Below are 144,179 nucleotides of genomic sequence, written 5' to 3'. Positions count from 1 at the left end.
GGTGGCAGGACACTGAGTCCTGCCAATGCCACAAAGAGTTTGCATAATCAGAAGGGAGTTTGCCAAACATAGGGCAAATCCCAAATATAGCAGTTGTCCTCAACTGCTCCCCTATTTTCAATGCACCCAAAAGAGAATTCTGGGGGTGGAAACGTGACCAGGTGCTAATGTCCAAGGGAGTGAGCATAGGCAGACCCAAGTGGGAGAGAATGGAGAGTGAGGCGGGCACCCATGGTGGATGGGACAACAAGCTCATTACAAAAGTCCCTTGCTGTCGCTTCTGACTGGCTCTTATTGGATCCCACTGAAACCACAGTTAAAGGCTCTTGCCCACATCCTGCCCACCCCCTACACTCCCTCTGCCTCCAGACAAACTTCGGTGCTTCCCTGTGTGCCCACCACCCCATGGCACGACCTTGTGAACCTCACGTAATAAACTATGGTTCAATGGCCATTGTCTCCTGATCTGTTAGCCTCACCATACTTGAACGATAATAAAATTCATATTTGAGAACATTGAATCCCATTTCTGTCGGTGTTGGATGAGTCCTGGATGAGTCCTAGTCTTACCTGTAGATCTACAGATCTTAGGCCATCATAGGACGAGAAGTCTGTGTCATTAGCTCCAACACGGTTGCCTCAGGTGTTTCAAGTCACCAGAGTGTTTATTGCTGAGGAATCACCAGCCTTTCATGGGGAACCATGAAACTTCTACAACAATGCTTCTGACAGCAAGGTCCACCAACCAGCAGCATGAGTGTCTCCTGGGAGTCCCCTGGGCGTCTGCTGGGCACTTAGAAGTACAGTCTCTGGCTCTGCCCCAGACCGACTGAATCAGAATCAGCATGCTACTCTGCCCCTGCCAGGTGATTCTTTCCAATTCAGCAGCGATCTATGAATTTGTGCTCTAGTGGTCTGTGAGCATGTCTACAGGGTTCTGGGCAGGATTCATGGGCATCTGAGCACCCTCCTCACCACCAAGGTTTGTTCTTTCTCCTGTGCTTCTCTCTGAGCCCCAAATCCACATCTTTGGACTCTGCGTCACTCCCCTGTTTCATCTACAAGGGACAACAGCCCCACTGTTCAGGATTTAGCCAGGTGGCCCCAGGGTGTGATATAAGACATACATAGTTCAGTAGCATTATGTACACGTACTTTGTTGTACTGACATTATCACGTCCATCTCCAGATTCCACATGATGTTTCTCTTTTAGCTAGAACACGATAGAAAAGAATGTCTCGTAGATGGTAATGCCACACTTGTCACACCCTTCCAGGAATCTCTCTAATGGGGAGGGGAAGCATAGCCCATGCCACGCCAAGAAGATATTTCCCAAGAGACTTAACAGGATCTGTGATCCAGAAACTGCTCCTCAATAATCCCAGCTCAGAATCCAATTGGTTAGAGAGTCAAGAGCAAACTCGCCTCTGGGGAAATGGGTATTGGTCAAACCCTAGAGACTGATATGAGCTCCAAACACTGAGGACATAGCACATATATGAGAATTATAAATGCCTCCTGGCCAGAGCATGTAGAGACTGAAGGTGTGTCGCATGGAAAATGAAATGTAATCAGAAGGTGGTTTGATGGGCATGCCATCGAAACAAGACACATTACTAGATTGGAACATCTAATGTCCCAGCTGCCCCCACCAGCCACAGCTCCTCCCATGGACCCCAGTCCTTGGCCAGAGCACTCGTTCCCTGAGACAATGCTTGAACGCCATTTCCCAAATTTCACCACCCTCTTTTCTTTCCTTGGGAACATTGGTATCAACAGTTACGGCCAAGTTCTGTCTGTTCTGATTCCACAGCCTCTCTCTCTCTCAGGGAAATATTTTATTTCCAAGTTCTTGGGAGAAGCCTCATGGAAACTGATACCAGACCTATTATTCATTGGCTTTTTTCCTTTCTGTGGTTTTTAATTTCACTTCCTGGGTTCCATTAGCGCCTCTACTGGGGCTTTCATTATTAATGTACTTTTGCTATGAATTGGATTTGCTGGGGGAGGGACACGTTTAGCATGGCTCAACCTTTGGTCTTTTGTATCAAGGCTGTTTTTCAGAGCTCTGGGAATCTCTCTGCCTCCCGCCATAGTGTTCAGAACAATCTTCATCATCACTATTTATTCCTTTAGGCCCAGTACTCATTTCACATATATTGATTTTCAAGTGGAGTAACATTTTTCAGGCTTGGGCTCAGTTTCCTGTTTATTTGACGCAGCCCTGCTCCTTCTGCCCCACAGACTTCGTTCCTGTCCCTCACCTGATCCTTGCAATCTTTTCTCCTCATGCCTTAGATCTCAGCTCTGGCTGCACTGTTAACAACCCCTCGGGGAGCTCTGAGAGCTTCGAATGCCCAGCCTGCACCCAGACCCATGTGTTCAGACTTCCCAGGGCAGCGCCCCAGCACTGGCACTTTTCCAGCTCCCTACATTAGTCTCCAGAGGATCCCAGTGCGCAGCCAACGTTGAGATATACAGTGACCCAAGGCACTTTCTCCACCAGTTGCCTCCAACCTCGCTCTCAAGCAGGGCTGTTGGGCGTGCCTGTGTGTGAGTGTGTGTGTGTGTTTTAATGGAAATATATTTGACATGTAATGTTGTGTCAGCTTAAGGTGTACAGACATTGCCTTGATACATTCATATACGGTAGTATGATTGCTTAAAGAATTATTTCTTTTTTATGGTGAGAATAAGGGGTCCTTTACCTGGCCCTCCAGGGATGGACTTCAAGAAATCCGTGAACCCCTAACCTTGTATGGTTTTAAAGAGAGGCTCACAGCTTTTGTCCAATTCTGAAAGGGGTCTGGGTCTCAAAAAGAGGGGAAATTGCCTTGAATACCCTTTCTCCCCAGACGAGATCTTAGCCCAGGGGCCATCCGCTTTTCCACCGTGGAAGCCCTCTCTTCCTTCCTCTAAGCACGTGGACGGCACGTGGCAGGACTGGCTACAGCAGGTAATGCTCGTAATTCTTCAGAATTCGTTGTGGGTAACCTGTTCCTCCCGTTTGCAGCGGAATCTTCCGCACCGTGGGTGTGTTCATCCGCTGGGCACACTTTCTCTGTGGTGTCGCAATGCTTTCTTAATTCAACCTGTATGGGTGGGGCTTTTTCACTTTAGACTCCTTATTGCATATAAATTGTGCCTTTCTGGGCTTGCCCCTTTTCATTGTTTGTGATATTTGCATTTTATGGGGTGGATTTTGTACAAAAGCGAAAATCCTTCTGTGCCTTTTCTCTCTGCCGTCTTCCCAGAGTTGAGGACAGGAGGTTTCGTGGTGTTCATCCAGGGCTTAGGTGTGGCTTAATTCCTGCCCCACCCTCTGAGGTAGCCAGCATTATTTGCTATTGTAGAAGTCCCCCTTTAAAAATATTTTTAAAATTTATGTTGATGAATCATTTTCAGGGGAGGGTATGCCATCTGCCAGCACACAGAATCCCACGTACAATTTCTCACCTGCCCCCCTACTCGGGAGTGAAGCTATCTGGACCGTGGCTCTTGTTCTGTGGTATGCTGTTACACTCTACCCTTTTCCTTATTCTGCCTTATCCCCGGAGGACCTAGCAAAGTGCCTCTGTGAGGTAGGTGCTCAGTTAGTACTTGCTGAATGAATGATAACCTCCCAAATATCTCATCTTTAAGAATAGAAAAAGGGGGTGCCTGGGTGGCTCAGTCATTAAGCGTCTGCCTTCAGCTCAGGTCATGATCCCAGGGTCCTGGGACAGAGCCCACATCAGGCTCCCTGCTCAGCAGGAAGACTGCTCCTCCCTCTCCCGCTCCCGCCTGCTTGTGTTTTTGTTCTTGCTATCTCTCTCTCTGCCAAGTAAATAAAATCTTAAACAACAACAACAACAACAACAACAACAACGAAAACAGCAAAGGTGCACTCATGGGACATGGGCTCTGGGCTTTCCAAACAGTCCCTGAAAACCAATGCTTTGCTAATTCTCTTAGTACAGCCTTTTCATCTCCATGCCTTTTCCTTTCTCAACCCAGTTTCAAATCCCTTTAATGTTCTGGATCTTTGGTTCACCTGTCCTCACCCTCAGACTTGGTGGCCCCTTTGCTGAGAGCCCCCAGTTCTTGATCTCAGAGAAAACCCCCAAGGTCCTCATTCACCCTGCTCCTGCCTGGTGTGGGTGTCCCACCTCCGTTCCTGCTGTCACACAGCTGATTTCCAGTTCGTGGTCTCACATTGCTTCGGCATTCTGAAAGGACTCTGCCAGTGTGTGGAGCCCTTTCTGTGGGATGTGTTCATGAGATTGTGAGTTTTACTCCTTGCTAAGCCAGATACATTTATAAAGAAGACTCTTTCAACCACTGGCCAGAATATGGAAGGGTCAGTGAATGACAGCAGTTTGCCCCGAGTGGGTCAGCAACAATCACAGCCCTTCACACTGAAAAGCAGTGCCATGTTGGGAAAGCTTTATGGATGATGACTGTCCATTGATGAAAATGTGGGAAGATGTGGAGGATGGGATAGGAGCAACACTCATTCCCTGGGAGAAATTGGCATCGAGTGCCTCCTGGGATATACGACATTCTGATGATGAGGATGAAAATGATAATGATGGAGACAAAAGCATTTATCGAGTGCTTTCTACACACCAGGCACTGTGCTAAGTGTATGCTCTCATGTTAATCCAGGAAGTTAGGCACGGTTTTGGTCCCTGTATTAGTGCGCTCGGGCTGCTGTGACAAAGTGCCACAGACTGATAGGCTTAAACAATAGAAATTTACTTTCTCACAGCTCTGGAGGCTGGGAATTCCAAGGTCAAGGTGCCAGCAGGGCTGGTTTCTGGTGAAAGCTCTCTTTCTGGCTCACGGATGGCAGTCTTTCTCACTGTGCTCATATGGCCTTTTCTGTTGGTGTCTGGTGTCTCTTCCCCTTCTTTTTAAAATTTGTTTTTATTTTTGGCATCTCTCCCCCTTCTTTTTTTAAAATTATTTTTATTTTAAAATTAATTTATTTATTTGAGACAGAGAGACAGAGAGAGTGAGCAGGGGGAAAGGCAGAGGAAGAGGGACAAGCAGAACCCCTGTTGAGCAGGGAGCCCGACATGGGGCTCGATCCCAGGATCCTGAGATCACGACCTGAACTGAAATCCAGAGTCGGCTGCTCCACCACTCAGCCAACGGAGCCACGCAGGAGCCCCTATTAGAGGCATTTCTTAGGGAGAAGCTCTGGATTTGCACGGTGCTCTTGTACCTGAACAAATGAGTTGCTGAATAAATGATTTTGAAAATCAGAAAAACGTAGTTCCCTAAAGCTTTGGAAGGACTCCATACAATAATGCAAAGACACCGAATGAGAAGAATTTTGATTTCCTGAACTAACCCCCTGCTCCCCACCCCCCCGCCCGCCCCCGGCGTGATGCTGGGTACAAGGTAACAGAAGGAGATGATGCCCTAAGCCATCTACCAGGGTTTGGATACCAGCCCCGTCGCTGTGACCCCTGTGGGACTCTAGCAAGTCGTCCATCATCTCTGTGACGTGGCTTCCTCAAGTAAGTAACAGGGAAGCACCTAATTCACAGCATTGGTGTGAAGCGTTAAGTGAGTTCACACCTGTAAAGCACTTGGGACGGGGCCCGGCCCGCGGCGAGATCTGTAACTACCAGGGTCACTGTTTATTTTTACTCTGACCCCTCCGGATGGAGCTGCTGGTGAACTGCACTGACCATGGGGTTGTTGAGAAATGTTTCTGACACAGGCCCTGCCCCAGGAGTGGTAGGAGTTTGATCGCAGCATCACAATAAGGGCGACAGCTGTGCGTGGACCCAGCACCCCAAGGGCTCCGCCTGCCTCCCCTCCAGCCTTCAACAACACGCGGTTGTTCGGTTCTTGTAAGGACCCTGTGAAGGAGCCAAGATGTGATTCTCGTACTTTGCAGGCTGCGGTAGTTTATTTACGGTGTCAGCTTGGCAAGGGTAGGGTGCCCAGCTGCGTCGTCAAAGCTAGTCTAATGTTGTGAAGGTGTTCACAGATGTGATGAGCTACAGGTGTGATTAAATGAGTAGACTTTGAGTAAGGGACGTTATGTCGGTGCACGGCGCCCAAGCAGCTGGAGGCCTGAAGAGTAGAGACTGAGCTTCTGGAAGAAGGACTTTTGCTTCAAGACAGCAATATGGAAACTAGGCTGAGCTGCCTGCCGGGTGGCCTAAGGAATTCAGAGCAAAGACCATAGCATCAACCTCAAGTTCACATCAGCTCTCCCCTGAATCCGCAGCTGCCAGTTCCCGAAATTGTGTGAGCCAGTTCCTCAAAATAAATCTTTCTCATGATCTATCTAGTAGAGATCAGGATCCTATGGGCTCCGTTTCTCTGGAGAACCTCGACTTAAAAACAAGAGTAAATGCAGGGGCGCCTGGGTGGCTCAGTGGGTTAAGCCTCTGCCTTCGGCTCAGGTCATGATCTCAGGGTCCTGGGATCGAGCCCCACATCAGGCTCTCTGCTCAGCAGGGAGCCTGCTTCCCCCTCTCTCTGCCTGCCTCCCTGCCTGCTTGTGATCTCTCTCTCTCTGTCAAATAAATAAATAAATAAATAAATAAATAAATAAATAAATATCTTTAAAAAAAAAAAGAGTAAATGCAAACTCAACAATGTTAAGAATTTGTTCCAAAAAAAAAAAAAAAAAAGAAAAGAAAAGAATTTGTTCCAAAGAACACGGTTTATGAGGGCTAGAGATGGGATTTAAACTCAGGTATCTCTGTTCCAGCTCTGAGAAGCCAAGGACATTATCCCTCACCCTGTGCTTTCAAGCATCACAGCAGCTGGGCACTGACACTGGGCAGGAGTGAGCCTCCAGGCACTCATTCCAATAAGTAATGACAAATAAAAACAGACTTACAGAATAGACAGGCTCTATGTGTAATCTCCCCATCATCACCAAAGCGAAGTGGAAGGTCTTGCTTCTAATTCTCCCTACAGATTCATCCATCAGCGAGTGATTCGTCTATTGTTTTCTTTGAAGATTGTTCTCAGTGGTCATTTAACCCAAGTGCTTTTACCCCTGTTCTGTCCCCTGTGGTAGGCACTGGCCACAGGTGACTCTTGAGCATTTGAGATGTAACTGGTCGAATTGAGGTATGTCGTAAAGTATAAAATACACACTGGGTTTCGAAGGCTTGGTACGAGAAAAAGAGTGTAAATTGTCTTGCTGACAATTGCTTATACTGATTTCGTGTTGAGATAATACTTTTGCTATATTAAGTCAAATATATTTTAAATATATTTGTTGTATCAGCCCACATGTTATTATATTTATCCTATTGTTAAATTATTATATTATAAATTTATCTGATCAAATATACATAATTATATCATTCTATATTTCATTAACATAATTATACTTTATTATAGTATGCCATTACCTTATGTATTATAATTTCAGATTATTCAGATTATATTGTTTTAGATAATTAAATACACTAATTGTACATTGTATTATATATTACATGGTATAATATATAAATCATAAATATATTGCTCTCATCTATTAATGTGTAACTATAGTAATAATATATTGCCAAATATTCAAATTAATTTCACCTGTTTTCTTTTACTCATTTTTTTTTTTTTACTCTTTTTCCCCCCCTTTTACTTTTTTTTTTCTTTTAGTAACCTCTATGTCCAGCATGGGGCTGGAACTCACATCCCAGAGATCAAGAGTCACGTGGTCCACTGGCGGAGCCAGCCAGGCAGGCACCCCTCTCTTTACTCTTTCAGTGCGGCTACAAGAAAACTTACCATCACACATGTCCCTGGATGAGTGTATTCCTAGTGGGCAGCCTCGCTCCAGACAAAGAGGGAGGAAGGAAATAGATACCTGCCCACTTAAGTATTCCTTTCACAAAGGCACTGGTGTTCCTGTCCTGGGGTAGCTAACATTTCCGTCTTTTGTTAGCCCCACGCCTGCTTTAGGTGCATTGTTTACTGATATTCAACATTGTAGTGTTAAGTGAAGGACGGCCTCGTCCCCCTGGAGGGGCTGAGGCTTCCCGAACATAAGTGAGGTTTCCAGAAGCTTCACCATTAGGCACAAATTCAAGGAGTCTGACACCAGACGAACTCCTACCTGTTGCCCAGACATGAACTTAAGAGCCTCGAGTGCTGGGTCATTTGCCAGGCACTGTTGTCCTCAGCTGAGATTCTTTGGAAAGGCCAAGGGGACCAACAGCTCCGCAGACTCTGAAAGCGGGATAGATGCAGGTTCAGAGCAGAATTGTCACTATGTGATCTACAGCAAGTTATGTGCCCCCACAGACCCTCAGTTTCCTCTTCTATCAAGAGATGGGATAACACCCCCGTACCAGGATTGTTGGGAGGACTACATAAAAGGCCTATTTGCTAGCACTACACTCCTGTCCTCGGGGCAGGTGTCCCCACACACCCATTTAATTATTTAAGATACTTTTGAAATGCCTGATAAAAAATTGCATTATAAAAGCAAGACTAGGGGGGCACCTGGGTGGCTCAGTCGTTAAGCTTCTTGCCTTGGGCTTAGGTTATGATCCCAGGGTCCTGGGATGGAGCCCTGCATCGGGCTCCCTGCTTGGTGGGAAGCCTGCTTCTCCCTCTCCCTCTGCTTGTGTTCCCTCTCTTGCTGTGTCTCTCTCTGTCAAATAAATAAAATCTTAAAAAAAAAAAAAAAAAAGCAAGACTAGGGGCCCCTGGCTGGCTTGGTCTGTGGAACATGACTCTTGATCTTGGGGTTGTTAAATTCGAGCTGCACTTTGTCTATACCGATTACTTAAAAATAAAAATCTTTGTAGGGGTCCCTGGGTGGCTCAGTGGGTTAAGCTTCTGCCCTTGGCTCAGGTTATGATCTCAGGGTCCTGGGATTGAGCCCCGCATCCAGCTCTCTGCTCAGCAGGGAGCCTGCTTCCTCCTCTCTCTGTCTGCCTCCCTGCCTACTTGTGATCTCTCTCTGTCAAATAAATAAATAACATCTTTTAAAAAAAATCAAGATTAAAAGTGAGAGAAAGGCAAAACAAAAACCGTTTCTAAGGTTTAAGTAAACAAGTTCTTTAGTGATATTTCCAACACAGACTGGCTATTGGCATGAAAAAACGTTATTCCACAAAGCAGAGGTGAGCTGGTCTGGAGTGTTCCTGCACTCATCACCACCCTGATCTCAGGCTTAGTCTGGGATATGATGGTAAATCCTGGTGAGCAATTCCGTTGAGCCAACTAAATGGACTTTTGAGGCAATCTGGTGCAGCTGAAACATTCACACTGATCCAAGAGCACGAGGACCTTGGTTTCCTCTCTCTGTGTCAAAGGACTGAGACCTCCCCTAGCATCTGAGACATCTGGAGGCTCTGGAAAGGGAAGGTACGTTCCTGAAGTGTGTCAGCACCACACCCAGCTCCCAGGGCCTGTTCTCTGGAACCATCAACAGTTGTCTTCTTGTAATGCAAATGAAGTTGAAGGCAGAGTGCTTTGGCAAGTTTGATCTTGCTCCAACTTGAACCTTGCCTTGAAAAAACTGGTCATTTACATTCCTTCTTTTCAAAAATTGGGAGGAGATTGTCTCTTGCTTCTTAGGTCTGGGGGGCCACCATGGAATCCTGGCTCCCACTCTCTCCCAAGGACGTGGGGAAGGAATGTCACCAGAGATGCGCAAAGATTCACTAGTCCTATTCTCCATTGCCTTTAGTTCTGGAAGCATCTATCTTCCTTACTATCAATGTCAAGTCAAAACGGAGCCCCGCTGATGCTTGAATTGATGAAGGAAAGAGACTGAGCTTGAATGGACCCACTCAGTGCTTCTGCTGCCCTAGGGGCTCAGCAGAGCCTCCCAAGGGCTGGAAAGCTTTGGAGCTGCCACACTGACTTTCTTGTGGGGGAGGGGGAGCATGGAACATGTGGTCAGAGGGCCATCCCCAATCTTGCAAGGAGGGCAAGGAGGTGACATCAAGAGTTAAAGTCTTCCTCGCTGCCCAGTATGTGCCTGGCAGGAAAGGCAGGGAAGGCATCCCAGCCGCCTGAATCACGGTGGGTAACTAGAGAAGCCTGCTCCGAACCATTTGAATTTTCAGCATTTTATTTTGCCTAGGTCTTGCTTTGAGATTTAAAAAAAGACATCAAGTATTCGGCTCTTTGCATGAAAGCATTAGTCATGGGATAGGAAATTTAATTGAGTGACATTAAATGGTAACTCAATTTATAGTAGCTTCTCCTAGGAGCATCTTCATGTTCATTAAGGTCTCTGGCCAGCCTTAGAAAGTGCCTATTAGGGCAGCAGTCACCTATTTGTGAAATCACAACCTGGCAGTCGAAAGCCGGGGTGGGGGGGGTCACTTCCGCTCCTCACTTAGCTGTTTTAGAATTGCCTTTATAAAGGCAACATATGGCTAGAGCTCTGTGATATTGCCAGGGCCAGTTGTCTGCATCGAGTTGGTACTAAATGTGGTCTGATGGCGCTAATGAGTTCTCGCAGGCCATGTCCGCCAGCAGCAATCACTTGTACTTTCCATCAGTGAAAGCAAGAAATATCTGGAATCCTTAGACAATGGGAAGATCATGCTTTCTCTGGGAGCTTACATACATACATATGTACATATTTCTCTGTCTTTCTGCACATACCTGTGTATGTGTATTTTCTATTCTAGAGCATTGTCTCCAGTGAGGTGTTTTTTTTTTTTTTTTTTTTTGTCTTTGTTTATTTGACAGAGAGCTAGAGAGAGAGCACAAGTAAGCAGAGCGGCAGGGAGAAGAGGAGAGAGAGAAGCAGGCTCTCTGCTGAGCATGGAGCCCGATGTGGGGCTCAATCCCAGGACCCTGGAATCATGACCCGAGCCGAAGGCAGCTGCTTAACCAACTGAGCCACCTGGGCGCCCCTCAAGTGAGTTTTTTTTTTTTTTAAATCATATGATTTATTGACCATTTTTGAAATGAATTACATCTACACAGCATCTGATGGGTGACCCACCCCCAAGCACATAGTGCCCTCATTGCCCTACCCAGCTACACTTATTTACTCCCCCCCCACCCCGAGAGGGATAGAGATGGTGAGGGGGGTGGATGGGTAAGGGCATAGGGACAGGGAGAGAAAGAATGTGAAGCAGTCTCCATGCCCAGAATGGAGCCCAATTTTGCCACCCTGAGATCATGACCTGAGTCAAAATCAGGAGTTGGACGCTTAACCCCCTGAGCCACCCTGGTGCCCCTAAACTTACTTTTATTTGGATCTCTACAACCTGTCTGCTCTTCTGAGCAGGGCAGCTATCAGTACTTATTAGTATAGATTGATGCGGCTTACATTTTTAAAAAACAAAGCAAAGTCAGCTCTGTGGAGTTAGGATGTGAGACTGGTGGGATTTTATGAAGAGAGGTGGAGTTCCAGGAATTTTGATATTGCACCAGTAATGCCTGGTGGGAAAGCCACCCAGGAAGGAAGGAAGAAGGAAAAGGAGGGAGTTTGTCCAGAGATAAACCTGTAAGGTCTGTGTGTGTGTCTATCTATCAATCTACATCCCTCTATCTAGCATCTATCATCTCTCTATTTATCATCCAGGTTCCTCCGTGTTGAGAATCTTGCTCGAGTTCACACAGGATGCGCAGGAACTAGAACTCTGCCCTTCTTGCCTGAGCAGCAACTTAGTCTGTCCAGACAGGTTGTTTTTTTCCTCTTTTGCTCTTTCTTCCAAACGTTTCTGGAATGTTATCGAATCAGATTATCAATGGATACCACAATTAATGGAAGAACACCCACCTAACTTATTCTCTTTATGGACACAAAAGACTCAAGGTCAACTTTCTACTTAGAGGTAGGCTAAAGCTGTCAATGTGTAAGCCAAGCTAACAGGATGCTAATTATCAGCCTTTGGAACTTGCTAGACTTGGGGCTTGTGCTTGGAGACCTGCATGCAGGACCAGAGGATTCATGAGTGGTGCTGGATAGGCTGAAAGCCCTCAATATCTCACTGCTTCTGCCTGAATAAGAGGTACTAGTTAGATTTTCTAAAAGTAAGTTCTATTTTGAGGGGTGCTTGGGTGGCCAGTTGGTTAAGTATCTGCCTTTGGCTCAGGTCATGGTTCCAGGGTGCTGGGGTCGAGTCCTTCATCATCTCTGCCCAGTGGGGAGCCTGCTTCTCTCCCTCTGCCTGCTGCTCCCCCTACTTGTGCTCGCTGTCTCTCTCTCTCTCTCTCTCTGTCAAATAAATAAATAAATAAAATCTTTAAAAATTCTATTTTGGGATGATATTCAATTTACAGAAAAGTTGCAAAGATAGTACAGAGAATTCCTATATACCCCTCACTTGGTTTTAGTTTTCACTAATGTTACCATTTCACATTACAATTGTGATACATTTGTCAAAACTTAAGAAATTAACGCTGGTCCTTACCACTGAACTCCAGACTTTATTTGACTCCACCAGTATTTTCACTACACAGCAACTAACTGGCCCCCACTCAGCCACACATTTTTTGGCCCAGAATCCAACCCATGATACCTCATTGCATCTAGTTGACCTGTCTCCTTGATCTCCTCGGTTTCTGACCGTTTCTGTCCTTCCATGTTTTCCATGACCTTGATAGATTTGAGGAGTACTGACCATCTATTTTCTAGAATGGCCTGCAGTGGGTTTGTCTGATGTATTTTCTCAAAATTGTCCTGCAACTTGGAGTTTTGGCGGGGTGGGAGAATGAAGTGATGTGCCCTGCTCATCATTTCATTTCAGGGAGACCCTGACATCCATACAATGACACTGAGGTGTTCATTTTGATCATGTGGTCAAGGTAATGTTGGCCAGATTTTTCCCTCGTAAAGTCATGATTTTTCCCTTTCCATACTCTATAACTTGGAAGTGAGTTACTAAATCCAGCCTACCCTCAGGGACAGGGGGATTGAACTCGACCTTCTGAGGTGATTGCCCCCCACCCTGAGAACTGGGGATCACTCTACTCCATCCTACCCTCCTTATAATTTGCCACTTATTTGTGTTATGGGATAGAGAATGTGTCAAAATTTTCTCAAAAATTGGAATGATATCATCTTTCTGAACAATTACTAAAATTAAGCTGTACAACAAGGCTGAAGACAATGCTGAGTACAGTGTTTGGTATGCAGTAGATGCTCAATAAAGGCTACTTGCCTTCCTCCAGTGAGATAACATAGTGTCGCTGCCAAGAAATGGGTCCTTGCTCCAGACTGCCTGCCTTTGAGTCTGGTTCTCCTGCTCTGAGCTGTGTGATCTTGGGCTGGTTACTTAACCTCTCAGTGCTTCAGTTTTTTTCTTGGGGATCATAATAGCTCTCCTTTCATAGAGTTGCTGTGAGTTTAAAATGATTTATTGTAGGTAAAGGGCATAAACAGTGCCCAGCACATTTGTAAGTATTGTGTATCCTTCCATATATTTCCATTTTGGGCACGGGGATAAAAATACAATATGTGTTATTTTAATATCAAACTATCCTATAGATTACCATGCCCATTTTTTCCTGTCAGAACCCCCACATTATTGTAATGTGTAATCGACATACAATAAATTGCCCATAAGTGTACAGTTGACAAGTTTTGACATATTAATATATCCATAAAACAATCACCATGATCAAAATACCCAACTTGTCCATCAGACCCCAAAAGTTTCCTTGTTTCTCTTTGTAATCGCTCCCTTCTTTGCTTACCATCTCTAGGAAACCATTCATCTGCTTTCTGCCACTATAGATGTTTATATTAATGGAATCATGTAGTAAGTACTGGTTTTTTGGTATGGTTTCTTTCAGCACAAATATTTTGAGGTTTATCTGTGTTGTTGCATGTATCAAGCATTCATACATTTCTCTCTGTTTTAAGATTTATTTATCTATTCGAGAGAGAGAGCATGTGAGTATGTGATTGGGGGTTGGGGGTTGGTGCGGAGAGTGAGGGGGAGAATCTCAAGCAGACTCCTCACCCAGCAACAAGCCCATGGCTTGCCTGGATCCCACGACCCGGGAGAGATCATGACCTGAGCTGAAATCAAGAGTCGACACTTTCATGAGCACTTGGTATTATATAAGACTGATGAGTCACTGGACTCTACCTATGTAACTAATAATACACTCTATGTTAATTAATTAAACTTAAACTTTAAAAATTTTTTTAAGAAAAGAGTCAGATGCTTAACTGACTGAGCCACCCAGGCGCCCCAAGAGTTCATTCCTTTCCATTGCAGAGAACTGTTCTGTGTGGATGTACCACAATTTTATAATCCATTCATCTATTTTTTTTTAAGATTTTTATTTATTTATTTGAGAGAGAGACAGTGAGAGAGAGCATGAGTGAGGAGAAGGTCAGAGGGAGAAGCAGACTCCCTGTGGAGCTGGGAGTCGGATGCGGGACTCAGTCCCAGTGCTCTGGGATCATGACCTGAGCTGAAGGCAGTTGCTCAACCATCTGAGCCACCCAGGCGCCCATCCATTCATCTATTGATGAACATTTGTGTTATATCCAGTTCTTCTGCTATTGCAAATAAAGATGTCCTGAGTAGCCATACCCTGAAAACCATGCACAAGACTATGCATGAACATATGCTTTGATTTCTCTTGAGTAAAGATAAATGGTCCTCACTATTCATGGATTCAGTATTTGCAGATTTACCTACTCGCTAAAATCTGTCACCCCAAAGTCAACACTCGTGGTCATTTGCCCACATGTGCAGAGCTGGAAAAAATGAGTCTCTAGGCTTTGCAAATCCCCAGCTAAAGTCAAACAGGACAGTACTCTGCTGCTCTGCCATCTTGTCCCTGCTGTCACACGGAGATGACTAGAGGGATGGAACGCGATGGGGTGTCACGGTTTGTCAGAAAAGCTCCAGCCTTGGGGCTCATTGGACAGGGCTTGAATCCCAGTTCTGGCACCAGTTAATGGGTTGGTCTCAGTCAATTCACTTAACATTTCTGAATTTTGTTTTATCCTTTGTAAAATAAAGAAAATAGAATCTACCAGGATGAGCTGTTTTTAGGATCGAAGATTATAATCTATGTGATTCCCATATACATATATCTCAAATATTTCTCTCTATATATTTTATATTTTACATATATATATATTTCTTCAAGGAACAATGATTCAGTATTAGCTAATTCAGAGTTTGCAGTGTCTTTATAGAAGTATAGAAGTACCTTTATAGAGGTACTTTATAGAAGTACCTCCAATAATGAGAATCTACTGTACCCTAGGAGTGAAATGGGGGGCCTTATAAAAGTTATATATTTAACATTTTAAGAACTCCCACACTATTGTCCAAAGTGGCCGTATGGTTTTACAGTTCCAGCAATCTAGGAAAGTTCCAGTTGATTCACATCCTCACCAACACTTGGTGTGGTCAGTTTTTTAAAAAACAAGAGTCTGATGTCAATGTATTTTCTATTTCCTGATAGATTTTCTCTACTTTTTTTGGTTCTAGTTTAGTGGATTTCTGCTTTTTAGTATTGCCTTTATTTTGCATATTTCAGGATGAATATGACTTTTCCCCTTAGTTGGTTAAAATTGAAACTTTAACTTTGACACCTTTCTTCTTTTCTAATGTAGGTATTTTGTACTATACGTTTTTCTCAAAGCACTCCTTTAGCAGACTCCCATAAATTTTGGTATATGTGTCTTCATTTTCATGAAGTTCAAAGTACTTCTAATTCCCATTATGAGTTTTTTTTTTTGATTATGGATTATTTAGACATATGTTCTTACATTTCAAAAAAAAAGATGGCTGGTTGGCTTTCTTTCTCTCTCTCTCATGGTCTCTCTTTCTCTCTCTCTTTCTCTTTTGCTGTGGTTTTATTTTCAAACCTTCTCCATAAATTCCAAATATTTGGGGATTTTCTAGTTATCTTCCTGTTATTAACTTTTAGATTTGTGCTCATGGAAAGAATGTATTCCTTGATTCTGAACCTATATATCTTAGTACTTTGAGGAAAGAAGGCTACTATGGATTGTAACCTCAGTAGAACTACATGGTGTAGAGAACAACTTTCCTGAAAACAAAGTGGATTATTATCAGAACAGATTAAAAAACTGCAACTCCTTCTCTAAGAGATACTATAAATGACTTCATAGTTTCTTCCAAGGACAACAGGTTTCCATTTTTTTATTGACCACAGGCCTCTCTACTTACCTGAATTGTTTGAATTCAGACTGTCCTGATTTATGCACTTTACTTTCTAGGCTTGGCCAACTATTAGTCCTATACTTCTAGAAGAGTGAAGTTCTTTCAAGTTTGAGTCCCGTATCCATTCTTCTGGATTTTAGTTGGATCCAATGCAGTGGAGACTTTTCTCTCCAAACCAGAGAAAGAATTTTCTCTCCACTCCTAGTCCCTTTTAAAAAGAATCTGTTCTTTCCATGAGGGCATGTGACCTAGAACTATACCCATTGCCCTTCCCCACTCCTCCAGCATTCCCAATCCCAACTATTGGGATAGAGATCTGATCCAAATTAGGTGAATCTAACACATTCTTCCAGGAATTTCTATAAAAGTCAGTATTTTCTTAGTGCTTTAGTTGGTTAGCTGTGGGGAAGCTGAGCGGGAAGTTTCTGTAGACTTGTTTGAGGAGCCCATGATTTGCAGTCAAAGGAGACCATGTGCAAGGGGGTGAGTGAGTGAGCAGAGAAAGTGGTCCAAGAATGCTCAGAGTAGGGGAGAGAGAGAATGGTTGTCCATATGACCCAGCTATGCTTCTTGGACTTGAACAACTCCTTTCTCATCAAACTTCTTTGAGTGGTTTTCTATCCTTTACAATCACATGATTCCTAAGACCCTCACCATCTGGGCTGGCACTTGACTCTGATCCTGGGAATCCTTCATTCTTGTTACCACAGACTTCTGCTCCTTATAGTAGCTTTGCTCTTGCTGATTAAGCATTGTGCTCATCTGCCAGGGCTGCCATAACAAAGTCTCACAGGCTGGGTTGTTTAAACAACAGAAATTTATTTCTTCACTGTTCTGAGGGCTGGAAGTTCGAGGTCAGGGTGTGTGTCAATAGGGTTGGTTTCTTCTGAGGTCTCTCTCCTTGGCTTGCAGATGGATACCTTCTTACCGCGTCCTCACATGGTCTTCCCTCTGTGTGTGCCTGTACTTATCTTTTTTTTTCATATAAGGACACTGGTTCCATTGGATTAGGGCCCATCCCAATGACCTCAGTGAATTTTATTTACCCTTGTAAAGACTTCACCTTCTATTGGCAAATGATATATCTGATAAGGGGTTAATATCCAAAATATATAAAGAATGCTTACAACTCAACACCAAAAAAATAAAAAAAGAAAGAAAGAACAAAACCCAACAACAAAAACAACAAACCAACCAACCCAGACTATCCAATTAAAAAATGGACAGAGGACCTGAAGAGACATTTTTCCAACGCAGTCATGCAGATGGCCAATAGACATATGAAAAGATGTTCAGCAAGAGCCATCGTCAGGGAAATGCAAATCAAAACCATAATAAGCTATCACCTTACACCTGTCACAATGACGAAAATAAAAAACACAAGAAATAACAGCTATTTAGGAGGATGTGTAGAAAAGGAAATCTTCGTGCACAATTGGTGGGAACGCAAACCAGTATAGCCACTGGAAAACGGTATGGAGCTCCCTCAAAAAATTAAAAATGGAATTACTTTATGATTCAGTAATTCCACTACTGTGTATTTACCCAAAGAAAACAAAAACTATTTTCAAAAAATACATGCACCTCTGTGTTTATTGCAGAATTATTGACAATAGCCAAAATATGGAAGCAACCTAAGTGTCCATCAACAAAAGAACAGATCAGGAATATGTGGCATGCATATATTATACATACTCATATAAATATAATATTGCACAGCCATAAAAGAGGATGAGATCTTGCCCTTTGCAACAACATGGATGGATCTAGAAGGTATTATGCTGAGTGTAATAAATCAGACTGAGAAAGACAAATACCATATGATTTCACTTATATGTGGAATCTAAAAAAATGAAACAAATGAATAAACAAACAGAAAGTAGAATCAGAACTATAAATACAAAATGCAAGCTAATGGTTGAGGAGGAGAGGAGAGGTAGGGGGACTGGCCACATGAGTAAGGAGAGTGGGAGATACAGACTTCCAGTTATGGAATGAATAAATCACAAGAATAAAAAGCTCAGCACAGGGAATATAGTCATTGATACTGTAATAGTGTTGCATGGTGACAGATGGTAGCTACACTTGTGGTGAGCACAGCATGACATATACAGAAGTCAAATCACTATGTTGTACACCCGGAACTAATGTAACACTGTGTGTCAAGTATACTAAAAAAATTTTTTTAATAAAGAAAGGAATAAAATATAAAAACCTACAAAGTTAGCATGTGTGAATCTAGACAGACATAAATGAACATTTGGATTCATAAAAATGGGTCACAAGAGGGAAAAAAAGATAATTTTGAAAGTTCTCCCATGAAAAATCCTGATTTTATGTAGATGCATGCTAACTAGAAGGCCTCCCTTCTCATCTGAAATCAAACTGAGAAAGCAGCTCTAAAATACAGTAGAGGAATTTAAAGCTTCAGCATTACATATGTATATACTTTCTGTTTAAGAAAGTTAACAAAGAGGTGCCTGGATGGTTCAGTTGGTTAAGCATCTGCCTTCAGCTCAGGTCATGATTCCAGGGTCCTGGGATCAAGTCCCACATGGGGCTCCCTGCTCAGCAGAGAGCCTGTTTCTCTCTCTCCCTCTGCCTGCCTCTCTGCTTACTTGTGCTATCTCTCTGTCAAATAAATAAACAAAATCTTAAAAAAAAAAAAGTTAGCAAAAAAGAAAACTAAAGAGATGGACAATGAAGAATCTATGAATAAAAATATCAATTCGAAGAAAAAAAAGTCTAATGAGAAAAAGTCTTCTAAAAAAAAAGTTGATTCTAGATATCCTAATAAAGGTAGCAAAAAAAATTTTTGAAGACCTTGTCGTCAATATAGTCGCATCCTGAGGTACCAGGGGTTGGTTTTCAACATATGAATGGGGTGGGGGAGGGTCCCAGTTCAGCCCCAAATAAGGATTTTGCAGTTTGCTTCCTTTTGCTTTCCCACTCCTGCGGGAAGTGGTCCTCAGTTGCTTCTCTTCTAAGGTTCAAATTCACCATTACTGGAGTCTCTTTGTTACTCTTGTTTCTATTGAGAGTCTGTTTGTATTCTAACTATTATAAAAATTTGTCCCAGAACCCAAATTTGATGTCTTGTTGGTTGTTTGTTTCTCCCAATCTCATCTTTCACACTTCCATTAACATATTTATATCTTAATAGCATTTATCTCCTTTATTTAAAAATTTTTTAAAGTTTTATTTATTTATTTATTTATTTGAGAGAGAGAGAATCTGAGTAAGGGGAGGGGCGGAAGGAGAGGGAGAGGGAGAATCTCAAACAGACTCTGCTGAGTGCAGAGCCTGATGCAGGACTCTATCTCAGGCCCTGAGATTATGACTCAAACCAAAGTTAAGAGCTGGCTGGTCAACTGACTGAGCCACCCAGGGGCCCCTAAACATTTTAAAAATTTTTTTTTTTTTTTTTTAAGTGGAGCGTGGAGCCCAGTGCAGGGCTTGAACTCATAATCCTGAGATCAAGACCCTAGTTGAGATCAAGAGTTGTACATTTAACCAACTGAGCCACCCAGGTGCCCCAAGCATTTTCCCTCTAAGAAAACACCTCAATATTTCAAATTCAAGTGACACAGAAATGTATTAATTAAAAAATTTAAAACTTTTCTCAAAGTCAAGGTAAGACCAAATCCTCAGTCTAGTTAGAATGCCTGACTTTTAAAATATACATGTTTTTCATTTCTCTGAGCAAAGAAGAGGACCCGTGAGTGTGCATGCATCCACACACACATGCATGTATGAACACCTGTGCATACACGCAAGCATTTGCACCTGTGTGATCTCTGCCCCTTATGCTAGACAGGGCTATGGTGTGAGGAGAGACTAATATACAGCATATTTTAAAAAGCAACATGTAATATAAAAAATAGGAATCAAGATATTGAGAATGTTGGTGGTGTCAACTTCCCAGGTGAAAAGGAGGCAAAAACACTTACTGAGAATTCTTTAAAAGACAAGTGTGTCCTGGGGCATCTGGGTGGCTCAGATGGTTAAATGTCTGCCTTCAGCTCAGGTCATGATCTTGGGGGACTGAGATCAAGTCCCGTATTGGGCTCCCTGCTCAGTGGGTCGTCTGCTTTTCCCTCTGCCTCTGCCTCTGCCTCCTGCTCGCGCTCTCATGTGTGTGCACACTCTCTCTCTCTCTCAAATGGATAAATACAAAATCTTGAAAAAGAAAAAAAGACAAGTGTGTCTGACATTTTCCAACTATACACACATTGTGAGTGTAGTTGGGATGTAATATATCACACTTGCTGAATGGACCACCCAGCCTTGCTCAAGTGACATTGACTTGTTCCTTAGGTTCCTGATGGGACTCCTATGACAAAAGTGGTCTGTGCCAAAATAAATATGGACACTCACCCGTTAGAGTGGCTGTTACCAAAACAACAAAATAACAAGTTTTGGTGAGAGTGTGGCGCAATTGGGGCACTGCTGGGGGGAAGGTAAAGTGGTATAAGTCATCCAGAAAACAGTTTGGCAGCTCCTCAAAAAATTAAACATGGCATTACAAAGGGGCTAGCGAGTCCAGTCCTAGAGATCTACCCAAAAGAACCAGAAGCAGGGTCTCAAACAGCTACTTTCATACCGATGTTTATAGTAGCACAATTCACAATGGCCAAAAGTTTAAAACAGGGGAACCTGGGTGACTCGGTTGGGCGGCTGCCTTCGGTTCAGGTCATGATCACTGGGTCCTGGGATTGAGCCCCACATTGGGCTCCCTGCTCAGCAGGGAGCCTGCTTCTCCCTCTCCTTCTGCCTGCTGCTCCCCATGCTTGTGCGCTCTTTCTCAAATAAATAAATAAATAAAATCTTTAAAAAAAAAGTTTAAAACAGCCTAAGTGTCCATCAACAGATGAACAAATAGACAGAATGTGTGACACACGTACAACAGAGTATCATTCAGCCAGAAACAGAATGGAATTCTGACGCACGCGACAGACAACATGGATGAGCTTTGAAAACATTATGCGGCGTGAAATCCGCCACACCCAAAAGGACAAATCCATGATTGCACTCCTATGAGGTATCCAGAAGGAGCAAATTCACAGAGACAGAAAGCAGAGTAGAGGCAAGCAGTGGCCTGGGTGGGGAGGGGGAGATACTGTTTCATGGGTACAGAATTTCTGTTTGGGGTGATTACAAAGTTCCGGAAATAGTGGTGATAGTTGTACAACATTGTGAGTCCACTTCCTGCCACTGAATTGTACATTTTAATATTACACATAATTTTACCACAATAAAATAAACAATAAAGTGCTAAAATGTGAGCTGGGACAATACTGTTTTAAATAAAGTGAAGCAGGTCTCTTGACCCCGTCGCATCTGAGAAACTTTAACCAGTCAGTTAGAATCGTCAGTCCTGGGGGAGCAAGATTAGTATTTCTCAAATCACCTTTTTTTTGCAGAGTAAATCCATAATAAAAGTTGATAAATAACAAGTGGGCATTTAAACTTGAAATAGAAGACCGTGGAACAAAATAAAGCAACATTGATCTTGAGTACTGCTTTAATCACTTGGTCCAGGGTTCCACTCCGGAAGCATGTGGCTCAAGAAGGATATAACAAGTGGCCTGTGTGCCTTGCTCAGTAGCCAGAAGGTCAAAGTCAAGGACAGGGAAGATGGAGGAACTGAAGGGCATGACTACTCCTAGCCCCCACCAACCTTTCTTGGTTCTGGAAAGAATATGTACAGAGAAAGGCAGTGTTTTATTTCTTCCTGACTAATCTCTTAATTTCATTAAACTGAATCAAATTATCCAAGACACAGAACTTAATAAAAATATCAGATGGGATTTCTTTTCCTTCTCTTGAATGGCTGCTACCAGAAGTCCCTGGATATTTCTCTTACAAATTGCAGATCCACATTAATTTTGAAACACTGTTCTTTTTCAGGATGCCCACACTTAGCATACTGAGCTCCTCCTGGAGCAGAGGTCACTTCCACTTTGATAATCCTGGATTCCAGTACTTAGCACTTAACGATGAGACTAAACAAAGTATTTCCCCCGTGAATAAAAGGAACGTACATTCTGGAATGGAGTGAATGTAACAAAAATAATCTATAATCCTATAACTCAGAGATAACCACTGTTAACATTCCAGTGTACCTGTCTACATGTGTGTGACGAGAAAGTCTGTCACTCATCCCTGTCTCCCTATCACGGAGCACATGTTGAGCTCAATCCCCGACATAGAGAAGGCATTGAATAAATAGAGCTAAATATTCTTGCACAAATTATTATAAAATTGTACACATTAAATTTTATATCATATTCAATTTGTACGACACCTATAGAACAGGCAAATCTATGGAATCGATGGAAAGTAGATTAGTGGTTTCGAGGGTCTGAACTGAGGGATGGTCAGGGTGGTGACTGCTAATAGGTATGTGACTTCCTTGAGTGATAATAAAAATATTATAGGGGGACACCTGGGTGGCTCGGTCTGTTAAGCATCTTCCTTTGGCTCAGGTCATGATCTCAGGGTCCTGTGATGGAGCCATAAATTGGGCTCCCCTCTTAGGGAGGAGCCTGCTTCTCCCTCTCCCTCTGCTCCACAGCACCCCCAACCCTCCCTGACTCATGCACTCTCTCTCTCTCTCTCTTTCAAATAAATAAATAAAATCTTTTTTTAAAAAAATGCTTCAGGGAACATTGCTAGTTGAAATAAATCGGTCCCCAAAAGACAACTACTGCATGATTCCATTTACATGCGGCATTGAAAGTAGTCAAGCTCATAGAAACAAAAAGCAGAATGTGGTTCCCAGAGGCTGTGGGGGGAGAGAGATTTGGAAATCGTTCAGTGGGTATAGAGTTTCAGTTACCTAAGATGAAAGTTCTAGAGCTCCGTTGCACAATATAGGTATCTTTCTCATATTGTATGGTGCACTTTAAGGTGATTAAGAAAGTGAGTTTTTGTTATTTATTTTTATACCGCAAAAGAAAATGATTTTGCAAGTCTTCAACATCACGGACGAGGGATGGAATTTGAATTTTACTGGTTTCAGACCTCAGTATTAGGGGTTAGAAAGGGATTCTGTGTCAGATTTTCCTGTAGATGCACCTGCTCCAGCCAACTGGACAGAAACGCAAGCTTAGGTCAACTGTGGAAGGACAGGATGGAGGGCACGGGAGAGAAGATGGTGAAAAGATCCATAGTGGGACCCCACAGGAGACACTGAATATGAGCTTAGAAATAGGCTGATGTGTTGTGTTAATTCTTGTTTTTATGAGAAATAATGTATTTGCAGAAGGTAACTGAGGAGTTAGAGGACATTTGTAAACATGAATGTCTTTAAAACTCATTCATTAAAACTCATGTCATTCACCAGAGTTTTGAATGTACCTATTGACTTTGGTCACGAAATTTCCAGAATCTGTTGTTTTGCTGTGTCTATATTTTCCCAATCCAGATATGACCAGCCAGAAGAAGTGTTATCTCACTGTGCTTCAAAGTGCAAATATTCTACCAGCTTCGTTTCAGAGCACAAATATTACCTTAAGCCTGGGTTTCTGAGGGTAGAAGCTGAACATAAGAACAAATTTCAATGAAGTTTAGATAATCTCATCTCTTGTTTAATTTGTCTTTCAGAGTTCAGATAGGCAAACGCTTGTGAAATTGTGTTTTCTGAAGTCTCTCTTGGACAAGGGAAGGAAAGACTTTTGGGAGTAGCTGATTGCACGGGCCAGTTGCCACTCCTGCGACAGGTGCTCGATAGCTCTGTGACTTCTCGATAACTCTGTGACTTCAGGCAAGACTCTTTCTCTGGACGGTATCTTGCTTCCCTCTGTAAAGTGACAGCATGGGATAAGAGGACCTCTAACCTACTTTCCAGTTGTTAACCTGGGCTGTTCTCCTCTGTAACCATTTAACTATTCTAGAAAGAAATAGAGTTGAAAATTTAATAGTCAAATGACATGAGAAGAATTAAAATGAAACTTGAACTTTGAGGTCAGTGTACCTAGGGCATCAGGGAGAATTTGATTTGTAAGACATATCTCATTCTGAAAACGATAATATTGGTGATGGTGCATGACACCCCCAGTTGCATCTTCCTGCCCTCGTACTGGGATGCCCTCCCTGACAGCATGCTCCAAAGAACCTGCAGTAGCCCCTCGTACTACAGACCTTGCTTGCTTTCTTTCCATCTAATCTAAACTGTTCCTCCTCCCATTTTTTTTAGAAGGTCTACTGAGTGTCATTGGTTGCTAATGGCTCAGTGACATACCGAGAAGTCTCCACTGTGTCATGACTCTTGAATAACTCACTTAAACAATGTGCCTCCTAATGAGACCTCTTAACCAGCATTCTGGATCCCTTGGCTGGGTGGTGGGTTGGAGACCTTGAGAGGGACATGTTTTCCAGGAGCCCTCCAATGCCACATTGAGCACTCCTTCTATGTCATTGAAGACATATTCTTTCCTTCAAGTTATGCCCAGTCTAGTGGGGAACGGGATGCTATAATGGCATAAAAATTCTTCTTTCCTCTTATTCACAAGATTTTCAATCACTGAGAGGGAAAGAAAGTCACATTAAGCTACATGGCATGGGGCCATTGAGTGACAACACCACACCTTGCCAAAGTTTGGGTCCAGTGGAGTCAGGTAAAGCACTGTGGTATGAATTTTCAACTCACCAAGAGTGCTGTAGATTTTTAAAATGACCATGTGCAGATAATAATTACCAGCATTTGAGAATACAACTAGTCAACTCTGCTGTTGCAGTGTGAAAGCAGCTATAGCCAATCTATAAACAAACGAGTGTGTCCGTGTTCCAATAAACTGTATTTATGGACACTAAAATTTGAATTTCATATAATTTTCACCTGTCATGAAGTAGTTTTTTCTTCAGATTTTCTTTCAACTGTTTAAAAATGTAAAACCAGGGGCACCTGGGTGGCTCAGTGGGTTAAGCCTCTGCCTTTGGCTCAGGTCATGGTCTCAGGGTCCTGGGATTGAGCCCTGCATTGGGCTCTCTGCTCAGCAGGGAGCCGGCTTCCCCCACCCCCCTCTGCCTGCTTCTCTGCCTACTTGTGATCCCTCTCTCTCTGTCAGATAAATAAATAAAATCATTTAAAAAAATGTAAAACCATCCTTAGCTCACAGGTTGTACAAAAATATGCAGAAGCCTGGATTGGGGCCCCCTCCCCACCTCCTGCCATAGTTTGTGTAGAAGAAAGAGGAATCACCACACTTAATTCAATGATGAGCACCTACCATAAGGTAGATGCTGAGAATACAGTGGCCAGTAGACAGAAGAGTCTTCCATAGCCTAGTGGTGGAGCAAACAAGCAATTAAAAGGGTATAAAGTCCTATTAGGAAGGTGGAAGGCTCCTAACCCAGACTTGGGAGAGTAGGGGAGGGACACCAGGAAAATAGTGCCACAGGAGGACCTAATGGATGGGAGGAGACCATCAAGAAAATGTGAGGGGAGAGAATATTCCAGGTAGAAGACCTGTGCAGTCAGAAGAATTGGGTTGGAGACTCAAGGGCTACCCTTAACTCATTATTGGCGGTCAGGCAAGTCAGTATACATGTGGGCTTCCATTGGTGCCTCCTCTTGTGCCCAACAGATATAATGTTGATGCTTACCTCACCAGTTGTCAATAAGAAGACAGACACCAGAGTGTGACAGAATATTAGTTACAGTTCACTGTCCATGTTCTCCATTTGTGAATTGAATGGGTTGGTCTGAATAATCTGCAATGTTTCTACCAGCCCTGAAGTTCTATGAATTCCTGATTTTTATTTTTACATAAAGAGAAGCAGTGCCATTGAGCAGTTCTGTCAATGTCAATGGTGCCCTGCCTCACCCCAACTGAAACTACCCAAAGTTGAAGAAATATAGTATCCCTTGTATTCAAAGATGACATCAGCGATTGTGATGGTGGCCCCCCTCTGGAGTAAAAGGGTTGCAAGATGGACACATGTTTCACCTTCACCCTACATGAGAAAACCATTCTGAGTTGGCAGCTGTGGTGATTTGTCAGAATCTGAACTTGAGGTTGGCCTAGACAAAGGCACTCAACACTGTCCAGCTCTTGCTCTGTTGGCCCCAGTGGTTCATGTTCTCAGATCTGCTCAACCCCTTCAATGTAAGAGAAGAGCTTCAGACTCGCAGTTGATCCCCTTAAGTGAGTGGCAATATTTCTCTTCTTGCTCAAAATAACAAGTGGGAGTAGATTCCCCAACAATCTAGGGATAGACCTGCAGATTGACTTCAGCGATGGTATGAAGTCCAGCAAGTGACAGACCAAGAAGAGATGGTAGGAAAAATGAAGCTGAAGATGGTTGGGTTTGTTGAAGGGTTTACAGCCATTTCTGTAACTCTTTTGTTCCTTTATACTGATTTAGTTTCACAAAAATACCTGCAAGGGAGGAACATTTCAAACCCCGTCACAGACTTTGCAGAAGTCTGTGACATGGAAGGAAAGAAAATCTTCTGGGATTAAAAATATACCAGTGACACTGTGGGGGAGCAAAACATTTCCCTTCTTCCTTTCTAGGTTCTTTGGCTGGCCTACTCATTAAATTGACATAAGGCAGATTAACAGGAGAAAAACAAATTTAATTTCATACATATGGGAGCTCATAGAAATATGAGACTGAAAGAGGTGACCCAAGCAGGCAACTTTTATACTTTTTAGACAAAGAAACAAATCTGTGAAGAGTTGAAGAGATGAAGAAGTTTGGGCTGGGGTAGTTAATTTGTGAAAAAGTGACAAGGTTTGCTTATATAGACTTCTTGGCCCTAAATGCCCCATGTCTGGTGATAAGGATGTCTCTTTTTCTCCTAGTAAGTACAGGGAGAGTACCTTTCACATAAGAGATGTATTTCCTGCTTTCAGGAGAGCATAAGAGAATCAGTGCCTCCTTCTTGCACCAGCTTTTTCTTATGTAATTTTAATTCAAGATAATCAATATGTCAAACAGGCATTTTTGGGGCAGGCTGCCCTGATTCCCATCAACACCACTGAGAACAATAACTTGCCAACAGTACTGGCTCCGAAATCAATACCTAATGAAACTCTGTCTAAAGATGAAGCTGAGGGGCACCTGGGTGTCTCAGTGGGTTAAAGCCTCTGCCTTCGGCTCAGGTCATGATCCCAGAGTCCTGGGATCGAGTCCCGCATCAGACTCTCTGCTCAGTGGGGAGACTGCTTCCTCCTCTCTCTCTGCCTGCCTCTCTGCCTACTTGTGATTTCTGTCTGTCAAATAAATTAAAAAAAAAAAATCTTAAAAAAAAAGATGTAGCTGAGTTCTGTTTGGTATATGTCATGGTCATCTACAAAGTTTTGGATATATTTGAAAGTCTCTTAAAGACTATTTGCTCACCTCAAAATTTCTACCATGTTCATGGGAATAAGAAAGTCATCCCTGCTTTCAAAGACCCAGTGGAAAGGCTATTGAGTTGCTTTGCAAATGGCTTTCTGACTTCCAAGAGGAAGCTGTGGTTTACCCAGAAGTTTCCAGGCTTTGGTCTGACCTGCACAGCCTGGCAGTACTTGTAGCTTCTGAAGTTCCATCAGTTCCTATGGGCAAGATCCTCCCTGAAAACCAAGGAGGAATTAGTTTTGTATCTGATTTTAAGGGGAAACTAGAACTCTAGGGGAGCCATCTCCTCCTATATTATCAGAAGGACCAAAGAAGTGCACTTAGAGCAGGGATGCTATTTGTTTTCCTTTATGCTGCAGGCTTGGATGAGAAAAACACCCCCTCATAACCTGGCATATGCTTCGGCTCTGCCCATGTGGTCCTTACGAGAGAATTTGCTAATGTTGTTCTTCAAGACCAGAGGGCTATTGATTTACTTGGATGGTCGAAGGACCCCTGCTCTCCTGATCAACGTTTCTGGGGGACACTCAGTAGGCTTCTAGGTATGTGAAACTGGATTTCCATTCTACCTGAAGTCTGGAAGGAGTGTGTGTGTGTGTGTGTGTGTGTGTGTGTGTGTGTGTGTATGTTTTACACTTTGAAAATGTGCTTGATGGCATTATGTATATTCACCTGTGTTCCCAGTCTTTATGGGAATCCTATGGGCTGTTTTGTGTGTCGGTTACTTCTTCCATATCAATAATATACTGTTTGCTTATATACTTATATGCTTACAAGTATGTAAGTATATACTTATAGGCTTACAAGTATGTAAGTATATACTTATATACTCATTAAATTTTTATTGCATGGTATGTCACAAATCTTTGATAGGACACATGAGACTTTTAAAAGCAATTATAGCATGTTCAGGAATTCAGTTATCTTCAACATGGGATAATTTGTTATGGTCTTATTTTGTGCGAATTTGAGTTGTGTGAGTTTGGGAAGTTTGAGATCTGAAAAATATTAATAAGATCCCTATAAGAATAATTTGAAATAATGCACATCTGTCCATATTAAATTTTTTTAAAAAGCTGTCAAGAATTTCAAGAATTCAGTACTGTTGGCCAAATGAAGTATAGACTGTGTTTAGGCTTGGCCAAGTGGCAGCCTCACTTAGCTTGGTGAATAGAAATCCTGCCATCCATTGTTAACTCTGTACTCCAGCCGTGGATGAGTCTTCAGGAACTCACCCTCCATGTAAAATTTGAAAACCCTATAGTAGTTACTGATGAGCAGAAAAATTTAAAAAAAAATACTAAAAATAAAACTTTTTTCTTATTCTAAAATACAGTCCTATTGTAGAAAATCTGCAAAATGAAGAAAAGTAAAATAAAATTGCTAAGTAGAAATAGCAAGAAAACAAAAATTATACATCTATACATTTTGAGAAGTCATTATGGTGAAAATATTTGTATTATTTATCTCCTCCATGTATTGCTTTATGTAGTTAGGTTTTATATATATATATATGTGTATATATATATATATGTGTGTGTGTGTGTGTGTATATATATATATATATATAAATAAAATAAGTAAATAAATATATATATATAAAATAAAATTTCCAAGATTTCCAAGAAGACAGGGAAATCATTCTCATGAGCTTCTCCCTCTGCTTCTGCTGCTCCCCCTGGTTGTGCTTTCTCTAGCTGTCAAATAAAAATAAATAAAATAAAAAAAAAATGAGAGATAGGAACACTTTAAGTTCTTGATACATATTCCAAAAGTGTCTAGGGGAGGAAAAGCAAACCTTGAGTTTACCTGCTTAGGTTCTTCACCTAGGGCTCTAGAAATTACACTGACAAAACACAGGTTGTCAAGAGAAAAACAGTTTATTAACACACACAGCTTACAGTCGCATGGGAGAGACTCAACGGTGAGTAACTCAAAGGAATGGTTAAAACTTCGGGTTTATACAGTGTCTTAACAAAGAACGATACCTTTGTAGAGAAAGAACAAGACAAAGGAAAAAGAGTTTAGGCTCTTAGGATTGGCAAATTGTAGTAAAAAAAAATGTGGGGACAACTAATGGAAGATAAGAGCTACTTTGTACGACTTATGATCTAGATTCCTCTGGTGCCATGTCCATAACCATCTAGAGAATCGTCCTACCACTTCATGACCATTTGGCTAAGATCAAGTGTGAAGATCATCCTGTTGTTCCTGCTGCAGATGGGAAGGGCAGAGTTTCCTGTGTTTGCTTCTGAATCACTTCAGGTCACAGGCATCCTTACGTCACAGGGGCAGACTTTGGGTAGCCTACTCTGAATGCTTGGAACTCCTTCATTGCCTTCCAAAATGTGTTCTAATTTTCAGTTAGACCCCCAGTGTACAGGAGGGCTTATGTCATCACACTTCTGCTCTCAGTGGATATTATTAGGTGTTCTTTTTCTTTTTCTTTTCTTTTTTTTTTTTTAAGATTTTTAAACATTTATTTGACAGAGATCACAAGTAGGCAGAGAGGCAGGCAGAGAGAGAGGAGGAAGCAGGCTCCCCCCTGAGTGGAGAGCCCTCAAGGTGGGACTTGATCCCAGGACCCTGAGATCATGACCTGAGCTGAAGGCAGAGGCTTAAACACTGAGCAACCCAGGCGCCCAAGACCTGCATTTTTGTTTTTATTTGCAATTCAGTGAAGGTGAATCTTTTTTTAAAACATCTACTAGGCCTTTTCTTTTGTCTTTGTGGGATGCCAAGTTTTCTCCATGGTAGGCATGGAATTTAAATATTCTCCTTAATTATGGAGAAGAGCAGGGTAGGTGGGTCAGAAGGAAGGATAAGAGTATTGAGAAGAGAATGGAGCCATAAAGAGGAGAGAAGTCCTGAAGTAATTTGAGCGGTGTAGTGAAATAATTAGTGAAATAATTAGGTCATTGTCAAGGAATGAAAAATCAGCTTTGACTGAGATCATTTGCCTTAACTGACTCTTTTAAAATGAGAGGACCCAGTCCTTAACCTTCAGAACAGCTGCTTCTTCTTCCCCTACCCCCTCCACATTCCAGTGCTGGAAGGGTCTGAAAAACCCCCTTATACACAATAATAGTTATCTGATGGTTTTATTCCATTGTTGGTAAAAGACGTAGAATCTCATAAGGCATTGTATTTTCTTCTCTAGCAAGATTCCTATGGAGTAGGGTCCATTTGTTCATACTTTTGCACATGGTACAGAATGCCAGGCTGTGAAGAAATTGAGGAAGTTGAATGCTAAGGAGGAAGTTGAATTGTCCATCAATGTCAAACACATGCAGCTCTGCCGAGGGTGATGGGAAAGACAACCAGCCAAAGCTGTTACAACTTTTATTTCCCAATTCAAAAAAATAATCCATGACCATGAATATGAAGAACAGGAACAAGTGTATAAAAACAGTAATTTCTCAGAATCCGAACACTCAGAAGAAAACTATTACAACAGTTGAGCCTCTTTGAGTCTCTTCTTCAGGAAATGGTCATTTTAAGAATTGCTGATTTGATATTCCTTTGGCTCTTCTTGACTCTACTGCAAATTTTGTTGTGGCCCGTTTTTTTTTTTTTTTCAAGATTTTATTTATTTATTTGACAGAGCAAGAGAGAGAGTGTGAGCAGAGGGAAGCGGCAGGCAGAAGGAGAAGCAGACTGCCCGCTGAGCAGGGAGCCAGGTGTGGGGCTCGATCCCAGGACCCCAAGATCATGACCTGAACCAAAGTCAGACCCTTAACCGACTGAGCCACCCAGTGCCCCACCCGGTGCCCCTGCCAAATTTGCTTTTTAAAACCCATTGGATGTTATCAGTTGCTTCAAACTATTTATGGGAAGAGAGAATGCTGGGTAAAAGTATAATAGCACCTAGCTTATTCCCTGGAACATGAATCATAATTCATTCCTGGAAGGATATGTAAAGGGCCCTCCTGTTTGCCTGGCCTGAGGCTCATGGTGCAGTAACTGATTCAAGGAATACAACTTGTGTTACAGACTATAGAATCTGGTCTCCTAACTCCCAACCCAGTGCATTTTCTACTAAATCCCGTTGTCTTGTGATTTCCCTTCCTTAGTGGGCAGATCTGTGTGAGGACCACTGATCTAAGTCCATTATAACTCACTCTGGATCTGGGACTATAGGATTTCCCATCTGGAACTAAGTTGAAGGATGACCCTCAAGCTCCAATGATCTGTAAGGAGAATCCAAATATCCGTTCTCTGGGCAAAGCAACCTTTGAGGGTAGTGTCAGAAAAATACCAGAGAATAATTCTCCTGCCTCCTCCATTAGAGCATCCTAGCGGGAGATCCTTATGGCAATGACAGCTGCTTCCTTGTGTAACCTCTCTGGGGTTGGAAGTGTTAGATTCAAAGCCCTTCTGGATTCTGTAGGGAAGGGTTATGTACCGGTGGTCACAGATAACAGTAACTTGAGACATGAAGACTCCAGGCCTGATCCTTCTTACACTCCCAGGCCAGCCCTTTGGGGGTAGAATTAAAAGGCAAACAGATCTTTGTGTGTCCACATTCCAGCTTTTGTTATCCCGCGTCTAAGCATTAAGGTTAATTTGGTTAACCTGCCTTTACCTTAAAGAGAAGGAGGGATTTGCTGTGGGATTCATCTGGGCAACTTCATCCTTCTAGGAATGAGAGAGACAGAGAGAGACAGAGACAGAAGAGGGGAGATTGGAGGAAGAGGGGCACAGCACTTACCTCTGTTTAATCCCAAGCAGTACCCAACCCAGTAGGATTCAGTTCATGTGGCCCGCCTTTGTTTTCTATTTCCAGAACCTAGCACAGTGCCTGGCATAAAGTAAGCACACAAAAAATGCTTGTTGAATGAGTGAGTGAAGCATTCGATCATGGTACACGGGATTTCCATTTCTAAAAGTTTTTCAAAAAACAGTTCAGGGCAGTGGGGGCTCTCCTTAGGCCATGGACTTGCTGGGGACTGTGATTTCTCGCATTTGTCTTGTTAAATCATTAGTAGCCATATATATTTAATTACAACTAAGCTTTTATTGAAGGACAATGTTCATTTCTAATTTAATGGTTGACATTATGTACTTCAGTTTCCTTCAGGCAAAGGGAAAAAGTTTCCAGAATTTAACAAAGTACTTGGCACTATATAGTGGGTTAAAACATACTTTTATTTCATGAGTCCCCACAACATTCCTGTTGAGAATAGGTAAAACTGGACCAACTAGAAAAGCAATGAGGTAGGTTTGCAAGTGATTGCTGTGAAAATCCATCTCCCAGAACTAAAGACACATCGATGACTTAAAATCAGGTTTTGCCAAACACAGAGCTACTTTTCTGGTTTCCCTATTTTTTTCAATCTGGGCTTATCTCGAGCCCGCTCTGAGGGCGGGTCATGGGGTTGTATCTTTCCACAAGGTCAGCTTTACGCAGCCATAAAGCCAAGTAAACACAGCTGTAAAGCAGGTTCAGGATTCCAGATTCAATGGCGTTTCACAGAGCATTTAACTTGGCTTCAAGCATGGCACCCAAAACAAAGCACAATACAAAATCACGGAAGAAAGGTAACAATAAGGATTAAGAAAGTCATGAACCAAAGGCGAAGTCAGTTTGCGAGCCCATGAATTATGTTCAAGCCGTGAAGGGTCTCTGTCATGTTCAGTGATCAACCAGGCAGAGCCTTTGGTTACTTTCCTGATTATATCACTACTTGACATGAGTGATGCCATCGTGCACTCTGCAGGGCCTTTGGTAGTCACCTCTTGTAAAGAGGGTCCCCGCCCCCCACCATCCAGGGGTGAATTGACCGAATAGGCAGTAGGTATCCAAGAGTTTCGGTAGACTGTGGGCTCTGAGAGGAAAAAATGGGGACATTGCAATTCCAGCACCTGGGGACCTTACAGATTAGGGGATCCCTTCTTTGCAGTCTGTTCTGATTGAACAGCCTGTTGCAATTGGAAGAAGGGAGACTCTGTTCTTTAAGCACGTTATTCTCCAGGATCAGAAGCTCGAGGTCTCTCCTGTGGTAGGAACACTTGCTGCAGCAGTGATCTTAAGGTCCTAAAACTTCCAAATCAAATCAAGGACTTCTTGAGGAATAGAATGGAGAAAGGGAAGAATAAAAATCTAGAAAGCTGAACAGGCCAAGCTGAACCCCTGCTGTTTCTCCCCTGACACCCAACCTTGAAAATCTAGCCAAATCTCACACATGAGGATTTTCTGAACTGGGAGGTTAGACTGTCCAAGCATCGGAGGTCCGGGCTCAGACTCCCTTAGTGTGTGGCATTTATAGTGAGGGTGACCAGTTATCCCTTCATATGCAAAGGAGCTGGGAAGTGCTTCAGTGCCACAGACTTGACTTAATGCCGCTGAGATGGTTCATCCTCCAGCTCTTTTCCTCAGCTCTGCCTTGTTCCAATGCTATTAAACCTACTGCTTGCAGAGAACCAGCCTTTCCACGCATTTCCACACTCTCCTAACGTCCAGTTATCCTGTGTTAAACTCCTGCAATCCTCCCCATGTTCTTCCTGTGATCTGTGCTTTCCCAAGCCTTTCCCTCAAGGTCTGACGTCTCTGGCCAGCCCTAAGCTGGTTGCTGGACTCCTGCCGGAATCCTCCCAGCTCCACCAGGAGACTGATGACGGCACCCAGAGGGGAATTGAAAACCCGAGACTCAGAGGTGTGGATGACCTGCCAAGGAAGGAAGCAGCCACTGGGGGTTGGAGACCCCGGGGTAACTGCAAGGGGTGTTTCCTCAAATTTACCCAAAAGAGAGCTGTGAGGGGTGAGATCCAATGTCTTGTGGATGGCTGAGATCCAGCTGTCCACAGTGGCATTGGTCCAACTGGAACATTTCTGACGCCCAACCCAGGGCTCTTCTCATCTATTTGAAACCCTGTTGCTTCCTGTGGTTATTAAAAGCATTGATAAGGATAAGACAGTGAATTTAACAATAGTGAGTACGTCAATAAGCAGAGGGAGAGATAGATAAATAAATAGATAAATAAACTGAAAAAAATACTAGTAGGCAAGCACAGGGTGAATGCTAGGACATAAATTTACACCCTGCTATTTATGGAAGGACCAAGTCACAAGTCTGAACGGGTTCCCAGTTTCTTCAGCATTCCATCCTGCCTGATCACAGCCTCCAACTTAGAATTATGGGTATTAATTTTGATCTAAGGCTCCAGCTGGGATGAAGAATCACACTGTTCTTTATGGTCACCCATTACCATCCCCTTCTATTACTTCACACAAATGCAAGAGCCCAGAGCTCGGGATTTAGGAGGATAATTAGTGATATGCCACACAGGGCCTCCGGAAAGCCAGGAGGATCAGAACGAGCATTTCCCATATTTCTAACATGAGAACCAAGAAGGTAGGCATCAAATAGACTAGGTAGATGGAAGAGGGGCAGATTGGTACTAATTCTTTAAAATATGTTTAGCATTGTTGAGGGGTGTCTGGGTGGCCCAGCTGCCTTCAGCTGAGGTCATGATCCCAGGGTCCTGCTGGGCTCCCTGCTCATTGGTGAGCCTGATTCTCCCTCCCCCTCTGCCACTCCTCTTACTTGTGTGCACTCTCTCTCTCTGACAAATAAATCAAATCTTTAAAAGAAATAAAATTTAAAATGTTTAGCATTGTTGAAGAATTTATTTTAAATAACTGTGGAAGTTTCTAGAGCTTACCATTGGACGACCCTTGGAACGGTTCAGGTGAGGTACAATTAAGGACTCCACTGCAGCGAAGGACTAACCTTAAATGTTCTTTGCCCCATGACTGTACATTCAGGGAGCTGTAGGTTTAGAGAAGAGCCAGGAAACTGTTGGAGATGCATTTCCACATGAAATGTCTGGAAAGATGGGACTGTGCCAGGAATGAAGGTGATAGCCAAAATAAACAGAGGAAGTTATCTGGATATGTTAGGAGAAGAAGCTGTAAAAATTGGACTAGTTTCGGTAAGCATAATTAGGTATCGAAGGCTTCATTTAATCATCCCTGGTGCCTTTCATTTGATGTGGACAATGGCTGCCTAGAGGGAAATGAACAATTTTTTTTTAAGTGAGAGAAATTTTACTCATCATTTCAGAAAAGACTATTCTTGGATGACTACTCTATTGAAGAAATGATTTGTTCTAAAGAATTCTAGGTACACGCATGATAGATGGTTGTGTAAACAGGTATTTGGGTTGTTTGAATTCTATTTTGGGTCATATAGACAAGACGATGCATCTGAATCATGCTATAAAATCGGATTCCAGAAACAAGTAAGATTGACTCACCTAGTTCTGGAGAATTTCCCTGGGTCCATTCTAAGCATCATTTTCTGTGTTCTCAAAGATCCCCTCATCAAAACATAAAACTTTCAGCTGGGGTGGGAAAAACAACTCCGGTCTTGTGTTCTAAGGTAATGATTGTGAAGACAAAGCCCGATGAAGACTGCATAGCACCATGGAAATGAGAGGCTGTGATATTAAATGCAAAACACAGGATGCAAACTTGCATATCCCCTGTGTTCTTTGTAAAAATCAAAACATGAATGTCTATGGGCAAGTAGTCTATTTACTACCAGAGTTGAAAACACTGTGTTTCTAAACAGTCTGTAATATTATGTTGTCTTTATAACTAAGACGTATTGGGAAAATAGGTATGTTGAATGTACCCACATCCACAGACACAAATAAAGATTCGAAGTCCTCAGTACTTGGAATTTCACACTAATGTGATCAGGGAAACAGGGAAATGAAAACTAGAGCACTCGATCAATACATATTTGATTGTCTAACATGTGCAGACAGGGCTCGGAGCTAAAAACGGATGAGGGATGTGTGAACTCAGTGCTAACGCACCACTCCTCCAAGTGTGGATGGCGGATGTTCACACCCACATGCAGCCAACCACCAAATAAAGTAAAACTGATCCATGCTATCTTTGATATATCATCTAACTGGCATGGGCTCATGGAAGAGAGAATAGGGAAGTGTAAAAAGGCTTCAGAGGAGAGGTGGTGATTGTGTCCTTTCCTTGACACATGGTGGGGGAGGGGCTTTTGTCCACTCTTCTCTCTCAGCCCTTCTTGTGGTTGGCCATGGCCATGAACTCTTACACATTTTATCTTGTTTTATTTTCATGACTGACCTAGGAAGGCGGTAAAATTATTTTCGCTTTTTATATAGGGGAAACTCCTTTGAAAGGGTAACCTTTTTTGAAAGGGTACATTTGTGGTACCTCTCTCCTTGAGTTTCTGGAATTTCCCAGACTGAGACAGCTCCTCTCTCATACCTCTCCAGATACCCAGCTGGGGCTAGGGTGAAATCAGCTTGGCCTTTACAGCTCTAGCCTTTACACAATTTTTGGGTAAGGACAGCTGTTTGGGTTTTTTTGGGTTTTTTGTTTTGTTTTGTTTTGTTTTTTAAATTAGCCTTTATTCATCAAGTGCCCCGGTCACTTTGTGTAATAAGTTAGGTGGTGAGGTAAGTTTGCAAATGTGCTTTTTTAAGGACATCACCCAGCAGCAGGGAAAATTAAGCCTTGGAAGGAATTTGGCTCCACAGCCAGTCATATGCCTTGCTTTACAACATACTCAGCCAATACAGGAAGGAGGGTGAGTATGTGTGGAAAAAGACAGGTTACGAGATTAATTTTTAAGCACTAAATATTTATTGACAGAATATCTCTCCAGGCAGTGTTCACATGCTTAGAACTGAAGCTTTAAAAATTGGCAGTGCTGTTTAAGCAAACAAAGCCAGTTCGTTGAACGCAATGATTAACAGGAAGTTGGGGAGCGGACACAGTTGCCAACCCTTGGCTGGGAGAAGAGGCTGGGGTAGAAGTCGTAGGGGGATGACTTGCAGAATGGTGAACTCAGTCCTTGGTGTTTTTACGGTAGTGATAGGTGGCTGCATTAGAATCGGAATCTCCCTGAGGCAGCTTGTTTTTGTGTGGTAACAGGTTGCAGGTTAACGGGAGCCGGAGCAAAGCAAATCCAAAGAAGCTACTTCAGAAATGTGTCGAAGAAAGGTGGAAATGAAACACAGTGGAGAATGAGAAGGGAAGGAAGACAGCGAAAGGACAAAACGGTCAACTGGAAGGGCACGGAGCAGCTGATCAGAATTGTGTCTACCGAGAGGATGATTTATGGATTCTGGAGAAAATGTAAGTTAAATATATCTATACTCTGATCAGCTCTTGAAAAACATTTCCCTCACTTTCTGGTCTTGAATGATGGTCTCTTGGAAGCATTGTCTTTTTACTGTGTCTCTTATCACTGCCCTGATTTTTGTATTTGTTTACAATAATGAGTTATGGGAGGAGAAGCATTTTCTGAAGGCATCTCTGTCCAATGCTTCACTGTTAGCACAAGTCTGTCATCAGATTTTTAAGGGGAAGGTTTTTTACCCAAGAGAGAATGCACTGAAAACTACCCTCAGCAAATCTACCTGTTATGAGTACATGGCTCAAAGTCACTATATAACAGAAACACTATCAGAAGAGGAAGCAGAGTTCCCTTTGGCTTATATGGTGACCATCCATAAAGACTTTGGCACTTTTGAGAGACTCTTCAGGGCAATTTACATGCCCCAAAATGTCTACTGTGTTCACATGGATGAGAAGGCAACAGATACATTTAAAGATTCAGTGAAGCGATTACTGAGCTGCTTCCCAAATACTTTCCTGGCCTCTAAGATGGAGCTGGTTGTCTATGGGGGGATCTCCAGGCTCCAGGCTGACCTGAACTGCCTCAAAGACCTCGTGGTGTCTGAGGTGCCCTGGAAGTACGCCATCAACACGTGTGGGCAAGACTTTCCCCTGAAGACCAACAAGGAGATCGTTCGGTATCTGAAAGGCTTTAAAGGGAAAAACATCACCCCGGGGGTGCTGCCCCCAGCTCACGCCATTGGACGGACTAAATATGTCCACCAGGAGCTATTAAGAAAAAAAAATTCCTACGTGCTTAAAACAACAAAATTAAAAACTCCACCTCCTCACAACATGACCATTTACTTTGGTACTGCCTATGTGGCCCTCACAAGGGAATTTGCCAACTTTGTCCTCCAAGACCAGCGTGCGCTTGACTTACTCTCCTGGTCCAAGGACACTTACAGCCCTGATGAGCATTTCTGGGTGACGCTCAATAGGATCCCAGGTATGTGTGTCTCTTAACTTCTGTTCTCATGGGTGAACATTGCATGGCCAACACTGAATGAAATGCTTTAAAAGCTAGTTTAAAAAAGTTAACATTTCAAAGCTCTTTACAGTTTTAAATGTTAATTTAAAAAATCTTTGTAACAGTTCTGTTCACAGATGTCACTCATGTCCATTTACAGATGAGGAAACTGAGGCATAGGGATTAGCAGGGCTGAGGTAGAGCTCGACCCTCTGATTCAATTTTGCTGACATGCCAAACTGCCTTTCGGGACCCACAGACCCTTTTCAGATACATGCTGTAGCCTTGAGACCGGGCAAAGGATTGAGGGAAAGCCGGGTGTGCTAATGAAAGACTAAACCCAATTCTCCTTTAAGTGTGATGTCACGTACAATCAGGAATAAATATTAAAAAGTACATTTGAATGGCAGTTTGAACATTTTAATAATACTTTGGCTCCTGTCAAAGCTCCAATAGCTAAATGCACATGCTTTCAAAATGGGAGCAGTGTACAACTTTAAAACTTTTTATTTGCAAGTTCTTTTCCTGGAATTGAGTCAGAAATTTAGAGCACCTTAAAGATTTCTAGACCAGCGCCTTCATTTTATAGACAAAGAAACTTCCATGGGATCAACGTGATGGCCTCAAGATGCCCAGCTAGTGAGGATCATGCCAATGATACAAACCAGGTCGCCTAAGTCTTAGGCTCTTTTGATTTCAGTTGGATCTCAGTCATTACTAAATTAACTGCACCTTCCCTTTGGCCCAAGTTCTAAATGATTTGGATGATCTCAAGTTGTTTATAGTGGACCAATTCAGTCCTGCTAGTTCAATTCAAAAATAAAAATTGAGATTCACATTGGGACGCCTGGGTGGCTCAGTTGGTTAAGCAGCTGCCTTCGGCTCAGGTCATGATCCCAGCATCCTGGGATCGAGTCCCATATCGGGCTCCTTGCTCGGCAGGGAACCTGCTTCTCCCTCTGTCTCTGCCTGCCTCTCTGCCTACTTGTGATCTCTCTTTCTCTCTGACAAATAAATAAATAAAAATCTTAAAAAAAAAAATTGAGATTCACAGTTCAAGCGAAAAGTAACTTGAATCCATATGACGATAAGATTCATGGTTTCTCGAGATTAGTGGCTCCACCCTGGATGCATACTACATTCACCTGGAGCTTTTAAAAATACATAAGGCCAGGCCCCATTTCCCACAGGGCCTGACTTCTGGGATGGACCTCATCTTAGGTATTTGTTCTGTCTCCAGGTAATTCTCAGGGACAGCCAGAGCTGTGAACCACTGCAGTTGCTTGCTTTAGAAGTTGATATACAAAACTTTGTAGACTTAGAATGCTTTTTTTAAGCCACAGGAAAATAACCTCTTATTTAAGATTTATTTTTAAGTTAGGTATAATTGGCATATAATGTTGTATTAGTTCCAAGTGTACATACAACATGACCTGCTATCTGTAGATATTGCAAAATGATGACCACCACAAATCTGATTAGAATTTAGCAACTTTATTTTTCTTGTGACAAGAATTTTTTGTATGTGTGACAAGAACATTTAAGAACGGCTTTCTTGAATGTAATAACAACAATAATAATAGTAATAACAAAGAACTGCTTTTTTAAGCAATTTTCAATATACTGTCAGAGAGGAAAAAATTTACCTCTTCTTTTTAATGTTCTTCTGGCTGGTCTAAGAATTCAGTCGGCATGAGATGAATTAACAGGAGGGAAAAAACCCAAAGTTTAATTATGTGTGTGCAGAGAACCAATATTGAAAATACAACCCAAAGCTGGATGGTAGCATCCGGCTTGTATACATTTTAGAAAAAGAGACATAAATCTGTGAGAAATTGACAGGACAAAGAAAACTTATGTTTGGGAGCCTCAATTACTAAGAAATTCTAAACAGGATTTGGGCAGGGGTAATGATTAAGTAAAAGTACCGAGGTTTGTTTCTACCTTCTTCTCAGCTCTGAATTTCCTACCTCTGGTGAGGAGGTCCCTTAATCTCCTGATACAGGGAGAGTAGCTCTCATGTGGGAGGTTTAGTTCCTGCTTTCCGGAGACAAAGGGTGGAGGGAGGGTCAGGATGTTGCTCTTAAGCAGCCTCTTTCTTTTCTTCTTTCTTAATTTAAATTTTACTTAATTAACGTACAGTGCAATATTGGTTTCTGGAGTGGAAATCAGTGATTCATCACTTCTGTACAACACACAGTGCTCATCACAACAAGTACCCTCCTTAATGCCCATCCCTCACCCACCTTCCCTCCATCAACCCTCAGTTTGTTACCTATGGTTAAGAGACTCTTATGCCTTGCCTCCCTCTCTCTTTGTTCCCCCCTGTCCTGTATTTTCCTTCCTAAACTCTACAGATAAGTGAGATCATATGATATTTGACTTTCTCTGACTTATTTTACTTAGCATAATACACTCTAGCTCCACCCACATTGTTGCAAGTGGCAGGATTTCATTCTTTTTGATGGCCAAGTAATATTCCATTATATATGCATATAAATATGAGATTTTTTATATATGCATATATATGATATATATGTATATATGTGTGTATATATATATGTGTGTGTATATATATGTGTATATATATCTCACATCTTTATCCATTCATTAGTTGGTGGACATTTGAGCTCTCTCCATAGTTTGGTTATTGTTAATAAGGCTATTATAAACATTGGGGACCATGTACCCCTTCAAATCTGTATTTTTGTATTCTTTAGGTAATGTGCTGGCTCTTTCTTAAGTAACTTTAATTCAAAATATGCCAAAGAGGCACATTTCTGGGGTGGGCTACCCTTAGCCCCCACCGTATAATACAGTACTATTAACTATAGTCATATGTTGTACATTACATCTCTAGGACCTGTTTATTTTAAAACTGGAAGTTTGTACCTTTTGACCACCTTGACCCATTTGCCCTCCTCCCCACCTCCCATCTCTGGAAACCATCAATTTATTCTCTGTATTGTGAGTGTTTGGGTTTTTTTTTTTTTTTTCCAGATTCCACATATAAGTGAGAACATGCAGTATTTGTCTTTCTTTGTCTGACTTAATTTCACTTAGCATGATGTCTTCGAGGTCCATTCATGTGGTCACAAATGACAAGATGTCATTCTTTTTTATGCTCAGTAACATTCCCTTGTATATATATATCACACCTTCTTTATCCATTCATCCACTTATGGACACTTAGGTTGTTTCCATGTCTTGGCTATTGTAAATAGTGCTGCAGTGAACAAGGGGGCACTATATCTTTTTCATCTAGTGTTTTTATTTTTTTTAGGTAAATACCCAGAAGTAGGATTATGGGATCATAGGGCAGTTCTAGTTTTAACTTTTTGAGGAAACTCCATGCTGTTTTCCAGAGTGGCTGCACCAATTTACATTCCCACCAACAGAGCAAGAGGGTTCCCTTTTTTCCACATCCTCACCAAGACTTGATATTTCTTGTCTTTTTGATAATAGTCATTCTAACAGGTGTGAGGTGATATCACATAGAAATCTATTTAAATTTGTGGTTTTCTAAAAGCTGGAAGGGGTAAGGTTGTAGTGATAAAAGAAATCAGGTCTCAAGAAAGTTGGCGGGGGTAGTCATGACCATATGGTTGTTTCTATGGAATTACAGTGTACAGAATGAGGGAGGAATAACCCCACTTCTGACATGTTGCTCAGATCAAGCATGATGGAGATTTTTTAGGTATGAGCCCCAGACTTTAAGCAAAGACATTGACGATGCAGGTTCCAAAGATAGCAATCAAAAAGGATAAAAGACCAAACCCTATTTTTTTTTCTAGCAAGGACCAAGACAAACAAAAAGGTTATTCAATATGAAATAGATTTGAAGAAGTGTCATTGTCTTCACATGATTGAAAGATTTGCTCATTTGGAAGAAGAATCTAGGGTCAGTGGTGGGAGATTTAAAAATCTGTCAATCTGGGATTAGAATAGTAGCTTCCTTGGTGGTGGGCAAGCAAAAGGGGTCTGTAGAAACAGAGAAGGAGAAATGCAGTAAAGGCAGCTCACTTATCAGGTATTGGACAAGATGGCCTGTGAGTCTCTTCCACCCTGAAAGTCCGTGATTCTAGAGGATGATTCTAGTCAGTTTGTTGAACAGAAACTTAAGGGTAACACCCTGGCTTCTCAAGCTGGTTTATCTATTGGAAATGGACTTTTACATCTCTGGTTAGCAGTTACAGATCAGTGAAAAGTTGTACTGCTCCAAAACTTAGAAGAGTGAGCCCTTGAAGGAGTTTCTATCTTATATGTATGAAGGTTCCTTTCTTTTCTTTCCTTTTTTTTTTTTTTTTTTTTTTTTTTTTTTAGATTTTGTATTTATTTATTTGGTGGAGAGAGAGAGCACAAGCAGGGGGAGCAGCAGGCAGAAGGAGAGGGAGAAGAAGGGTTCCCTGCTGAGCCCTGATGCCAGGCTTGATCCCAGGACCCTGGGATTATGACCTGAGCCTAAGGCAGAGGCTTAACTGACTGAGCCATGCAAACGCCCCTGAAGGATCCTTTTTGGAAGCTGGTGCACCCTCACCCGGGCCGCTGGCTCATGCAGGACCTGGGTGAGCCCGTGTAGAGGGCTTGGTCATGAGGAAGGAATGGAACTGAAACCTAAATGTCTGTCTTGTCCAACTATCACTCCTGCTGTATGGAAATCGGAGTCAATTCTGTTTTGAGGGCACTTCTAGCTGATGTATTAATTGGCTGGTTTGTTGTTTGGGACATTTGAAGATTGTTCTAATTGACTGCAGTGATTGGGGGTTTATTAAAAAATCTCCCAGACAAAATGGCCTCATGGGGCGTTAGAACAGCACCACCCAAAAGAAACATAATGTGAGCCATATATGTAATTTTGGATTTTCTAGCAGCCACATTAAAAGAAATAAAAACAAACTGGATGTTATGCACAACTGATAAATTACCGAACGCTACATCTGAAATTAATGATATGCTGGCTCATTGAATTTAAATAAAAAACTTTAAAAAAATATATAAAAAATAAAAACAAAGAGGGGAAGTTAATTTAAGTAATATACTGTGTCTAGCCCAGTATACCCCATATACCATTTGTATATGTGGCTGATGCCGCCTTGGCAGGTGTCCTCCCAGCTGTGGGTAAAATGGGCAGACAACGGCAATGCCGTCCCAGCAGCGTGATGGCGTCTGTCACCTCTTCTGCTTTGGCTTTGCCTGCTTCCTTTTCCTTTTCTGAGATTCTTATCCTGCTTCAGAGCTTCCCTTGCTGGGGCTGCACACTGACCCTTGGCTCGTGCCCTCTGCGGGTCCCCACTCCACAGCCAGATGCTGAGCTATTCTGTAGACCACGGTTTCTCAGGGCGCCCCCTTCCGGTATGTGCAGAGAGTCTTGCTTTGGGTCACGTTGGAACTGCAGGACAAACCCCTGTTTTCATCTCACATCCCTGCATAGGGTCTTCATTTAGGTCTTGAGCTGCTCCAATCAGCTGTGCGTTAAAGCACAAAAGAAAACATCCACTCCTCACCCCATCCATGTCCATAATAAATGCCTTAAGAAGTGGCAGGTTCTCTGGAAGGCTTGAAAGTAAGAATTTGTGCATAGCATACACAAGGGGGAGGTGCCCATGAGGACAGAAGAATCACAGAAAAGAAGTTCACCTAGGGTTTTTTCTTTCTTAATTTAAGATTTTATTTCTTTGTTTGAGAGAGAGAGCGAGAGAGAGCAGGTGCACACGAGCAGGGGGAGGGGCAGAGAGAACGGAGAAGCAGGCTCGCGGCTGAGCAAGGAGCTTGACTGACTGGGGCTCCATCCCAGGACCCTGATATCACAACCTGAGCCGAAGGCAGATGCTTAACCAACTGAGCCAGGTAGGTGCCCCCATTTATGTTCTTTTTTTTTTTTTTAAGATTTTATTTATTTACTTATTTGACAGAGATCACAGTAGGCAGATTGACAGAGAAAGAGGAAGGGAAGCAGGCTTCCCGTTGAGCCCTGGGATCATGACCTGAGCCAAAGGCAGAGACCCTAACCCACTGAGTCACCCAGGTGCCCTGCCCCAACTTATGTTCTTAAAAAGATTGCTCCCGGGGCGCCTGGGTGGCTCAGTGGGTTAAAGCCGCTGCCTTCGGCTGGGGTCATGTTCCCAGGGTCCTGGGATCGAGCCCCACGTCGGGCTCTCTGCTCACCAGAGAACCTGCTTCCTCCTCTCTCTCTCTCTGCCTGCCTCTCTGCCTACTTGTGATCTCTGTCTGTAAAATGAATAAATAATAAAATCTTTAAAAAAAAAAAAAAAAGAATTGGCCCTCCCCCAAAGACTCACATCCCGCATTTAAAAAAAAAAAAAAAAAAAGATTGCTCCCTCCCCAAATAAATAAAAATTCAAACAAATAAAGAGGTTGCCCAATAAACTTCACTACGTGTTGTAAAACTAGGGCTTCCTGACCTCCCTGCTTCCCCTTTGTGCCTCCAACTTTCCCCCACTTTTCTCTAAGCTCTCTCCTCCTACCTCTTTCCCTTCATCCAGTCTGCAACAAGATGGCAGCCTTTTAATACTCTGACTCAGCTGGCCATGATTTCCAATTAGGGAAAAGAGCCATTTGAGGTCCCCAGGTGCAAGTTCTTGTCCTCCCACTTTCCTTCTGAGTTGCTCCTCTTGTGTGCATCTGGCTTTCAGGGTTCTGCCTGGGTTAGTGTAAACACCAGTGGCTGTTATATTCATTGAGTGTTCCTCGGATTTAAAGATTTAATAACTGACCGATGATTTCTGTCTCACTTGCTACAAAGGAATATTTGGAATATGATTCCATGAGGGTTTATTTGAAATTCATATTAAAATCTGAATGAGTGAAAAAAAGAAACCTGACCACAGGTTTTGGTGGAGACGAGAGGAGAAAGGAATGCGAAGGCGCCTAAGGGGAAGGAGCAGAAGAAGGAAGAGAGCTGGAGATAGTGGACCTGGAAAGGCAGACTCCCTGCATCTCATTTTTCTTTACCCTTGGAGCCGGCCTACAGACCAGCCCTGATGGTCTTCTGTGTCATCCATGAACCCCTGTGCTTTTGATAGGGAAGTCTTGCTGCCGAAGAGGCCACACTAGCGTGAGTCTACCATTATTGGCAATTGGTATTTAATTGCCATGTTTGTAGAAATGCAAAGCAGAGGTTGCCAAGCTCTTGAGAGAAGCAACTATAGGAGTCAAAGAACAGTAGATCTGAATCATGAAGGTCCTGGGAACCCATGCTTGTGGCTCCAGTGATTTGTCTGGGATCTTGCTATGCAAAGAGGGAATTCATGTTCATGTTCCTCAAACACCTTATGCTTCCAAGAGCCCCTGGGTGTATGAACAGACTTGTAGTGGGGGAGTGGTGTAAGTCGTACTATTAGCTTGAACAGTATCTTTTTCTGTCCGCTAGAAAATACCAGTTTTTCAACTTACAGGAAAGGGAATCCGTGAGTGGGTCCCCCATGAGTTCTTTTCAAGGAAATATGGTATCTTGAGAAGGTGATAAATGGCCTGACACACTTCATCTTTATGTAGCTAGATTAGCCAGGAAATAGTGGGATTAGTTTTATTTCTCTGGAAGAAATGGGGGCAGCGCAGGGCAGGGCAGGGCAGGGGGAAGTGGTTTGGAAGCTTTGAATGATCTTATCTGTGCTATACTTTGTGTGCCCTCCTTCTCTGGTCACTGAATTTGTTCTTGCAGCTTTCTGTGGCTCATACTTTATCCTTACTTTCTTCTTTATCCTTCCTCCCTAAGTTAGAATATTCTTTCCTGGTTCTTTTCTCTCAAAAGGATGACCTGTGTTATCTTGACAGTTACACCTTCGTAGGACTGAGGTCACCTAGAAGTTCAGTGTCTTTTATTATTTAATTTTGGAATAACAGGCTTACTTGCTTAGGATGACTTAGCAGAGCCAAGGACCACTAGAGATCTTGACACTTTTTTGAGTTTTTAAACTCAAGATAATGATAATTTCTGCAAATCAGAAATTGCCCTAAGATGCTGTTTAGTTAATTATATGCATTTTGCATATCCACATATATTACTACCAAAAAGGGTTTGCATCATTAGTGCCAATATATACGAACAAGCTTGCTTTGTTAATTAGAGCATATTCTCGGATTTCTGAGGAACAATGGGAGACATGACCCTCGATTAATTAAATTAAGATATTAATATTTGGATTTAATTAACTTAATGAAGATATTATTAATACTTAATATTCAGAGACAGCATTTCTTCCTGTGGTGACCCATCTTAATTTTTTTTTTTAATTTTCAGCATAACAGTATTCATTGTTTTTGTACCACACCCAGTGCTCCATGCAGTCCGTGACCTCTCTAATACCCACCACCTGGTTCCCCCAACCTCCCACCCCCCCACCTCTTCAAACCCTTCAGATTGTTTTTCAGAGTCCATAGTCTCTCATGGTTCACCTCCCCTTCCAATTTCCCCCAACTGCCTTCTTCTAACTCCCCATGTCCTCTTAATTTTATAGGGAGCAAGATACAAAGTAGATTGAAGAGAAAGATGAAGGAAGGGTTAGGCCTAACTGAACTAGAGTCAGTGGTCAATTAGAATGCATTTTAGACTCAGTGGTCTATGGAGTGAGTGTGTTGAATATAAATGATCTAGAGATCCGTTTACTCTAGAGTCAGCGGGTGCCCTCCATCTGCTGGTGGGATTTGAAAGCAGACTGTCTTGGCTTTGCCACCTACACTTTATAACTTTGGGCAAGGCGCCTAATTTCTCTGAGACTGATTCTTCAGTCTTTTCTTGAAGATAACATATCTCCTTGTTGTCCTGTTGGAAGGATCTGGTATGTTGTGGGCACTCAGTGTCCAGAAAGAGGGGAACAGACCAACTTCCTTGATGTTGATTTTTGAGGTTTTGGTGTTACTATTCTAGAATTTCCATGTGTGACGAGAAGAATTCATGCCCATTTGGTTTTGAAGGTGCAGGGATAATATTTCACTAGAAATGGGTATGGGGCCCATGAGGTTACCTCCAGCGGTAGCTTTTCGTGGCCATGTCACATGGGTAGAGCCTTAAGTGGTTGGTTTCTCTTTCCTGTTATTAGGAAGTAGTGTTCTGTGACTAGTTGAAAGCCTCCCACTCTGCCAAGCTTCTGTTGCTCTAGATTGGCCCAAAGACAAATAGTCTCCCCACCCTTGCTGGCTGTTCCTTTGTTCTGGAATGTTCTTTACTCACATTGCCCATTCTGGACATTTGTTAAGATCCAGCTGAAATGTCACCTCCTCAGAGAAGACTACTCCTTTCCTCTCCCACAGAAGCAGCCAGCTTTCTTCCTTTCCTTCCTTTCTTTCTTCTCTCCTAAACTAACAACTTTGCTGAGGTATAATTTACGTACCTCAAAAGTGAGGCATGTGATTCAGGCGTTTAGTTCACACACCATAAAACACCAAATTCACCCATTCTGAATGTACAATTCATTGATTTTAGTATGTCTGTAGAGTTGTGCAACTATGACCCCCATCTAATTTAGAATATTTTTTAAGATTACTTATTTATTTATTTGACAGCACACACGTGAGAGAGAGCACACGCATGCACACATGTGCACACACACAAGCAGGGGGAGGGGCAGAGGGAGAAGCAGACTCCCCACTGAGCAGGGAACCCAATGTGGGGCTCAATCCCTGAAGACAAACACTTAGCCAACTGAGCCACCCAGGTGCCCCCAATTTAGGATATTTTTATCACCTCCAAAAGAAACCTCCTGTCCTTTACAGCCACTTTTTATTTCCACACTCAAACCTTACCTTTCTGTCTGTATGGATATGCCTTTTCTGGACATTATATATAAATCAAATTATATGTATTTTTTCACGTCTGGCTCTTTTGCTTTATGTGATATTCTTTCAGTTTATTCACATTCTAGCATGAATCAGTACTTTACTCCTTTACATGGCTGACCTCCTCTTCCATCGAATGGCTGTTGAACCCCTTATTTATTGATCCATTGGTAGACATCTGGGTTATTTCTGCTTTTTGGTCATTAGGAATAGTGCTACTGTGAACATTCCTGAGCAAGTCTTTGTATAGACACATGTTCTCTTTTCTCCTGGGGAGATCCCAGGATTGAAATTGCGGGTCCATGCAGTAACTCCATGTTTCACATTTTAAAGACCTGCCCCACTGGTTTCCAAAGCAGGTGCTACATTGTACATTGTAATGGGACTCCCCATCCTCCCCAAGGCTTATTACTGCCTGCTCTCTTATTTACACCATTGTAGCGGCTGTAAGATTATAGCTGTGATTTAGATTTGCATTTCTCTAATGAACAACGATGTCAACATCTTTTCACGTACTTGCTGGCTTTGGTATCTCTTCTTCCGAGAGGACAAACTGCCTATTTTACCTTGTTTCCTTGAATCTTAGTAATCTTGCAATCTTATTTTATAGATGAGTTTATAGATGAGAACACCGAGGTATGGAGAATTTGGGGTACTTACCCAAGGACACCCAGTTCATAGGTGCCCCAGTCAAAATGATTAAATTCGTTTTGCACGTGGAATGGATTGAGAGATGAGATTGTCCAACACTGAATTAAGAACACACTGCACAACCCAAATGTTAATTTTTTTGCCCTTGAATCCTCTGACTAAGCAACTGGCTAAGACTTATTTAAAAAATAAATAAGAGGGGGCATCTGGCTGGCTCAGTCGGTGTAGCACGCAACTCTTGATCTCCATCTGGGTCGTGAGTTCCAGCCCCACGTTGGGTGTAGAGATTGCTTAAGTAAATAAGCTTTAAAGAAAATCTTTTAAAAATAAATAAAGCAGCCCATGTGAACAAGACGCAGTTACTGTGACAGAACCATTTTTTCTCTGGGTTTATGCAAACCATGATTCCTCCTCTTTTTAAGAAGCAAATGGCTCCAGTTCCCTCCTTTCTGATAAAATAAAATAAAATATATTTTAGCCCTCATCCTTATTCTCCCTGTTCTTTGTAAGGAAGGGTTTATGCTGGAGTCCTTGTTGGTGTTTCTGCAGCTTTTACTTTTTGTTCCTTCCCTTTCTCAAGAGGTGCCCCATGGCTGTGGTCTCCATTTTGGGGGGCTATGCACTGGTCTGTGCTAGCTGCATTAGGACAGCTGGGCCTAAAGGAGGGAGGCTGTTTCAGTACACCTCAGTGTGCTGCTCCAAATGTCTTGGGTTACTGAGCTTGACAAATTCAGAGCAGTGTCTCACAGGGTTTCGCAACCATTTCTTTTTTTTTTTTTTCTTTTTTTTTCACCTCAGAGGATTCATAAATGTGTCTCTGTAGTTTTCTCCTTATTAGGAATGAAGTGAGCCTCAAATTCCTATAATCTCCTCAATCCTAACTAACATCCTTCGAGCCTTGGTGAAAAGTCATAACAATTTTTACAGAAGGTAAAGTCACCCTGGTAGAATTTTCCACTCGAGTGCCGAGCCGTGCACAGCTGTTTTTAGCCACTCTTGCGACCTCTCGGGGCCCAGCCCTGCTCTGTGAGACTCCAGTGTCTTCAGTCCCATGAATCAGGCAAAAAAGCGAGGCAAGGGATGGGATTTAAGGCTTCCGTGTTTTCTGCTCTGAAGCCATAAAAGGGAAGTTTAGGACAGGAGGGGAAATGAAATCAAGGACACAGAAGGACTGGGCAGGAACTGACTGACAATGATAGGTCACCGTGGACAAAATGTGGGTCCTGAGAGAGGAGACCTTGACTTGGTCTGAAGGTCACAGGGCCCAGCACAGCCGAATGTGTAGTGCAGCTAGGAACAGCTCGGTCTTTTTCCAATGCGGGCGCAGTGCTTTTAGCTTGTTCCTGAACTTTCTCCCCTAAGAGCAGCCTCTTCTTTGTTGTGCTCAGTGCTCACTGCTGAGCTCTCCCAGCTGCAGGCGGTAGATCAGTCGGTGTTCCTGGACCATACACACCTCTGGCTCAAAGAGCTTGGTCTGTATATATTGGTCGTTGCTCATATTTTTTTGCAAGTGCCAGACGAATGATTGTTTTCAGTAGATGTCACAGGGTAAAAACAGTGGGAAAGTATTCCCTTAATACACCATCCCACGTGAGACCCTAGATTTCAGAATCTCAGGGAGCCAACCTTCCATTTGCTGTAAAATGCCGGGAAGAGCTGAATCTGGTAACAAGGCACAGATCTTGAGATAGCATCATTGTCCTATGTTCATTCTATAAAATGGGGATATTTCCACATTCTAGACGGCCCCAACATTGGCAGTTTTGTGGATTTCGATAATGTACCTTTTCTCAAAGAAGGAATTCTCTAGAACAAATGCTTTCTCCACTTAACACTGATGCTTCATGGATTGAGTCATTTAAGCCTCACAGAAATCCTCTGACTGAAGGGCACCCGGGTGGTGCAGTCAGTTAAGCATCTGACTCTTGGTTTTGGCTCAGGTCATGACCACAGGGTCCTGGGATGGAGCCTCCCATCAGGCTCCCGTACTCGTCGGAGTCTGCTTGGGATTCTCTGCCCCTCCCCCCAACTCTTGCGTGTTTCTCTCTCTCTCTCTCTCTTTATTAACACATAATGTATTATTTGCTTCAGGGGTACAGGTCTGTGAATCATCAGTCTTACACAATTCACAGCACCCACCATAGCACATACCCTCCCCAATGTCCATGACCCAGCCACCCTATCCCTACCCCCCACCCCCCCAGCAACCCTCAGTTTTTCTCTCTCTCTTAAATAACAAAATCTTTTAAGAAAAGGTAATCCTCTGAGGGAGGTATATATTATTACCTTCAATTTGCAGGTGCAGAAACTGAGACTCCAGAGGTAAAATGACTTAATTTCTAGGTTTGGGGATGCCTGGGTGGCTCAGTCGATGGAGCATCTGCCTTTGGCTCCAATCATGATCCCAGGGTCCTGGAATGGAGCCCTGCATGGGGCTCCCTGCTCAGCGGGAAGCCCGCTTCTCCCTCTCTCACTCCGCCCTGCTTGTGTTCCCTCTCTCACTGTCAAATAAATAAATAAAATCTTAAAAAAAAAAAACCAAAACTCTAGATTTGTGTGATCTCCACTTCATTATCAGTCTAATCCTCCAGGCTGCCCTGCAGAAGATCCCACAGCTTAAGCAGTGTATATAATGGAAACATGACTCTGGGAAAAAAGAAAGAGAGAGAGACAAACCCAAAAACAGACTCTTTACTCCTCTTAACTCTAGAGAGCAAACTGATGGTTCCCGGGGGGGCGGGGGATGGGTGGAATGGGTGAAGGGGATTAAGTGGGCACTGGTCCTGATGAGCCTTGAGTAACAGATGGAATTGTTGAATCGCTACATTGTGTCCCTGAAACTAATACAACACTGGACGCGAACTATACTGGAATTAAAATTTAAAATGTTAAAATTTTGAAAAAGGAAGAAAACATGACTCTGATCTAAAAATGTTTAAAGATCTCAGTGAGGTGTTTTGTTTTTTTTTTTTAAGATTTTATTCATTTATTTGACAGAGATCACAAGTGGGCAGAGAGGCAGGCAGAAGAGAGAGGAGGAAGCAGGCTCCCTGCTGAGCAGAGAGCCTGATGCAGGGCTCGATCCCAGGACCCTGAGATCATGACCTGAGCGCAAGGCAGAGGCTTTAAGCCACTGAGCCACCCAGTGGCTCACCCTCTCAGTGAGTTTTTAACCTTTTATTTTTAAACTCATTTCAAAATTGTTATACTTACAAGAATAGCATAGAGCTCTACCCTTCATGCCCACATCCCCCAACCCATAACATGTGACCACATTTGCCTTCGTCTTATCTTATTCTCCCTCTCTCTTTTATAAATTTTTCCTATGCCATTTGTCAATTCCTCCTTGCTAGTTCAAACAGGCTTCCTAACCACAGAAATACTTTCCTATCTGACTAGCACCACCATCTAAGGACACATTACTGCCCACAGACCCTATTCCAGTCTTACTCGTTGTACTAAAAACTTCCTTCATAAATTAGGATCTGCTTAACCATCTCAAGCTGCACTCAGCTGCCATCCCTCTTTCACCCCCTTGATTTGGAACCATTTCTCAGCCTATCTGTGTCCTCTCAGCTCTTATCATTTTTGAAGAGTACCGTGTGGGTGTTTCCTTGTGATTAGATTCAAGTTCTGCATTCTGGGCAAAGATACCAGAGATACGATGCCCCGGAACCATGCAACGTGTATTTCTTCTAGTAGCGGTGATGTTCACTTTTGTCACTGGGGTCAGGTAATACCTGCCCATTGCTCCACTGTAAAGCTAATCAGTACGATTTTGTATTTATTACTAAGTCATTAATGAGTATTTTGTATGGAGATAGTTTGAGGCTTTTTAGATATACTGTTCTCCATCAAATGTTCACTCCCCAGTTCTACTGTCTGCCAATGGTTCTTGCCTGGCTCAGTTATTACCATGTGGTTGCCAAATTGTGATTTTTTTTCTAACTCCCTCCTTTTATGTTTATTAGTTGACAATCATCTTTAAGGCTGAGCCTTCTCTTCTTCCCATGTGTTTGTTTATCTATACCCCTGTGGACACGGATACCCATTTTACTCAATGGGTTACAATCCATTACAATTTTTATTTATTTTGCTGCTGAAATTGCCTCAGACTCAGCCAGTGGGGCCCCCTTCACGGTGGCTCTTGAATCCCTTCAACAGCCCCCATTATTCTTTGAGCACTGCCTTCCTTGTACTTAACCTGCCCCCTGTCTTGGAATCAGCCATTTTCTTCAAGGAACCTTGGTTCCATTTCGTGGAGAATGATATTTAGAAACCAAGGCCTGGGCACTCAAGGGTGTTATTACTTCTATGACTTCTCAGGGCTTAGAGCTAGAAAAAATATATATACATATGTGTACACATAATGTCTGTATGTACCCATGACACACACACATACGTGTGCATTCTCAAACACGCACTCCAAGTCACTCGCACATTCACACACATGCCCATCTATATCTTAGCTTTTCAAATAGATATTAAAACCACAAGTGCACACTGATATCTCCGTCAACACAGGGTTGATTCCCTCTACTTCTTTCCCTAGCAGTGAGGGACCCAGCCCCCGTTCACTTCCCTAGATTCACTTACGTGCTTGCTTCCACTCTGTGAATCCAGTCCTCCCCTTCATGGTGCTCAGCTGAAATCCTGCTCCCAGGATCCACCTTCCACAAGCTGTAGCTTTGGCTCCCAGGAAGAGAGAAGGAGTTCTGAATGAATTTTGATATTGTCATAAACGTATTTGTATTGGGAGACAGGTAAATATGTAAATGTATAAAATACAAAGTTAGACTCCAGCTCTACCTGACTTCAAGAACTTGGGTAATCTGTTGGGCCCCTCTGATCTTACTTGCTCATCTGTAAAATGGGGATAATAGGTCTTACTTTACCAAGTTGCTGTGAGCATTAACAATGTCCTGCCTGAACTAGTGACCCAATACTTGGTACCTGATAAGTATTATCTCAATGTTATCTTTTATTACTGGTGAATGAGTCAGAGCCTCAGCAGGAAAGAGAGTGCTTAAACTAGGCTAATCAAGGGGCACCTGGGTGGCTCAGTAGCTTAAGCCTCTGCCTTTGGCTCAGGTCATGATCTCAGGGTCCTGGGATGGAGCCCCGCATCTGGAGAGGGAAGCCTACTTCCCCCCACCCCTGCTTGCCTCTCTGCCTACTTGTGATCTCTGTCAAATAAATAAATAAGATCTTTTTTAAAAAAATTAGGCTAATCAAGGGGTGCCTGGGTGGCTCAGTGGGTTGAGCCTCAGACTCTTGGTTTTGTCAGGTCACGATCTCAGGTCATGAGACGGACCCTACATTGGGCTCCGTGCTCAGCGCAGAGTCTGCTTGAGATTCTCTCTCCCTCTTCCTCTGCCCCTCCCCATCCCATGCATGCATATGTTCTCTCACACGCTCTCTCTCAAATGAATAAATAAAAATTTTAAAATAGGCTAATCAAGAAAGACTTACCAGAAGGACTGTTTTTGAAGGTGTGGGCAGAGTGGAGGGAAACTATAAAGAGTATGGTAATACCCAGGGCCGGTAATAGTGGAACTATTATTACCATTTCGAGACCTGAAAGAAGGAGTGGTTGGCCCTTCTCAAAGGGCCCCTATGAGAACAACTTTGGTCAAAGGAGGCAGCTATCGTGATGTGACTGACAAGAGAGGAGCTGGGGAGCAAACACCTTGAGCCTTCTCTTGTGCCCTCACTGGCAAACCCAACCAGAGCCAGAGCTGGTGATACACTCCCTATAAGTCAGCCCTCCTGCAGGGTGGAGACCAGAAGGAGGGATCTAAAAGGGCCAGACAAAGGGATGCCTGGCTAGCTCAGTGAGTAGAGCACCTGACTCTTGATCTTAGGCCTATGAGTTCAAGTTCCATCTTGGGTATAGGGATCACTTAAAAATAAAATCTTTATTTATTTATTTTTAAATTACTATTATTATTTTTTAAGGAGGCTCCATGCCCAGTATGGAGTCCAATGCAAAGCTTGAACTCACAACCCCAAGGTCAATACGAGAGCTGAGATCAAGAGTCAGACATACAGTCAACTGAGCCACCCAGGCACTCCAAAAATAAAATCTTTAAAAAATAAAATAAAAAGGCCAAATGGAAGCTATTCAGCTCCATTTTTCAAGGTTGGGGGTAGAGATACATTTTGGTCACACTGGTCACTGATTCTGATGGAATTCTTACAGTAGTGTATCAAACCCCCGTCAAATGTATCAGTCATGAGGATGGCCTCAGACCTAGTCTTCCTGAGAATCAATGCTTAACAAAAAAGAACCTTAGCAGAAATCACCAGGACAGCAAGTATCTGTGGATGGGGAAGGGCTGGGAATCCAGGAAGCATGAGGCAAGGTCTGTGCCCCTGGCATCCCCAAGTCAGATCAGAACAGAGGAAGAAGTACTTTGGGCATGGGGAATTGTTCTCTGCAGAAAGAGAAGAGATAGGAATGGTGCACAGGGCCTCTGTTGCTCCAGATGATTACCAAGCACCTGGTAATGAGCTCAAGAGCCAGACCTCAGGAACCTAGTTCAGCCTGTACAAGGAATTCCCTAGATCCTTTCTGTTTGTGACCATTCAGAACATGCAGAAATGTGGCCACCTGAAGAGGGAAGGGAGAGGTGGAGTTTGGAAATCAATCATAATCTGAGCCATAAGGAAAAGATTTGTCCTGACAATTTTTCTGAGCTACAGAAAAAAAGAAGCTGGAAGGAAAGGAAAGGAAATTTCATAGTGTTTCTGTCTTAGGTGCTTTCTGAACACTGATGACTGATTGAACTTGAAACAGAAAAAAGAAATGCTGGAGAGAAGGAATGCCTGTGTCTCCTTGGAAGTGAAGCCAGACCCCCTTTCCTTCTCATGGTCTCTCCATGGAGCCCATGTGGGTTCTGTGCCATTCTTGGGCCTGCCTGATGGGGCCAGGATGGCACAGTGACTCCCATTTCAGTCCCAGGTCACGCTGAGTGACCTTGGGCTGGGAGGTCCCGGAGTCTCAATTCCTCATTGAGCAGATAGGGGTGATTGCCCCAGATGCCAGCTATCAGCTTTGTCATTCATACCTGCTGCTTATCCGTGTGGATGCCTTCTCCATCCACCTCAGCTCCTGGTGACAAATGCCATAAGAGAGGGCACTCAGCTCTGTGTTGATGAGCACAGAGGGTTTTTGAATGTTTGACCTCCTGTTCTGTTTTCTCTTGACTCCTTTTTTTCTGGACATTACTCACTGTCAGGCAGGAGAGATGGCCGGTTGGGTCGTGGCCCAAGGTGGCTTGGTGTCAGGAACCAGACTGGAGTCTCCCTTAGCAGTCTGACAGTTTGAGGAAGAAGTGAGTGCACTCTTGAATGTGTCTGCAGAGTATTTGATCACTCTGGATAAAGCCCTGTAAATATTAGTCATTCCAGGACACCTGATCTTTATTCACCTAGAAGACTCACCTAGCAGATTTTTCCTGGGAGAAGGACCATGACTCATTTCATTCATTCATTCTTCGTTCGTTTGTTCATTTGTTTTTGGTGAAGAATTGCATAACATGGGAAAATGCACAGATCAGGAATGTTCACCCACTGAACATACCCAAATAACAACCATCAAGACACAGAGCATGACCTGTCTCCCCATCACTACCCTGATGTCTAAGACCATAAATTACTTTTACCTGTTTTTGTCCTTTATATACATGGAAATAAACAGCATGTACTCTTTTTCTGTCTGGCTTTTTTTTTTTTGCTCAGTGTTATATCTGTAAGATTCGCTTTTTGTATCGCAAGCACTTATATTTTTTCATTCTCATCACCGTGTAGAGAGAAGGAGGTGTGGGAGGTGAGGAAGGATGATTTCCCCTCTCCCCCACCCCTACCAAGAACATTTAGAGTTATCTGAAAATACTTTTGGTAGTCACAATTCATAGTTGGGAGCAAGGATTGCTACCGGCATGGCACTTAGTGGGTCGAGGCCAGAGAGGCTGCTGGACATCCTACAATGCACAGGACAGCCTTCACAATAGGCATATTCAACCCCAAATGCCAATAATGCCAAGGTTGAGAAAGGCTGATGGACATTTGGGTGTGTTGTGAATATGGCTGCAGTGAATACTGAGCTGTATGTCCTTTGATAAACACAGATGCCTTTCTGTTGAGTAAATCCCTGGGAATGGCATTACTGGGTCAGGGCACCTGCCTGTGTTCACCCTTGGGAGACTCCGCATGGTTCCTAGAGTTGTGTCCCTTCACACTTTGACCAGCTGCACATGAGGTTCAGGTCGTCCCACATCTGCCCCCAATAATTGTGTATTTTCTGCTTCTTTCTCTCTTTTTTGAGGTTGTTGATTTTTTTATTTTTATTTATTTTTTAAAAGATTTTATTTACTTATTTTAGAGAGAGAGTGAAAGAGCCTGAGAGCAGGGAGAAGAGTGAGGGGGAGAGGGACAAGCAGACTCCATGCTAAACATAGAGCCAAACGTGGGGCGGGATTTTGTGACCTGAGAATGTGATTTGAACCTTGAACCATAAGCAAGAGTCTGATTTTTAATTGACTGTCATTTATTTATTTATTTATTTATTTATTTATTTTGAATAAACATAATCCCCAGGGGTATAGGTCTGTGAATTGCCAGGTTTACACATTTCACAGCACTCATCATAGCACATACCCTCCCCAATGTCCATATCCCCACCACCCTCTCCCGTCCCCCCTCCCTCCAGCAACCCTCAGTCTGTTTTTTGAGATTGAGTCTTTTATGGTTTGTCTCCCTCCCAATCCCATCTTCTTTCATTTTTTCTTTTTCTACCTCCCAATCCCCCCACAATGCATCTCCACTTCCTCATATCAGGGAGATCATATGATAGTTGTCTTTCTCTTATTGACTTACCTCGCTAAGCATAATACCCTCTAGTTCCATCCACGTCATTGCAAATGGCAAGATTTCATTTCTTTTGATGGCTGCACAGTATTCCATTGTGTATATATACCACATCTTCTTTATCCATTCATCTGTTGATGGACATCTAGGTTCTTTCCATAGTTTGGCTATTGTGGACATTGCTGCTATAAACATTCGGGTGCATGTGCCCCTTTGGAGCACCACGTTTGTATCTTTAGGATATATACCCAGTAGTGTAATCGCTGGGTCATAGGGTAGCTCTATTTTCAGTTTTTTTGAGGAACCTCCACACTGTTTTCCAGAGTGGTTGCACCAGCTTGCATTCCTACCAACAGTGTAGGAGGGTTCCCCTCTCTCTGCATCCTCGCCAGCATCTGTCATTTCTTGACTTGTTAATTTTAGCCATTTTGACTGGTGTGAGGTGGTATCTCATTGTGGTTTTGATTTGTATTTCCCTGATGCTGAGTGATGTGGAGCATTTTTTTCATGTGTCTGTTGGCCATCTGGATGTCTTCTTTGCAGAAATGTCTGTTCATGTCCTCTCACATTTCTTGATTGGATTATTTGTTCTTTGGGTGTTGAGTTTACTAAGCTCTTTACAGATTTTGGATACTAGCCCTTTATCTGATATGTCGTTTGCAAATATCTTCTCCCATTCTGTCAGTTGTCTTTTGGTTTTGTTCACTGTTTCCTTTTCTGTGCAAAAGCTTTTGATCTTGATGAAATCCCAATAGTTCATTTTTTCCCTTGCTTCTGTTGTCTTTGGCGATGTTCCTAGGAAGAAGTTGCTGCGGTTGAGGTCGAAGACATTGCTGCCTGTGTTCTCCTCAAGGATTTTGATGGATTCCTTTCTCACATTGAGGTCGTTCATCCATTTTGAGTCTATTTTTGTGTGTGGTGTAAGGAAATAGTCCAATTTCATTTTTCTGCATGTGGCTGTCCAATTTTCCCAGCCCCATTTGTTGAAGAGGCTGTCTTTTTTTTTTTTTTTTAAAGATTTTATTTATTTATTTGACAGAGAGGTCACAAGCAGGCAGAGAGGCAGGCAGAGAGAGAGGAGGAAGCAGGCTCCCTGCTGAGCAGAGAGCCCGATGCGGGGCTCGATCCCAGGACTTTGAGATCATGACCTGAGCCGAAGGCAGCGGCTTAACCCACTGAGCCACCCAGGCGCCCCTGAAGAGGCTGTCTTTTTTCCATTGGACATTCCTTCCTGCTTTGTCAAAGATTAGTTGACCATAGAGTTGAGGGTCTATTTCTGGGCTCTCTATTCTGTTCCATTGATCTATGTGTCTGTTTTTGTGCCAGTACCATGCTGTCTTGATGATGACAGCTTTGCAATAGAGCCTGAAGTCTGGAATTGTGATGCCACCAACTTTTGCTTTCTTTTTCAATATTCCTTTGGCTATTCGAGGTCTTTTCTGGTTCCATATAATTTTTAGGATTTTTTGTTCTATTTCTTTGAAAAAAAATGGATGGGATTTTGATAGGGATTGCATTAAATGTGTAGATTGCTTTAGGTAGCATAGACATTTTCACAATATTTATTCTTCCAATCCAGGAGCATGGAACATTTTTCCATTTCTTTGTGTCTTCCTCAATTTCTTTCATGAGTACTTTATAGTTTTCTGTGTATAGATTCTTAGCCTCTTTGGTTAGGTTTATTCCTAGGTATCTTATGGTTTGGGGTACAATTATAAATGGGACTGACTCCTTAATTTCTCTTTCTTCTGTCTTGTTGTTAGTGTAAAGAAATGCAACTGATTTTTGTGCATTGACTTTATATCCTGACACTTTACTGAACTCCTGTACAAGTTCTAGCAGTTTTGGAGTGGAACCTTTTGGGTTTTCCACATATAGTATCATATATCTGCAAAGAGTGATAGTTTTACTTACTCTTTGCCGATTTGGATGCCTTTAATTTCTTTTTGTTGTCTGATTGCTGAGGCTAGGACTTCTAGTACTATGCTGAACAGCAGTGGTGATAACGGACATCCTTGTCGTGTTCCTGACCTTAGCGGAAAAGCTTTCAGTTTTTCTCCATTGAGAATGATATTTGCAGTGGGTTTTTCATAGATGGCTTTGATAATATTGAGGTATGTGCCCTCTATCCCTACACTTTGAAGAGTTTTAATCAGGAAGGGATGCTGCACTTTGTCAAATGCTTTTTCAGCATCTATTCAGAGTATCATATGGTTCTTATTCTTTCTTTTATTAATGTATTGTATCACATTGATTGATTTGCAGATGTTGAACCAACCTTGCAGCCCTGGAATAAATCCCACTTGGTCATGGTGAATAATCCTTTTAATGTACTGTTGGATCCTATTGGCCAGTATTTTGGTGAGAATTTTCACATCTGTGTTCATCAAGGATATTGGTCTGTAATTCTCTTTTTTGATGGGATCCTTGTCTGGTTTTGGGATCAAGGTGATGCTGGCCTCATAAAATGAGTTTGGAAGTTTTCCTTCCATTTCTATTTTTTGGAACAGTTTCAGGAGAATAGGAATTAGTTCTTCTTTAAATGTTTGGTAGAATTCCCCTGGGAAGCCATCTGGCCCTAGACTTCTGTTTGTTTGGAGATTTTTGATGACTGTTTCAATCTCCTTACTGGTTATGGGTCTGTTCAGGTTTTCTATTTCTTCCTTGTTCAGTTGTGGTAGTTTATATGTCTCTAGAAATGTATCCATTTCTTCCAGATTGTCGAATTTGTTGGCGTAGAGTTGCTCATAGTATGTTCTTATAATTGTTTGTATTTCTTTGGTGTTGGTTGTGATCTCTCCTCTTTCATTCAGGATTTTATTTATTTGGGTCCTTTCTCTTTTCTTTTTGATAAGTCTGGCCAGGAGTTTGTCAATCTTATTAATTCTTTCAAAGATCCAGCTCCTGGTTTCATTGATTTGTTCTATTGTTTTTTTAGTTTCTATTTCATTGATTTCTGCTCTGATCTTTATGATTTCTCTTCTCCTGCTGGGTTTAGGCTTTCTTTCTTGTTCTTTCTCCAGCTCCTTTAGGTGTAGGGTTAGATAGTGTATTTGAGACCTTTCTTGTTTCTTGAGAAACGCTTGTACCGCTACATATTTTCCTCTCAGGGCTGCCTTTGTTGTGTCCCACAGATTTTGAACTGTTGTGTTTTCATTATCATTTGTTTCCATGATTTTTTTCAATTCTTCTTTAATTTCCTGGTTGACTCATTCATTTTTTAGAAGGATGCTGTTTAGTCTCCATGTATTTGGGTTCTTTCCAAATTTCCTCTTGTGATTGAGTTCTAGCTTCAGAGCATTGTGGTATGAAAATATGCAGGGAATGATCCCAATCTTTTGATACCGGTTGAGACCTGATTTATGACCCAGGATGTGTTCTATTCTGGAGAATGTTCCATGTGCACTAGAGAAGAATGTATATTCTGTTGCTTTGGGATGGAATGTTCTGAATATATCTGTGATGTCCATCTGGTCCAGTGTGTCATTTAAGGCCTTTATTTCCTTGTTGATCTTTTGCTTGGATGATCTGTCCATTTCAGTGAGGGTAGTGTTAAAGTCCCCTACTATTATTGCATTATTGTCGATGTATTTCTTTGATTTTGTTATTAATTGGTTTATATAGTTGGCTGCTCCCATGTTAGGGGCATAGATATTTAAAATTGTTAGGTCTTCTTGTTGGACAGACCCTTTGAGTATGATATAGTGTCTTTCCTCATCTCCTATTATAGTCTTTGGCTTAAAATCTAATTGATCTGATTGATATAAGGATTGCCACCCCAGCTTTCTTCTGATGTCCATTAGCATGGTACATTGTTTTCCACCCCCTCACTTTAAATCTGGAGGTGTCTTTGGGTCTAAAATGAGTTTCTTGTAGGCAGCATATTGATGGGTTTTTTTTTTTTTATCCATTCTGATACCCTGTGTCTTTTGATTGGGGTATTTAGCCCATTAACATTCAGGGTAACTATTGAGAGATATTAATTTAGTGCCATTGTATTGCTTGTAAGGCGACTGTTACTGTATATTGTCTCTGTTTCTTTCTGATCTACTACTTTTAGGGTCTCTCTTTGCTTAGAGGACCCCTTTAATATTTCCTGTAGAGCTGGTTTGGTGTTTGCAAATTCTTTCAGTTTTTGTTTGTCCTGGAAGCTTTTTATCTCTCCTTCTATTTTCAGTGATAGCCTAGCTGGATATAGTATTCTTGGCTGCATGTTTTTCTCGTTTAGTGCTCTGAATATATCATGCCAGTTCTTTCTGGCCTGCCAGGTCTCTGTGGATAGGTCTGCTGCCAACCTAATGTTTTTACCCTTGTATGTTACAGACTTCTTTTCCCGGGCTGCTTTCAGGATTTTCTCTTTGTTGCTAAGACTTGTAAATTTTACTATCAGGTGACGAGGTATGGACCTATTTTTATTGATTTTGAGGGGCATTCTTAGCATCTCCTGGATTTTGATGTTTGTTCCCTTTGCCATATTAGGGAAATTCTCTACAATAATTCTCTCCAATATACCTACTGCTCCTCTCTCTCTTTCTTCTTCTTCTGGAATCCCAATTATTCTAATGTTGTGTCATCTTATGGTGTCACTTATCTCTCAAATTCTCTCCTCGTGGTCCAGTATTTGTTTGTCTCTCTTTTGCTCAGCTTCTTTATTCTCTGTCATTTGGTCTTCTATGTCACTAATTCTTTCTTCTCCCTCATTTATCCTAGCAGTAAGAGCTTCCATTTTTGATTGCACTTCATTAATAGCTTTTTTGATTTCAACTTGGTTAGATTTTAGTTCTTTTATTTCTCCAGAAAGGGCTTTTATCTCTCTGGAGAGAGTTTCTCTAATATCTTCTATGCCTTTTTCGAGCCCAGCTAGAACCTTGAGAATCGTCATTCTGAACTCTAGATCTGTCATATTACCAATGTCTGTATTGATTAGGTCCCTAGCCTTCGGTACTGCCTCTTGTTCTTTTTTTGTGGTGAGTTTTTCCGCCTTGTCATGTTGTCCAGATAAGATTTGCTTTCTCCTCCTCTGGAATTCCGCTGTTCTCCTTGGTGAGTGAAGTTGGTCCTGGCTGGGTTTCTTATTGATCTTCTGCGAGAGGGGCCTGTTGTGATTCTCAAGTGTCTTTGCCCCAGGTGGAATTGCATCGCCCTTACCAGGGGCCGGGCTGAGTAATCCGCTCGGGTTTGCTTTCGGGAGCTTTTGTTCCCTGAGTGCTTTCCGTAGAGTTCCGGAGGACGGGAATGAAGATGGCGGCCTCCCAGTCTCCGGCCCAGAGGAACTGAGAGCTTGGGTCCCGCTCCTCAGTGCGCCCTCAGAGAAAAGTGCCCAACTGCCTCCTTCTCCCTGGCCTCTGGTCGCGCTTGGAGGAAAGTGCTCAATTGCTTGCACTTGGAGAAAAGCCCTCGGTTGCTTCTGTCTCTGTGGCCTCCGGCCGCGCTCCAAGCTCACCCAGCCTGCGACCGGTTCAAGGTAACCCCGAGCTGAGAGCTCACTCCTTGGCTTTGTCACTGTAGCCAGCTTCCCCACTCTAATACCTGCGAGCTCTGCGACACTTAGACACCCCTGGTCCTTCTGTGACCCCGCGGGACCTGGGGTTACGTGACCCCGCGTGGGCTTCCCCCCGGTGTTAGCCTCTGAAGTGATGTCTCTCCGTGGAGCAGACTTTTAAAAGTCCTGATTTTGTGCTCCGTGGCTCCGCTGCTTGCCGGGAGCTGGCCTCTCCCCCCGCGGTCTATCTTCCCGTCACTTTGGATTCACTTCTCCGCAGGTCCTACCTTTCAGAAAGTGATCCATTTTCTGTTTCTAGAATTGTTGCTCCTCTTCTCTTCGATTTCCCATTGGATTTGTAGGTGTTCGCAATGGTTGGATAAGCTATCTAGCTGATCTCCTGCTACCTGATGTCATCTCAGCCTGCTACTTCCAACTGTCGTTTTTTAAATCTCTCTCCTATACCCTGCCTCTAAGTCAATTCATGGCATATCAGATACCCAAAACATCAGTGTTTGTCAGTAAATAATCCTGTTCCATATTTTGCAGGAGACTGGGATTATGCACAGGTGTGCTTGCTGTATACAGTAAGTTAGAGAAGGCATTTGGGGCAGGACCCTGGCAACTAGGCCTTCTTTCTTCCCCCCACTCTCTTTTTTGAGAGGGAGGTAGGGTGGGGACAAAGAGGGAGAGAGAATCTCAAGCAGACTCCCTGCTGAGCAGGGACAGAAGGAGCCTGAGGCAGGGCCCTATCTCGTGACCCTGAGACTGTGAGCTGAGCTGAAATCAAGAGTCAGCCACTTAACTGACTGAGCTGCCCAGGCGCCCCTGGACTTTTCTCACTTAAATACCCGTATTAACACTTTTCTGTATGTCCATTTTCTTCCATTCTTCCTGGGGGTGCTGATAGGTTTCCATAGTAAATTTAACAGGGATCGGATTATTCACCATTTGAGTTCATGTTTATTAAGTATTTTCAAATTGTGCAATTGTTGTTTTGTTTTTTATGGTAAAGTGGTTAGTCATAGAAAAATAGGTCAGGTAGAGTCATTGGGGAAAGCAAAGTCAAAGAATTTTGGTCTCTGTCCTATTGGTTCTCAGACAGTTGGTCCCAAGAGCATTTTAGAATACAGATTGTGGGCACCTGGGTGGCTCAGTGGCTTAAGCCTCTGCCTTTGGCTCAGGTCATGATCTCAGGGTCCTGGGATCAAGCCCCGCATCAGGCTCTCTGGTCAGCAGCAAACCTGCTTCTTCCTCTCTCTCTGCCTGACTCTCTGCCTACCTGTGATCTCTCTCTCTGTCAAATAAATAAATAAAATCCAAAAAGAAAGAAAGAAAGAAAGAAAAAGAAACACAGATTGTTGGGGGCACCTGGGTGACTCAGTCAGTTCAGCATCCAACTCTTGGTTTCAGGTCAGGTTGTGATCTCAGGGTCGTGAGATCAAGCCCTGCATCAGGCTCCACACTCAGTGCAGGGTCTGCTTGAGTTTTCTCTCTTCCTTCTACCCTTCCCCACCTCTCTCAAATTAATAAACCAATCTTTAAAAAATAAAATAAAATAAAATAAATGAAGATTATTAAGTTTCACCTGAAACTTATTGACCACTTGGGATTGGGCCCTACAACCTGTATTTTCACAGCCTGTCCAGAGGACTGGATGCTTCACAGAAGTTTGCATACTCTTGATCAGGACAATCCTTATCCCCAAGTCCCAGACACACCTAGTCTGGCTGAATACTTTTAGAAACAAAGGTTTTGGTTCTTCCAGGGTTAGCAATTCACTTCCACATGTAAATTCAGTGATTAGTTTCCTCTTGGAATGTTAATTTGCTGTGATTTATTTGGGGTAATTTCATTTTCTAAGCCTCCAAATTTCAGGCTCTTGCTATTTCCAATTGGTGTATTTATGCTACCAGAACGTTGCAACCTATCTGCGCATGCTTGGGCATTTGCCTATTTGAATATATCTTTTGTAAGTATTTGCATAGCCTCCCTTAACATCCAGGAAGCGTTTCCATGATACCTTTGCTCCATCAAAATCAGATGCAGAGCCGTTCAGCGTACACCACCACAATATGGTATAGCATGACCATCCTCTGGACCTACTCTCTAGGTCTTAAAATTCTACATATTAAACTTCTTCCCTCCGCTGAGAGAAGAGTTTGAAATAATGCTTTGGCTTCTGTGATCTAGACAACAACTTCTTCTGTTGCTAATTAGATGAATGGTATAGAAAGCAAAATGATTGAGTCCCAGGAGAAGGTGGATTTTTCCCCAGAGAGCCCCATCAGAGGATTCCTTGGTTATCAGAGTTGTTTCAGTTGAAGATGTGTTTTGGAAATGTCTTCTTTCTTTAACATCGTGATCATCATCATGAAAGAGAAAACCAAAAGCCTCCATTTACAAATTATCTGGCCACCAGAACAGAATTATGTAGTTGGCTGTCTGAAGTGAATTTGATTGTCACCATTCTCTACTTCCCTGTGAATTACCCTTAGCTCAAGGGGAAAACATAATTCCCTACGTGTTATAATTAAGAATAAATCCCTGAGTCATTTGGCCTGCTTCAATAACAAAGAAAACCACACAAAAATGACCTTCCAAAGAACAGCCATCAGTGAGCCCAAGAAATGATAACATCTCACCTCATTCACTCAAATTTTTCTGCCATGGGACTTAGACTCTCAATGTCACTTTGATAAACTTGATCAGACCCTGTCCTTGTGGGGCCCTTTCTGCTATTATTTAACATTTCAAATGTTGTATGCCTGCTCAAGCCTGTGTCCCCTCCATTTCTTCCCCAACCAAAGGACAGCAGTTAATTGAGAATGGAAAAACCAGTCCCAGAACAATTATGAAACCATAATGAAGTTTGCATAAGTACATGCAATTAAACAAAGAAAAGGTATGTGAGGAAGTGTGGTATGTTCGTGGTTAGGTCTCTGCAGGTATGTACTGAAATAGAAGAGCAAAAAAAAAAAAGGAATACTGGACCAGGAAAGTCACAAATCATGGAGGGTTCTCCTAGCCTCTGCTATTCTAATACACAAATTAGAACAAAGGGCAACTATAGATTTTAACACTCCTTTTTCCATTGCTGAAAACTGTACTTTTCAAATACCCAGATGATTCTGGACCCATTCAATGAGCATTGAATGCAGCGTGTGCCAGATGGCCCACCTTCCAGAATACAAGGGAAGGCTGTTTGAGTTGCTGGACAATGGTAGGAACAGAGGGAAAATGTCCCCGGCTCTCCTGCAGCTCACCTTCTAACCTTGACTGGTACCATGAGGTCATGGTTCGCTGATAAGAGGGTTTTTAATCTGCTGCTATGCTGGAGAAATTCCAGATTCACAACTCTGCCAGGGAAATTTCTCCACATTGGGCTTTCTTGTTCTTCTGTTCTTTTTTTTTTTTTTAAGATTTTTATTTATTTGACAGACAGATCACAAGTAGGCAGAGAGACAGGCAGAGAGAGAGAGGAGGAAGAGGCAGGCTCCCTGCTGAGCAGAGAGCCCGATGTGAGGCTCGATCCCAGGACCCTGGGATCATGACCTGAGCTGAAGGCAGAGGCTTTAACCACTGAGCCACCCAGGCGCCCCTCTTGTTCTTCTGTTCTTGTTTGCTCTTGCAATCTCTCCAGTTGGAGCCCCTTCTCCATGTTCTGAGGGGCAGAATCCAACCACTGGAAGCCCTTTCTCACCATTCCAGTTCCTAGGGAGCTTTTCCCCCTCTGAGCTCCCATCGCATTTACTGGATATCCTTTTGTTTGGAACCAATCCACAGTCTTCTGTGTTTTGCTCGTCATGTATTTTCAGCTGTATGTATTTCGAATCCTAGTGAAGATGGAATTTCCTACAGGACAGGGGCCATTCCTCACACTTCCTGGATTCCGTCACTGCTGCTTAGCGGATTCACCATACACATACTGAATTATCGCTCATTTTAGCTAAAAGAGACTACAGAGAATATCTTTTTTTAAAGATGAAGCAAGTAGGGAGCCAAAGACCACGTACTTGGTTGAAGTTAGAAAAGGGACTAGGATCCAGTGTCCTGATTTTGCACCATGCCCTGTTAGTAATATTGTGAGGGTTAATAGACACCCCCCCTTTTTTTTAAGATCTTTTATTTATTCATTTGACAGAGAGAGAAAGAGAGTGAGTGAGAGCATGAGCAGAAGGGAGGGTCAGAGAGGGAGGGAGAAGCAGACTCCCTGCTGAGCAGGGAGCCAGGCTCTGGGCTGGATCCCAGGACCCTGAGATCATGACCTGAACCAAAGTTTGACGCTCAACAACTGAGCCACCCAGGCACCCCTGGGCAACCCTTTTGACACACAGGTGAAAACACATTTTGCATGGTTTCTACAGAAACTTGATTGAAAGTTGTGGGTTTTTAAATGTCATTTAATGTAACTGATCAATCATTCTGGCCAGATTTTTAATCATAGGAAACAAACTGATGGTTGTTGGAGGGGAAGGGGGCAGCGGGATGGGGTATCTGGGTGATGGACATTAAGGAGGGCATGTGATGTAATGAACATTGGGTTCTGAATCACAGGCCTGGACCTCTGAAACCATTAATATAATAGATGTTAATTAATTGAAAAAAAATAAAACAAGAAAGAAAATAAAATCAATCTGGTAAGAGTTTTTGTTTGTCAAAATAAAAGATACCAGTTGTTCTGTTCTCAATTCCAGTGAACAGTGCAATTACCTATGCTTAACTGGAACATGGGGGATGTAGACTCCCCTCATTCATTCATTCATTCAACACATACAAACAAGTAAAAAAAAAAATAGTATAAATATGGAAACGTACATATTTCTACATTACAAGGTTAAGCGAGTGGAAAAGGAAGTCTAGACTTCCCGCTAATTCTCAGCCCATGAATTCCTTAGTGACCCGGAACTTTAAATCCTTCTTCTATCTATATTCTTATAAGGAAAAACTCAAGAGGTGCAGCAGCTGATGTTCTGTGAGTATTTACATGACAAAAGCCTCATTAAAGCCTCAGGGTTGCTTCTAAAACATCGTTAATGAGTACATAAATAATGAATTTATTTTTATTATTATTATTATCATCAGTGGGTGCAGTATACTGACGTATCCTTCCTCATTGTGACTTATTTCACTCTTGTTCCTCCCTCAGCTGGCACGGGTTACCTGGGAGCGCTCCCCCACCTAACCATGTCCTTGGTTGACCTCCTTTGCGGCAAGATGGAGGCCCAGTCTTTTCTGCACAGTCTTTTACGACAGTCTGGTGCGCCACGATTTCTGTCGTGCCGCACCCCCCTTCAGCGCCGTCCTCTCCGGGTCCTCCGCCATCTTGCCCCTTCACGCGGAAAGCCTAATGGTGCTGAGGTGTCGGGACATCTTCTTTCATCCCCATGATGATTTCTTAATTTCATGGAGATTCTGAGTCTTCTGTCGTTTCCAAGAGAGGATACACTCTTATGTGGGAGCTGTGTTCCAAGATAGCCCCAGAGCTGCCAATGGACAAAAAAATTAAAACTGGAGGGAATGAAGGGCAAGCCTGGAAGGCGGCCGCAGGGGAGGGGAAACACGTCTCGCCTGATTACTTGGCTAGTTGGGGAATAATTGCTTCCAGAGTGAGCACAAGGCTCAGTTGCTAGGCCTACAGGTGCCAGCCTGGTCCTTGGCTGCGGTCAGAGGCAGAGAAGGAAGGGAAGGCTGAGCAGTTGAGCCTCGGCAGCAGAAAAACACGTGGGGTCCGTTCTGAGTTCGCGGGTCTTATGGCCTGTTAGGAAGGGAAGGTAGCAAGTACAGCCTTTCTCTGCTTCGACACGCAGTTTCTTAAAAAGTTCTCTTGTGGGTTGGTTTGTTTGTTTGTTTTGGTTTGGTTTGCTTAGTACCAGAACCTGGGGAGGGGGAAAGTTAGCTAGCTCAAGGACAGCCGAAAGGACAGTGGGAAAACAGCTGTATTTTCAACGCACAAACAATGCCATTGGGAGTAATAGATTGAATACAGAAACATCAGGATAGCTCCTAGATTGGCTGGTGTGTATGTCTTAATATAAGGGCATTTTAATGTCTGTCCCCAAGCCTGTGTGGATCTGAACCCCTGTGTAAATGGCCGGTTGGAAACAATAATGTAAACAGCTTCTGTTGGCCAGATTAGGTTAACCCTGAACACTTCCAGGCTGCAAATATATTAATACTCATTCTAAGCCAAAAAGCTTTGCTAAACTAGATACTGGAATGACTCTGTTTTGAAATAAAATACACAATAACATAATACTTAAAGGTGTTATTTGGAAAAAGAGAAGCTTGGGGTTGACTTTTCCATGATCATGCACTTTGCTGTCATTTTCTTTGCTTTATTCCGTGGAAGACGCTAAGAATTAGATTTATCTGTTTTACCCACATAATGGCTACATTTTCTTTATTCTACTTTGCTTAAAAATCTGAAGATGGATTCTACATGGAGTGTACTTGTGGCAGGTCTTAAAAAATGAAGAGGATTTAGTGAAGGGGAGAGGAAGAGAAGGTACGAGTTGGAAGGGTGAAAAGTAGGAACAATGAAAACTAGCAGAAAGAAAAGCTACAGAGGGCCTGGCTGGTTAGGTCAGTAGAGCATGGGACAGCTGATCTGGGGGATCGGGGTGGGGGATCTTTGCTAGTTCAAGCTCCATGTTGGGCATAAAGTTTGCTTAAACAATATACTGTGCTCAGAAGAGCCATCACTCGGAGCATAGTGCCTTAAACATTGGAAGGCTCACATTGGTTTTCCTATCCTTGCCAAAGCAGGAAATCAGCATATTGTCATCTTAATTCCATTAATAGCAGGGTAGAGACTTTTCAAAAGGAGGGAGAGAAAGCCCATTGAAGGACATTATTTCTTCATGGGGTGGGTGTGGGCTCAGTCTGTGCTTTGAGTTGATTGCATAGGGCGGAGGATGTCAGGTTGACATTCAGAGCATGAGGAAAAATGGGAAAAATTGTTGACCTGGCAGTTTAGAAGTCATTGTAAATAGGGGTGCCTGGGTGGCTCAGTGGGTTAAAGCCTCTGCCTTCGGCTCAGGTCATGATCTGAGGGTCCTGGGACTGAGCCCCGCATTGGGCTCTCTGCTTGGTGGGGAGCCTGCTTCCTCCTCTCTCTCTCTGCCTGCCTCTCTGCCTACTTGTGATCTCTGTCTGTCAAATAAATAAAATCTTTGAAAAAAAAGTCATCGTAAATAAAATACATTAATCTATATTTAAAAAATAAAAAGCAGCTGGCAGAAAAGTGAGGGGTTGAAGATGAGAAGCTCCTAAGTCAAAGGGCTTGATACCCTTTACAGGTGGGGGGAAACATGGTTCCTTTCTAGAAGGTCAATAAGCCTGATTGGGCAGGTTCAACGTGCTTCTCTAAGTATTGATGATGTTCTCTTGGTGTTGAAGACCTGTGTGCTCTTCCTCCCCTCAATCTGAACATCACTTGTGGCCAGAATTCAAGTTCTTTCCAGGGAAACTTTAAATCCTTACGTAAATCAGGGGATGTAGCTTGGGACTAGCTCATGTGACCCTAGCATTCTGTGACAAGCACCTCCATAGATGCCATAAAGGGAGGAGAGGAGCTCGCACCTGATCTCAAAGTCACAGGGAGCCTGCGTTGTCAGGTTGTCAGGTCCCTTAGGAGCTGGTGCCCTGTAATCTCTTGTTTTTGTAAAGGCTAGGGCGGGGCGGAAAGCGTTACAAAGGAGCCGGGATGGATGCTGTTGTTTTGCTCTTTTAGATCTTATCTCTTCAGTCCCTTTTGTCATTAGAGCATGTTTTTCATGAAAGTATTTGAGCATGGAGGCCGCATTACAAGCTGTGGATTGTACTGGAAGAGCCGAGGAACCAGGTGATTGCCAGGGGCAGCCAGAGGGGATCGCGCCGCAGCCCACCAATGACTAGCAGGAAACAGCACTCCTGCCAGAACGCATTATTTCAACTTTGGCTTTCAGGGCACTAATTCCCTGAATGGCAATAACAAAGGGGTGGGAGGGAGAAACACGTGGGAACGGAAAGAAAAGATATTTGAGAAGCTAAATCTGAGGGGGAAAGGATTTCCCGGAGTTTTGGGGGCGAGCAGATGCAGGGGGGAGACAGAGGAGGGGAAAAGGCTGGGCTTTGGGAACCTGCTGCTGGGCTTTAGACAAAGGCGGTTTGAGAAGCAGAGAACGAGGCGGGACCAGTTGCTAATATCAGCACGGGGACGGAGCCAGCCAGCTGGACTCCCAGCATGAAACGGACTCAATTCCCAGCGTCTCCTTTGGGCTGGGAATGACTGGAGTATGTACCAAACTAAGAACTCAGAGGAAAAAGTAAGTTTGGGGAAGGACTTCCAGATTCTGCCCATCTTTGCAATCTTGCTCCCCTGTGAGGCATGCCTCCGATGCGTTACCTCTTTATAGTTTCTGTTTCTTGCGTGATCATTTTTATTGTGTTCTACGTGTTCAGTTTTGGGGGAGAGCAAAGCTTCCAGAGGCCGAATAATTCAGACACTTTGATCCTGACTCAGGTTTGCACATCCTTCATCAAAGGCAAAACGCCCTTCCTGTGGAGAAACAAACTGATAATGTACGAGATGTCTTCTTGCAAGGACTACCTGATCCAAAGCCACTACATCACGGCCCCTTTATCCAAGGAAGAAGCTGAATTTCCTTTGGCATATATGATGGTCATCCATCACCATTTCAATACCTTTGCAAGGCTCTTCAGAGCTATTTACATGCCCCAGAATGTCTACTGCGTTCACGTGGATGAAAAGGCGACCCCTGAATTCAAAGAGTCGGTAGAGCAATTACTGAGCTGCTTCCCAAATGCTTTCCTGGCCTCCAAGATGGAGCCGGTTGTCTATGGGGGGATCTCCAGGCTCCAGGCTGACCTGAACTGCCTCAAAGACCTCGCGGTGTCCAAGGTGCCCTGGAAGTACGCCATCAACACGTGTGGGCAAGACTTCCCCCTGAAGACCAACAAGGAGATCGTTCGGTATCTGAAAGGCTTTAAAGGGAAAAACATCACCCCGGGGGTGCTGCCCCCAGCTCACGCCATTGGACGGACGAAGTTCGTCCACCGGGAGCACCTGGGCAAAGAACTTTCCTATGTGATCAGAACCACGGTGCTCAAGCCCCCTCCTCCCCATAACCTCACCATTTACTTTGGCTCTGCCTATGTCGCTCTGTCAAGAGAGTTCACCAACTTTGTCCTCCGTGACCCGCGGGCTGTTGACTTGCTCCACTGGTCCAAAGACACTTTCAGCCCCGATGAGCATTTCTGGGTGACGCTGAATCGGATCCCAGGTATGTGTGTTTACATGTTTCACGTGCCGGCAACGTGCTGTACTTGGAAAGGCTTCTCAAGAGCCGGCTCCTTTTTTGTGCACGTAGAAGGTGAAAAGTAAAATCCATAGCTCTCCCACTAATCTTTCCCATGTGCAGAACCATGGCCTAGCATGGCCCATAAGACCTTTCCGGGCTATGTCGTGTGCTTTTGTGTTCATTTTAGTAAACTTTTACCGCAATAGGCATTCCTGTTCTCGGTCTGCCGTGGTGTTCTTGCTTTCCTCCAGATTTGTCAGACTCATTCTTAACCTGGGGTCTTTGCCTCAGCCATTCTCCTTCCTACCCCCAGACCTGCACAGGCTCCTGGTCAGCCAGATGTCACAGCTCCTGGAGGCTGAGCTGATCACCCCATCCTGTTGTTCTTTCAAAGGAATTTGGAATAATCTTTTTTTTTTTTTAATTTGGAATGATCATATTTACATATTTGTATCATTAGCTCCATGATGCTGGGGTCATTTTCTCTCTTGTTAACTGCAGCATCGTCAATGCTTAGAACACACAGTAAATGGTCAATAAATTTGATAAATGATTGCGTGATGAAATGAATGAATGAATGAATGACCCAGCATAAGGCTTCACACCATAGTTGCCTCCCTTAGACCCAGTGAGTTGAGCAGTATTTGGACTCACGCATAGACTATATCACATGTGTAGAGTTTTTTTGTTTTGTTTTGTTTTTTAACATTTTACTTCAGATAAATAATGAGATTCTAGGAGCAGCTCCTTCTTCTCTCATCAAAACATTTCTACCTTTACTAATGGACCAGATCAATTATTTTTAGAAACTACATAAACCACGATAGGATTTCTCTGAAGGAAATCGCATGCTTTGGACTCAATGAAAAATACAAAATGGATCTCTGATGAACTCAACAGCATTATTATAGCAAGAGAAAAGCAATCATTGTTCTGGTTTTGGGGGACTGCCAACTTGGAAACACTGGTAGGTGCTCTCAGGCTGCAGGGCAGGGCCTGCTGGGCGATAAACATGCCAGCATTCTCTGGAAAATACCGTGTTTGGTCTCCAAATCCCAGGGCAACTGGCCTGGTGAATAAGGTTTGCTCTTGTACTGGGAGCTTGGGCTCTCCTGACCTCCCTCTCAGTCTGGCCCCCATCTTTTCATCTCTTGTCTGCTGTTCAATCATCGGCATATAATTTGGGAGCATTAGATATGTCGAGGCTGATTTTCACAAATAAATATGTAGCCCCTTTCTCTTCTCACTATTCCCTTTTGATTTATAAAAAGTTGGTACTACATATGGGGTTCCCTACATATGGTTTGAGATGAGGGCATTTCATTAGCTTAACAAAAGCCGGAATCATAACTTTTTTAAAAGAAGAAAAACGTGCATTTGGGCTGGTGTTAAATGTCCGTGATTACCGTGGCAGGTATACAATCAGTCTTCTCAATGTCAAATCAATAGAAGAAAACCAAGGGAAAAAAGAATCTTTCACACACACACCCTTTTTTTTCTTCTTTCCTTTAGTCCCTTTCTCCTTCTCCTTTCCAGCCATAGTCAGATAGACAAGATGGGAGACCAAGATGGTTATGCAGATAAGCCCAGGAGAGGAAACCATTTTTGCTATAGGTCTGTGGTGTGGTATGCTCGCTGGCTTCTGCCCTCTTGGAGTGACTGTATCACTCCATGTAAATCACATAACCTCTTGGAACCTCAAATCTCCCCAACTACCAAATGAGGGCCCAGAAAAGAAGACCCCCTTTGGTTCTACCTGTGCCTTTCCTCGCAGAAAACACAATGCCCAGCACTCCATAAGCACCCGGCATATGGCTGTGAGGAATTTGTAGGAAGGTAGAAGTGCTGGTGAGTCTGGATTCTCGGTTGCCCATTAGCCTTGGCGAATGCACTGTGTTTCCTTTGGAGGCAAGAGCTCCACCATGAGCATCCTTCAGGGAGAAAGTCAAGCATAGCCCAGGATCAGTAATCCTTCAGGTCTAATTCTGCAAGGGACGCGTTTCAGGATAACATGACATCTCCTGTGGCTTTCCCTCCTTCCTTTCTTAGATGCTGGATGGCATCCTGGTTCAGGGAGAAAGCAGAAGGATATCCTGCTTGTAGGTGGGGTCTTCCTGAATTACAAGTTATTTTTAAAAAAAACAAATCACCAAATACTCTGGCCAATGTTGGATGTCTCCATCTTCAAAGGCAATGTAAAATCCAGTCACACAGTCAAGTAACCTCCAGGTTTTAAGCATGAGCATTCCTTGTGACTTAAGCTTCAGTGTGTGAATCTGGTTCTTTGTTACCAGACAACTTGCAATGATAGCAGCTCTTTCTGTTTTTAATGTCACATGCAAAGAGGAACCATCCTTAAGCAAGTACAATTTTGACATCAATTTTGCAAAATGTGCAAGTACAGATAGTGTTGTTCCTTTCCTCCCTCAGAAGTTCCTTCCTTTCTTCCCTCTATCATCCTAAATTAAAGTGATTGTTAGAAAGACCGTGCAGGGGTGCCCCAGTTTCCCCAAATCACCCATCAAAGTAACAGGACCAAAAAAATGACAAGTTCCCTCTAATGAGGTGACATCAGAAAACCAAGTGAAAATCGTTTGAAGTTGGTGAGATTCAACAGAAAGTATGTTCACAGAGGTAGCCCCAAATTACATAGCTTCATGGCTTTTTTTTTTTTTTTTCATGTTCTCTTTCTAGTGAGAAAATGATTTCTCTCTTGGTTTTCAACACTTCAGCTTTTCCATTCTGCATTAGAATTAGAAATGGTATCAAAGCCAGAAAGAGTCCCTTGTGGAAAGAGACCCCAGTCTCGAATCCTTCAGGGGGAGGCCCAGCAGAGGGGCTTTCATTCCATTCTGTGCGGCTCCTTTACAGAGAGACTGTCTAGACCTCTGCCTTCTGGCCACATTCCCAAAGGAAACCCTCCAGGAGCACAGATTTCAACACTTCTCTGACCAACACTACAAAACACCAGGTTCTGGTCATTCTTATAGCACTGTCTTTGGCCTACCTGCCCCACGGTGGAAAGCCAGAGGTCATTTAGATTTTTGCTTTAAATCTAGTGAAATTGATTAGGATCTGCAGAAACAGCTATTGTGCTTGTTTTTTTGCAAGTCCATTCCTGTGGCTGAATTGTCTTCCTTTTTTTTTTTTCTTTTTTTTAAGATTTTATTTATCTGATAGAGATCACAGGTAGGCAGAGGCAGGCAGAGAGACAGGGGGAAGCAGGCTCCCCACCGAGCAGAGAGCCCGATGAGGGGCTTGATGCCAGGACCCCGAGACCAGACCACGACCCGAGCCGAAGGCAAAGGCCCAACCTGCTGAGCGACCCAGACGCCCCCGAATTGTCTTCTGATCCTGCTTCAGGAGCGGTCCATCTCCAATGGAAAGGCAAAGCTGTTACTTTTTTTCCCCCAGCTACTTTTTTTTACACCCCTCCCCCACTGTGTAAGTTTGTTCTTTTGAATTTTTGCTCTTGCATTACTCTGACCTTTCTCATGCCATGAGGTTTTTCTTCCATAAGAATGTTTTCACTTGCCTCTCTTCCTTTTTTCCATTTTGTATACATTTTTTTTCTCAGAGCCCCTTCTTCAAATAAATTATCTCAACCTCAGAAGTGACTGCATGATCACATTTCCGCATTTTTCAAATCTAAAAATAGCGTGGTTTCCTACTTCGATTTATTTTGCTTCTTTAACTTTGAGTTGTATTTAAATGTGCACATTCTTTGGGAGTGTGCTCTGACTTCTGAAGTGGCAAATGGCAGAAACACAACTCAGAGTTGCTGAAACAGAACCCACTGGGTCACAGAATTGAGATGCTCAAAGGGCTTCAAATAAAGCTGGATTGAGAGTGGAAACATATATTCGGGACTCCTTGCCAGATGGTCTCTGGGGGTAAAAAACTTTTCGTGTTTGCCCAGAGCTAAAGGGAGGTCCTAGGTATGGGACTCTCAGTGCTACCATCAGGAAAGTCCCGGTGAACTGGGACGAGCTGGTGACCTTGTCTCTTTTTCTCTCTCTCTGTGTTGGCGCCATTCAGACAGGTCCTCCCCACAGGGCGTCAGAGATGGCCTGAAGAATCTCCAGGTACACGGTTCTGACAGCTGGCCGCCTTAGGGGACAAGAAGATCTTTTTGCTGAGAGTCCCAGAAACAGTGTAAGAGAGTCCTCAGATTGGTCCTGCTTGGTTCAAATCCCTGTGCCTAACCAAACTGGGGTGGAGGTGGGGGGATGGGGGGCAATGAAGAATGTTGACAGCCTTTCTTGGGTCTCTTTCCCAAGGGGCAGGCTATGGTGGAAGGTGGTTCCTTAGGGTGACACTGGTCAGACCACAGCAAAATGGCTCCTTGTCCTAAGGGCAAAGTGTTTATGAGCATCTCCACCTGGTACTGGAAGGACAAGACAGCCGAGATATAAAACTTGAAGCCCTTGAGCAATTGTAATTAGGAGAATATGAATTAAGTTACTTTTGTGGGAGTGGCATGAGCTCAATAAGCATATCTCTTCTGCCTCATAAAAGCATATTTTTTTAAGATTTTATTTTGGGGCTCGGACATGGGGCTTGAACCCACAACCCCAAGATCAAGAGTCACGTGCTCGAGGCACCTGGGTGGCTCAGTCGGTTAAGTGTCTGCCTTCAGCTCAGGTCATGACCTCGGGCTCCTGGGATCGAGTCATACATGCCCCCCAACCCTTGCTCAGCAGGGGGTCTGCTTCTCCCTCTGCCCCTCCCCACCCTGGTTGTGCTCTCCCCCCCCAAAAAATAAATAAATAAAATATTTAAAAAATAATAAAAGGGTCACATGCTCAACTGACTTGAGCCAGCCAGGCACCTCCCATAAAAACATTTTTAATAATGTTCCTTTGTTATGTTGAGAGAGTACTTATTTTGCAAAAGTACTTATGCATGATTTTTAATCCTTATAAGACCCCTATAAAAGGACTGCCATTCCCACTTTGCAGATGAGAAACGTGAAGACTAAAATATGTGACTTGTCCAAAGACAAATATTTCCTATACCTAGCAAGAAGTAAGAATAAAAAGAAGGAGAAGTAGACTTGTGTTATGTATTTAGATTAAATTGTACCTACTTTGATGAATTCTTCCCTTAATTATTGCAAAACCTGCAAATGGTCCGAAGATGGAACTTAGCTCATTTTAGGTCTTGTTAAGTCTGTGGGATGGTTAGATGGCTGGACCCTCTGGACCTTAAGAGTGTTCTCTCTTGTTACTTATGTCATCTGGATAGTTAGCCCATTTTCCCGGCTTTTTCGTGCGAGTGGGATGCACAGGAAAAATGAGGGGACTATTTACTGAACATCACCTTATCTTAGTTTAATCTTCTCAAGAATCTTGTCTGGTCAGCCCTTAAGCCCACATTTTACCAACAAGAAGATGGAATCAGAAGGGTTGACTAAGGCGCCTTGGGAGCAAGTAGAAGGCACAGCAAAAGAGGGAGTGGGTACAATGAGAACCTCAAATCCCTGCCCACTCAGACCTCAGCCCACACCCTCTCACCTTGCTCTGCCCTTGAATCCCACACTGTCCTCTCTTAGCTTCACCCCAAGGGCTGGATTCCCCTTCTCTGGGCAGTTCTCACTGTCCCATCCCTGTGGATCTGGTTTTCCCTGGAGCTTCTTCCAAGACATACAGGGACCTAGGTTGGAATCCTAGCTCCCCCACCTCCAGCCACGTGGCCTGACATTTATAAAAAGGCATCAGCTTTGAGTAGTAGAGCAAAGGTATTGAAAGCATGCAACCTGTAGCCAAACGGCCCGGATCTGAATCCCTGCTTTGCCAGTTACAAGCTGTGTGACCTCGGACAGGCTACTGAATTTGGGGGCCTCAGTTTCCCCATCTATAAAATGGGGAAAGTATATGAGGCTTAAATGAACTGGACTAGTGCCCAGCACCTATTTTAAGTGTTAATTTTTTATTATTGTTATTATGTCTTCATCTATAAAATTTATATTCACTTAATAAATATTTGTTGATCACCTTGATGCTATGCTGGGTATTAGGATATTGTAGTGAATGAGACAGAGAAGACCCCTAGCCTCGTGGAGTATATGTTCTATTCGTGGAATATAGACAAGAATAAGCAGACAGATAAGATCATTACAGATTTATAGCGAGTGCTATGAAGGAAAGACAAGCTGATCCAGAAAGGGAACTGCTTAAAATGGGGCGGGGCAGGGAAGCCTTCCTGGGGAAAGGAGTCCATGAGCTGCTTCTCCTAAATGAGGACGAGCCAGCCATGCCCTTGGGAAAAAGGTGCCAGGCAGAGCAGCCCGGGCTTGCAAAGGTCCTGGGGGGAGCAGGAGATCTGGCTGTTTGTGAGCCAGAAAAGCAGCCACATGAGTGATGGTGAGGGCTGGAGTTGGCATGAGATGGGCCAGGCCCTCATGTGACGGCCACGGGGATGACACGACCTGGCACCACCTTCCTAGGGTTACTGGCAGAAAAAGTGAGACGATGAGTACAAGTTCTTGGCATCGCGCTGGATACAGACTAAACAGTCAGTAAATGGAATCTGGCTGTCTGCCTCCTCTCCGCCTCTGGGGCTGCCATCCGTGTCCCCTCGACTCTCTCCTACAACAATCTCGTTTCTTTCTAACTACAGCTGACCCATGAACGACACAGGTTTGAACCGTGTGGGCCCACTGATGCATGGACTTTTTACAATCCAGTGCTGTAAACATCTTTTCTCTTCCTTATAATTTTCTTAATGACATTTTTCTTTTGTCCGGGTGACTTTAGTGTTGGGATAGAGGGTATGATACATCTCAGATGCAAGATATGTGTTGACTGGTTGCCATCGGTAAGGCTTCCAGTCAACAGTAGGCTATAAGGAGTTAAGTTTTGGGAGAGTCTAAAGTTATATGTGGATTTTCTCCTGCACGAGGGGTGGGTACCCTTAACCCCTGCATTGTTCAGGGGTCAACTGTATTTTCCCTGACTCCGTTTTCCACCTGCTCCAACCTATTCTCCATAGTGACAAAATGACCTTTATAAAAATTGATCATGCAATCATCTCTCTCCCTTGACGACCTTCAGCAGATCCCCATTACCTCCAACATAACATCCCAGCCCTTCACTGGGCACAGGGCATTCTTAACCTTTCTGGCACCTTCTCTTGCTATATACCCCATCCCATGGGGTATAGTCCAGCTCTACGAGATGACTTGTGAGTCCCAAATGTGCCATTCCTACTCTATTGCAAAACCTGCAAGTGGTCCGAAGATGGAACTTAGCTCATTGTAGGTCTTGTTAAGTCTGTGGGATGGTTAGGTGGCTGGACCCTCCGGACTGTAAGAGTGTTCTCTCTTATTACTTATGTCATCTGGATAGTTAGCCCATTTTCCTGGAATTCAGGCTTTTTCGTGCGAGTGGGATACACAGGAACTGTATTTTCCAGGATGTATATTTCCAGGATGCTCTGGACTTTTCCTCCCTCTCCCTCATTTGACTGACATGTGCTTTTCTTTTAAGATTCAGCTTACAGGGGGCACCTGGGTGGCTCAGTGGGTTAAAGCCTCTGCTTTCGGCTCAGGTCATGATCCCAGGGTCCTGGGATCGAGCCCCACATCGGGCTCTCTGCTTGGTGGGGAGCCTGCTTCCTCCTCTCTCTCTCTCTCTCTGCCTGCCTCTCTACCTCCTTGTGATCTCTGTCTGTCAAATTAAAAAAAAAAAAAAAGATTCAGCTTACAGTCACTCTAAAAAGACTTTTGTGATTCTCACTCCCATGGACTCGCTCCTCCTGTACCATACTGTACTATTAATAGCCTTGGAATGCCGTGTTTGTGTTCCCGGTGGTCTTCTAGACTGAGCTTCAAAGGTAGAACCTGCACCTGCTAATTTTGTTTTTGTTTTGTTTTGTTTTTTAATACCTAGTGCAACCCCTGGTACATGAGCAGCACTCAATACAATGGAGTTTCAACTTCTGTTCATTTAACTTGCACAAACTCACACCTATATGCATGCATGTGTGTGTAAATTTAAATGATTTTGCCCATTCCACCCCGCCCTCTGTTCCACCCAGTTTGTCTGGGTTTAGAGTGAGCTTAAGCTGGATTCTGCTTATTCCCATGATGGTCTTGGTTCCCATGACTCCCGAGTGTTAAAGATACCGTGTGTATCTCATAAGAGAGCTCCTCAGATCCAGCCAACTTCCTCATCTGGTGCTTGTTAGAAGAAACCGCAATCTGCACTGAGATCGAAGGGAAAATCGGTCATGTTGGAATCGCGGAGACTCCCTGTCATCTTAATGTGGCACATTCCCAAGGGATTTCTCCAGAGGAATTTTGACTGTATGTTGTTTCCCCTTTATATACTGACTTTGCAACCTACACTCCCTGTAGGATGCATATCTTTCTCTCAGTGTGTCTTGAGTTTATTGACTGGCCAATAATCAGGAAACTCAGAACAGGAATTCAGATTGTTTTAGGGCTAATCTAGTGTACTCTCTCCCCGCTAGAGTGAATGTATAGAATCATTCTTCTTTGAAAGTCATTTTTAGGGGCACCTGGGTGGCTCAGTCAGTTAGCGTCTGCCTTCAGCTCAGGTCATGATCCCAGGGTGCTAGGATGGAGTCAAGTGTCAGGCTCCCTGCTCAGTGGGGAGTCTGCTTCTCCTGCTCCCACTCTCCTTCCCCCTGCTTCTCCCACCATGCTCTCTCTCTCTCAAATAAATAAAATAAGTAAATAATAAGTCATTTTTACTTAGAAAGGCAATAGGGTAAGAGCCACAAAGAGATAATTATCAAAGACTAAAGCCGGTAGTCTTTGAACAATACTTTGTCATGGAAATTTTTTTCTTGAGGACTATCTAGTTTTATTTATTGATTTATTTTTAATTACATATTACAAATCTATTGATTTGTTTTTAATTACAGTTACAAATTACATATTTGAGGAGGTACATTATCTTTTTAAGTTTTATTTAAATTCTAGTGGGTTAGCCTACAGAGTTACGTTAGTTTCAGGTGTACAATATAGTGATTCAACACTTCCATACACCACCCGGTTCTCATCACAAGTACCCTCCTTAATCCCCTTCCCTTGTTTCATCCATCCCCCACCAACTTCCCTCTGGTAACCATCTGTTTGTTCTCTAGAATTAAGAGTCTATTTTTTGGTTTTGCCTCTCTCTCTCTCTCTCTCTCTGTCTTTTTCCCTGTTGCTCATTTGTTTTGTTTCTTAAATTCTACCTATGAGAGAAATCGTATGGTATTTGTCTTCCTCTGACTTACTCTCCTAACATAATACTCTTTAACTCCATCCATGCCATTGCAAATGGCAAGATTTTATTCTTTTTATGGCTGACTAATATTCCATCATATATAGATATTACATCTTCTCTGTCCATGCATCAGTCAGTGGACATTTGGGCTATTTCCATGATTTGGCTCTTGTAGATTATGCTGCTATAAATATCAGGGTGCATGTACCCCCACTGAAATAGTATTTTTGTATTCTTTGGGTAAATACCTAGCAGTGCAATTGCTGGGTCAGAGGGTAGTTCTATTTTTAACTTTTTCAGCTATGGTTTGAACCTTATGTCAAGGCTGTCATGTTGCCAAATGGGTTAAAGGGCATTGCTTTTAGAATCCATCTGTGAAAAACTTGTATTTAGAAGGATAGTTTTGTTCTTGTCTTACTCCTGGTTATTGACTATTGAGTTGAGAGTTGGTTAATGGTTGATTTTAGAGTCACTCTTCTCAGAGAAATTCAGAATTAGGGAAATTGGAATTTTCAGTAGGCATCCCCCTGGAGTCTTGCTTTTTTGGCTCTTAATGTTCTCTTTCCCTTGGTGATTCTAATTTATGTCTACAGCTCATCACTGCTTGGGTACTGATGAGTCATTACCCTGCTTCATGTTCCCCAGGTCCTCTCATACACTTCTCCCTATCTCTTGGATATCTCTTCCTGAGGCTCCCACTGACATGCTCCGCCTTCCACCTCCCTACTCCCCACAGACCCACTTCTCAGAATCTCTGTGACTACCACCACTTTTCTCTCCAGTTAGCCAATGGCTGCCGGCCCCCTATCTAATCAGCACATTCTGTACATTCTGTCTGGGATGGTTTCTAGTGAGTTATCAACCTCCCTGTTCCCATCACTCCCGCTATAACTCCAGCCCATCGTACCACTCTAACAGATTGTTAAACCCGCCCAAGTGCACTCTCCAGCCCAGGTCTCTCTCTTCAGACCATTCTAACACTCTTGACATATTTTTCTAATGAAGGCATGCCTCTAAGAATAACTTCTCAATCCCAAATGCCTTAAGGAGTTCCGAGAGCTTATTGAATTACTCTGTATAAACATCTCAACATGGCATGTTGGGTATCAGCGTATTCCTAGTAAATATCACCTCATTATCACAATACCACCTCACTGTCAGTCCCCACGGCTGCTTTCCCAGAAAAAAACACTGTGCCTTGTGTTCCTGCCTTTGGCACTTTTCTTATTCAGGTCATTCTCTCTACATGGGCCATTCTCCTCCATCTCTCACTTTTAAATAATGGTTTTAATATGTCCGTATCCAATGACTTGTCATTTAGGAAGCCTTCCCTGACTTTTTTTTTCAACTATACACTTTGTAAACCTTTGTCATAACTCTTTTATGTCATTCTATAATCTTCTCTGCATTATAATTATGAATGTGAATCTCAAATTACTCTGACTGAACTGTATAATCTCTCTTGGGGTCTTTTATACTTTGGGCAGCCAGACATAGTGAGCATCCAGTGGGATAAGAATAGTTACTGGAAAAAAAAAAAAAAAGAATAGTTACTGAATTGATTTAAATGGAAATAATTTTTTTATTCAAGTATAATTAATATCCAGTGTCATATTAGTTTCATGTGTACAATATAATGATTTAACAATTCTGTCCAGGGGCACTTGGGTGACTCAGTGGGTTAAGCCTCTGCCTTCTGCTCAGGTCATGATCTCAGTGTCCTGGGATCAAGACCTGCATCCGGCTCTCTGCTCAGTGGGGAGCCTGCTTCCTCCTCTCTCTCTGTCTGCCTCTCTACTTGTGATCTCTGTCAAATAAATAAATAAAATCTTTAAACAAATAAACAAACAAAAACAATTCTATCCATTGCTCAGTGCTCATCAAGATAAGTGTACTCTTAATCCCCTTTATCTAATAACACCCCCCACCAAACATTCCCAGTTTGTTCTCTGTATTTAAGAGTCTGCGTTTTTATTTGTCTCTTTTTTCTTTGTATTTTTTTTTCTTAAATTCCACTTGTGGGTGAAAGCCTATGGTATCTGTGTTTCTCTGGCTGACTTATTTCCCTTAGCATTATACCCTGAAGGTCCACCCATACTGTCACAAATGGCAAGATTTCATTCATTCAGTTGGCTGAGAATATCCCATTGTGTATATATACTACATCTTTATCCATTCATCTACAGATGGACACTTGGGTTACATCTGTATGTTGGTTATTGTAAATAATGCTGGAATAAACATAAGAGTGCATTTGTCTTTTTGAATTACTATTTTTGTTTTCTTTGAGTAAATACCCAGTGTGGAATTACTGGATCATATGATAATTCTATTTTTAATTTTTTCGAGGAACCTCCATACTGTTTTCCATAGTGGCTGCACCAGCTTGCATTCCCACCAACAGTGCACGAGGGTTCCCTTTCTCCACAGCCTTGCCAACACTTGTTATTTCTTGTGTTTTTTATTTTAGCCATAATGATGGGTGTGAGGTGATATCTATCCCATTGTGGTTTTGATTTGTATTTCCCTGATGATGAGTGATGTTAGGCATCTTCTCATGTGTCTGTTGTTCATCTGTATTTTTTCTTTGGATAAATGTCTGTTCATTTTCTCTGCCCATTTTTAAATTGGATTGGGGTTTTTTTGGTGTTCAGTTTACATGTACTTTGTATACTTTGGATATTAACCCTTAACAGATCATTTGCAAGTATCTTCTCCCACTCAGTAGGCTGTCTTTTGCTGCTTTCCTGTGCTGTGCCAGATTATTTTGGTGTAGTCCCATTTGATCAAGTTTGCTTGCTTCCCTTGTTGGAGGAGACGTAGCTAGAGAAAAAAAAATGTTTCTACAGCTGATGTCAAAGAAATTACTCTATATGTTTTATTCTAGGAATTTTACCATTTCAGGTCTCACATTTAGGTCGATAATGCATTTTGAGTTTATTTTTGTATCTGGTGTAAGAAAGCCAGTTTCTTTCTTTTGCGTGCAGCTATCCAGTATTCCTCACTGCTTGTTGAAGAGACTGCCTTTTCCCCCATTGTATATTATTGCCTTCTTAGCCATGGATTAATTGACCATATAAGTGTGGGCTTATTTCTGGGCTCTCTATTCTGTTCCATTGATCTATGTGTCTGTTTTGTGCCAGAACCATACCGTGTTGTTTACTACAGCTTTGTAGTATATCTTAAAATCCAGGTTTGTGATACCTCCAGTATTGTTCTTCCTAAATGGAAATAATTTTTAATACACCACTCATCCCTGCCACTCAGTCAGCTGCAAATCATCATTGCCTCACCCTCCACCCCCATCACACACACACACACACACACACACACCCTAGATTCCTTTGTTGCATTCTGAGAGATCAACTTAAGATAGCATTTTCTAGCCATGTTCAGCCTCTCTGGGACATTTCCCGAAGTCCTTTCTGCTCCCGGTCAACAGCAATGGGACTGTTCTCTCTCCTTCAGTTTTTCCAAAGCATCTTGCTCATCTTGGGAATGCTTTGAAATCCCAAGCTTATTTTGGGAACAGCATGGGCTCAAGCCAGACTGTGCTTCAGTCGGAGCTAGCTCCACCAGCTCTGAGTTTACCAAACTGGTGCCTTATTCTGCACCAAAGAAGTAAAAAGAACAGCCCAACAGTAGAGGCCCCTGCCTTAAAGACCAGATCTGGGCTTTCATAAAGCTTAAAAAAAAAACACACACACACATTTATTTATTTGAGAGAGAGAGAGAGAGCACACAGTGGGGAGGGGCAGAGAAAGTCTTAAGCAGACTCCTGGCTAAATGTGGAGCCCAATGCAGGGCTCGATCCCTAGACCCTGAGATCAAAACCTGAGCCAAAACCAAGAGTTGAACATTCAGTCGACTGTGCCACCCACGCACCCCATAAGGCTGCTTCTTTAATGGAAAAACTCATCAGTTGGTCAAGGAAGTGATCTTGCTAAGACTTTGGGTGATTGTTTTCCCTCTGAGACTCAGAGTAGACTATTTGCAATCTTAGAAAGTTATATCCAAAACAGTAAATGTATTAGTTACTTTCCTAACTTAACTATTTCTTGATGTGATTTCTCAATGCTTGAACTACATACAAGCCTGTCTTTCTCTCATCCTCTGACCTGCAGAGTATATGACATTCTTTCTCGAGATGCTTTTGGACAAAGCCATGAGTAGCAGGTTTTCCCCCAGAATATATTTATCCCGTATCTATATCAGTGCCATGTTTTCAGAGAACAGATGGATGATATTCATTCCCCCATAATCTTTCTTTTCAGCCAGATTTGAAAGATAAGAACATAATTGTGAACATTTTGCAGAATAAAGCTGCCATTTTTTATATAGATTTATTTATTTATTTAAGAGAGAGCACATGTGTGTGCATGTGCAGGGGAGGGGCAGGAGGGAGGGAGAGAGAGAATCTCTACCAGACTCCTCACTGAGCATGGAGCCCAATGCAGGGCTTGATCCCACCATCCCAAGATCATGACCTGAGCCAAAACAAAGAGTTGGACACTTGATGGACTGAGCCACACAGGCACCCCAAAACTGCCTTTTTTTTTTTAATTAAGTAAGCTAAAGATACTCAGATCATCCCAATGCAGTTAGCTTCCTGCCATCATAAATCCCCTCTTCTAGACAGTTCCTTTTCCCTCCACCCACTTCCTTAGCCCAATCCTCACAGGATTCCTTCTTCATGAAAATCTCTAATTCTGTCTTCAAGTCAGAGCTCCTTGGGGGTCTGCAAAAGGAAGGCCCTCCTGCCCGGGTCTCCAAATGCTCTCCCACATCCCACCTGAAAACTGCCTAGCTTAGACCCTGAAGTCCTGGTTAGGTCTCTGGTGGCCTCCTGGAGGGGCTGCACACCCCCATCTGGTTTCCTCTTCTCCCAGGACTTTGGTCTGTCTGAGCTAACTGCCCTCCACCCACTTCCAAGACTTCTTGATTATATCACGGGTCAGTTATCCTACCACATTTTGGACTTTCCCCCGACACTTACTGAATCTAAACAAAATTTCCCAGTGCAGTTTTCCTGTAAAAACAGCCTCCTCTTTATTCTGGGCAGAATTTAGAATAATCACAGCATTTAGAGCTGAAGGAAGCCTGAGGGAGCTTCTACTTCCAGTCCTAAGGTTGTACAAATTTGGAAATTGAGAGTCAGAGAGCTCAAACGGCTGGCCGACTCTGCTGCTCTGCAAACAAGCGAACATTTTCTGGCTTTATTGCCCATTTATTGCAAACGTTAAAATAAGTGTTTCCATTCTTAAGACACCCCCCCCCATTTTTCTGTTAGTCTCATTGTAACAGAAAGAAGACCTCTCAAGTCACATGGGATGTGGAGGGGGGTGGGATTTCGGAATCCGTTAACACTATAATAACAGTTATTTTCCTTTTGGGTTCTCCCTTCATTATGTAGGTTGTTATTAAGACATTCTTATATCCACTGGGGAACATCCATGTAGACAGAACAATTTATGTGTGTTCTTTTTGGTTCACTGTGAAGCTGCCCCACAAACACTAATCGTTTTGTCCCCATTCCTCAGTGTTTCGGGATATGTTGGGAAGGGTTATGTAGTTTTTATGGATTACAGTTTGGAGATTTTTGATGGTCTGCGTGCTCTCCTACACAGATCAATGGCTTAAACATTTCTTTCCCTTCCATGCTGATCAGTTATTTTTTTTAAAGGGTTTATTAATTTGAGGGACAGGGCACATGCAAGCTCACACGGAGGGGGAGGGGCAGAGGAAAAGAATCTCCCGCAGACTCTCCACTGAAGGGAGGAGCCCAATGCAGGACTCAGTCTCACCACCCTGAAATCATGACCCGAGCTGAAATCAAGAGTCAGATGTGTCACCAACTGAGCCACCCAGGTGCCCCTGGTATTTTTTCTTTAACCTTTCTTTTTGCTTTCTTTCCTCCCCCCACCCCCACCTTTGGGGAGAGAGAGAAAGAAAGAAAGAGAGAGAGAAGGGGCAGAGGGGAAGAGAATCTTCATCAGGCTCCATGCCCTGCACAGGGCAGGGTGGAGGGGGAGGTGGGGGGGGGGCTTGATCTCACAACCCTGAGATTAAGACCCGAGCTGAAATCAAAAGTCAGACCCTTAACGGACTGGACCACCCAGATGCCCCACAGACTGATCAGTTACTGAATACTCTTCAAACAAATATCTCTCAGCTGTGAGTGGGCAGGACTGCTGTTGTCTGGGGTCACCAGTTCATCCTGGTGTGCCCAGGACTTCCCCAGTTTTAGCTCTGAAAATCCCACATCCCCAGAAATCCCTCCATCCTGGGCAAACTGGGACAGATGGTTGCCCTAAGCATTGCCCCAACACATTCCTGCTCACTTCCCAAAGCCCAGGTGGGTCATCACGTTCCATAGAACAACACTGATCAATAAACTGGAAACAAGTTACAATCAAACCACTCAGTAAGGCAGGTTCCATCATACTGAAGACTCGTTGAAGGGTAGTCATTGAAACTCACTACCGGTCACAAGGGCCCTAACCAAAGCAGACTGGGACCAAGCCTACTCTATTTATAACAATTTTTCCATTGTTTTTGAGGAGAAAGGATAAACCTTAAGGAAATCATTTAAAAGGATAAATCGGTACACGTAAAATCGGAATCTGAACCCGCTTTAACCAGTGGGAGAATCAAATGCAAAGATCTTTGAAGAAATGCAAACACAGGACATATCTTGGAGACAAATTTGTTCCAGCATTTTAATGTCTAGCAAAGAAGAAGTGTCTGCTTTTTGGGATGAATCCAAGCCCTCTGCCCTAATAAACTGTCTAAACTCAAGTTAATGACAGGTTCTGTGGGGAAGAAGCTAGTAGGACAGTGGATTGGATAAACTGAACCAGAGTCAAGAATTTAATAGGGCTATTAAAAGGAGAAGTTGGAGGGGGCCACTGCCTATCTCTATTTTAAGACTGTTTTGTTTCCACTTATTTGAAAATGTTCAACAGATAAGGAATATCTTCAAGATAGAGTTCTGTGGCAGCTGCTGGAAGATAAAATACTGTCTCTTGATGGAAATACCATCCCCTTGCAATGTCAGTTGCACGTTCAAAACTGTGGAGGTGAGGCAGTTGGGAGGTGGTTGGTGTCAGAAGGGTGGCGGAAGACTGTTCCAGATCTGGACAGACCTTGGACATGCAAGTTCTCATCATGAATCTTCAATCTTTTCTTCTCAAAGGAGACCTTGCACAGAAAGACAGTCACCTATTCTGTTCCTTGAAATTTAACAGAATATGACCGAAGATAAAAATTTCTGTTTCTGTTCTGTATTTGGCTTTCACTTTTGTTTGTTTGGACAATTAGAATTAAATCTGGGCAATTCACCCCAGAAGGGAAAGAACTTTGCTTTCCGAAGAATACTACTTCTAGGAAAGTAGGAAAAGGCTTGTGACCTCAGAAGAATCTGGTGGTGTTGTGTGGCATAGTGGGAGAAGATGCAGAAGAAGTCTTTTTAGCCAGATTTACTTTCCACCACTTGGATAAAAAAGGACTACTCCTTTTTTAAGAATTGGGAAACTAAGACAAAGTGATCTCAAGAGACCTTTACAGGGTCACATAGTAAGCAACAGAGCCTTGGTGTTTTTTTGTTTTTTTTTTTTAAGATTTATTTGTGTATTTTAGAGAGAGAGAGCACAAGTGGAAGGAGCAGAGGGAAACGGAGAGAGAATCACAAGCACACGCCACACTGAGTGTGGTGCCAGATGTGCAGCTCGATCTCACGACGCTGAGAGCAGGATGTGAGCTAAGCCAAGAGTTGTTGCTTAATGGACCGGGCCATGCAGGTGCCACCCCCTCTCAAACCCTGCTCCAGAGCCTCAGTCTTCCCCACCATGCTGTGTGTTTGTCTCCATCATAACCTTTCTGTGGGATGCCCCAGCAGGCTGGCACTCTGAGAGGTAACCACTTGGATGTGGTTTGGAAAAACAGGCTAAAGAGGCTGCAGTTGGGAATGAAGGGTCGCTGCCCCACCCTGAGTCAGGGGAACAGGGCAGAAGAGACCAATGCCACCCATGATAACAGTGGCCTTGAGGGCTCCTGCCTGTCTTCGGGTTCTTTTAGGTGGCAGAATGACCCCTCGAGCACAGCTGTTCTGCTTCACTAAACGTACCTGGGAGGCAGACGGGACTGGTAGTTTCCTAGGTGAGACAAGTTTGCCAACAGAGAGACGACTTAGATGTGTTGAGTCATTCTTACGTGCATTCTTATTCTTATGTTGAGTCATTCAATGTGCATTGTTCTAAGCTCTTTTTATGTCCTGACCTGTTTAAAACTCTTTAGAACCTGGGGCACCTCGATGGCTCAGTCCTTTTTTTAAGCCTCTGCCTTTGGCTCAGGTCATGATCCCAAGGTCCTGGGATGGAGCCCGGCATCAGGCTCCCCGCCGAGCTGGGAGCCTGCTCCTCCTACCCCCTCTGCTGCTCTGCCTGCTTATGCACATGCACTCTCTCTCTCTGTCAAATAAATAAATAAAATCTTAAAATAGATAAATAGATAAGTCTGTCTAGAACCCTATGGGGTCAGTCTTTTCTTAGCATCTCCATTTTCTAGAAGAAAGAGGGATACTGAGGCATGTAATCCAGTGCCCCGCGCTCTAACCCAGATGGTGTCTGTAATCAGTTTCATGCAAGTAAAAGGATGACCAACATCACTGTTTGCCCTCATTTCACGTTGCTTTATCTGCAAAGATACAGAAATTCTAGGTGATTGCAAAGACTCCAGTAATGCAAAATGTGGGCCTTGGAGGATCCCAACTGCAATCTAGAAGAGAGATCAGCAAACTACCTACAGCCCCTGGGCTAAATCTGGCCCATTTCTCTACCGTTCACAAACTAAGAGTGACTTTACATTTTTAAATGATTGGGAAAAAAATCGAAAGAAGACGACTTGGTGACATGGAAATTATATGAACTTCAGTTATCAGTGTCCATAGATGAAAATTTAGTAAGACACAGGCCCAGGCATTTGGGTGGCTCAGTGGCTTAAAACCTCTGCCTTTGGCTCAGGTCATGATCTTAGGATCCTGGGATTGAGCCCCACATCGGGCTCTCTGCTCAGCGGGGAGCCTGGTTCCCCTGCTCTCTCCACCTGCCTCTCTGCCTACTTGTGATCTCCCTCTCTATCAAATAATTAAAAATAAAATCTTAAAAGAAAAAAAAAATACACAGGCTGGTATTGTTATGGCTGTTGTCATGCTGGGGAAGCAGCACTCAGTGGTTGCATCAGAGACCAAAAGTCCCACATGCCTAAATTATTTACTATGTGGAGCTTTATAGAAAAAATGATGATGCCTGATATAGGATCGTGTGGTCAGCACAATTGTCTAATACTTTCAGAGAAACATTTTTGTCATAATGGGAGTTTTATTAAATAACCAAAAGCCTCCCACTTTGTACAGGAAATGGTTAATTAAAAAAAGATTCTGAGGGCGCCTGGGTGGCTCAGTGGGTTAAAGCCTCTGCCTTCAGCTCAGGTCATGATCCCAGGTTCCTGGGATCAACCCCCACATCAGGCTCTCTGCTCCATGGGGAGCCTGTTTCCTCCTCTCTCTTTCTCTCTGCCTGCTCTCTGCCTACTTGCGATCTCTGTCAAGTAAATAAATAAAATCTTAAAAAAAGAAAAGGATTCTGAATAAACATTTCACAAGTGACTTTTTATTTTTTAAAGACATTATTTATTGATCTCAGGGTCCTGGCATCCAGCCCCATAGTGGGCTCCCTGCTCAGCAGGGATCCTGCTTCTCCCTCTCCCTCTATGCACTCTCATTCTCTCTCTTCCTCTCATTTTCTCTCAAATAGATAAATAAAATCCTTCTTTTAAAAACTACAAAACATGATAGAAATTTAAATAAATATTAATTAAAAAAAAAGACATTATTTATTTATTTGAGAGAGAGAGAGGGAGCTCAAGCAGAGGGAGACAGAGCGAGAGGGAGAAGCAGACCCCCACTGAGCAAGGAGCCCGACATGGGACTCGATTCCAGAACCCTGTGATCATGTCCTGAGCTGAAGGCAGACGCTTAACCCACTGAGCCACCCAGGCACCCCCAATAGATGACTTTTTAAATAGCATCTGAAGCTTGTATGCATAAGACAAATACATTTATATTCCTGTTATGTTATTCCTAAATGTTAGCACTCTGCTTGTTTTCAAGGTCTGGTTGGCCCAATGTTTGCAGTGATCTTTACGGTTGTCAAGCCTTTTCACAGTGACATGAACTTAGTTGATAATTTACAAATGCTGGAGGTCCTGATCTACAGTAGTAAAATGGTCACTGAGCTGTATGAATGCCAGCCATCCTTCCATTGAATGATCGTGCACTGCTCTGCTCCCATAGTTTTTCTGGCACCTTCCACTTCATCCTCTGTCCATCGCTTCTTGCTGACAACAGGGTGTCCCAATCCCCCAGGGCTACATCCCTCTTTTAATCCGTGACCTCTTATCTGTTCAGTTCTGAGTCTGATTGTTACGATTGTGTCTTCGAAAGTAAGAGTCCATAGGCTAAGTCTCAAGAGAGTTTCAAAGTACATGACCTTCAATGCTTAAAGCAAAGATGATACACTGGCATCCTTAGGGCCAAATGCAGTCTCTGGGGGTGCAAATGCATGCATACACTTGTGTCTTACAAATGTGTTAGTGACTCGGTAACATTTAAAGGGTTTGGGATATATATATATATATATATATATATATATATATCTCAGCTTTCTCACTTCTCTTAAAATATCTGAGGAGCTGGCATCCTGGCCCTGTGACCAGCATGGTATGAATAGCCGGTGCTGAGAGGGAGCTGATTTCTTTAAGTGGGACCCAGGCTCTTCCCTGTGGTCGCCACTCTCCCTCTATGTCCATGGCCCCTTGGCCTAGTGTTCGCTGCCACTCGTGAACTTACCAGCCCGGTCTTTCCCTTCCTCCACCAGCTTCACTTCCTTCTTACATTTGCCATCCTCAACACGTTCCAATGTGTGAGTCCAGTCCACAGCCTTGTGGTCGTTGTTCTGGTTGCTGGGAGATCTTGTTCATTTTCTGAGTCTCCCGTGCAGCCCAGGTGTTTCAGGTTGCCAGACTGACAGCAACTGGTGTACCCTTGGTGGAGATGAGGGGATCCATCAGAAAGCATCGCCTTGATTCGGTAGCAAAAGTTAAGCTAGGAGGAGTGATCTGAGGTCAAGGAGAACTATGAGCACTTAGAAAGGAGTCAGGCCGGATTCCTCCCCTGCCCCTGTGACCACCGCAACAGCATTTGCAGTTACCTCTCAGGGCCCAGCTGGAGTGGACACAGAGCTCCTAGAATGTTCATGAGAACTACAGGACTGTAAGCGGGGGAAGGTTCCCACCATGTTCTCAGAAAGCCCCAGAGAGCCCCACCTTTTGCTCTCACATTGAGCTAAGTTGATGGTGTGTGGCAAACGGCTGTCCAGTGCTGTCCCCTTGTTGGTGATGTTAAAGATGATCCCGGGACCGAGAGAGGCAGGGATTGGGATACCGAATGTCCACGTGATGACAGTTTTCAGTATGTGAAGCCAGCTAGAATGAACAGAGCAGAAATAACATACTGGTTGGAAGTTACTAGCTCAGCCCGCCCAGCGATCTGCTAGAAGAAAATGCCTGTTCAGTTGCCACAGATACCAAGCAAAACAAACCTACCCGCTGGGCTAAGCGCTTAGCAGGCATCCCATTTTCACGTCTGGTTGTTCATCTAAGCAACTGTAAGTAAGGCAGGACAGACCACAGAAGGGTTTCTGGGGGTACTAGTGTTTTGAACTGTAAATCACCTTGCACCACTCCCCCCCCCCCATTTGCAATCTGCTTTGACTAAATCCTGATTAAAGATTGGTTGAGTTTGTTTTGGGTGGGCATTCCAGCAGCGATCCCACTTGTGGGGCCAAGGCTCAGGGCAAAAAGAGGGAAGAACCCACAGAACCTGTGAGGAGAGAGAGCCCTTGTGCCTCCCCTCTCTCCCCTTTGGCACTTCCCCTCCTGCTCTCCACAAGTCTGGCCAAGGATGTATTTTGCAGAAAAGGGTGTAGTTCTAACTAGAATGAGGGGCAAGTGAAGGCATCCAAATGGACCATTCCATTCTTCCCTTCCTCAAGCAGTAGTTCTGCTTTTTGTCTGGGCCAAAGGGGGCTAGGGATGGGGAAGGAAAAGAGTGGGAATAAAATCAACCTGGTGGAAAGCCTTAATAGGATAAATGTATCTCTTTTCCGTTACTAAGAACAGAAGTCAAAATATCAGGTCATTCACATGGTGAGAAATGTTGGCTATTTTTCAAAAAAGAAGTGACAACAGTAACTGGTAATGCGTATTGAACACACGGGATTGTCCACCCAAACCCTAAACAGAAGTCATCTCGGTTATAGTTCTTCACAACCGCGTGAAACGGGAACCGCTGTGATTTTTTTTTCCATCTCACAGATGAAGAACCCGGAGCTAAGAGAGGCTAAATAACTTTACCCTGGTCTCGCAGCTGGTCACTGACCAGCAGGGATTAGAAGCCAAATAGACTGGCTTCAGCATCTGGACAAGGGAGCTGCAGAGTGAAGGTTTCTGGCTTCTGTCCAGCTGAATGACCTTGGGAAAAAATATTCTTCTTGGCTCCCATTTCCTCATCTGTAAAATAAAGGGTCATGTTAGATGATCTTTGAGTCTGTTTCCAAATCGATATCCATCATCTCCAGGCCAAGCTGTTGTCATTCATTAGCTCCATGGATTAGAGTAATCCACTTTTACTCCACTTTTACGTGAAAGTGAAAGGCGGAGCTCTCTGGGGCTTTCTGAGAACATGGTGGAAACTTATCCCCCCTTACAGTCCTGTAGTTCTCGTGAACATTCTAGGAGCTCTGTGTCCACTCCAGCTGGGCCCTGAGAGGTAACCACGAATGCTGGTGTGGTGGTTACAGGGGTAGGGGAGGAATCCCAGCCGGACTCCTTTTCAAGTGCTCATAGAGTAAGAGGGGTGTGGGATAGGAAGGGGGCAGGGAGAGTGCTGCATTATACCCCACTTTCGGAACAGAGGCACCTGCTCCAACAGCCACCTGGTGCCCAGGCAGTTAGGATGGCTAGGTGACTGCGGGCTGAGAGGGGACCAGGCCACTTTTAGCTACCTGTGGCTGCCACCATTGATTTTCTTTTGTAGCTGCTTGAGTTGCTTCCCCCAGGAGTGTCCTTACCACCCTCCTATGTCTCCAGCACCCTTCACATTTGCTAAGTGCTCCAGCCACCCTCACAGGTGAGCTATGACAAGCCCTCTGTAATGTGACCAGACCTGCTGGGCTTCCCTTCCTGCCTCCCCTGAATTACACTGACTGGTACTTCCAGGAATTTTGCAGCAACCCCGAAGCCTTTGTTCTTTCTTCAGAGTGAGGAAGTGGGAGAAGAGGGGGCTGGGTGGGAAGGAGATTTCTTTGATTTGTATGAAATGACCTCAGATCTGAAGATGTCAGACTTTTTGAAAGACCACTGGCGAGTGACTCCACACACTGGCAAGAGTTCACGTTATCTGAAGCTCTGTGTGAAAGGGGAACCAACTTTCTGGGGACAATGACTATCACCTTTCCCTTTGGCAGTGCAAACTGAAAGGTGTGTTTATTTCATTTATGTCAGCCACACTGACCCTTTAATGTTACAAGTCGCTGCTAGGTTCCTTCTGCCCTCATCCCATACTCCAAGAGTGTAATCCTTTTTTCCCCCTCTTCCCATAGCCTACACACACATGTATATGCTACGTAACACGATCAGACTGTCTGATTTAACCCAGGAACACCCACCTGGCCACAGACTCTTGTCGCCGTTGACAGTTTTCCGCTTACGCCTAGTACAAGTGCATTTTTTCTTACCTGTGTCTGTGTGCCCAGAGGTAGAAATAACACTGAAATGCAAAAGAGGGAAGACGAATAAAGCCGAAGGGGCAGGAGTCCTAAATGTTGTGCTTTTGCAAGGGCTGCTAGCAGGTTGCCGGGGCGAAGCAGAAAAAGTAGAAGCTCTTCACTCGAAAAGGCGAAGAGAGAGCCGAAAAGGCGAGGAGAGAGCCGGCCAAGAGCAGGGAGGTCGGAGCGGAGCACGGGGCTTGGAAGGCGGGCGGGGCGAAGCGAGGGAAAATCAGCCCCCGTGGAAAGTCCATTCCAGAACGCAATTTGCTATATCCGCCACTTGCATTTCGCATGCAAATGAGGAGGGTTTCCCAGAGGCGGGGCTGGGCGGCGAGCGCCGGGCCGGGCTGAGCGCGGCGCTGAGAGCGGCTGGGGATTCAGCACCTCCGGGTCGGAAGAGCCGAGCGCGCTCCGGCTGCATCTCCTCCCGCCGGCACCCCCGCCGGAGGATGGACGCCGCGCTGGGGCAGACAGTGCATCAGGACTGAAGGACTCCAGCCCTCGGGAGAAGCCTGTCGGAATTCAAGACCGGGAAGAGCGATCGGTCCAACCTCTCCCCACTCGCGGTTTCGGGGACTGGTCATTTCTCAGTCCCTGGAGAGCGCGTCCTTCCCCAGGGAAGTGAAAATAATGAACTTTTGGAGGTACTGCCTTTTTGCTTTCACGGTCTTCAGTGCGCTTCTATTTGTGATACTTTATAACAGCCAGTTACACCTGCGGGCGAGGTTCGGGTCGCTGAATGGCTCTAGTCACAAGTACTTCGGAATTCATGCCTGTGATTACGCCTTAGAAGATAAGGCTCCTTTTTTGTGGGGGAGGACCTTGCCCTCACCTTTGGGGAGCGTCCCGTGCAAGGACTACCTGACCCAGAATCACTACATCACCAGCCCCCTGTCGGAAGAGGAAGCTGCTTTCCCGTTGGCTTATGTCATGGTCATCCATAAGGACTTTGATACTTTCCAGAGGCTCTTCCGAGCTGTTTACATGCCCCAGAATGTCTACTGCGTTCACGTGGATGAAAAGGCCACCGTTGAATTCAAGAAGTCAGTAGAGCAGTTGCTGAGCTGCTTCCCAAATGCTTTCCTGGCCTCCAAGATGGAGCCGGTTGTCTATGGGGGGATCTCCAGGCTCCAGGCTGACCTGAACTGCCTCAAAGACCTCGTGGTGTCCCAGGTGCCCTGGAAGTACGCCATCAACACGTGTGGGCAAGACTTCCCCCTGAAGACCAACAAGGAGATCGTTCGGTATCTGAAAAGCTTTAAAGGGAAAAACATCACCCCGGGGGTGCTGCCCCCAGCTCACGCCATTGGACGGACTAAGTTCGTGCACCAGGAGCACATAGGCAAAGACGGCTCTTTTGTGAAAAATACTAATATTTTGAAAAGCTCACCTCCACATCAGCTGACCATCTACTTTGGCACTGCCTATGTGGCCCTGACCAGAGAGTTTGTCAACTTTGTCTTCCACGACAAAAGGGCCATTGATCTTCTACACTGGTCGAAAGATACTTACAGCCCCGATGAACATTTCTGGGTGACACTTAATAGGATTCCAGGTATGTGCCGATGTCCATTCCAATTTTTTTGTATTCATGGACTGAGTTCACTAATATCCAGCGCTTCTAGAGAACAGACTCGTCGGAGATTATTTGGGGAAAAAACACACACACACACACACACACACACACAAAAAACAAAAACCAGAACTTTTAATGCTTAGAAAACTATTAGTCTGGTTGCTTTTTTTTTTTCTTAATATTTTATTTATTTATTTGACAGAGACAGCGAGAGAGGGAACACAAGCAGGGGAGTGGGAGAGGGAGAAGCAGGCTCCCCGCGGAGCAGGGAGCCCAATGAGGGACTGGATCCCAGGACTCTGGGATCATGACCTGAGCTGAAGGCAGATACTTAATGACTGAGCCACCCAGGCGCCTCAGTCTGGTTGTTTTTAGTGACCAGCTTAGTGCCAACTTATAACTGTGTGCAGTATAGTGATCTAAGAAGCATTAGAAGCTGCAGGAACTCTGGCAAAGCTGTCTTTGATCGTGTATCCTGTAGCTCAGTCTTTGTGTGTGTGTGTGTGTGTTTTAAATTGAGGCATAATTGACATATACTAGCTCAATCTCGTGAATGGATGCTTTTCATTGTCCTTGATAAGCACAGCTACAGCGTGTTGAAATCGATTTTTAATAAGCATCCTAGAATTTATGACTTGAAATAGGTATGTTCCTTTCAGACCGTGTCACACAGTATCCCATTCATCCTCAAAGTCATTGCTCAAAGCTGCTCGGGCTGTTTTTGGAATCTGTGAATCTTCTTTGGAAGTTGATAAATTAGTTCTTCAGTTAAATGTCTCTAACCTAAGACCTGACCAAGGACCCAGGTGTCAACCGACTTGGTTCAACAAGAGCTGTCTGATGTTTTGTTGTCAAGGAGAATGGGTAAAATGAACACAGAGGGGATCAACAGTGGGAGTTGGTCCAAAGTTAATTCTCAATTTCGAAGTCACAGATTATTGGAAATTCCACTTTGCAGTCTCTTGATTTCGTAGACTGCGAAGTCTTTTCCATTGTTTATGATCATGTGGAAAGGGGTCTGAGGTCTGTCAGGCCACTGAAGGCAGAAAACAGCACCAGCTTCCCTCTTTTATTCGGGACTGAGTTTCTTCTCAAAATTCTGTTTTCTGTCTGTTGTCTGAGAACACCTGTGTGACCTGTAGCACCTGTTCCTGGTGATGTCCCAATAAACCAGTTTCCATTGTTGTGACAGCAGGGCTGTGGCTGTCAGCCCTGTGTGAACAAGACCATAATGCCTGCTGTATATGTGAAAAAACTCCCTGCTTCTACACGGAGTCTTGGTATCATGGACACATCTGAGAGCGGTTTGAAGCTACCTTCGTAGTTGAAAGTAGATTCATAGCAGTGACTCTTTTCTCAATGACCCAGCATTCCTTAGAGCCACATTGGAGTGGTGGTCACAAAAGTCTACTCAGGGCAGAACGAGGACAGGCAAGGTGACTGGGGACAGAGACCTTTTCTATCCCATGGGCTACAAAATTGTCAGATCACAAAGAGTTGTAGGAGCTATAGTAAACCAGCACTTTACCAGAGTGTAGTGAGTGTTCATTCTTGCTGTTTACAAAGTTTAAACACATGGCAGTATGCTGTTGCTGGCATCTCTAATACTGTTTTGGTTGATGGAGTTTGCTCCAGGTGTGTGTTCTACATCATTTCTTTCAATTATAAGAAAGAATCACTGTTATCCTCATGCACAGAGGAAGAAAAAGAGGCTTAGAGAGACCAAAGTGACACGCTCCTCTTCACACATCATGTCCAAGCAAAGCCGGGGTCTAATCCTGGATCCGTATGACCTGAAGTTTGAGCTTGCACCAGAAAAGGAGGGAATAATCATTTCTCCTTTCCTGTATCTAAAGCAAATTCTCTGGGTGCCTGGGGTGGGGGGCGGAGGGCTCAGTCAGTTAAGTGTCCAACTCTTGATTTCAGCTCAGGTCCCGATCTCAGAGCCCTGGGTCAGGTTCCAAGCTCAGTGTGGCATCTTTCTGCCCCTCTCTTTCCCCCTGCTTGTTCGCACGCACTCAGGTGTGCTCTCCTAGAGTAATAAATAAAATCTTTTTAAAAATAAATAAATAAAGCAAATTTCTTGCAGAATCTCAGAAAGGGGGTAAGGTAAGCGGGTGGGGGGGAGCGGGGAAGAACAGTGGAAGTAGGTTCTACCTGACCACCTTAAGCTGGAATAAGATTAGCAGGAATATGGAGTGCTAGGGGTGTGTGTGTGTGTGTGTGTGTGTCTGTGTGTGTGAACACAGTGAACTTGCTGAGGCTTAGCAGGGCCACTGTGCTCGCTGGAGTCACGGGAAGTTGTCCTTGCTGAACGGATTGCCAACCCCGCACAGCATTCTGTGCCAGCTTCCTCCGTCCCTATCTCGAACGGGCTTTGGTCTAGCTCTTCCCTCTGTGAGCTGGTGGAAATGGGAGGTGTTCTTTAGTTAATGTTCTTACTGAAGGCTGTGGGGAGAAGCAAACATGCTGAGACTTTGAACCTAATGACTGTGAAGTGTCTTGAAGACTTTGTCTTTACAATTAGTAGACCTTTTCTTTACTTTAAAAAAAAAAAGATTTTATTTATTTATTTGACAGAGAGCTAGGGAGAGCAGAAACACAAGCAGGGGGAGTGGGAGAGGGAGAAGCAGGCTCCCGGCTGAGCAGGGAGCCCCAGGCGGAGCTCGATCCCAGGACCTAGGCCAGATCATGAGCTGAGCCAAAGGCACCCCAGGCACCCCAAGATTTTTTTTTTTAGTAATCTTTACACCCAAGGTGGAGCTCAAACTTACAACCCCGATATCAAGAGTCACATGCTTTACCGACTGAGCCAGCCAGGCGCCTCTCTTGCCTTTTACCTATAGTATTTTGGTTTTTTTTTTTAAGATTTTTTATTTTTTATTTATTTGACAGAGATCACAAGTAGGCAGAGAAGCAGGCAGAGAGAGAGGAGGAAGCAGGCTCCCTGTCGAGCAGAGAGCCCAATGTGAGGCTCGATCCCAAGACCCTGGGATCATGAACTGAGCCAAAGGCAGAGGCTTAACCCACTGAGCCATCCAGGCGCCCCACATATACTGTTTTTAAGTTTACCACAAAAATACACAGAAAAAGAAAAATGATCTTCATTTTAGGCACCCTGTTGTGTGTAAGTGAGAAACAAAGGACTCCTGGATATGTTCCGTATTTACACAGGTCATATGCAGATATTTAGGAAGCTAATTTTTAATTTAAATGCTTAAGTTTTTCTTAATTTGGAAGCATTTCATAATCTGGACGCAAACAATTTGGTGGAACAGAGTCTGCAGGGATCTTTGCTTCCCAGAACGCAGCAATGGCAGGTGGACGGAGCTCTCAGGTGGGTTAGTACAACACCTACTGTTTCCTTGCTTGGAGCTTTCCCTTGGCTTTTCATTATCTTGAGATCAGGTTGAAGTTCTTACTGGGACGTGACCTCCATGACCTGACTCCTCCCCCTTCTGCATCCCTAACCCATCGCTCTACTTCCATTTTTTTTTACTTGATGCCTCAGACTTGATGTTTCAGCAACTGCTTGACCCTCCACACTTCTGGCAGTTTTCACTTAATCTGGGGGAAGAGAGGGGCTTTTTGTGATGTCCTCTCTCAGATATCCCTCCGACCATCTCTGTCTAACTCCAGTTCATCTTCTCTACTCCACCTGGGATGCACCTCTTGAAGCCATCGCCAGTCACTGGAAGACGGGTGGTACTTCAGCTCTGGGTTCTCCTCTCCTGGAGGCCCCTACTGCCAGCATTGGATTATCATTTCCCGCTAAGCGCATATCTCCTCTGCCCTACCCCCTCAGTGTTTGGGTTCCTGAAGGGTACGGAATCAGATGATTGTCTTTGAAATAGGACCACCGTCCACGTCTTCCCCATCACTACCCCACCACCTACGATGGTGCCTGACTTGAGGGTTTGTAGCTTGTGGGGCAGATTGTAGGAGGGGCTAGATAGTTATCCGAAGCTTCAAAGGACCAACTGTTGTCTCCGGGTGGGGTGGGGCGAATTTTCGAGGGAAGGATTAGAGAAACAGGAAGTAAAGATACTGCTTGGAGGTATCATTCCACCGCGAGTCCTGCAAATGGTATCAGTAAAGGGAAAGATAACAGTATCAGAAAGACCTTGTAGAATTGGCAAGCCCCAGAGTTCCAGCTGGAAAGTTAGTAGGGCAGAGTTCCTCAAAAAAACAAACAAACAAAAAACTTGATTTCCAGGTAGTCACCCTGGGCCGTTCATGCAGTCTCATCTGGTTCCAAGAGAGAGCACCGGTGCCCATCCAGTCCTGCTGGTAGGACCTTTTCCTGGCCTGCTCTGCTGTCTTTAATTTGATCTAGGCTTCTGCTCAGCAGTGGGATTAGGAGGGAAAAAAAAGAAAGAAAAAAAAAAAAAAAACACCTGAGTATAAGGAAATTAAAGGTTAGGAAAGACAACAATAGAAAGAAACTTGAAACATTTCTCCAGGTATAGCTCCCGGCAAACGTAAACAGTGAGCCATTGAGGAGGTATGTGTTCTCTACGGAAAGGTTACCAGACCTTTAAACCTGGGAAGGGCTGGATCAGTCCCAGTCCTTTTCAAAGTATGCATTGTGTGCTCTGTACATAAGCCTAAATTTAGAAGTTAGTTTCTAGAACCCCAAAGGATGCCATTCAGTCATGTTGATTGTACCAATGACTGAGAATTAGAAACATTGATGGCCTGGTATAAGTAGTCCTATCTTCATGAATGTCAGAACAGTCAGGTCTACCAGAAAGCTGAGTGTGTGTGTGTGTGTGTGTGTGTGTGTGTGTGGCCAGAGGACAACCCACAGAAACTTCCATGGGTTCTTATCCATTTAACAGAATTTTAAAATGATATCACTTTGGGGGCACCTGGGTGGCTAAGCATCCAGCTCTTGGTTTTGGCTCAGGTCATGATCTTAGGGTCATGAGTTTGAGCCCCGTGTCAGGCTGGGCATAGAGTCTGCTTAAGATTCTCTTCCTCTCCTTCTGTGCACCCCACTCCTCCCCACCATGAATGCATGCTCTTTCTCTCTCTCAAAAAAATTAAATAAAGGGGCACCTGGGTGGCTCAGTGGGTTAAGCCTCTGCCTTCGGCTCAGGTCATGATCTCAGGGTCCTGGGATCGAGACATGCATCGGGCTCTCTGCTCAGCAGGGAGCCTGCTTCCTCCTCTCTCTCTCTGCCTGCCTCTCTACCTACTTGTGATCTCTGTCAAATAAATAAATAAAATCTTTTAAAAAATTAAATAAAAAAATAAAATGATACCACTTTTGTATAGCCAGATAATACAAAATACACATAATGAGTTTGGACGTGATTTTTAAAATATTGTATCAGTGGTTTGGGCCTTTGGGCCTGTTTTTCTTCCATTACAAAAGGGCTTGAGGCTCTTCTCGGGCCAGGAATTTGGGGAAGATTTATAGTTACACTTCATCATGGCTCTCCAGTACCCCGACTGATGAATTTATATCATAAAATGGTGAGCTCCTGGTAGAGAAACCTTCGGCAGGTTGCCTACTAGTTGCATAATTAAGATCTGCTGAAGCCGTAGGAGTTTGAGGGCTCATTTATGTTGCTGGAAGCCATTGGTTGTGCTGTAATGTTTGGAACATCTTTACTGGAGAATCTGTGCCCAAACATTATTTGCCCCCACCCCTGTGAAGGAGATAGTCCGGAAACACTGCTCTTTAATTAGCTTTTAATTCCTAATCTCTAGAACAACATTATGCAAGAAGAAGATATATATATATATATAAAGATATATATATATATATATATGTATATATGAAGATATAATTAAATATAAATACCATTATGATGATTGGTAAATATTCATTGAGCTTAACATGGCTTGAATTCTGGCGGAAAGGATTAATGTAGCTACGATTTCAGAACTGGCAAGACCATTTGTCCAACATTCTTTCAACCTGCCATCACTGTCTACTGATTGTATAAGACAAGTATTTTCTAGAAGCCATAGTTGCCTTTTTTTAAGCAAAAACATAATAGTGCATTTCAATGACTCTTTAAGCAACACCATAACTTATTTTGCATGTCAAAGCCCTAATAGATGTATAATTGATGTCAAAATTGTCTCTGTAACATCAGTATCTCTACACTAGCACTCTGAACCATTACAACAGCATCTCCTTCCATCTGCCTTTGAGTGAGTCCACATGATACTTAGGAAAAGACTTGGGAGTCAGGCAAAAATAGTTGAAGTCCTGGCTCCCATTATTCACTAACTATGTGATATTGGCCTTAGTGTGTGCTGACCCTCAGTTTACCCATCTGCTATGATGGGAATAATAAATAACACTTAGTTCCCAGAGAAGTTAAAAGTATTAAGGAAGATCATGTGTATAGTGCAGTACGGTTCTTAGACAGAGCCCCAAAATCTGCTGTAAGGCCTGGTGAAGCAGAATACTGCCCCCGCCCCGAGTTTCTGATGCAGCAGGTCTGGAGCAAGCCCCAGAATCTGTATTTCTAACAAGTTCCCAGGGGATCCTGATGCTTCCTGTCTAGGAAGCGCACTTTGAGTACCACTGCTCTAGACCCTCTTTTATGGAAACTGGCCCATTTATAGATCTGTAGCAAATGTTGGTTGTGTTGATTTCCTCCAGACACTCTCCTTGACTGAGAAAAAAGACAGCCACCAGGACAAAGGGAAGTGAGAGTGTATAAGGAAAAGCTGGACGGTGTTGATTACATGTAGAGGATGTTTTAGAGGTGGTGTGCAAAGGGCTAATGGGAAAGTGCTATTGAGCAAATATACCTCCAGGGCTCAGGAATGAGACAAAACCTGCTGATGAATTTTAGCTTTGTCCCTATTAGCTTGGTGACCGTGGGTAACTCTGACCTCAGACTCCTCATCTGTACTGTCCAGATTAACACAGCTATTTAATAAGTTGTTCTGAGGAGGGCACCTGGCTGGCCGAGTTGGTCGAGTATGGGACTCCTGATCTCAGGGTCATGAATTCGAGCCCCATGCTGGGTGTAGAGATTACTTAAAGCTTACCCAAAAAATTTTTTAAAAATCAAGTTCTGAGAATTAAAGGAAAACGTTGAGTGAGTGTAAAGTGACAGGATAAGTGTTTTTCTACTTAGTAATATGAATATACATAAAGAAAACCTTAACGTGACCTCGAATTCCTAAACTAAGGAGATCCTCAAGGTGCTAAATAAAATTAATTTAAATATCTTTTTACAAAAGAATATCTACTCTATGACTTCACCACCATGTACAACTGGATATAGATACACCCAAAGAGAACCAGGAGGAGGGGCGCCTGGGTGGCTCAGTGGTGAAGCGTCTGCCTTTGGCTCAGGTCATGATCCCAAGGGTCCTGGGATCGAGCCCCACATGGGGCTGCCTGCTGGGTGGGAAGCCTGCTTCTCCTTCTTCCACTCCCTCTGCTTGTGTTCCCTCTCTCAGCTGTGACTCTGTCAAATAAATAAAATCTTTAAAAGAAAGAAAGAAAGAAGGAAAAAGAAAGAAAACCGGGAGGAAGTATAGGAAAATGTAAGCTGTTGCGCATGTTGGGGATGGACACTTTGTCATTTTAATTTCCCTTAATGTAATCGGTGCGAATTTTTGAAACCACTAAAATAGCTCCCATCGTCCTTGTTATGCCCCAATAATAGGTCCGTGATTAAAGGAGTGAGACTGATAAAAAGTGAAGGTCAAGCAAAAGCTTTTTTTCGCGCCAAGCATCAAGAATCTAACCGAACGTTTGAGGATGCACCTCTTACAAGAGAGGGTGACCCTTCTCTGTTTCACAGACTAGCTTTTAAGGGCAAAGGCCATGCCATCAGGCCTGGCCACGCATAGGTGACCAATGAGATTGTAACACACACAGGAAACTCCACAGTGATGCTGGGTGACCAATTGAATACAATTTACCCTAGTAGACATTTGACCCAGCTTATCACCTTGGTTGGGATTGGAGCCCAAAAGGCTCCCAAAGGGCCAGGGCCCATACTCCTTGGTAACCAGGGAGACAGTATGCACCCCCCCCCCCCCCCCCCCACTGATTGGATGTCTCCACCTGGCCTGACCCACCCTTGTATCTGGGCTTTGTTACCTGGAGCTGGTTTCCGGGACTTGTTTTAAGTGAATCCCCTGGGGGAAGGGAAGCAGGGACAGTTTAACTTTAATGAAAGCCTCTTGCCAAGTAGGTCCTTAGAGTCCTCACATGAATATTGCTAAGTGTGTATTATCCTTGAGAAGAGTTTCCTTAAAAATCCAAAGGATGTCAGTAGTGTCTTCAAGACTTTATTTTTGTGGTCACTTCAGGTGAAAGGAACAGGAATTGGGATTCATAGGTTGTTTTGTTTTCTGAAATCGTACCATGCACCAGAAGGGACTTACGTGGTATTTGTTTAGAACATAATATAATTTCTCACAAAAGGAAATTAGCACAGCCAGGACCCAAAAGAAGTGAGCTTTTTCACAAGCATTCTATACACGTTTTTGCTGGCGTAGCCACATCCTTCCCATTTTGGGTGTTCAACTTCCTCAAAGTTAAAACAAACGCTGCCCCTCCTAGATACTTACGCAGGGATAATTTATAAACCCTCACACGAAATTCACCGGCGTGCAGCACCATAACCCTCTTGTACCCACCAACCAGTTTCTGCAGCTACCAACATACTACACACACTCAAAGCCAGAAAACAAAATTGACGAAAAATCATGGAATAGATAGAATTCTCAGACATGAGTTGCTTCCTCTTATCAAAGGAAATCTAAAATTCCAATAGTCCAGGCTGGGGCTTTCTGTGTATCCCATGATAATGATTTGCTGAAAATTGAAAATCTTTTTATCCAACCTAAACTTTCAGGATATATTACATCAACCAGACTGTGTTTTCTTTTTCCCTTTTTTTTTTTTTTTTTCCAATGGACAAAGCCGAGTCTACAAACTCTTTAAGCCTTAGAAAGCAAGAGTCAGAATAATGCCTGTTAACTTTTCCCTTCTCTTGGCCTTCCTCTTCATGCCGGGAAAATGGGAAGAGTATGTTACTAGGAGTAGTAAAACCGATTTAGTGAGGTAGACCCTTACACCTACAATGTTTTAGAGATACTTCTGTTCATCTCTTGTTGCTACCAAATATCCACTTTCTCGATTTGAGCGGGGTGGGAAGACAAACAGTCTTCCTGTTTTATGACCTTCTGTGTGTTTGTGGAAATGACACAAGGATACTCCGCTTTCAGCTACATGTAAATGTATTTACCATGACCACTGGTTCTCCCAGAGCCTTCTCTGGTGGCTTCAGTCATCTTGTTAATTTTTCACATGTGTGATTTCATCTGAGATTCCCCGGGTTTCAAGCTTCTGAGCTTGCAGGACTGTGCGGAGGGACCAATTTCGACATTGGCATCCCAGCCTCCTCAGTTAGCAGCTGGCCTGACCCTGGGTGAGTTTACTTTTACCGACTGGGGCCCCAGTTCATTTTTGGTTTTGGGACATTAGAGAAAGTGTGGAAGGTATTTGGGAATTTATTAAAAAGTTAGATTTGTGTATTGGGCGGTTCTGGTTCAATTTCACTTCCTAATATATAAATAGGTAGAGTAATGCATTTCACAGCAGTGGCCCTGACTGGCTAGTATTTCTTTTCCAAGATGTTTGTGAAAGAGCCAGAAGAATCTTGGGGTGCCTCTGTGGATGACCGTTTTGGATGACCCCAGAGGACACTCAAGAATTAGAACAGCAGGGGCGCCTGGCTGGCTCAGTTGATTGAGCATCTCACTCTTGATTTCGGCTCAGGTCATCATCTTGGGGGTGTGGGATCGAGTCCTAGGTCAGGCTCCCAGCCCGGTGGGGAGTCTGCTTGAGATTCTCTCTCTCCCTCTCCCTCTGCCCCTCGCACTCTCTCATCCTTGCTCTCTAAAATAAATAAGTAAATCTTAAAAAAAAAAATTAGAGCAAGTTTTTGGACTTTGAGGGTTTTTTTTTTTAAAGATTTTATTTATTTATTTGACACAGAGAGAGATCACAAGCAGGCAGAGAGGCAGGCAGAGAGAGAGGGGGAAGCAGGCTCCCTACTAAGCAGGGAGCCCGATGCAGGGCTCAATCCCAGGACCCTGAGATCATGACCTGAGCTGAAGGCAGAGGCTTAACCCACTGAGCCACCCAGGTGCCCCTTGGATTTTGAGTTTTTTAAACACTACACGCTGCACATCTAATACTAAATAAATGGACAGTAAGTGCTATGTGCATGGTATGAATGTTTTATTTTCCTTTTTATAAGTTCTTCAAACTCTAGCCACTGGACCACATAAGAAGGGCCAATGACCTAGATATGCACACTGCAAAATTATCTTCTAACCTCTATTCTAGCCTCTGTCTTTGATTAGCTGTGTGACCCTAGATAAGTCACATAACTTCTTTGGGCCTTGGGTTCCTCCTCAGTAAAATGAAAGAAGTGGGCTGGGTGATCTCAAAAAAGTTCTCCTGCATTATTTTGCTTTAGCTCTGGAGCATGCAGTGGAAGGAGCAGAAATTTTACTCATTCATTTACAGATCTGCTGGCTGACTTTGTGCAGTTAACCTGTCCTATGTGGGCTTCTGTTGACTCATCTGTAAAATGGAGACAATATCAGCAATTTATAAGATGATAGAGAGGGTCCTCCCGGTTCAGCCTTTGTTGATTCTGTGACCATTTCCATTCTCCGCCCCCCACCGTAATTCTATTCTAGTATAGAATTACTGGAACAACGGCCTCTGGGCAATGAATTTCTCTTCTCTCCTTGTTACGGTCACTATGTCTATGTTTAGATGCCAACCACAACTCCTGCCATGACTTCTTAAAACTCGGACCAGTCATCATAGGCAGTCGATGGAAGTGATTTTTGTGCTGTAAAATTCTAACCAAATGAGGATGTTAGTTGCTGAGTACTAACACGTTATCCCCATTTGCCTGGCTGTCTTAATATAGCACATTTCTCCTTGTTCGGGAGCGTATTTTCTGGGCACGCCCATAAATACTGAGCTCGAGGGAGGCCAGTGTAATACGTCACCGTGGGGGAGGGAAGGAGGCCTTCTGGAGCCAGACTCCTTGGCTTCAAATGCAGTTTTGCAGATTCCTAGTGTTTACAATTTGAGGCAAATGATGTAATCACTCTGAATCTTGGTTTCGGTATTTGTAGAGTGGGGACGATAATAGTACCCACCCTTGTAAGTTAATTACATGTAGCAAGACATTTTCAAATGCCAAAAATGGTGTCTGGTGCCTGGTAAGTAGTAATAACTATTAGCTTATTAGTAATAACTATTAGCTTTTTATTTTTGTTGTTTTATTCCACCCAATTGTTCTCACTAAGAGACAGCAGGTACTGGAAAAACATAATTTTTCCATGACGCTAAGACTTCTGAGATTACCACAAAGGATCTGAAAGATGTTCTAGAACTCTGACAAAATCAGTTTGAGTTTCTCCCTCCCCCCATCTTCCAGTACTACTCACCTGTGTGGGAACATGAGAGGAACAGAGTAACTGACCGTACAATTACACTGGTTAGTGAGAGTATTTATCTCATGGGCATCATTTGTGGGTGTGCAAGCTCATGCTTAGGTATGAGGAAACACAGATGACCAACAGCAGTCCTACCTCAATGTTGACATCTTGACTCTTGAGGATACCTGCAGTTTCCAGATAATCTGAATCTCCTCTCTCTGCCCCAGCTGGGAAAAAAAAAATGCAGTATTGTTTCCAGCAGAATGAGGAGGCACCTGAACCAGGATGAAACAGGGTGTCTCAGGAAGGGGCATCCGGTCCATCTCCCTGTCCGCTTCCATCCACTGTGTCCCAAGAAGGACATGTGGAGAGAGGAGTGCACCGGATGAGACAGACATGGCCTCATTTACCCTCAGAGTCCTCCAGTGGGTCACATGGAATTGAGAACTGTGGTAGAAGGTTGGGGTGCCTGGGTGGCTCAATGGGTAAAAGCCTCTGCCTTTGGCTTGTCATGATCCCAGGGTCCTGGGATCGAGCCCCACATTGGGCTCTCTGCTTGGCGGGGAGCCTGCTTCCCCCTCTCTCTCTGCCTGCCTCTCTGCCTACTTGTGATCTCTGTCTGTCAAATAAATAAATAAAATCTTAAAAGAAATAAAAAGAACTGTGGGAGAAGGAGGAGTGGGGGCCCCTTTCCCTCAAAGGGGGAGGCGGGCCCAAATCATGTCTTTTTCTAGCTCCCTTCCATTCTTCAAACTTCATTTCCTCGGCTGAGGAATGATACAGCTAATCTCACGGCAGTGATGGGAAAGGAGGCACGTGTTGTGAGAAGTGAATCATGTGGTCACTCTTAACTGTACCGTGACTCTGTAACTAGTAACTTAACTCCAGCCAGAACTCTGAAGCCCGTGATACCACTGATTCCCAGAAGGTGCTCCCTGAATGTGGTTTTGGGGGTAAATTCTGTTTTTGTTTTAAGTGGACCATACTAGAAACAGTAAAAACTTGGAACGGGCTACTTCAAGAACAAAATGACTATGAAGTGGAATGGGTAATTTCCTTCTGGAGCTGGTGATATATTCCCATCACTTTTAGAGAAACCAAGCCCAGGAAGGTGAAGTGATTGTCTGGGACATGAAGATGGGATTTCTTTCTTTTCTTTTCTTTTCTTTTTTTTTTTTAAGATTTTATTTATTTGTTTGAGAGAGAGAGCACAGAGGGAGAGAGAGAAGCAGACTCTCCACTGAGCAGAGAGCCCAATGCAGGGCTCAATCCCAGGACCCTGAGATCATGACCTGAGCTGAAGGCAGACATTTAACCCACTGAGCCACCCAGGCGCCCCGAAGATGGGACTTCTAAGTCATAATACAATAGTCTGTATATTTAGTGCTTCTCACAGTTTCTTTCTGAAATACTCTAGATTTTGGAGCAAAAGAGCAGTAACATTTTGTTATGTATGTTATCTAATACTGAAAGTTAAGTCTTAATGATGCGACTCTATAAATGTGTTCCAAATTTATCAAAAAAGGTAATGAATAGTCATATTTGTCAAATGAAAATCTCTATTAGTCTACTACAAAAGGGAACTTTTCAATGTATCCATTTACCATAAAGGAGACCTGTTCTGTTACACAGTATTGTTGAATTTGAAGAAGCTTCCTTTTTTATTTTTAAATTCATAGGCACCTTTTGGTGTCCGGTCCCATGTGTTCTGATAGTTACATCACGTCATGCGTCCATTGCCACATTGGCAGACTCTGACCTGTTTTCTCTGCCCTATGGTTTTGCCTCTTCCAGAATGTCATAAAAATGGAATCCTAGAATATGTCACCTTTAGGGTCTGAAAAAGCAGCTTCTTATTTAGCCTTTTTAAAAATCTTTATACATTTTGCGTGTTCCACGGTGAATAGTTTGGAGTGCAAACCGCAACAGTGGTGAATGGTTTCTTACAGACCTTCTGGCATCATAATAGCTGTTGATAACTGGTTCCATTTGGCAGACTTTCCCCATATTATTTATTTATTGTTTTCCATGAATAATAGAATCAGTTGGATCTCTTATTATTAAAAAAAAAAAGCATGGTCATTTTTAGTAATATTATTCCCTGGGGTAAATAAACTAAAAGCAAATACAGTATGTAGTTATATCATTACTAAGCTTCCATTTGGTAAGCTTCTGTTAGCTTTGACTTGACAGTAGATTCAGAATACCGACAGTCCCCGACTTAGGATGGTTCTGGTTCTACTTACTGTTTTTCAGCATTAGGGTGGTGTGAATGTTAATTCTCCTCGGGTAGAAACTGCACTTTGAATTTCGAATTTTAATCTTTTCCCGGGCTGGTGATACGCTGTCCCCTCTCGTGGGCGACAGCGGCAAGCTGCAGCTCTGGGTCAGCCCCCTCCTATGGCAAGGGTCCGCAGCTGGTAGACTGACAAATTCTGTATACAGACAACGGTTCTGGTTTTCACCTTCAGTACAGTGTTCAATCAATTACGCGAGATAGTCAACACCGTGTTATCAAATAGGTTTTGTGATAGACGGTATTGCCCAGCCAGAGGCAATAGGGACGTTCTGAGCATATTTAAGGTAGGCTAGACTTAAGCATTGATGTTCAGTAGTTCAGGTGTCTTAAATGTATTTTCAGTTTGATAGTTTCAGTTTACAATGAATTTATTGGGACTTAGCCCCAAGTCAAGGAAGATCTGTAAATCATAGGAACATCACGGGCTTCATTGGAAGAATAAGAGTAACAAAAACTGTATTTCACTTTTCTTCCAGTAACATGTGACAGATTCACAAAACTTCCATTGTGAGTCTTTTCAGTCCGTCATACGAGAGCATCATAATGAGCACCTCACAACCTCCTAGTATTATCTCTTAAAAGAATTCATCTGGGGGACACCTAGCCAGTTCAGTCCATAGAGGGCGTGACTCTTAACCTCAGGGTTGGACGTTCAAGCCCCACATTGGGCGTGGAGCCTACTTAAAAAACAGAAACTCATACAGAAGAAGATTTGTCTAGATTTTTGGGTGCCTTGAGAGTTTATCCTTTACTACAAATGAAATGTATTAGTCATTGGTCTTGTATTTAGTCCATAATTCAGAGTTTCTAAAATATTGAAATAACTGTTATACAAATGAGAACACCAGTGTCAAGTACTTCAGAGTGAGGGCCTCGAAACCCGAGAGCTGGAGACTCAGAACTAGCCCCGTGATCCCAAGGATGACCCAGGGAAGGCGCAGAGGGACCAGGTCAAGGAACCGATGGGGCCAACGTTTCTTTGAAGTCTCAAGTTTTATTTTACAAATTTATAAAAATACCACATTCCTACACATCTGTAACTTTATTAACTGTTCACTGAAAACACTCCCTAAATGTAAGCATAAATCTTAGACTCAATCACTGAATTTTCAACTGATCTTACTTGACCTGCACAAGAAAATAGTTACTGCTAATACTCCAGGAAACCACTCTAGTCGCTTCCAAGAGTGACAACCATCCCCAACCCCCCAAATTATTTATGTGTGTCTTTGTGTTGCTATGTGACTTGTAGTTGTAGCCCAGTGCTTTTCATCCAAATGTTCAGGTTCAAGAGATGTTTTCAGAAGAAATGCTAGGCCTACCCTGTGGCTTTGTTTCTAAAAACTGCTACAAACTCCACCGGGGTTAAGGGTGGGGGTGGAAAGATAGAGGATGGCGGGTGGGGGATGCCCACATACCAGGGGCACATCCCAAGACTCTTTCTCCTGTGTTTCTTCTCTTTTGAAAGTTTGGATGTTTCTCATATTTGTAGAAGAAGATTGTAAACAGAAGAACTACTTCTCTCCGGTTCTATATAAAAAGATTGCTTGCTATAGATAGGCACTTAGTTCCCAGAATTAGCAACCTTTTATGTACCCCAGTACATGTAGCAACAAATGGAACTTACCACTGACCTTTAACTCTTTGGACCTGTCTTGAATTGAAAATAGGATTAAAATTAGACAAAAGTGGGACGCCTGGGTGGCTCAGTTGGTTAAGCAGCTGCCTTCGGCTCAGGTCATGATCCCAGCGTCCTGGGATCGAGTCCCACATCGGGCTCCTTGCTCATCAGGGGAGCCTGCTTCTCCCTCTGCCTCTGCCTGCCAATCTGTCTGCCTGTGCTCTCTCTCTCTGACAAATAAATAAATAAAATCTTAAAAAAAAAAAATTAGACAAAAGTCCTAAGTCCTAAATTTTTTGTCTGGCTGCTTTTCCATGGAATTGGAGGGAATGTTTTAAACTTGCAGATGAGTTCTTGATTTACTTCCAACTGGGTGTAGCCTGGTGCCTTGTTTTGAAGATGAAGAAGGCACTGTGTACTGGGCAAGATGAAAATTTGTCTAATGGATTTGCTAAGAACCTTCTCCCAGACAACCAACGAGGTAGCACAGGGCATGCAGTGTTCTGTTTCCTCCAACAGGGAATGATCCTGACATGAAATCCTTTACCATGTAATGGAATGAGAAGGGGAATCAGTCTGGTACATGCTTTTATTTGAAACAGTCACGTAAAATCTAGGAAATGCCCCTTGAAAGGCAAATACTTAATTGAAGCTGGAAACAAACACATCTAAACAAATAGATCACAGGAAATTAGAGTATGTCATGTTCACATGCTGCAAATAACAACAGAATCTCCCATTTCTAGAATCTGTAAAAACCTAAGTCCTAAGGAAACTGTTTTTGAATTGATACGCCTATGAAAGTGGTAAACTTGTACGTAAGGAATGCCAAGACACATTTCGAGGAACACAAACCATCTCTTGCTCGCTCTCTCTCTCTCTGTTTTTGGAGAGAGAGCGAGCATACACATGAGCAGGGGAGGAGGGGGTTGCAGAGAGAGAGAGAGAGAGAGAAGCTTAAGCAGGCTCCACACTCAGCAGCGCAGAGCCCGTCGCAGGGCTTACCTCATGACCTTGAGATCATAACCTGAGCTGAAATCAAGAGTTGGACGCTTAACGAACTGAGCCACTAGGTGCCCCAACAACCCATATATCTCAACGGTAAAAGCCACCTGTGAGAGGTTATTTGCAATCTATATCCAGTATAGGTTAGTCACCTAGTTAATAGTTATGTTGAAGTCTTAAGGGAGCATGGAAGTATTTATTTGTATAAGAAGATGCTTTATGAAATAATGTTTTCTTTTTTTCCAAATTTTTTCAATTATGGTATAGTTAACATTTGTGCTATCTTAACTTCAGGTGTCCAGTATAGTAATTCAACACTTCCGTATATCACACTATCATGACAGGTGCCCTCCTCAATCCCCATCACCTCTTTCACCCATTCCCCCCCACCTCACCTCCCCTCTGGTAACCATTAGTTTGTTCTCTATAGTTAAGATGTCTGTTTCTTGGTTTCTCTCTCTCTCTCTCTCTTTGCCCATTTTTTTTGTTTCTTAAATTCCACATATGAGTGAAATAATACAGTATTTGTCTTTCTCTGATTGACTTATTTCTCTTAGCATAATACCCTCTAGCTCCATCCACATTGTCGCCAATGACAAGATTTTATTCTTTTTTATGGCTGAGTAATATTCCATTGTATATGTATGCCATATCTTCTTTATCCATCTTCTATTGATGGACACTTGGGGTGCTTCTGTAATTTGGCTATCGTGAATAACGCTGTTAGAAACATCAAGGTGTGTAAATTAGTGTTTCTGTGGGTTTTGGGTAAATACCCAGTAGCACAATTATTGGATTGTAGAGTAGTTCTATTTTTTTTTTTTAAATTTTTGAGGAACCTCCATACTGTTCTCCATAGTGGCTACACCAGTTTGCATTCAACTTTCATGTTTGTTCTTTGTACTGCTATGCATTATTTGAATCCATTCCAATAACCAGAGTTCAGTTTTTCACAAATTATAGACTAATATATTAGGAAGAGAAAAAGGAAAGAGTCACAAGGCAAATGTGCCCCCTTGCTTGACAATGCTTAATTTTGGGGAGTTGGAAAATAAACAACTGGTCTCTCTGTACTTTTCCTGTGCTTCTAAAATCTCTAAAACTTAAAATTGCTTTATTTGGTGAAAAAGTAAAATCTCTCCTTAAGAGGCACAGTGCTTGGTGTCTGAGAAGCCAAAAAGTATTATCCCTGGGAAGGGATGTTCCATAAAATATTCTGTAAGAACAGGCGTTCTCAACCCTGGCTACACAGTAGTATAATATGCAAGCCTTTTGAAAAACAGCAGTATCTGGGCCTCACCGCTGACCAGTGAAAATAGAAGACCAATTCAGGAATTCCCCAAAGGGTGGGAGGACAGCCTGGTGTGTGTGGGCAGTGATGTATGAAGGATGAGGTCTGGAAACCAAGTACTACACGCTACACGTTGATCCGGGCCAGGTAGACAAGATGAATGAGTGAAGTATATAGGCGTCATAGGAGCTGGAGAGTTCCTGGCTTCTTAAAGCCCAATAAGTTGTTGTCAAGGGACACTGGCAGTCCCAACCTCCATGGAGAACCTTCTGGTTCCTTTTCAGTGTTCAGCCCCCACTTCTCTGAGGGTTGAAACAAATAGGCCTGTGATCAGATGTGGCTTATGAGCTGCCCGTCTGCTGTTCACAGCCTGGGGACAAGATCACAAGGATCCTTATGTTGTCATGGTCAGTATTTTGGTATCTTCCTGGCCAGAATATGAACTCGAGCCGTGAACTGCTGGTCCCAGCCAGGGTTTCGGGTCTGAGGGGCTCGCTGGGCCCGGCCGCTTGATTAGTGACAGTCTGAGGCCAAACATTAAAAATGGCAGTTGAGGGTCAAGCTTTGGAGGGAGGAGATAAATGTTTTAAACTGGGTCCAGGGGAAGCAGAAGCAGCCGTGTAAAATGAGCAGTGGGTGTGAGGAGTGGGAATTCTGATAAGAGGCAGAATGGGCACCTGTGGGAGAGGTTAGGGATGTCAGCAAGTCTAACTTTGCTTTCATGTGTTGGGGGATGAGTGGTTGGCGGGTAAGCATCTTAACGTGGCTTGAAGAAACAGACATGGGCAGACAGTTCAAAGTAATCCTGCACCCCCCCCCCCCCCCCCCCCGCCGCAGAATAGGAGGTAAACAAGGTCAACGGTGATTATGGAAAAAGCCATCTGTGGTATTGCCAGTAAAGTGGACAGATTGGAGGCGCTCAAAACAGTCTCGGCGAGAGATGGGAAGCCCCTGAGTTAGGACAATGCCCACAAAGGGAAGCAGCACCATTATAAAGCCAGGGAGGGTTTAAACCAGGAACCACCGGCAGGCTGGAAATCAGTTGGGAGCTCCCCTACTGCACAAAATGGCAAAGTCTCAGCTGGAAGGGAGTAATTAGTGGATTTGGGTGCTCGCTTCGGCAGCACATATACTAAAATTAGTGGATTTGGGTTCATTGCAAAGATGAAGGATTTTGAAAGCTGTCGTGGTTTAGGGGAGGAAAAAAAGGCAAAGTTGACAGCCTCCAAGCCTGGCACTGGTGAAACTGGAGGTCTTCACTATCTCAGAAAAATGTTCTGTGATTAAAAGGAGTGTTTGAGAAGAGTTAAAGGTAATACACAGCCAAAGAGAAATGTAGGCAGAGGGTCAGTGGGTCAGGTCAGCCTTTAGGTTAGGGTTGTATTGAAATCTGAACTGCTCTGGGTCAAAGATTTTCCATCTTTCTAAACCTGCCACTGACCTTCCCTGTTCTTCCCCAGAAGACTGTCCAGAAAAGACTTGAGTAGAGGTGTCTGGGCTGCTAGTAGAAACATTAATAAATATAAACCCTTCTGGATACACTAGGCCAAAAGCTCCAAGAACGCCTCATTCATAGCTTTATCCTCAACATCTGCTCTAGAACATAGGGAAACGTTCAAGAAAACTGATTGAATAATTGAGTAAATTGTCTTGAAACAAACTCCGTAAGTCACCTAGCATGCCCATACTCCTGGGCAATTCACTTACATCTCCTAGGCTCTAGTTTACACAGCATGCCAATGAGAAGGAATATATTAAAATAGTAAAGCATATTAAAGTTTCTAAAATCCCTTCGAGTCTGAAATTCTGGGTTTTTCTTCCTTCTACTCATTTCATCGTTTCCTTTTAGAACGAAAGAAGAATCAATTTGTTTACAATCACTGGAGTTAAATGCCGGGGTGTCATTTTGAGGATATTATGCTATGATCTCAAAGCTGCAGAACTCTAGAAACATCCATTAAGAAACCAGACAGCATCTCTTTTAGGAAATTTCATGTGTCAAAAATCCTAAGTGATTAATGAACAACTTTGTAGGTAAAAGTATAAACATACCGTTTTATTGCTAAACATGACCCCAATTGACAATGAGAAAAAAGGACTACAAGTTACTTCACACTACATTTCCCACTTATTAGGTAATTTCCCTTTTTTTGTTGTTAGTAAAGCAAATCACCACTGAACATTGTGCATTTGTCTTTTGTTGAATTATTCTTAGAACAGTCACAAGTACCATGACTAAGTCAGCAAAGCCAGTAAGCCTCAGAGGTTCATAAATAAATGTATGAAAAATATAAAAGCAACAACATTAAAGGTTTTATAAACTAAAAGAAATGTTCATTTTATACGCAAATATTTGCACATGATTTTTATTAATAATCCACAATTTCATGTTCTCAGTTGGGGCAGTTTTGCTCCCCAAGGGACATTTGGCTGCATCCAAAAACATTTTGGGTTGTCACGGGTGGGGGCAGGAGGTAAGAGGATGGGACAGGTGTGGGGACTGTTACCAGCATGTAACGGATAAAGGCTCCACATTCTCCGGTGTGCAGGTCAGCCCCCACAGCAATGACGTCACTGCAGTCCAAATGTCAGTAGCTCTGAGGCTGGTAAACTTGCTTCTGGTTATAGTAAAGAAGCAGTCTCTTCCACAGCTACAATGGTCCCGGTGACTTTAATAGATGGGTTTTGTTTGCAACCATTTATTCAGGGAACTATGCCAGGCAAGGTGCTAAGCACAAAACATATGTTATCTTATTTAACGGGAACAAAACCCTGTAAGGTTTTGAAGGTTAGTTCGTGATCTCTTAAAGAGATTACGTAATTGTTCAAGGTCACAACCAGTAGTACCAGAGATAAGGATTTGAGATGTGGACTCTGACTTTAAAGCCTGTGCTGTTAATCATTATGTATAAATAATGCTTAAAGGACCATCTTCACATATAGATACTTACACTTAAGGAATTAGGTTCCTAGCTTACATTGAAGCTATTCGTTTAAAGGGCCAGAGGGAATTGGGTGTTCTTGTGGCTTTCTTTGCATATTTCCAAATTTTCCAGAGTTAGACCAGTTTACAGCATGACCTTAATGGGTGAGCATTGGGAGAAATGGGGTTGACTTTGGACATTTAAAACCAAAAGCCCTTGTTGATTCAGTAAGTTAAAAAGTATACATCTGAGCTTCAAAAATAAGCAATTGCTGGAATTTGTTAGCACGAGTAGGTCTCCCAAAATGAGGACCACACTGTGTGAGAACCATAAGGAGAAAGTCAAGTCAACATAAATAAAGCTTGCATTTCAAAGAACCGTATTCATTTATTCAACAAACGCAGTTATTTGACTAATAATGGCTAAGCTCCAAGAAAAACATTCTTGGTTACTCTGTAAACGTATCTCAAATCTTTTGTTTAAATAAGCCTATGAAGAGCAAATGAGAGAATTGGAGTTGATAATTTAGAATGGTTTCTCGGATAGGATAATACTAGGGTCGTCTTTTTGCCCCAAACTAGAAATAATGCAAAAGAGACCCTTCCTAGGACACGGGTGAATTGAATGTAGACTTTATCCATATACCCCATAACTGCGCTCCTAGAATCCTGACAAGTGAGAATAATCATAATCATAACAGCAATAATAAAAACACAGTCATCTAGTCCAGTATTATTTTTAAGATTTTATCTATTTATTTGACACAGAGAGAGAGATCACAAGTAGGCAGAGAGAGAGGGGGAAGCAGGCTCCCCGCAGAGCAGAGATCCTGATGCGGGGCTCGATCCCAGCACCCTGAGCTGAAGGCAGAGGCTTAACCCACTGAGCCACCCAGGTGCCCCTAGTCCAGTATTTTTTTTTTTTTAAGATTTTTATTTATTTATTTGATAGAGATCACAAGTAGACAGAGAGGCAGGCAGAGAGAGAAGAAAGGACACAGGCTCCCCACTGAGCAGAGAGCCTGATGCGGGGCTTGATCCCAGGACCCTGAGATCATGACTTGAACTGAAAGCAGAAGCTTTAACCCACTGAGCCACCCAGGTGCACCCTAGTCCAGTACTTTTAAAATAGCACTTTTCCCCATGAGTGGATCCAGAAATAACACCAAATAAACAGGTGCATGACACATAATAAGTCTAAGTCGTTTGTGAAACTTTGTTTATGTACGTGTGTGTGCCTGCGGTGGTATAAATTGTTTTTCTGTGGATTGCAGTCTGAACGTTTGAAACTCCGCCGATCTGTTCTAGGCTTCATTTGAAAGGTGAGTCTACAGTCTTAAGTGATGGTTTCAGGATACACAGCTGGTTAGTGACAACGCTGACAAAGCTGGGGTAAGAACAAATTTCCCCAATCGCAGTGGGAAATTGTGTTCCACGGGTGCTGGGGCGTCTGCTGCGGGTCATCCCTGGGAGAAAATTATGCTTAGTAGATAATTTTAGGAAGTAGAAGGAGCATCGGATGTCAGCACAAGTGATTCGATCAGTAGCTTTGGGGTCTCCACGTAATGTTTTAACCCAGACCCCATTAAGTCACCGTGTAGTAGGCACACGGCACATTCAGACCACTCAGTCTCTCGCTTGCCGTTGTTGCCTGACAAAAATAATCAAGCGACGCCTGCAGAGTATTCACACTGAGTTGACATCTGAGCTGTCGCCAGAAGCCCTGTGGAGGGTTATCAAGCGAGTTGTACCAGGCAGGACCCACGTGGCGAATAGGTGACTGACGGCCGCTTAAGCAGTTGCTGTAGGGCAGACCGAAACAGGTTGGCCTCGGCCACGAGAGGAGAATAAATACTTTTTGATACCGAGAGGTAGAGCATGATTGTACCTTCATTGTACAGTGACCTGTTGGGAAACCAAGGTGGCAGGCAGGCCTGTCTTAGCCACACACTATGGGCAGCCCGGGAGACTCTGAGTTGCTGGGGGCAACCCTTGTGTGCCTCACGCATTCAGTCCTTTAACATTGACTGAGAATCCCCCGTGGGCCCCATGCTGTGAGGTCAAGGCTCCCTGAGGACCAGTCTTCTGCTCAACGTAGCTTTCCCCCACACGAGGGGGGCTGATGGGCTTCAGGAAGGTGATTTGAGTGGTCTACTCAAATGCCTGTGTTCCCTGCGGTGCGGACAGGTTTGCAAACTTAACCAAAGGATAGAAGGTACATAGTACCAGATTTCTTCACCAGGGCAAAATGTGGGGAAAAGGAGAAAGAAAAGGTAACCGAAACCTGGTGAAGGCTGAGGGAGGGGCTTCAAGGAGAGAGGAGACAGAAGCTACGTCCTCTTTGCAATGCTGGTTATGGCCCAGGGCTGCTGAGGCTCGATCGCGTGCTGGGATGCTCTGGGGATTTTGTGAGGGTGCAGATTCTCGGGCAGGATGGCTGATTTGGCATCTCTAACAAGCTCCCAGGGGATGCCCAAGTTCCCAGTCCAACAAAGCCAGGGGCGCTCCCCACTCCTGCCAGGTATTTCTGGACCTTGGAATTCTTTGCAAGAAAAGACAGAATAGAGTTCGACTTTGTCCCTCTCTCTGATTCCACTTGGAAAAATGGGTAATTTTTGTCTGCACACATATGAATAATATTTAAACAGACATGTTTGAGACTTGTCGGTAAACAAAGTATGGAAGTTGAGGTCTGGGGCACCTGGGTGGCCAAGTCAGTTTAACTGACTGATTTAGTCTGCCTTCGGCTCAGGTCATGATCCCAGGGTTCTGGGATGGAGCCCCACATCAGCGGGGCGTTTGCTTCTCCCCCCAGCTTGTGCTTGCTCTCTCTTTCTCTCTCGCTCTCTCTCAAATAAATAAATAAAATCTTAAAAAAGAAAAATTGAGGTTTGTAATTCCATGAGCAGGAAGTTCACATGTATTGTTTTTATTTTTTTTATTTTTTAAAGATTTTTATTTATTTGAGAGAGAGAGGGAGAGAGCATGTGCGTATGAGTGGGGGTGGGAGGCACACAGCAGACTCCCAGCTGAGCAGGGAGCGTAACACGGGTTCGATCCCAGGGCCCCGAGTTCATGACCTGATCCGAAGGCAGAAACTTAACCGACTGAGCCACCCAAGCACTCCTGTTATGTGTTTATTGTAAAGACGGCAGTCATTAATTATAAATGTCACCATCTTATTTCTAGAATAATGGAGTGTGTTTCTGAGGAAGAGTCAGTTTGTGATGATCAATATTCATGAGAATGAAAGAGGAAAAAAAAATCTTATCCTTTAAAAGACATAATCGCGTAAAGGAGGGTAGGTACGTTTTGTTACGGTGATGTGTTTGCACTTTTCTGCTGTGGCTTTTCACCAAAATAGACTTGTAGAAATTACATCAATGTCCGCTAATCTTGTTGACACAAGTAAATATACCAAAGTACCTCTATGTTTTCTGGAGTGTCCTCCACTCACCCCCCAACTTAACCAAGGCAAGTTTTATTCTAAATTCTTTTAAAATGTGTACTAAGAACAAAATAAAGAAGCTTCTCTTGGGAAAGGCATGTGCTAACGTAATTTTTAAAGTAATAAATGCAAATCAGAGCAATAGGAAGAAATATTGCTAAATAAATGGTATTTTTCTTGGGGACTACTCATTATTTATAAGCAAACTTTTCAAGTTTGGCAGAGAGAAAAAAAGGATCTGTCTTATAGCAAGCCCTTAGGAGTAGGGATCATGCCATTTACAGGAAGGGCTGTGCAAAATTTAATTTTAGTTGGGAGACCTGGGTACAATTCTTGATTTAGGTCATCATATAATTACCATGTGACACCAGGGCAAAAGAACAGAGCTTTTTTTCTTCTGAACATGCACATTTTTATTCATGTTCTTTTTTTTTTTTTTTAAAGATTTTATTTATTTATTTGAGAGAGAGAGAGACAGTGAGAGAGAGCATGAGCGAGGAGAAGGTCAGAGGGAGAAGCAGACTCCCCGTGGAGCTGGGAGCCCGATGCGGGACTCGATCCCGGGACTCCGGGATCATGACCTGAGCCAAAGGCAGTCGTCCAACCAACTGAGCCACCCAGGCATCCCTTTATTCATGTTCTTAAAGAGGAAATGTGTTCATGTGCCTAATCCAATTAAACTTTCTGAAAAGTATTGGTCTTGTCTAGGTTTTTTTTCTTATTAAAAAATATCATCCTGGATAATTTTTTTCTCATTAGTATGCATATTAGTTTTTTTGTTTGCCATTGTAACAAACTACCGCAGACTTAGCAGCTGAACCAACGTGAATGTATTATATTACTAGGACAGAAATCTGACACACGTCTCACCAGACTAAACCAAAGTGTTGGCTGGGCTCCGTTCCTTTCTGCAGGGTCTGAGCCTTTTCTAATGGTACCCGTGTACCAGCTGTTCACCTCCCTCTTCCACTGTTAAAAGACCCTTGTGGTTGCATTGGTCCAGCCTGGATAATTCAGGATAATTTCCCTATTTTAAGGTCAGCTGATTAGCAAACTGAATTCCATTTTGCCCTGTAACATAACATAATTTCAGGTTCCAGAGATTAGGATCCAGACTTCTTGGAATGCATGTCGTGGGGAGGGGCATGATTGTGCCTACTGGGTCTTCTGAGAAAGGACTATTACAGCCTGGGTACAGAGGTCATGAGCGCGGTACTGTAAACATCAGAATTACGTTCAGATTTGCTTTGCTCACCGGTGAAAATTGCTGGAGCGCTTATGAAACAAAATATTTTTTCTTTTGTCACATTTACCTTTTTCCCATCTACCCACTTTTCAGTAACGGAAATCTTGGGGTAAAACTACTCTATAGGATTAAATGGACCCTTTAATCTCTGTGAACTGTCCAAAATTTATTGAGATGGAGAGGGTTATACGAAATGGTTTAACACAGAGAGCCCTGGGTGGCTCAGTTGGTTGAGCGTCTGACTCTTGATTTCAGCTCGGTTCGTGATCTCAGGGTCGAGGATCAAGCCCCACATCGGGCTCTACACTCTGCAGGGAGCCTGCTTGAAATTCTCTCTGCCCCTCCCACTCGTGTGTGTGCACTCTCTCTCTCTCTCTCTCTCTCTCTCTCATTCTCTCTCTCTAAAATAAATAAGTAGATCTTTTTAAAAATGGTTTAACAGAGCATTTCTCAAATGGGGTAGTTTTGTGCACCCACCCTCCCTCCTGGGGGACATGTGGCCACACTGGAAGATGTTTTTGATTGTCACAACAGAGGGCTGTGTACTACTGGCATCCGGTGGGTGAAGGGCAGGCATGCTGCTGAGTAATTCCACAACACCCGGGACAGGCCTGATCACAGGGAATCATCCAGCCTGAAGTGTCAGTAATGCTCTGTATGTTCATTCATTGAATGTAAATAAAATAAATTTCTTTAAAATAAAATAAAAATATAAATAAATATAAAAATATGCAAAAATAAATAAATAGATAAAGTGTCAGTATTGCCAAGGTGGAAAAGCCCTGGCTTCGTGGGGACCCAAAGCCCTCTTTTCTTTTTTAAAGGCTCTTTACATTTCAAGAAAGTGCATTGATTCCTGATTAGTTAATTGGTCAGCTACTAAACTTTGGGCCAAAGAACAGGGGAAAGAAATAGAGAAGATGGGTGGGTCAGTGCACACCAGTCTTCCTCATAGTGGGGATCTCAAAGCTCAAACCTACCGCTTGTGGTCGACAATTCATCTTCACTGGGTCTGTTTCCTCTCTCTCCTCCCAGGGCCCTGCACAATGCTTGGCAACACCAAATGCTCAAGAAGCACTTTAAGGAATAAAAAGTATAACGTGTCAGGGGGCCTAGCAGGATCAGTCAGTAGTGGAGCGTGGGATGCTTGATCTTGAGGTCATAAGTTCGAGCCCCATGTTGGGTATAGAGATTGCTTATAAAAAAATTAAAAAATAATTTTAAAAAGGTAGCATGTTAAGGGATGTGTTTGAGTTTATAAGTAGTGAACAAGATATTTCCCTTCTGTATGCCTAACATTGCAACCTTGTATAAAGGGCTTTCACTTATTAGTGCTTAGCACATAGAGTAGCCTGTTTTCTGAGCTTTCATTTTAAGATACAAGTCATCTGAAAAGTCTTAAAGAGCTGTAATGTTAGGACTGGATGTAAAATCAGTTGAGGGCCATTAAGAGATAACCCCAAAATCTCCCAACTTTTCCATCTTCGTTATGATTTCAAGCTATGGTATTTCTTAAACTCTATTTTGCAGGCTTGGGCACACATTGTAACCAAAAAAATTATGCATATATATATATATTTTTTTTCTTTTTTCCACTGGTGGCCAGGTGGGGTCATAACCACCAACCATTAATGCCATAAGCTTTTGAGGTTTTGCACCCATGAAGGAAAATCTAATGTGAAAGATAATCTACAGAAAACATAAGCATAATTTGCAGGCTTCGTTGATGAAATGGCACCCATCTCTCTTGGTTCTCATTTTTGCTTTTCTTTATCAACATTGCAGGTGTCCCTGGCTCCATGCCAAATGCATCATGGACTGGTAACCTCAGGGCTATAAAGTGGATGGACATGGAAGATAAACACGGAGGCTGCCATGGTGAGCTGTTCATTCCACACTTTGAGGCCACGCAGTTTGTTGGTGTTGGCGTGAACATTGTTGTGAAATACAGGGGTTCTCATGGAGAACAATCTATGTGTTCTTAGAGTAGCTAGAGGCTTCAAGACATGGTAAATTTAGGTGATTTCCTGGGTGGTGGCTCAGTTGGTTAAGCATCCGACTCTTGATCCTAGCTCAGGTCTTGATCTCATGGTCATGAGTTCAAGCCCCACATTGGGTTCCATGCGGGACGTGGAGGCTGCATTTAAAAAAGAAAGGAAGGAAGGAAAGAAGGAGAGAAAGAAAGAAAGAGGGAGAAAGAAAGAAAGTAAGAAAGAAAGAGAGAAAGGTGGATAGATCTCACTGATGTTCTCTAGCTCATGATTATCAAGTGGGGATAGAAGTGGCCTCAACTTTGAGGATACTTTCTTACTAGTTTCTGCTTTCTTATTTATTCCTCTTTCTGTTCCTTTTGGGGGTGCAGTGGTTAGGAGGGGACAGTGGTCAAGATGAGAAGTGATGTCATGTTCTCACCACCGAGCAAGCTGGACCTCCACCCCTACCCTTTACACCAGCTTCTGCTATCCCCGCAGATGGGCTTCCAGCTGGCTTGGAGGTACTCACGGCTGCTCTGGCATGATGACGGGCAACACTAACAAGAGATGTCTTTCCTCCAAATGGACAAGAATGAGAAAGTTTAAGTAGTTTTCATTTCTCTCTTTCTTTTTTTTAAAGATTTTATTTATTCATTTGACAGAGAGAGAGAGACCACAAGTAGGGGGAATGGTGGGCAGAGGGAGAAGCAGGCTCCCCACCGAGAGGGACTCTATCCCAGGACCCGGGCTCATGACCTGAGCCTCAGGCAGACACTTACCCAACGGAGCCACCCAGGCGCCCCAGTAGTTTTTATTTCTGTAGGACTTTATAAAGAAGGGCTTTCATCAGCCCTGGTCAACATTCCATTTAAACTGTTGCCTGGTATGTAGTGAGCATGGTATTCATTAACTAGGGCTCACGTAACCAAGTATGAGAGACCGCGTGACTTCAACAACAGAAATTTGTTTCCTCACCCTCCTGCAGGCTGGAAGCTGGAGATCAAGGTGGTGACAGATTTGGTTTCTCCTGAGAGGCTCACAGGTGGCCACTTTCTTCCCAAGTGGTCTCTCACGTGGTCTTCCTTCTGTGTGCGTCTGGGTCCTCATCTCCTCTTTTTACCCCCACGGCATTCCTACTGCACAAGGGCCCATCCTGTATGACTCATTTTAGCTTGAATAGCTCTGTCTCAGACACAGTCACAGTCTGAGGTACAGAGGCAGTGGGGCTAGGACTTCAACAGATGGATTTGGGCAGGGGGACAACTCAGCCCATAACGGGAGGTGGCCTTTGCTCCCTGTGCTGACAGAGCTTTGCCACCTCTACTCATCCATCAGTCCGTCTAGGTGCAGTCTCTGGCTTCCCTCTCGGGGCCATCTCATCGACACCTCATGTTTCAGAGGAAAACCTCCAAATGACTGCCTCTGGGCAGCTCTCCGTTCCTCCCCACCCCCTTTTCCATCTCTCTGAGCATCCGCTTCCGCTGCAGATGGCAAATCCTCATGTCACCGTACAGTCTGCCCCTCGGCAGGTATATTCATGTCTTTACTTAATCAGCCAACATATTGGCTGACACCCGTGCCACGTGCCTGCATTTCATCACGGCCCACCCTGCTGGTGGAAGGAGGAGGGTGGAGAGGACATTTGCTTTTGGGTCTCCTGGGTCTTCTTTAGAAAAGAGACCATCATCACCATCAGTTGGGGGTCCCAGTATTTGAGTTCCCCGAAGTCCTCCTATAACCCTGTCACCCTCCCTCTGGGACCCCTGTGGTCATCCTCTAATCTGCTGCTTCACTCTGGCTGTAACTCGGGAGGACTTCAGCCTCCACAGCAGGGACCCATGGGATGTCATGACTTTGTGGCTCTAGCCTCCCCCTCGGAAGCTCCTGTCCCCCTGTGCCTCTATCAGCAACCCCTGCCCCTCCATAGAGCCTTACCTTCCACCTCCTTGTCCTCACCTGTGCCCAGGCCCTACCCCATAGAGAAGGTATAGGCTAGTCAGGTTTACATTTTTAGAGGGATTTTCACTTACCACATGACAAGTGGGCCCATGAGAGGAGCCCTGAGCCAGGGACCTACCTAGTGTACAAAGCTTGGGCAGCCCAAGTCTCTCAGAAAAATGTCTCATTTTTCTTCTTTTAGCACCTGTTACACCAGTGAACATCTGAAAGCCTTGTACGGTACAGAGCATAAAAATAGTTTGTCCCCCAAACCACTCGAGAGGGAAAAGAAAAAGAACCCAGAGAAGGCAGAACAGTGCGTGCCAGACCAGCAAGTCAGGAGTACGATCTGGACCTTTTCCCCTTGGTGGCGAGTAATAGGAATTGTTCCAAACCCGTGGATGTGTACCCACTCTAGACCCTGTCAGCACTTAGAATCACTCCAGCTCTGTCATCTTGAACTTGGAGCTTCCGCCTTTGATTACAATCTCTTTGTCGCTCTGCTAGTTTTCTTCACCAGCTTACGTGCTTTGTATCTTCCCGTCTTTCTCCCCAGAGCAGAATAGAAGCTCCAAGAGGACTAGGATTTTTAACCAATTTGTTCATTGCTATATCCCCACATCTAAAATATGTTGTTGTTGTTGTTGTTGTTTGAAACGTGGCAGCTTTTTTAAAATTGGGATTGCCAAGGTTTCAACTGTCCCAGTTGCTTCCTCCTACTAGCTTCCTTCTGAGGACTCCCTGTCCAGCCTGTGTAACTGGGTCAACTGTCCCATGCTGTTCTCACTCAACATTCCAGATTCCCCTGCCATTTGACCCTACAAGGTCCATTCCTATGCATAAGGGTCACCACCATCCGCTTTATGCCATTTGTGTTTGCCTAAGCAAACCATTGCTGGAGACTGTCCCCCCGCAACAAGGAGGCTAGACCCTCCTGGCTGCCTACTTACTCTTTTATTTACCTTATTATCTTCCTGGTGTCCTGTTCATCTTTTCTGCTCACCTTAAACTCTCAATCTTAGGCTAAAATGGCCTCTCTACTCTCAGAAGGTAATAACTTCAACTTGAGGAAGAACTTTCAAGACATTTGATGGACATCCCCTTACCAGTTTGTCATGCCATCCCCTTTTCTCCATGTCAGGGTACTTTGGACACACTCTCATCGTTCCTTCCTGTTCTGAGAGGAAAGCTACCCATCCTCACAACCAGCGTCACCATCTGGGGGGGTCTCAACTTTGTGTGGGTTTCCCTAGAGGATCCCTTGCTCTCCTGCCTTCCTCTGTTGCCCCCTCTGTGCTGGTGGGTAGGGATTCTCTTCTCTATCAGGTGTGTAGTGATTGCCTCTGGCCTGAAGACCAAGTTGTGTAGCCTCTACTCCATCCACACTGAAACAGTTGCCCCTGTTCACTTCACTCTCTCAAGCACGGACGGGCTGCTTATGACTTCAGTTCTTACTGCCGCCTCCTACCCCGGGTCCTTCTCTGACTTCCCACAACTCTGGCTTCTGTGCCCCATGATTTCCATTCTCTCTTGTACTTCCTCCCAGGCACATTCAATTAATCACAAGTCCTGTCAGCCCTTCTCTGCTCTGTTTCTAATACCTTTCCTGTCAGCCCTCTCATGGCAGCCCTTTCCTTCCCCTCTCATGGCAACCATTAACTTTGAACCGGTTCTCTGGTTTACATTAAGTTGTTAGTGTGGCCTCATGATTGATTTCTAACGCACCCTGCCAAGCTGTGCAAAATTAATCTTGGCTAAAGCTCGTTTCACCATTTGATTCTTCCATTCAGAAATCTTCAGAGACTCTCCCTATGTATGGGATTAAAAAAAAAGGCCTAGCCCTTTAGTTTGTTTTAGGTCAGTCAACCATAGTCGTTCTACTCTTGCCAAGAAACCTCTAGAAAAGAGGTTCAACTTCCTACCATTCTTCTTCTAACCCACTTCCCAACCAAACTCCCAATTCTAGTAGAAAATTCCCACCTCTGCACATTTTTCCAGAGGCATTGTCCCCAAATGAAGCCACCATCTGTACCCCGCATGGCTTCCCCTAGTCTGTCCTTCCACAGAGTCGCCACCCATCCTTCTCTATCCATTTGTTCAATAGTATTAATGTAACACCTGATGTTTACAAGGTTCTGTCCCAGATGCTGAGGACATAGAGGGGAACAAAATGGTCTCAAGTTCAGCCCTTTTGAACCTTATGTTCTAGTCTAAGGAGAAAGACAATAAACAATTATCTGGAAAGAAAGACAGTAAACAAAATATTTGCCTTCCTGGCACTGACACACATGTCTACCTGTTGCTCATGAGAGCCAAGAGAAAAATGAATCAGGGAAGGAGGAAAGAGGGGTCAGAGGAGGCCTCACTGAGAACACGGCCTTGGAGCAGAGGCCTGGGGTGCGGTGTGAGAGGGAGCCTCCAGGATGTGTGGTGGAAAGGGGCTGGCGGGGGGAGAGGAGCAACGTGGATTCTCCGGTAGAACGTGCGTGGTGTGCTCGGGGCCAGCAAGGAGGCCAGTGTGGCCGAAGGGACTAAGCAAGGGTTATTAAGGGTTGTAAGTCAATGAGCAAGGGGGGTGGGAGGTAAAGGCCAGACCCTGAGGAGTCCATGTAAGGGCCTACTTAGCCAGAGTGATTCCCTCAGGTTAAACAGTGATTTTGTTGTTTATGCAGTAAAACTTAAACTGACCCTGTCCCCACCCCGCCAGGGGAACTTACTTAAAAGCAAGTCCCAGAAACCAGTAGAATGTGGTCGACCAGTCTCTGATAACAGAGCCCTAATACAAGGGTGGGTCAGGTCAGGTGGAGATAAAAGCATGAATGCAGGGATGAGTCGGGCCAGGTAGAGACATCCAATCAGTGGGGCGCACATACCGTCCCCTAGCTACCAAGGAGTGTGGGCCCCGCCTTTTGGGCGCCAATTCTGACCAAGGTAGTTCAAATAGCTACTATGGGGTGAATTGTAATTCAATTGGCCGCCCGTGTGTGACCTAGCATGACTGTGCAGCTTTCTCTGTGTGTTGCAATCTCATTGGCCACCTGTGTGTGGCCAGGCCCAATCACACGGCCTTTGCTCTATAAAAGCTAGTCTGTGAGGCTGGGAGGGGTCGCTCTCTCTGTCAGAGGTGGCCCCGACTGGTCGGTTTGATTCTTGATCCTTGGCACGAAATGAAGCTTTGCTTGACCTTCACTTTGTATCAGTCTCGCTCCTTTGATCACAGACCTAACACCCCAAATGAGAGGAGAAGCCCTTAGAGGGTTTTGAGCAGAGGAGACATCATGATGTGCTGACATTTAAAGCAGTCGCTCTGGCTTTTGCGCTAACAGACCAAGGTGGTCCCAGTGGAATCCGGTTATTACTGTAACAATTTGGACAGGACGGTCGAGGTGGTGTGGGCCCCAGTGGTGGTAGCGGAGGTGGTGGAAAGGGGTCCAATTCCATTAGTATTTTGAAGGTTGAGGTGTCAGAATGGCTGACAGATTGTGTGTGGGGTATGAGAGAAAGGAGGAGACAGACGTACCCAGGGGAGCTCAGAGCGGGTGAGGAGTTGAGTCCTGACATGTCCTCTCAGGGAGATTCATTCTCATCTAAGTGGAGATAAAAAGTCAGCACTTGGATAGGCTCACAGAACAGGCCTGACCAGGGCGACCCATAGCGACCTCTCCCTTCTGTACGCTTCTAGAACCTCTCCTCCATCACTCTCATTTGCTAATACACGGAAGTGTACCATTGTACTGTACCGTTCACTGTCCTGTTCTTTAAGGACCTCTGTGTGCCCTTCGTCTTCCCATAAAGAGCTGAACTTCCTTGTGGGCTGGGCCCCCAGGGTCCTGCTTCATTAGAAGCCCATAGTGCTGGGGCGCCTGGGTGGCTCAGTGGGTTAAAGCCTCTGCCTTCAGCTCAGGTCATGATCTCAGGATCCTGGGATCGAGTCCCGCATCGGGCTCTCTGCTCAGCGGGGAGCCTGCTTCCTCCTCTCTCTCTGCTGGCCTGTCTGCCTACCTGTGATCTCTGTCAGATAAATAAATAAAAATCTTAAAAAAAAAAAAAAAAGAAGAAGCCCGTAGTGCTTAGCACCCTTTTAGCCGCTCCGCAGGTAGACAGGACTCTACTGCTGGGCAATCTCACTTCCCCCAGCATGTTCTGATGGTCTCTTGTTCTCCCCTCCGCAGGCCGCTACGTACACGGCATCTGTATCTACGGAAACGGAGACTTGAAGTGGTTGATTAATTCGCCCAGCCTCTTCGCTAACAAGTTTGAGCTTACCACGTACCCCCTCACTGTGGAATGCCTGGAGCTGAGGCTTCGAGAAAGAACCCTAAATCAGAGTGAAACCGTAATTCAACCCAGCTGGTATTTCTGATCCCCTGTAACACGGGCTCAGCGGGCGCCCGAGGCCGGGGAGAAGAGCCTTGCTTCGTGCGAGAACTCTGCCTCGTTTAGGGGAGGAGGTGCCGGAGTGAGGTTAGGGCTGCAGAACCTGGCCCTGTCGTTCTGTGTGAAGACATCTGTGGACACTGTGAACTCTGCCCATCAGGGTGGTTCCCCGGGGCGAGGCGAGCCTTTTGGCCTCACCAGTGGCCTCCCGATGTTCCTTCCATGTGGGGCTGATGCTCTGATCGGTGATAAATTGAACTGACGTCAGACCTTGGCACCAGATGCTCACTGGAGAGACACGTTTTCATGAAAAGGAGAACTGTAGATAAGAAAAGGAGAACTGTTGAGGGAAATAGGAATTGTGTCTCTTTGAAGGAGTCTTCTCTGACAGGTCTGTAGCTACGCATTCATGGACACAAGTCCTCTCTGCTCAGCTGCGTGGAGGCATAGAAACAGCTTTCTGGGCAACTCAGCCATCTCCTTTAGAACTTGAGCTACCACAAGGGAGAACTAGGTCTTGTTCCCGAGTTCCAACACTAGCATTTCCGGTTGACTGTGTCTGGAGTTCTGTGTAGAAGGTAAAGTCATTGACAGGAGGCGGGATATGCTTTTCGGACAGTGGCCACTGCTTCCTGCTTCAGCAAAGGGATCCCAGGGAAACTGGACTTTTCTTGGGGTGTGTCTAGAATGTGCGCTAGTCCCCCTGCCGTTGCTTTCCATGGAGAACGCCGAAACGTTCCCAAGAATGAAGATATTTCTAGAAGAGAGGTGCTATTGCGTGAATCTTGTCCCGAGTCTCTAGCCTCAGAATGAGTCACTTTCCTCTTTGGTCACCACCCTCCATCCCCACCGAAGTGATCTTACCTGCAAAATGGAGTCCAGTTTCTACGCCATGAGGCTTCAAGGACTCCAGAGTATTCTCTGAGTAGGTTTACAGTGCTTAGTGCTAGTAAGAGCCACTAGGTTTCTAAGAGCTCTCCACTGTGATGAGCCTTCTGTGTCACCGATCCCTCGTCTCGTTCCTTTATCCAACTCATTCATTCAGCATGCAGTCAGTACATATTTGTTGAGTGCCTGTTGTACACCACACCCATCTTGGACACCAGGAGAAAAGGGAGACAGAAGCTTTTTCACTCTAAAGTTCTTGGTAATAGCATCAACTTCGAAAAGGCAGCTGTAGAGAATCTCCCGGATTGCTTGTATTTTAATACTTTCATGTGCAAAGTTATAGATTTGGGATATCAGGCCAAGAATATGAGTAATTAGAAATTGAGGTCTGGCGGTCCCTAGGTGGCTCAGTCTGTTAAGCGTCTGCACTCAGCTCAGGTCATGATCCTGGAGACCTGGGATCGAGCCCCACATCGGGCTCCCTGCTCCACGGGGAGTCTGCTTCTCCCTCTCCCTCTGCCCTTCCCCATCCCACCCTCCATTCATTCTCTCTCTCAAATAAGTAAAATCTTTAAAAAAAAAAAAGAAATCAAGGTCTAAATCAGAGATATTAGAGATCATTGCAAAGGGAGAAGGGTAGGAATAGACAAGCTAAAGCCTGTTGCGTTGTAGGCATCCTGACAGCTCCCTTACGGCTCGTTGCGCTAAAACCTTACAACACCTGGGAGGCTCACAAGATTGCCTCCATTTTGCAGATGAAGTGAGGCTTACAGACTTTATTAATAAGCGTTAGGAAACAAATTCTCTGAGGATAGGGGTGTTCTTACTGGTCTCCTTCGTTCGATTTCCTGAGATGGAGTATTTAGAGAAGGTGAAATAAAGCCATATTTAGTATACCAGAGACGGTAGGTTTTAAGAAGAAGGGTCTCAGCATTAATGTGAGAAAATGTGCTGTCACCTCAGAAAAATGTGAAGTCTACTCTTATCCTCCTAAATCCATTAAGTTCCTTAATATTTATTTATTCTAACAAAAAAAAGTTACTACAACTAATGATATCTTTAATTCACAAATTTTATTCTTTTTTCCTGTGACTGTGCCTGTTGAGTGTTAATTGTATTTAAGGGAGTGGCTTTGAAGTAAAGCCGCCTTTTGTTCCTGCTACTGAAAAAGATGTAGCTGTGCAGAGTGGTAAAGGCTTGAAGCAGAGGAAACACACCCAGAGCTAATGGAGTCTAAGAACCATCTTTTTTTTTTTTTCCACTTTAAATGACCCCACCCGAGAAGAAGGAATGTTTAACACTGGATCTTTCTCATCTAGAACGAGACTCTTTTTTGGAGTAGAAGATGTTTATATGTCTGTTGCTGGTCATCTCTGTGTCTTGCATTTTTTAATATTGGAAGATTGTAGTGTTTGGGCCAGTGGGTTTCTGCTAGCCCATGGGGACGGTTGAAACTACTAAATCCATCCTTGATTGCAATGATGTTCCACGTTGTTGTCTTAGAAATAAATTAATATATTGTTTTCACCTTTGGGGCTACTGTGTCTTTTTATGTGATGGTTGGCTAATAGCCACTAAAGGTCATGTTTAACCAGGTAATTCTTCTAGCATTTTTACACAAAAAAAATACAAATAAAGGGGTTCCTGGCTGGCTCAGTCGGTGGAGCACTCAACTCTTGGTCTCAAGGTTGTAAGCGTGAGCCCCGTGTTGGGTGTGGAGGTATTCTTAAAAATAAAATCATAAATAAAAATAATTAAACTTAAAATTTTTGAATAGCTTTAGTTTTACAGAAACTTTACAGGAAAATATGCAGATAGTCCTGAAAGTTCACATGTACACCCCACTCAGTTTCCCATTATTGCCATATTAGAGTAGTATGGAGCATTTTAATTAGATTTTCTAAATTTTTACCTAATGCCCTTTTTTGGTTGCAAGACCCCATCTAGAATGCCCCATCACGTGACTTTCAGTCGACATGCTTCATTGGGCTCTGTCTGTTTCTCAGTCTTCACTTGCTACGATGAACTTGACGATTTTGAGGGATACTAATCGGCTATTTCATGAAGTGCCCCCCTGGTTTTGGCCCATGTTTTGTTCATGATTAGACTGGACTTTTGGGTTTGGAAGAGGAAGACCACAGAGGTGAAGTGCTGGGGTACATTCCATCGACGGGACCTAACCAGAGTTGAGGCTAACCTTGATCACCTGACTTCAGTGGTGTTTGTTAACTTTCTCCACTGAAAAGCCAGTTTTTTCCGCTTTCCATACCTCACTCTTTGGAGGGAAGTCACTATTGGCAACCTGTATATAAGGAATAGGGAGTTACGTTCCACCTTCTTTAGAGTAAAATACCTACATAAATTATTTAGAATTCTTCTATAAAGGAGATTTGTCTCTTTCCCCCAATTTACTTATTTATTAAAAAATTTGTTTACATCATTGGGGGGCTCATAGATGTTTATTTTAAACTTCAGGTTATAATCCAATACTACCTTGGGCACCTGGGTGGCTCAGTCAGTTGAAGTGTCTACCTTTAGCCCGGGTTGCAGTCCTGGGGTCCTGGGATTGTGTTCTGCCTTGGGCTCCCTGCTCGGTGTGGGGTCTGCTTCTTCCTCTGCCCTTCCCCCCTGCTTGTGATCTCTCTTTTACACTCCCTCTCAAATAAATAAATAAAATATTCAAAAGATAAACAATACTATTTTTTTTCTCTAATTGTTCCAGCTGAGGCCATAGGTAGTTCTCTCACGTTGTCCCAAGTCTTTGACCTATCCCCATCACTGTGGGTTTTTCCTTGAACACTTAGTTATTTCCTGGCATTGCAAGGTGCTCCACTCTTACTATTCCCTTACTCCATTTTGAAGAAAAATGACAAGTATAATAGCTATGGCATGAGAAGTACCTGGTGATCAGAGGCTCGGACTCTCGGACAAAGGTCTGGGTCACCTGACCAACTAGGCATGCAGACTAGCAGAGGTGCTAGTGAAGGATATGGGGAATCTGGAAAGGGAAAGAGAAGAAGGAGATATACCGGGCATCGGTTACAGCTTCAAGACCAACTACAATGGTGGAAACTGTAGGTCATTCCACTAATCTTCCCTTTGTAAGTTTTCCCCAAGAAAACACACTCACGGGATTCAGAGGAGCTACTCTCTCAGTTTTTCGGAAGAAACTGATCCAAGCTGCTCTGGTGTGGATGGTGCACTGGACAAATGGGATCTTCTCCGGACTGAAGCTGTCAGCCTTCCCTGGAAATTACTCTCAGCCTCGGAGAGTGACCCCACCCTATGTCATATCCCATCTGGGGTCAGCCTACACCCAATGGCAGGAGTGTGTGGGGCTATAAAGTCCCAATGCCCTCACCCTAACTTGGGCCCATAGCAGCCGATGAGCTCTCTGGGGGGAAACAAGGCCTTACTGTAATTGTATCACAGACCAGCTTCTTTACTTAATCCTAATCCCTTCTCTTCCTCCATAAATACTGAATGTGAAGAGCTCCCTTGCACACTCATCAATTTAGAGTCTGATTTTTGGAGAACCTCACTTGTGATATGTTCCCTGGACAAATGATGACACAAAAATTTACCTATATTTTGGGTCTCCTGGGTGGCTCAGTGGATTAAAGCCTCTGCCTTCGGCTCGGGTCATGATCTCAGGGTCCTGGGATCGAGCCCCGCATCGGGATGTCTGCTCAGCAGGGAGCCTGCTTCCTCCTCTTTCTCTGCCTGCTTGTGATCTCTGTCAAATAAATAAATAAAATCTTTTTAAAAAATTTACCTATATTTTCTTTTTTAACTTTCGTAGTTGTTCTCCCCCCCTCTATGTTTAACTCTTCAGGATTTCAGCCATCTAGAATTTATTTTGTCTTACGATTTAAGGTAGGCACCTAAATTTTTTATTCTGCTAAGGAAAACCAGTTATCCCAATACCTTCTTTGTCAATAAGATTATGTATTAAATTCTCATGTATTTGGGGGTCTTTTTATGGACTCTATTCTGTTTTACCGATTTTTTGGTCTATCCACATGCCAAAACTGTATTTCAAAAAATTGCAGTAGACCTCTGCTCTGTGGCAAGACAAAGAATCCTTTACTGGTCTTTTTCAACATTCTCATGGTATTTTTTGCTCATTTACTTTCAGGCAAATGTTAGAAACAGTTTATCAAATTCCTTGAAAAATCCTATCAGGATTTTAATGGAATTTGCACAAAATTCATGTTGATTAATTTTGAGGTAATTATACCTTGACAACATTGATCTGTAGTATGCCTATTCAGGCCCCCTGTTGTGTATTTCCTTAATATAGTTTTCTTATGCAAGTCTTGCACATGCCATATTATATTAATCGCCCATATTTTAAACAGTTCTTTGTGCTTACTGGGAACGGGATTTTAAAAATATGTATCCGTTTTGTTGTCGGTAGCAAAAAGGGAAACAATTGATTTTGATCATCTATGTGGATTTTATTAAATTTTTTCATTATTCCTAATAGTTTCTATGTGTTTTCTTTTCTTCTTCTTCTCCTTTTTTTTTTTTTTAAAGTAGTCTCCACAACCAGCATGGAGCCCAACGTGGGGCTTGAACTTACACCCTGAGATCAAGACCTGAGCTGAGATCAAGAGTTGGACACCTAACAAACTGAGCCACACAGACGCCCCTCTCAGTGTGTTCTCTAATAGTGTTTCAGTCTATTATACCTCACATTTTCTGGTAATTATCTATAAATACTAGTTTCGCCTCTTGCTTTCCCAAATTAAGTCATCTTGTTTCTTTTTCTTTCTTTCTTTCTTTCTTTTTTTTTTTTTTGGTCTTCTTACATCGGCAAAAATTTGTGATACAATTTTAAATGGTGGCAGTGATAGCAGTTATCCTTGAGTTGTTCCCAACATTAAATGACATGTTAATTCTTGTGCATGATATGTCAGAGGTTTGATATAGGTTTCTGGTAGATACTCTTTATTGAAAAGAATACCAGAAAATAAATATACATTGAAATATAATATGTATATATCCTGGTTGCTCTCTCCCTTTTTTTGTTGTTGTGTAATACAATTATGGATGACTGGTTTTTAAAATTTTTCTTTGCATATATTACTTCAAAAAATGAGAGGGAAAAGTCACTACTCCTAAACTTTTTAAACAGTAAGAATTTAGTATAGTAGTCGATGTCAAGGGGGAATCTGGAGCAGGGATCCCTTTGAACAGACTAGGCAAACAACTGAAGTTTGAGAAAACCAATAATGACTGACTGGAAGATTCCTTATTGTCATGACTCCCTCTTCTGGTCAGGATGGCTTAGGGTTTAAGCGGCAATGGGAAACAGAGCAGAGGTCAAACCTCTCAGAGCCAACTTCCGACCTTGGAAAGAGAACTAACAGTGATGTCTCTGAGAGGAAGAGGGTAAGAGGTGAAGTTGTCCGTGCTCCCTTTTCCATGAGGGACACCTACAGACTTAGAAAGAAGGGCATCCACTGTAGCAATCTGGAAGACTAACTTGACAAGTCCTATTGTGAGCCCAGGAAGCCTAACCTACAACTTGGGAAGGATCCCGGGGGCTCTATCAGAGAAGTGGGCTGAATGATCCAGAAAGAAAAGGTTCTTAAGAGGACAAAATTCGGAAAATGATGGACAGCATTGAGGGTCGATCTGTAGAGGGGAATCTTGGGCTAACTGTCGTCACAAGCTGAGATTAGGAGAAACAGTTAAGAAGTTATTGCAAGATTAAAGTGAATTATTTATGAACTTTAGGCCATTTGTTTCAGTTAAAGTGAATTATTAGTGAGCTTGAGGCCAGGTACACAAGGCAAAAATGTAGGGTTGTATTTTATTTTATTTATTATTATTATTGTTAAAGATTTTATTTATGTATTTGTCAGAGAGAGAGAAAAAGAGAGAGCACAAGCAAGGTGAGTGGCAGGCAGAGGGAGAGGCAGGCTCCCGATGGAACAAGAAGCCCAATATGGGACTCGATCCCAAGACCCTGGGATCATGACCTGAGCTGAAGGCAGATGCTTAACCGCTGAGCCACCCAGGTGTCTCAAAAATGTAGGTTTTTAGAAGACTTCCTTAAAATTTTTTACTTTGGAAATAATGTTAAACTTAGAGAAAAAGTTACAAAAATGACAGAGTTCTTGTATATCCTTCAAACTGCTACTTCCAGTGTTAACATCTTACATAACCAAAGTGTAATGATCAAAACCAGTTCGTTTGGTTTTTAACTCTGGGCTGGCTGTGTGTTGAGAGTTGTGGCCAATGGACTTTTACCTTCGCTCAGGATAGACCAGATGATATGTAACATGTAGTACCATCATCTTAGACCAAATGAGACTTAGACTGGTCTCAAGTGATATTTCCTGATGAAAAGTACAATGGAAAAGAAAATTCTGTACATTTGGTATGTGGAAGTGAGATATGGAAGTGAGATAAAAGAAATAGATAGAAGAGCAGATCCATAGTCATAGCACTAAGAAAATGATGGAGAAGAAAATGGTGTGGTTGAAATGTATCTTGTATCTTACAGATTACTGGTTGGAAAATTCTGATTTAGGTTCATTTTCTCAGGATTTCCCTACATAGATTTAATGGGTCATGAACAGCTAGGAAGAAAAGTACTGATTACTGCCATGTCTACACATTTAAACTCTGACACTTAACACCTTTGGTGACCCCCTTCTGCATACCTCTGAGTGCACCAGGCATGGAAGTTCCACAATTAGCATTCATATGGTGGCCTTTACAGGGGACTCAGCAAGAAGTATTTAAATTAGACTTTCCACCTGCATGGCTGTGTATCAGAGATGACCCAGGGGAGGAAAAATGGTTTAAAGAGTAACCACAGTAATAGCATGAGATTCTTAGGGGATACAGTTACAAAAAGCCTCAGAGTGACTTTAAATACATTCTGGACTGCCAGACAAATATGTGGAAATGTAGGAAATTTAAAACACTAATGTAGTAGTCATTCCCATACATCGAAATTTTCCTATGTAATCAAGAAACTTTTCTAAGGGATGGTGGGAATCAGGGCAAATGTCATTTGAAAAACTTTCATTATGTAAAATAAGGGTAAAGAAATATGTTGTGTTTTCACAGTATTTTCAAGCAGGAAAATTCCATTTATTCACATATATTTGACAAAGAAATTGCACCAGGTTCATTTTCTGGTAATATATCTATGTATTAAGACTGATAGAGCTTTTATATTCAAGTTGGAGAGATAGAAAACTTACAAGATATCAACAAACAAGATAATTTTAGACAATGTTTAAGTTCTGTGGGGAAAAAAAAAAAAAAAAAACAACGGGAGGTGATAGAGATCAACAGACCTAGAGGGAGAGGAGCTCCTTTAGATTAGGCTGTCGGTCCTAAAACAAAACATGTAGTAAACTCTTGGACATGGGTCTGAGCTATATTTCTTTTTTGGATCATCTCCTCAGGCAAGGGCAACAAAAGCAATAACATAGAGTTGGGACTCCATCAAACTAAAAACCTTTTGCACAGCTAAGGAAACCATCAATAAAATGAAATAAGCAACCTACTGAATAGGAGAAGATATTTACAAATGATGTATCCGATATGGGGTTAATATCCAAAATATATAAAGAACCCATACAACTCAACACCAAACAAATTAAACACTCCCCGCCCCCGCCAAAATCCCACCACAATCTAGTTCAAAAACGGCCAGAGGACCTGAACGGACATTTTTCAAAGAAGAAATACAGGTGGCCAACATGTGTGTGAAAAGGTGCTCAGCATCCGTCAGGGAAATGCAAATTTAAAGCACAATGAAGTATTACCTCATACCAGTCAGAATAGCTAGCATCAGAAAGATAAGAAATAACAAGTGTTGGTGAGGATGGCAAGTAAAGGAAAACTTTGTGCACTATTGGTGGGATTGATGTAGGATCTACAGGAAACAGTATGGAGGTTCCTCAAAACACTAAAAATAGGAATATCATATGATCAAGCAATTCCACCTCTAGGTATTTATCCAAAGAAAACAAAAACACTAATTCGAAAGGATACGTGCACCCCGTGTTTATTGCACCATTATTTATAATAGCCAATATATGGAAGCTACCTAAGTGTTCATTGATAGATGGGTGGATATAGAAGGTGTGTATGTATAGATATACAATGAAATATTACTCAGCAATAAGAAAGAATGAAATCTTTCCATTTTTGACAACATGGATGAACCTAGGAGTATTATGATAAGTGAAATAAGTCAGACTGAGAAAGACAAATACTATATGATTTCATTTGCCTGTCGAGTCCAAAAAGTAAAACAAATGAACAAACAAAACAGAAACAAAATCACAAGTTCAGAGAATAAGATGGTGGCTGCCAGGGAGGAGGGGGGTGGGAAGATAGATGAAACAGGTAAAGGGGTTTAAGAGGTGCAAACTTCCAGTCATAAAATAAATAAGTGACAGGGACAAAAAGTATAACATAGGGAATATAGTCAAAATATAGTAATAAATTTGTTTGCTGACTAGTTAGATTTATTATGGTAGTCACTTCGTAATGCATAGAAATGTGGAATTACTCTGTTTTACACCTGAAATTAACATACTATCGTACATAATGTGTATTTCTGGTAAGAAAAAGACCCTGTTTAAAACAACAACAACAATATTAGGTTGTCCGGCAAATCCTCTTCTCAGAGGGGCCATTTTTAGATTAAAGGTTTGCTATCTGCAGTTGCTCACCAAGGCAGTAGCCGGATGCTAGGACTCACTTTTACCCATGTACTTCTTGGCTTTGCTAAAATTTCAGCCAGTCAAGTTCTCCTTGGAGAAAAGTCTGGTTCCAGAGCTTGAGCAGGGAAAGTATGAGTTTGCACCATAACGTGGCACGAGTAAGTAGATAGTACGCAGAGAATGATGAGAAAAAATCAAAAGCACCAGTTTCACCCCGAAGGGTCTCCTACAGGCTAACATGGGACATTCTGAGCATCAAAATAAATATTTAGAAAGGAATAGATTGTAATGCAATAAATAAAATGAGTTTATGAACCCATACATATATATATACATGTACATAAATGGAAGAGAAGGGAAAGCTTTTACAGTAAAAGGCCAACTAGTAAACACAGAAGGAATGATGGAGTTAGGACATCATTTATGGTTGCTGCAAACTAGTGGGCAAATGTTTGATAAGGAACAGAATGTTTACGGTTTCAAAATATCTTCCCCCAGATTACTTATTAACCGTAAAGGTGCAGTTGTAACTTTGCAGCGAAAAAACCTGGAGATATCATGTAATCAAGAGAGTGAAGTTATATCACTAACACTGGGACACATTGACTGAAACTGAAAGAAAGCAGAGTTGTGCATAATATTCCTGTGACGGTACTCCTACCCCAAGTGCATAAGCTGAGGTTGTAGTCATAAGAAAACATCACACAAACCAAAATCGATCGACATTGTACAAAATAACTGGCCTGTACTCTTCAAAGATGTAAAGAAAAATGGGTGAATTGTTCTAGACTAAAGGAAATTAAGGAGAAATGAAAATCAATGCAATGTACAATCCTGGATTTGATTTTCAGCCGGAGGTACAAAGAAAAGCGATGAAGGACATTCCTAGGACCATAGAGGAAAAAATAGTATGTGGATTATGGGTTAGATAATGTTATTGTGTCAATATTAAATTTTCTGATTCTATAAAAATTTTTCTTTGTAACTTTGTACCAAAGTGTCTAGAGTATAAGGTAGCATAATGTCTCTAACATAGTCTCCGAAGCTTCAAAAAAATGTATACACACAGAACCATAAATGGGATGGATGCAAAAACATGTAGTGGGTCTGGGTAAATGGTATAAGGGAGTTCCTTGTACCATTAGTTCAGTTTTTCTCTAAGTACGAAAATATATCCATATGAAATGTTGCCAAAAATGCAACCAACCAACTAACCAACCAAACACACCCTAAACCTCAATTGTTTAACCTGCTTCATCTGGTGGTAGGATTGAAGTTATCATTCTGGCGGGAATTCTGACCTTAACTGCACAGCAGCGTAAGGTGGAAGTGAAAGCCCATTGACTCATTCCCCTCCATACGATAGTACCAAGTTCCAAGCATAATCTTTTCGGTCTTTCACATGCACCAGAAACCTTATTGATCCTTCATGATCAGTGTGTATCAATCTAGCCAAAACCACAATTTTTTTTTTGGCCTGTTTTCCCATGGGCATAAAACATCCAAAATATCAGCCATCAAAAAAAAAAAGAAAGAAAGAAAGAAAGAAATCTTGCCATTTGTTATGACACAGATGGAACTAGAGGGGATTATAAGCGAAATAAGTCAATCAGAGAAAGACAATGATCATATATCTCACTGTATGTGGAATTTCAGAAGTGAAACAGGATCATAGGGGAAGAGAGGAAAACATAAAACAAGACAAAACCAGAGAGGGAGACCAACCATAAGAGACAATTAATCACAGGAAACTGAGGATTGCTGGAGGGGAGAGGCTAGGGGAATGGGGTAACTGGGTGATGGGCATTAGGGAGAGCACATGATGTAATGAGCACTGAGTGTTATATAAGACTGATGAATCACTGACCTCTACCTCTGAAACCAATAATACATTATACGTTCCTTAATTGAATGTAAATTAAAAATACAAAATAAATTTAAATAAATTAATTAATTAAATTAAAAAACAACCCCTAGGGAAAAGAAATCCAAAATAGATGGGTATTTTTCTCATGGAATTGTTTTTATATCTCCAACAGAAAAAATGTTTATCACACAAGGTTTTTACCAGAAATCAACAGAAATTGATTCTGGCTGATTTCATTAGAAAAGGAATTATTAAAAGGTACTAGAGCTGACTTATACTTAAAAAAAATTTTTTTTAAAGATTTTATTTATTTATTTGACAGAGAGAGAGAGATCACAAGTAGGCAGAGAGACAAGCAGAGGGAGAGGGGGAAGCAGGCTCTTGGCTGAGCGGAGGAACCCTGTGTGGGCTCAATCCCAAGACCCTGGGACCATGACCTGAGCTGAAGGCAGCCGCTTCACTGACTCAGCCACGTCTTTTTTTTAAAGATGTATTTATTTATTTTAGCGAGAGACTGTGTGAGTGTGTGTGTGTGTGTGTGTGTGCGTGTGTGTGTTTTCACGTATGGATACACGAATGGGGGGGAGGGGCAAAGGGAGAGAGAAAGGGGAAGAGGACTTCCCCTGAGCACTGGAGCCTGGTGTGGCTCGATCCCAGGACCCTCAGATCATGACCTGAGCTGAAACCAAGAGTCGGACATTTAACCAACTGAGCCACCCAGGTGCTCCTGACTTTTACATTTAATGGACTCCTCCTTCAGACCCACCTTTCTGCTGAAACCAACCAAGAAAGTTGGATGAAATAAATGTGTCCTTCCTAACAGCATCAAAGAGACAGCAAGATAGTCAGGCAGGACTAAGCCAAGATACCAGAGAAATGGAAATCCAGAGATTTCTGATGTGGGAGAAATAGTCTGGAGGCTGAACAGCACCATTGATAGTGTGACCTGGGACGGGGGTTGATATATTTTCTTAAAAAGTGCAGATGTTAAATATCTTAGGGTTGCAGACCAGAGTCTCTGGCACACTGTCATAGTTATTCAACTCAGCCATTAGAGAATAAACATTAGAGACATTTGCACACACCCATGTTAACAGTAGCACTACTCATAACAGCCAAGACATGAAAGCAACTCACATGTCCACTGGCAGATAAATGGATGAGCAAAATGTGACATATACATAAGATGAAATATTTACAATAATTTATCACTCATATAATAAGAATCACCAAATTTCAAAGAATTGGAAATATACAGAGCACCTATTCTGACCAAAAAGCAATTAAGCAAGAAATGTTTGAAAAGTAACTAGGTGATCTTCATATGTTCCGAAATTAAACAATTCATTTTTAAATAACCCATGGGTCAAAGACAAATATCGAAATGAAAATTTGAAAATATTTTTAATATTTTGAGAATATAAATAAAATAGATGTGAGTGTAGTTGAAGTGTGCTAAGGGGGAATTTATAAGGAATATATGCATTAATTAGAAAAGACAAGTACCTGAGATTTTAATTATAAAAGTAGCCGAAATTAATGAAATAGGAAACAATGTACAATAAAGACAGTCAACAAAGTCAGGGGCCAATTCTTTGTTATGTAGAGATCTCAGACATAAGTTTGGATACAGTGGAAGAGGGATAGAGTGAGAAATAATATTTCTCTCTGTCTCTGAAACACACATTGAATTTTGGCAATGAATAACTCCACTAGGGGCACTTGGCTGGTTCAATTGT

The 144,179-nt window shown here is 43.2% G+C and overlaps 2 protein-coding genes across 8 annotated transcripts; both read left to right on the top strand.

The window, feature by feature from the left end:
• The first annotated feature begins 36,991 nt into the window (after positions 1 to 36,991).
• Positions 36,992 to 133,398, top strand: GCNT2 (glucosaminyl (N-acetyl) transferase 2 (I blood group)). Of its 6 annotated transcripts, XR_007128068.1 has the most exons (5): positions 37,091 to 38,576; positions 76,740 to 76,856; positions 121,191 to 121,302; positions 124,481 to 124,573; positions 130,779 to 130,828. XR_007128068.1 is itself a non-coding variant. In XM_047733091.1 (4 exons), the coding sequence occupies exons 2-4, from the start codon at positions 37,652 to 37,654 to the stop codon at positions 130,967 to 130,969; spliced, it is 1,209 nt and encodes a 402-aa protein (XP_047589047.1). In that variant the 5' UTR covers positions 36,992 to 37,034; positions 37,382 to 37,651; the 3' UTR covers positions 130,970 to 133,398. The 6 variants fall into 6 exon arrangements, 5 of the variants coding, with proteins under 5 accessions (XP_047589047.1, XP_047589048.1, XP_047589046.1 ...); XM_047733091.1 differs by lacking the exons at positions 76,740 to 76,856; positions 121,191 to 121,302 and adding an exon at positions 36,992 to 37,034 and having other exon boundaries at positions 37,382 to 38,576; positions 130,779 to 133,398; XM_047733090.1 differs by lacking the exons at positions 76,740 to 76,856; positions 121,191 to 121,302 and having other exon boundaries at positions 37,117 to 38,576; positions 130,779 to 133,398.
• LOC125102205 (N-acetyllactosaminide beta-1,6-N-acetylglucosaminyl-transferase-like) lies at positions 70,550 to 95,116 on the top strand. 2 transcript variants are annotated; one of them, XM_047733087.1, is made up of 2 exons: positions 70,550 to 72,683; positions 75,864 to 76,294. In XM_047733087.1, the coding sequence occupies exons 1-2, from the start codon at positions 71,768 to 71,770 to the stop codon at positions 76,202 to 76,204; spliced, it is 1,257 nt and encodes a 418-aa protein (XP_047589043.1). In that variant the 5' UTR covers positions 70,550 to 71,767; the 3' UTR covers positions 76,205 to 76,294. The 2 variants fall into 2 exon arrangements, with proteins under 2 accessions (XP_047589043.1, XP_047589044.1); XM_047733088.1 differs by lacking the exon at positions 75,864 to 76,294 and adding an exon at positions 95,094 to 95,116 and having other exon boundaries at positions 71,407 to 72,683.
• Positions 133,399 to 144,179: the final 10,781 nt, after the last annotated feature.

The sequence above is a fragment of the Lutra lutra genome, chromosome 6, assembly GCF_902655055.1.
Source record: "Lutra lutra chromosome 6, mLutLut1.2, whole genome shotgun sequence".
NCBI lineage: Eukaryota > Metazoa > Chordata > Mammalia > Carnivora > Mustelidae > Lutra > Lutra lutra.
Note: the sequence above shows the minus strand (reverse complement) of the source record. Positions and strands in the feature narration are given on the sequence as shown.

Excerpts from the sequence above, each read along its gene's own strand:
- GCNT2 (XM_047733091.1), top strand. The coding sequence starts at position 37,652 with ATGATGGTCTCTTGGAAGCATTGTCTTTTTACTGTGTCTCTTATCACT. Across the intron at positions 38,577-124,480 it reads GACGCTCAATAGGATCCCAG|GTGTCCCTGGCTCCATGCCA; the intron begins GTATGTGTGTCT and ends TCAACATTGCAG. Across the intron at positions 124,574-130,778 it reads TAAACACGGAGGCTGCCATG|GCCGCTACGTACACGGCATC; the intron begins GTGAGCTGTTCA and ends TCCCCTCCGCAG.
- LOC125102205 (XM_047733087.1), top strand. The coding sequence starts at position 71,768 with ATGCCTCCGATGCGTTACCTCTTTATAGTTTCTGTTTCTTGCGTGATC. Across the intron at positions 72,684-75,863 it reads GACGCTGAATCGGATCCCAG|ATTTTATTTATCTGATAGAG; the intron begins GTATGTGTGTTT and ends CTTTTTTTTAAG.